Source organism: Cyprinus carpio, chromosome A3 (genome assembly GCF_018340385.1).
Source record: "Cyprinus carpio isolate SPL01 chromosome A3, ASM1834038v1, whole genome shotgun sequence".
Taxonomy (NCBI): Eukaryota; Metazoa; Chordata; class Actinopteri; order Cypriniformes; family Cyprinidae; genus Cyprinus; species Cyprinus carpio.
The window spans coordinates 25,955,535-26,099,713 of NC_056574.1; the positions used below are offsets into that span (position 1 = coordinate 25,955,535).

Consider the following 144,179-nt stretch of genomic DNA (forward strand, 5'->3'; position numbering starts at 1 on the left):
TGTTTCCTGAACATTCTAAATCAAATAGGAACATTTAAAATAACGTCCAACAAATTTATAACAAGTGTTTCCGAATAAAATAATTAAAAAATAACGTTTTTGTTCTAACGATTTGAGAACGTTCTAAAAACGTAAAAAACTTTGGTGGGCTTGGTGCAACCAAAAAAAATCAAATACTTGGTAAAAAACTTTGGTGGGCTTGGTGCTAGCAAAATAATTTAATTACTAGAAGGCGAACATTTTTATTTTTATTAGTAGTATTTTTGTTTTTTTTGCCAATTTGTGACTAATAACAATGGACATACTATCACTACCAAAATGTTCTAAATTAAAATGTTTAATGAATGTAAAGGTTAAAACGACATACCAGTTTGTAAAGCCTGTCAGTCTCCTTTTATATTCTTCCCGTTCTCGTCGTAAACACACGGTGGCGCACACTTGTTGAAAGAAAAAGAGTTCTTGTGTGTATCATCGTGGATACCAGTGGATAGACTTTTGGCTGGTTGTGCTGAGTTTACTGGGAAGTTTCGACACGTTTGTAATTATAAAGCAAGACGCCACGACAAGCTGTCATCCTCTGGTCAGTAACCACGAGTCACATAAGCCCCCAAAAGAACAGCCAGAACACTGGGGTGGAAGTCTGATCGATTTATTTCTCTCTCTCTCTCTGCTTTATTTCGTTTTCACGCTTTCATACATACCCTGTACAGAGAAACAGCACATTTGTCAGAAAACCAAGACGCAAAATCCTATGAAAATACGTTTTCCTTTGTCTCAGCAGACAGTTCAGATCAATCACAGACAGAAATGTATTGAGCACAGAGAACAAATAACATATACGTCTGTCGTTATTTAAATTACTTAATACTGGCCATGTCCCTTTGAAGCGTTATTGAAATCTGTATCTTCCAGAAACACTGGACACAATTCATATATTTTTCAGTTTACACGCACACGTACACATGAGGCTTCATAATTTTTTTGTGCTTTCTGATTTTCACTCTCCTAGGTTGTATGTGCAGTCTATCGGATTATTGAAGAAAAAAATTTGGCATTTAGGAATTTATGAGTATATATTTTGGCACAAGGCAGTCAAACTGGAGCAGGACGTATGAATCGAATAGTCAAATTAGCTCAAACCCAACATGGAAGAAATCAGAAATGCCATCCACTGTCTGGTCACTGCTGGCAATGGACATTATCATGACTGTCCTGTGACAAACAGATTTCATCGCTGTGTAAAATAAAGGGAGAGAAATGCAAGCTTTCCAATGTCCTCCAGATTGGCATAGGAACACTGTGCACACTATTAAGAGCACTCACAACATTAAGAGAACGAGGAAAGAAACATGTACACAAACAGTAGAGAGAGAGAAAGAAACAGAGTAATCTTCAGTTTTCTTAAAAAGGTTCCAGTTTCCGTCATTATTGCTTAAAGATTGAATTTCACTGAACTGAGAAAGCAACATAAAACCCCAACAAACAACCTTAAAGATATTCTGGAACGGTTACTTTTGGACACCATGTGTAATCAGCCACCTACCAGAGACCGTCAGTCATATGTATCATAATCAGCCATATCAGCTGTATGGACCTCATGAGGACGACACAAATAGGAATGGTGCGGTTACATCTTCTTGTGCCTCAAGAAAGCATGAAGGTATCCCACTGATGGACCAGTGTTATTTCTCATTCACTGGTTGTCCTTTCTTGGAACTTATGGAGAACAGTTTGACGTTTGGGAGTTATCAAAACACACACACACTCACACACACACAACTAAGATATTTGATTCATGTCCAAGCAAAGTCCTTGTTCTAAAGTGTCCTCAGAAAAAAAATGCAGAATTTGTCCATGTTGTGCCTCTTGAAGTGTCAATATGGCTGTTGATAGTTAGCTCTGTTCAAGGCCCCAGGCTTCATTCCCTCAAGGGCAAACCGTTCTCTGAAAATCAGGAGCCCTGAGTGGGCTTGAGACTCACCCATGACTCCAGGCTCTGGAGTCTCAGCCCGTTTTTAGCAATATTTCTTATATTCCATCACCTTCGTTCTCTCACAAGCACTTTGATTTACAATTTGACGTAAAAACTACATAATCTTATCTACTTCGCATTAGATTATCTCCTTATTTCAGTATGCATGTATCTGTGGAAATGGTGACAAAAAGTAATAACTTCAAGTAGAGCTCGTTCTTATTATCACATTAATTACAATAATCAGATAAAGAATCTACATTAAACATCTCATAAAATTCTACATATTTACTCTAACTGTATATATTATAAATGTTAATGATTCACTTTTAAAAGCTGTATTCATAAAATATTTACAAAAAGCTCTGTATGCTAGGGCAGGTTTAAAAAAAAAAATCAGATGAAAAATGGTTCCAATCAAACTACATAGACTCAACAGTAATGTCTAATTCTACATGTCTGAAGACAGAAGATCAGTCTTAGTCCATCCAAAACCATCTGGGGCAAAGCGATGTGACATTGTTCAGACTGACAGGAATACTTGTATATACTTGTAGCAGGAGAGTTGAATATATCTGAAATTTAACACGTTGCTATTCACGTGTAATCTTGAATTCCACCTGCATCCTCATTTTAACAGTACTGATGTATTTTCAGTCACCGCCATTATGATTATTATGTTTTGGCAATGGCTCCTCTGTGCAAATAAATCAATGATGCTTCCAGAATCGAAAATGTTATTCTGAATAAGATCAAGAGTAATGAACTCATGACAGGTTTTGGATCAAACACACACACACACACACACACACACACACAAGCAAATAACATGGTGAGGTTTAAGATCTTAATCAAGATGGGATGCGGACAGATTTTTGACAGGCACACTGACCTTTGTCAGGCCGTAATGAGGAAATACTGAGAGTGAAATATGCAGACATAAAAGGCCACGTCAAACTGTGACTGAACCGTAATCATCTCATCTGAGGTTGTGTGTGTGTGTGTGTGTGTGCATCTGCAATCTCAAATCATCTAATCTATGCATCAACACTGAGAAAATTACGACACTGATTGGGAGCGAGTGTGTGTGTGTGTGTGTGTGTGTGTTGCCTTGCTACCAAACTGTCAAGTTCGTATATTAGACTGGTACTCTGTGTTATTCTGTGATTACCCATGACAGAAAGCCTTGGCATCTGTAAACTGACAGACCAATGAGCTTTGTGTTTAAAACAAAAGCCGGTCAGATGAGGTTACTCAAAATGTGTGCGAATACACAGACCAACGGCAATATATCCATGTGGAACGACAAGAAAACAGACTAATAACAATTTAAAATACTTAAAAATAAAAGCATCAAGTAAAGGGATGTTTGCATTTCCTCACTAAACAAACAGCTAACGCAGTTATAGGTCTCTAAAATTATCTTTCCTCTAATAAATTATAGAATAAAAACCTGATTAATATCTGTATAATGATAAATATCTCATAAAGCAAAACTAAATATGCTTCTTATAGCTCTTTCACTCCTTTCTCAGTCTTGTCCTGTCATTTAAGCGTTCATCTGCATAGTGGGCTGGTGTTATCAATGAGGCCCCGCCCATATTCCCATATATGGTCTTGGTCTCTATCTCTCTCTCTCTCTCTCTCTCTCTCTCTCTCACACACTCTCTCTCCCTTTTCTGCATAGTTCAAGAGTGACTCTCTCAGAGTCACAGTTTTTGAGGAGGACAGGGAACACTACGGGAGTGTGTGTTTGTGTTTATATATTAAGTGTATACAGCTTGGAGAGAGCGGGAGCACGGACGAAGTTTGCACAGAGACTGTCTGTACTGAGAACGGATCGTAAGACTAAATCACGTGAATGTGGGCCCTTGTTGTGAGAGCGTGCTTGCTTTGTTTCGAGGTGATCAATAAGGGGAAAATATGATGGGAGTGTGTGTTGCTCTCAGAGGTCCGGGCGCTGGCCTAAAGAGGGCAGGGCCGAGGATCGGCGTCTGAATGAAAGTAGTGCCCGGTGGGTGTCGCAGTGCGAGAGGATTGGCTGTGACTGTGCAGAGGGTGGGTGGAGTTATGTGGGTGGGAAGGAAGCTGGCGGTCAAATTTTTAGTCAGTTGCTTCTGTAGAGCCAGTTTAGTCTGAGAGAGAGAGAGAGAGAGAAAAAGAGAGACAGAATTAATCATTATGCAAAAAATTAAGATATCACAAAGATATTTTTAATGGCACAGTGCAAAATTTCTTTCCAAATTTTCTTTACTTCACTACTGTACACTGAAAATTTGGTGGTGAAACAATTTTATTGGACTATTAGGCCACTAGGTGGACTATTAGGCCACCTGTTATACAACACATTATTCAAAGATCCCTCCATATAGGCTAAAATATTTTCTGTATTTCTAATATTTCTTCTGTAACTATGACAAAACTATTTCTATTAACAGAAACTGTATATATAATCTTATTAAACATGATTCATTTTGTGAATCTAGGTTTTTAAATTACCCTTTTCTGTAATATTGAAATATATATTCATGCCGTTGGTAAATCTAATGCTGTGATATGGTGCATAGGTTATACACTACATCTGTAAGAGACTGTTAATGGGGTTTGAGTTCTGCACTCACCTGTGAGGACAGAGAGGAGAGATTGCATTGGTTGATAACTTTCTTCAGAGCAGACACTGCGCCTCCCGCATAACTGTTCCATCTGACACCCTGCTGGAACAGATCAGAAGATAATCGTGTGTGTAGCAGACATAAAAATTGTTTTAATTATGCAAAATTACTCCTTGTATCTTGATGAGCCTGTTTGTTAGCATCCTCCCCTGAGTAACTTCCTCTCCCTTTTTCCTTTCCTCTCTGTCATGCTGAGAAGAGGTTTGCTTTATTATATTGTCCTGTCAATCATCATCAGTCCTATTGTTTAAAATGAACTTTGGGTTTTAATATGCATTTGTACTACATCAGCATGATACAATCTATATTTGAAACTCAGTACTTTGTACTGATCAGCTGAATATGACTATTACATTTACACACATATATTTGGCAGGTGCTTCTATCCAAAGAGACTTGCGTTGCATTCAATGTGTACATTTCAGCAAATCTCTGGGAATTGAACTCGTGATTTTTTGACGTTTCTAGCACCATGCTATCCTACTGTTTGAGCTACAGGAACACATGACTATTAGCATGTAAATCCCAGTGAGTGTAACCGTGCTCACCGAGGCTGCTGAGGTAGGCTGACTCTTGGCATGAGGGTTGAACTTGGGCTTCGGGGGCTTCCCAGCCAGTCTATCCTTATGCCTTCGACTGTTCATATGCTAAACAAATACAGAAATAAAGGTGTATTTTTAATGGTGCATTTTCAAGCCTGACATATCACACCCATGGGGTTTTTATAATGAGATACTTGGTCAAGATAAAATAAGAGCAGTTTTTCCTTTTTTCTAAAAACCTTTTCCTAAAAAACTTTTTAATACCTTTCACCTCTTTCCCTCCCCTCTTTCTTTTTCAACAGGCTTCATCTTGTTTACTTTACACTTCAGAAACAGCTTAAGGGAAGCATGAAATACCATTAAATGTCATGTTCCTCAGGCCTGAGCAGACACCAAGCCAACACACACACACACGCATGCACGCATGCACACATACACGCCTCATTTATGAAACACAAAGAGAAAAAAAGTGCTGCATTCAATTAACTTCAATTAAATGCAACAATTTACATAAGAATGGTTATGAATGATGAGAAATTCACTGTGGTCATGATCCATGAATAAAGTGGATGTGTGAATAAATTGAATGCCAGAAAATTTTCAGCGTAGCTCCAATGTCAGCATGACAAATTTGCTGAGTCACATTAACAAGTAACCAGCACAGACGGGTTATCAACAATTTACCTTCACCTAGTCAATATGCACTGGAAACACACATTAGATATAGTAAAATGACTGATTAGCATGTTCCCTGTACACTGAAAACTGAAATCCTAATCTAAAATGGCATATCATGTTACTTAAAACTTTTATTGATACTCCAGTGTGTCACATACATGTGTGCAAATTTGTTTTATGTTACCTGGCTGAGTTGAGTCTCAGAGTTAACATGGATCTCGCAAACTTCACAGTAGAAGCTCTTGCTGGCCACGCCCACACTCCCCTTACTGGCCAATCTCTTGCTTTTACATGAGGGGCGGGATGACAGTGTCTTCCCTCGTCGTCGTGGCAACACACTCTGTCCTTCCATCGTTAGTTTATGTTTGGTGCCTGTGATGTTCGAAAAGGTACGGAATTCACATGATGAAGGTAACTTATTTATGCACAAATAAACTTAATATATGGGGTGAATTTATGGAATTATCTTGAAAACAAAAATGTGTAAAACAACTACTACATTTATGTAAAGTTAAAAACAAAGGTTTTAAATAGGTATGCAATAATGTTCTATAATGGTGTCTATTGTTACAATATTTTTTATTAAAACTTTTTTTATGAAAAGAAAATTTTCTTTTCATTGCAATTATTATATTGCAATTATTGTTTATTATGGAGTTGATGAAATATTAATGCTGTATGGTGAAAAGATCTGATAGATTATTCTCCGATTATTCATATTTGTTTATTCATTTATGGGGTTGATTCATGAGTTTACAAACCAAAATAAGTAAGAATTTCATGTTTTTGAAAGAAGCCTCTTCTGCATTTATTTGATCAAAAATAATATTAAAACTATAATATTCTGAAATATTATTACAACTTCAAACAGCTGTTTTCTATTTTATTATATTTTAAAATGCAACTTTTTTTCTGTGATGTAAAGCTGAATTTCTTACAGAAATCATTCTAATATGTTGATTTGCTGCTCAACATTTCCTATTATCAGTATTGAAAACAGTTGTGCTACTTAATATTTTTGGAAACAAAAAAATATTAAAATAATGTATTTTTTTTCAGGATTCTTTGATGAAAAGAAAGTGTAAAAGGACAGCAATAACTTGAAATAGAAATATTTTGTAACATTATTGTGTCTTTACTGACACTTGTGATTAATTTATTTTAAAAAATTCTTACTGAACTCAAACCTTTGAATGGTAGAGTAAATGATTAAATGAATAGAGTAACAGAGAAATCAAGAGAAAGAAAGAAATATGCACCACTATTGTGAGCATCCATCTGAATGGTGGAGTTGACTGTGACTTTGCAGATGGGGCAATGCAGATGTTGTTTGGCCTTTTTGGGGTCCTTCTCTGCCGGTGTGTCCCCCGTAGGGTTGTCCTGCTGAGCTGCTGTCTCGCTGGTTAGGGAGGCACCGGTGGGTTCCAGCAGACCCTCCGGGTTCTGGAAGTGAGGGGAGGAGACAGACAGGTCTGCAGACGAGACCTCTGATATAGGTGTCAGGACCACCGAACTAGAGTGAGCATCATCCACCCTCAGCACAGGATCTGAGTCACAGACAGCAGCTAAAGAGAGAGAGAATCAATTATACAAAACTACGTGTTTCTGGATATTTGAGTTTAAGTGTTTGAGTTTTTATTCAAAGGATAGTTACTCTCACTCATGTAATTTCAAACCTTTGTTAATTCAATAGATCAAAACTTTATCATGACCTCTAATGGGCCAAGATATGAATATTGGTCAAATGGTTTTAGGTGACATGGAAAATAGTGTACATTCTGGGAGAACTATTCCTTTAATCCATTTACAAAAGCATGTGAATCTGTCAGTTTCAGAATAGCAGATTTCAAATTAGTTACTTCCTGAGCAACCAAGTTACTATCCTTGAGACGAATGGGAATTTTAACCAGTAGCTCTTTCCAGGTATTTTAAACCACCATGATTTGAAATATGCCACAAAAAAAGGCAGACACAAACAAAGAATAACAATAGACCATCTGGGAGACTACTTGTGTGTGTGTTATTTTACTAACAATCAGTAAGTGAAGGCAGAAAGCCAGCAGTAGAGCACCGGTATTTCAGCATAAAAATATTTTGCTCAAACATCTGAATGTCTGGTCGCTGTAATTTAGCTGTGGGCTAGTGTCCAAATTGGCAGAAATGTGCAGCGCACAGGAACACAAACACAAATACAGACACTTTCAGACTGACTGTTTTCGGTCATGCAACATTATTAAGGCTGTGCTTTTACAGACTAGTGCTCATGTGTTGAACTTCAGACCTTTTATTTAAGTCTGCCTTTGAAACTCAAGTGCTGTGTCTTTGTATTTGATCTATACTGTTAAAAAGGAAGCTAAGGGCCATAGCAGCCTGGGCAGTGAAAAATCAAATGAGGCGCTCTCAAAACCATTAATACCATGTTTTTGACCATCTAAACAAATGTAAAACTGTTTAATAGAAACCTTAAGATAGAATTGTGGCTCAATTTCGACCCACATTTGAAGAACCATGATGGCTGTTCACCTTTGGCCTCACAGGATGTTATTCAGCTTTAAATATTGTTCTGTTAAATCTATGAATCACACTCACATTTGTAAACATTTTTGCTAAAATGTTTGCCACACAAATTTGTCTTAAAAACAGAAAATGGTGAAAATGCATCATATGTATCTGGCAGGGAATGTCCAAGAATGCATTAACTGAAAAAAAAAAAAATATGTAGAGTCTGAATACAATGTGAAGTGCTTTGGATAAAACCATCTACCAAATGTAAAAAATGTAAATAGCCATTTAGTCAAAGGACAGCATGGACAGGCTGACATGCTTTCACTCTTCAAAAACATGAACGAGGCAAAAGAAAATACAACACATTAAACACAGGCTGAATTGAGGATAAACATGGTTTGTGATGTCTGTCTTCAGCATATGCACTATTCCAGATGCTAATTAAGTGTAAAAGCCTTGTCATAAAATCAACACCTCTCCTAGCAGGACTCCCTCCTACATGGCACGTAATATGTGTTTTTACTTTTTAAATGACTTTTACAGTCACTGTAGGAGTTCTTTTGCTGAGTTTTGCTGAGTAACAAAGAATTTTAGTGAACATGTTTTTGGGGAGTGTTTTTGCTATGTGCACAGATCTGCTGAATTCCCCCCCTCTGGGGAATCAGATAGACTGATCCTTCTGTGCCTCTCTGATATTTAGATTATACCAGTTCCCCTAAAAGGGGGTCCCTGAGGGGGTATAGGGGAAGAGTGTGAGGAAAATAGAACAGGAAATGGAAAAGGAAGGTTGTGTGTGTGTGTGTGTGGGAGGTTTGTCTTCACACCTGAAAAATGTGTGAAAGTTAATGAAATGGAGAGAATTGCCTTGGGTAACACTCGGTGCCCATCTCCCTGTGGAGTGAGTGTGTGTCTTGCAGCAAGCTTGTACAACTGATCTTCAAAGACTAAAACTCTTTTTAAATCTTTCCGTTTTGGACAGCTCACTCTTTGCAAAGACATGCAATGTGAAACATACGGGGACGGATGTGGAAGAATGGAGTGATGGAAAGTGAAGAGAACAGGATAGAGCACAATGGCTATATTTAACTCTCTCTTTGTAAAAAATAAAAAAAAAATCAGCAAATGTTAAATACTGCACTTATTCATACTACATCAGCAAGCTCATGATGAAAACAATCTGTGACATCTGACAGCAAGAGCATTCAAAGTGTTTCAATAGCTGTTATAAAATGGACCCCTTCCTCTAGAAATTTCTAGAACCCCCCTCCCATCCTCCCTTTCCATTTCCAGCATCGTATGGCTGTTAATAACAGCTGACATGCTTGTAGAGTTGTGATTGGCCCCTGCAGCTGCGAGCTTAATGACAGAACAGGGCTAATTTCATCAGGCAATCAGCTCAATTTGTGTGTCTGTGTGCACATTAGCATAAGAGCATTTCAAAATTCACTGAGTCATTAGCTCTCGTGTGTGTGAACATGTGTGAGACGACACTGGGTTTAAGAGTGTGTTATCTGTTAAATGAGAGTGTTAACTCATCAGTTGACCAAAATACCACATTGTAACTGATTGATGCACTGAATGCACATATGCTGAAGCAGGGATGGGTCACTAGTCAAGTGATGTTGAATAGTGTATCGGCATTGTTTCTTTAAAAAAAAATACCACACACACACACACACACTCACAAAGTATATAATACAGTATGTACTGTAATATATTTTTTATAAATGCATAAATATATTAAATGTTAAATATATACAGTAAATATGTACAATATATATAACAAATGTATAAATAAATAAATGTAAACATTTTTGTTGAAATGTGTGTTACAAAATATTAAATAAAATAAAAATCACATAAAATTTTCGGTCTAAATACATCTTAGTAAAATATTATCATTTCTCTTTTTTTATATACATTACAAATGTATAAATGTTGTAAAATATATATAGATATATACATACACATTTACATAAAATATAAAATCATTTGATGGGGCACATAATCCTGAAATGCACTACAATAATGACTGAAATATATATAGGCCTACCTTAAGTGGTATCATTGGATTGACACCTTTTTTATAATGTATGAAATATTGTTGCTTAAATCCAGTAAATATTCATTATGAATCATTATTGCCAATATTTAAGTTATTCTTACTGTTACTTTATCAAAATAAGCAAAGATTTCACATTTGAAAGTTCTTCTAATTCATAAAGAGCATAGCTAATCCACCAGAGGGCAGAAGAGATATAGTAAATTATATACAAAAAGTTCAAAGTACCGTTAATAATGTAGAAATGCAATACATATGAAATCAAAGGGTTAACTAGCATGCTAACACTGTCCCTCCAGATGAATTTTACGCAGTCCTTACTTTAAAAAAAAGAAAAGTTCAAGCAATGCTACTAGGAGTTTTTCAAAACAACAATGTGACTTACATAAATACACCCTAAAAACTGCTCAGACTTTGGTCAGGTGAACTCAAATATCTTCCTTATAAGACCGATTAGATGTTCCGGCAAGCCCATTTTGCCCATTTTGAAAATATGTCTTTTTGCAAGTATGAAGAATGCATTGGCATGTGCATGAGAGCTAATCCAAACACAAAGGCTTTGAGACAAAATTGCAATAGCTAATCTTCTCATTCTCCATCTCTGTAGCTCTTTTAAACTCTCTCCAGCTCTCTCTTATCTAGTCTCTCGTTTTCTTCCCTTCTGATTGTACGCTCCCTCTCACCGTTGTGTCACCATGAATGGGGCCGAATATTAAAACGTGATTTGATGAGCTTGCTGTTCTTGCTTTCTATCTTTTTGCCCAATCCATCCATTTTCATCTGCTCTCTCTCTCTTTCGCTTGTTATTTTCTTTCATACTCAAGGTCTTATAGCAGAAGGATGTGAAGTTTCTGACTCCCTCCCTCTCCATTTTTTTCCTTTATCGTATCCCTTTGGCCCATATTCGGGTTGCCTTTCAAATCATATTCTATAGAGGTTGGGCAGAGTAGAAAAAAGAAAGAGTTTAAAAGGGATAAAAAGGTAGAGATTATTGGAGAGGGATGGCTCAAAGCTCTCTGTCGGCTTGTTGTTCTGCTTTCTGTGTCACAGTACTTCCCCGTAACAAGAGGAACGTCAAGTCCTTCATTCAGAAATGAAATCCCTTTAATATAAAGGACTGATCATGAAGAGCAGGACTGGAGGATATTCACAGCAGTGAACCAACTACAGACGAGCTAAATGCATGATTCATCCAAAATGCATATTAAAATAAATAGTTGCCTTTGTTTTCTCCAGACATTCTTGAGGTAGTCACAAACTAACACTTGTATATCTGGCCCAGATTTTCTCTCTTTGCATTTAATGTTATCAAGTTGCTATTTTAAAGATTGTTAAACAGTAGAGTAATTTACAGTAAGAAGTAAAAACAGTAAAAAATATTGTGAAATATTATTACAATTTCAAATAACTGTGTTTTGTTTTAATATATTTGAAATGTAATTTATTCCTGTGATGCAAAGTTGAATTTTCAGCATCATTACTCCAGTCTTCAGTGTCACATGATCTTTCAGAGATCATTCTAATATACTGATTTGCTGCTCAAGAAACATTTCTCATTATGATCAATGTGGAAAACAGTTTTTGCTGCTTATAATGTTTGGGAAAAGCATAATACACAACCATTCAAATGTTTGGGGTAAGTATGATAAAAATTGATTTTGGTCACTCTTTAGTTTGGGGACCAATTATCACTATTAACTATTACCAAATTACTTTTGCCCCAATAAACTTATTAACAGTAAGTAAGGTAGTTGATAAGTTTAGGTATTGGGTGAGACCTAAAATATGGCCATGCAGAATAAGTGCTTTAGGAGTACTAATAAACAGCCAATATGCATATAAATGTTCATGTTAACCCTTTACGCCCTGAAAGCATTTTTGCCTCACTAAAGTTGATGTTTTTTTCTGAGTGACATACACAAAAATAATGCCTCATAACTCCAAGATCATAGCAAGGAGAGTCAAAAGGTAGGTATCGTTTGATAGAAATCTTTCTATATTTTTTTTCTGGGTCTTTGCATTTGAATATTCTCATGTTGAGAAATAGGTGATAAAATGTAAGAAAAATTTGTGTGATCAAGGGAAATTTTTCATATCATTCTTATTTGACGTTCAAAATCTCATGAAAAAAATTAGGTAGGAGAAAAATTATTTTTTGGTGATGTTCCCCAACATGTGTATCATGAAGTAATCAAAAGTTACAGCATTTGAAACCAAGGTAGCCTTTCTCTTAGCCCTTGACACTTTTGAAATTGTTGTTTTGAATTTGAAGTAATGCCTCAAACAAGTATATAAAAAGACCCAAACAAACACACATCTTTCAATCTACTCTATGAGACCTTTCAAATCTGAGCTGTATGTTGTTTCTGACATATTAGAGTACATGGCACAAAAAACATTTTTCATAAATTATGAAAACATATTTTTTTATTTATCCGCAAATAACTCAGCACTACTTAGGAGTTCATCAAAGTGGCTACATGAATTGTAAAGGTCAGACTCCAAGCTTTAAAATGACACCTATTTTGTTTTTGATTACAATATAATAATTATTTTTTTCTTCACTAGGGGTCGCCTGCCGGCAGTACACAGAGGAATTAGGCAGGACTGGTTAAGAGTTGATCAAAATGGTTGGATGCATTCGAAAGCTGAATGTCTAAGCTTTAAAATAGTACCTACTTATTAAAAAAAAAAAGTTATATAAAAGATAAAATACACAGAAATATTCTAGGTTTTTACATTCATCTATGCATGTTTCATGAAGTTATAAATGAAAACGTAAACTATATTTTAAAATAATGATGTGCAGTTTTCCATGATCTACGCATGTTTCTTGAAGTTACAAATAAAAACACAACGTGAAGCATAGAGCTGTTTTTCTTTGTAGCGTCTGAAGTGCGCCTGTCTGACTTAATGTGTTACAGCTCTATGAACTAAATGTTTCGATCTGATCGATGGATTATGGTAAATTTGATCTCTTTTTAATTGAATTCTGTGTGGTTTTTCAAGATGTTTTGTGAAGTTAAGAGCTAAAATGCCACAGGACTGCAACCTCCTTTTGGCTAAGCTTCATGTCCTAATTCTGTTTTATGTGTTATAGCTCTATGAGTGATATCTTTAGATCTGACACTGTCCTTGAGCTTAAAGGCTTAATAAGCAACTTGGTCCCAAAACTAAAGTGTTACCCAGATTTCAAATAAATGCTGTTCTTTTGAACTTCCATTCATCAAGGAATCCTGAAAAAATGTATCATGATTTCCACAAAATAAATAAAAAAATAAAATAAAAAAATAAAAAAATACAAATAAGAAGAATAACCATTATTAAGATTTGAGCACCAAATCAGAATATTAGAATGATTTCTGAAGGATCATGTGACACTGAAGACTGGAGTAATGGCTGCATCTTTACCATCACAGGAACAAATTACATTTGTAATTATATTAAAAAAGAATTTTTAAATATAATTAAATTTGTTTTTAATTGTGATAATATTTCACAAAACTACAATTTTTACTGTATTTTTAATCAAATAAATGCAGCCTTGGTATATATATATATATATATATATATATATATATATATATATATATATATATATATATATATATATAATTATGTCTGCATGCTCATAGCCATTATAAAATTTTGGTAACACGCAGAGCTGAATATTCTTGACACACTCTGAGAGATGTCAGATTAAGCAAGTTAAATATGTTGCAAATGTGCTTTATGTTGTCTGTAACAAATTTTAATTGCATCACGGCATGTTTCATGCCGTAACAAAAACGCCCACTCACACAGTGAATGGTCTGTGAGTTCACTTACTTTCCTCCATGGTGGTGTCATCCAGCAGGGCAGGAAGTGGATCCGGAGCGCTCGTTTTCACTCTGCTGCTGTCTCTCTCCCTGTCCCTCTCTCGGTCCTTCTCTCTGTCTCGGTTGTGATGCGCATTTTCGAGTTGTCGTCTCTGCTGTTTGTTCTTCTGAGCCTCTAATGCCTTCAGCTTACGAGCATGTTTGTGGCCTTTATAATGAGCCTCAGCCTGATTCTAGAGAAATACAGATAGAAAGACACAGTTTAAGGAATGCAAAACCTTAACGAAGCTTCTCACATTTACAGAAACATGCAGACATTCAAACTACCAGTCATGAGATTCACTGAATTGATGTTTAGCATGATCCTGTTTTTTCCCATACATTTCAATGTCCTAAAAACTCTACAATTTATTTATATATTTAATTAAGTACCCAGCATACATGAAATCTTAAAAACCTCCCAGGATGCACTTCACAAAGTTGAAGAGAAGTCCAGGGTGTGCAGAATTATTATTGAGGCTAAAAGAAATAGGACATTTTTGATTTTGTTAAAGCGTTAGTTCACCCAAAAATGAAAATTCTGTCATTAATTACTCACCCTCAGGTCATGACCTTCGTTCATCTTCTGAACACAAATTAAGATATTTTTGATTAAATCCAAGAGCTTTCTCACCCTGCATAGACAGCAATGCAACTGAAACGTTCAAGGCCCAGAAAGATAGTAAGAATTATTGTTACAATAGTCCATGTACCATCAGTGGTTCAACCGTAATTTTATGAAGCTACGAGAATACTTTTGGCGCGCAAAGAAAACAAAAATAACAATTTCATTCAACAATTTCTTCATCAAAGTCTGACACAGAAGAGAATAAATCTACCTGGTCTCATGGCATAAACGTACCTGGGTGCACATTTTTGCGAGACGCGAAATATGTACCAATAAGTACGTATCACTGCAGTTTCCAAAAGAAATGAACAAAATAATCAATAAAAATCCTACAAAAATTATTCCAAAAAAAACAAATTTACAGAGTTTCAATTAAAAAAATTTAAATTTAAAATAATAACTTAAATAAAAACATGTTGTGACTTCAAAACAATATTAATATGCTGGGAGATTTGAAAACTGATGCTTTTGAACATTAACATCGCACATATCCAGCTTCATATCTATGGGTTTTCAGTGGTGGTAGGTTTGTTTGGTAGCTCACAGAGTTGGGAGATGGACTTCAGAGGCGAGGAGCTCTGGTTTGAATCCCATGTAACCACAGTTTGACAAAGCAGTTCAAATCTTTATGTAAATTAGTTGAAATGATGTCAACAAATGTGTTTTTATATCAGTTTTGCATATGTTAACACTATCGGGTAGGTTTAGGGTTGGGTTTGGTGTAGGGCATAACTTTTAGCGACGGTCCCCGGATATCTGAATTCTGAACTGCCGCAATAAGTACCAGAAGCAACATAATAAAAACAGAGCAATACGTAACTAGATTAACGTAATCAAAACGTGCCAGGGCTCACGTATTAAACCTGTGTTTTAGCACCACTCAGTGGACATTTCTCTTTGAAACTGTTGCGAAACGTGCAGTGAGGTATGTAAAAACGGTCGTGCAGAAACATACACTGAGGTACGTATTTTTATGAGACTGGGTTCGAATAAATTGTTGTATGAAGTTGTTATTTTTGTTTTCTTTGCACACAAAAAGTAGTCTTGTAGCTTCATAAAATTATGATTGAACCTCTGATGTCACATGGAGTATTTTAAGGATGTCCTTACTACCTTTCCAAAGATGAACTGAGGTCTTACGGGTTTGGAATGACATGAGGGTAAGTAATTAATGACAGAATTTTCATTTTTGGGTGAGATAACCCTTTAACTATTTTTTGGTCATTACATTATTCCCATACTGCAATTTGTGTTATTTCATAGTTTTTGGTCTCTTAACTGTTATTCTTAAACCTGAAAAGTATATACTAATTAGAATGTGGGTCAAAATGCTTGACATATAGTTTGCATGATAATAGATATGCATATGGACAAAAACAAAAACATGCATATATGTTTGTGTCTATGCACAAACACACACACACACACACAAACACACACACACACACACACACACACACACACACACACACACACACACACACACACACACACACACACACACACACACACACACACACACAGTGAGTATAGACAGTCTGCATTGGGGTGATAAGAGTAAATGCCCAGTGGAGAGCCCATATTACAATTGCAGGTGTCAACTGAAACACACTTTATAATTACACTGTTGATGAATGTAGTGTGTGAGTGTGAGAGATAGTGATTGGCATTGTGATGTATTCAAAGACACACACATGTTGACTAACAGTACAACACCTCTTCAATTCAAAAACATAAATGTTTCCAGACTCTAGCAATCATCTAAAGCCATAATCCAGATTTCTGCAGAAATGTACATTAATAATTCAATATGTAATTAAAGTGAACATGAGCTGTTGACATGCTGAGCTGTGAATCCTTTATTGCATACCGAAGTAATTTCAGAAACTGAATTTGATTTGAAAATGACACTAAATTAAAAAGCATATTACTAACATTTTAAATTGCAAATGGAACGGCAGTTGGTTAAAGTTTTTCGACTTGCAAATCAAAGCTAACACGCAGTTCATCAAGCAAATCTTGGGCTAATATCAGAACAGAAAAGAGTCTGTGGGCCCAGAGGGAGTAATCAACCCGCTCAAATCCTCTTAAGTACTTAACAGATGACCCTCATCTGGGGACGGAGGGGACAACACTGTCTGCTCTCCGAAACAGATGAGGAGGAAGAATGTTTATACACACTCCTGCTCACACACACTCACACATAACTAAGTGTTAAAAAAAAATATTCAAAATACAAATAAATGCTGATGTTTTGAAACACACACACACACACACACACTACTGTTCAAAAATTAAGTGTTACAAAAAAAGATGCATATTTCAAATAAATGCTGATGTTTTGAACTTTTTACTGGTCAAATAATGTTGAAAACAATCATCAGTTTCAACAAAAAAAATGTTAAGCAGCATTTTCAACTGATAAAAAATGTATCTTGAGCAGCAAATCAGCACATTAGAAAGATTTCTGAAGGATCATGTGACACTAAAGACTGGAGTAATGATGCTGAAAATTCAGCTCTGACATCACATAAATAAATTACATTTTATATAACAATAGAGAACAGGTTTGTGGAATTGAATTTTTTTAATTGTTAAATTATAATAATCTTTCACTACACACACACACACACACACACAAATCTACAGACAAAGTTAGAATAGAGAAAGTAAAATGAGACAAAAAGGAAACAAGACAGACAGGCTAACAGAGAAACCAAAAGACAGAGAAACAGACAGAGAACTAGCGTGTTGTATGGTGAACCAAAAGCAGTGGGAAACTAATGAGCAATTGATAGACTTTCAGACGTCTAACTGAGCAAACGCTGTTGGGTTTCTCTCTCAGAATATATCTGGGCTAAAAATGCCTTTAACAGCAGTGAAAACTGAACAACAGAACTACAAATGACGTCCCATTTCAATATTTTTCAACAGCTTGTCAGAAACACAAAAATATACAATGATTAGGTGTACAGGTTCATTTTCATGGCTAAAATATTGATGTGAGCCAAATGCTACACTTAAAAGAGTGTCAGAACAGTACCATAAAAAATGAAAATAGTCATCGGAATTCTTGCAAACCACCCTGAAACTGATCAAGTGCCGCCCAGAGGCTGACAGACACTGTAAGTGAGAGGGACATAATTCTTTATGACAACACAAGCAGCATGAATCTGGCAATGGAGATAAGCATGCTTTCATTTTTCATGCACATCATCTTAGTTGTGAGGATCTTCTCTCCACTCAAACCCGCTGTCCAACACAGCCCTGGACTTGCCAGAAACAACAAAGACCGTTAAAGCTGCACGGATCAAGTTATTTACATACATACATAAACATAAAAAAAAAATCCGTACTCTAAACCCATATTAATTTTTTGTTTGTTGTGGGAGGTGGGCAGGTGATTTTGACACTTTTTTTCTCACCAAACAATAACCAAGAAAGTAGTTCTTTTTACACATTATATTTCAAGCCTTCCTTACTAATACAATATCTTTGATTGAGGAACAGGCTGAAATTTTGGTCATGAACTATTAACCTGAACCTCTGAAAGTTCATGGAGATAAATCTTGAGATCTAGAACTAAATGTGAATGAGCTGCAGCAGAGGGGAAGATTTTCAGTGACCTATATCTTGGTCAGTTTTTAACAAAAAGCTATCATATGACTCAAAATGTAGTTCACGAGTCATAGTAACCACTTTTATAGTGCTATTTGGTGCTGAACAGCCGTGGTTACTATGAAATGTTGTTATATGCAAAATAACTGCATGAAGATTCCTCAAAAATATTTTGTGCTCAATGGTAAAATAACAGCATATGGGTTGGGAACAACACAGAATACAAATAATGACCGAATTTTCATTTTGGGGTGAACATATTATTTCAATAAAATATTTGAATGAAAATGTATTTTATGCAGCACCAATTTTATTTAAGCAATAAGAGACTTAAGGCTGTGCTATACTGTATTCAATATAGTGCCTTATTATTGCTTAATAGGGATTGGGTTACAGTACATCTGCAGTAATTATAAGTCAATGAAAAGTACAGTTTAACGAGTTAAATGTGTGTACGTGTGTGTGTGTGTGTGTGTGTGTGTGTGTGTTTGTGTGTGTGTGAGAGAGAGAGAGAGAGAGAGAGAGAGAGAGAGAGAGGGATGTTAGAGGGACTGATTATTTCACATTTTCAAAGACAAAATGAGAAAACCAAAGAAAGAAAAGAAAGAAACCAGACAAATGCTGTAAGGGATGAAACAGCTTTTAGCCATCCAGTGTGATGTTCACTGTCTGTCATCACAACTGCACAGGGTAAAACACACACACACACACACACACACACACACTACACACTAACCGTGGAGTTGAAGCGCAGGTGGCAGATATTGCATGAGATGACCTGTTTTTTCTTCAGGGACTGAGGAACACCAAACGTATGGTTTATCACAGCCTTCTGCACCGGGTCCATCTGAGGGAGGGGTGAGAAAATGAAGTTAAAATGGACTGAAAAAAAAAACATTTATACAAATCACTTACTTTGAATCAGCAGACTCACTCTCTGCTGATTCAAACACATTCCTTCCATCCCAGCAGCAACCCTGAACCTGACGCCTGGGGCCAAGGGACTTTCCCTTGACACCCTTCACCATGAGAATACACACCACATCACAATGACTCTGCAGCTGGTCGCACGTCTATTTGTTTTAGAGCCTCAAGAATGTTCTTGTTGTTCATCCGCAGTCATCCCTGACCGGCTGGGACACTGCCAGGTCAATGTGTGTGTGTCAGTGAGTGTATGTGTCTGATGAAGCCGCATTGTTGACTCTGAGCACTAGAGAGAGTCAGGAGATGGTGGAGCATGATATTAATGCAGGAATGAAGGAGATGATGAGATGAGATGAGACAAGAGATGACACCATAGTGAAGAGAGGAGAGAAGAGAGGAGAGGAGAAAAGATTAGATAAAATGAGCAGAAAACAAAAGCAACAGTAAAAGGATGAGATGAGAACAGATGACACAAGACAAGAAGAATACATGAGATGAGATGAGCAGAGAAATAGCAAAAGATGCAATAAAGAGATGAGAAATAAGATGAGAAGAGAAGGAGCAGTGAAAACAAAAGAAGAGGATCAGGAAGAAATGTAAAGAAATAAGAACAGACGGATGAGATGAAAAGCATAAAAAAGGGATAAGATGAAGAGTAGAACAGAAAAAAATGAGTTCTAGCAGTAAAATCAAAAGAGGAGACGAAAAGAGACAAGAAGAGAAATGATGAGACAAAAAGAAAAGTAGTAAACTCAAGAGAAGAAGTGACAAGAGAAGAGAAGAGAAGAGAAGAGAAGAGAAGAGAAGAGAAGAGAAGAGAAGAGAAGAGAAGAGAAGAGAAGAGACCAGATGAAATGAAGCAACATAAGATAAAAAGAGACGAGATGTGTAGAGAAGACAAAACCATAACAAGATGAGACAAGAGACAAAACATCGTGAGATGAAAAGTAAAGAGCCAATAAGAAGACAATACAAGTTGAAAAGAGGAGCAGTAAAAACAGAGAGAAGAAAATAAAAGACGAGACAAGACAACACAAGATGCAAAGAGAAGAGAGGAGACAGAGAGAGGACCAAACCATCAGAAGATGAAACATCATGAGATGAAAAGTAAAGAATTAACAGGGAGACAATACAAGATGAGATGAGGTGAGAAAAAGCAGCTGTAAAGAGATGACATGACACAAGAACAGAAAATAGAAAACATAAGACAAAAGCAGAGAAAAAACAGAGCAGAGGAGACTACAAGAGCAGAGACAAGAAGAACAGAGAAGAGATGAGAATACTAAAACAGCAGTAAAGAGAAGAGGAGAGGAGAGGAGCAGTAAGGAAAGCAGTGGAGGATAAGAGAGGAGAGAGGTCACTGACAGCTACTTTGCTATTGAGACAGGTGCATTTATCACTGTAGTACACACACACACACACACACACACACACACACACACACACACACACACAGAGACTTATCTGATCAAAAAGAGAACCTGTACCTGACTATATATTAACAGCCCATATATGCGATAAACACGTGCCATTGGTGTCTAAGATATATTATTTTTAGTTGACCAACACTGTACTCATGAATATAACACATAGAGTGTGTGTGTCCAGAATGCAGATAACAGAAGAAAGAGAACCCTGTTACACACAAGCTGCCTTCAAAACTGTGCTCAGGGAGTCTGAAACTAAATCTAGATCCTAATCTGAGCCGCTGCTCGAGTCTTAAATCTAAAATTACTATCTAACACAATACACCTCTGTTTAGCGGCCCTTTTTGCAAACATTCTGCACTTTTAAAAATACCCTGCAGTCTGCTGAATCATTCCTGACATTTAGAGATGACATTTAGGACCCAACGCGATGCCTTTAAAATGTTAAAGTTAACTTTAAATGATGACACATTTGGGAAGGTGAGGTTTAGAAAATAAAACCAAGAGAGTTGATGAGCTCACAGTGTTGAAGTTGGGGAACAGGTTGAGGGGGGAGGAGCCACTGAGCCGGAAGGGCAGGAAGTGTTTCAGGTCCAGAGGGGTCTGCAGCGGGCGACCCTGCACCGGTAATGAGGCCAGCAGGGGGCTCCCCTGAGCAGCCATACCTGAGAAGAGCAACAACAATGACCAACACATATAAGAGAAAATCACCACTGTTCAGACCAAGGGTAGGAAAGTATTTAAATCAAGCAATTAGTGCACAAACAGCATGATCAATGAAGAGAAAGGGGATATTTAATAACAGTCAAACAGTTAAGATAACCAGGATCGAATGAGTTTTAAACCATTATTATTCTGACACAAAAACACATTGAATGATCTGCACTTTTACAGCGAATATCATCCCAACACTTCAAATGGAAACACTTTAATACACTTAAACACAGTATAAAAACAGCTAAAACATGGACATATTAACAAACAATACAGAAACAGCTTCTGACAAAGCAAGATTGCTACATTATATTTTAAGAATACTATTATTATTAGCTTTGCTTGTCGTATAGCTCTTCAGATTGTTCTACAACCACACCAGTTTATCAGGATAAATAATGATAAATACATTGAGAAAAAGGCATCGATCACATTTATAATACACATAAACACACACATACTCTTAATCTGACTAACCGGGCATGGACTGGACCACATTGGCAGTGTCTCACTCAAAGAAATGGACACCATGTGATATGGGATTTTTAATGGTGTGTGTGTGTGTGTGTCTACAGGGATATCATGTTTCTAATGGAGCAGGGATGTAGAGGTTTCTCATTTTCCAGTTGGCTGAATCTGAAATTTAGAAGCGTATAGATACTTACCCTACCACAAAGATCAATCAGTATCAGTACACACACACACACACACACACACACACACACACTCCATGGAGGCCTGATATCAGTCATTTAATTAAGTCAGTAATGTTATTTGAACTCCATCAGTAATTTTATTTGAACTAAAGAGAGAGAGTACTGAAGCTTTCAACCACAGAAGTGCAACATTAATCATAGCCCTGACAACATACAAAAACAAACAAACACACACACACACACACACTCATACACACACACACACACACACACACACACACACACACACACACACACACACACACACACACACACACACACACACACACACACACACACAGATATGCTCAAACTGTCAGGATTAAGCCTCTCTTAGTGTACAAAATTCATATAATGCCACATGAAGTAAAGAGATAAAAATAATAATTCTCTGGTTAAAAATATAATCTGCTCAGCCTCATGTCTTTCCAAACCTGTGAAATTTTTCCAACATAAAAACAAAAGTTTAGCAGAATGTTCATGCTGGTGTTTTTCATACAATGAAAGTGAATAGTGACCAAGCGACTCTATAGTCTCCCGAAGCCATACTAAAAATTTGTGTAAAAAATGTAAAAATGTAAACATTACACACTGATCTCGTCTGCATGTTAGAGCAGGATTGATGCATTGTTATTATTATATAAAAACTATTAAAAATGGTTTTTGATTATTGAAATTAAGCTGAAATAAATGAAATATAAATATTATATATAATACATATAAAAAAGCAAACTTAAAATAAATGTTCAAGTACTAAAATTGCTAAAACTCAAATAAAAATAAATCTGCATGGAAATGTTTAAATAAATTATACAAATTACAAAAGCATGTAACAAAATTACTAAAACTTAAACTAATAATTAAAATGATTTAAATTATAAAAAATAAATGCTGATTCAAAATATGAATGAAGATAGTATATACTATTATGCAATACTATAATAGTATATATATATATATATATATATATATATACAAATAATACTGAAATATATATATATACAAATATATATATATACAAATAATACTGAAATAACACTGGTCTGATGTCACTGAAGCCAAATGTCATTGTTTCTTGCGTATCTCATTACTGATCACAAAAAAAATCTAGACACATGCATAGGAATGACCAGAGAAAGGAGATTATCAGTGAAAAACTGCTTTAACTTGTATTCAAATATCGATGATACCAAGTTCTACAGACTACAAGCCATTTTTGCACTTTCACTGCACAGAAAAAAGCCTGCCTATCATCCCGTTCTGTTTCACAGATGATAACAAAGTCCAATGGGTTTGCAACGATATGAGGGCAAATAAAGTTAATTTCCTACTTCTTTAAAACATGCACACAAAGCAGGACGCTTCAGTCCTAAAGCCTCATGCAACCTCATTCCATCACATTTTGATGTTCCGAAGACATGTCTGCGTGACAGTGTGTAATCTGTCAAACTCAGTGGAGCTCAAAATAAATGGCCAGCATGCCCTGAAAAGGCAGACTTATTAAGTGGTTATACGCATGCAATATTCAACCAGATACACACACGTCCACACAATGAACGTCTCACATTTGCTCTTGGCCTCAAACAGATAAAGCTTTGAATTCAGATGGTGCCACCAGTGTATGCTGGTGTTTGAATGTAGTGGACCACAAAACACTGAGCAAAAAGAAAGAAAATATATTTTTTTCCCCTCTCTCTTTCCTGACAACATTTGAAAGGCATAATTATGATTTCCAGAGCGCTGTAATTAGCAGAATCCCCTGCTCTTGCTTCTTTGTCTATCTCACTCCCTCCATCTCTCTCTCTTCCTCTCAAACATAGCTACAAAATCAGTGCAGCGTCCAGCTGGCATATCTCACTGTGTTTCTATGTCACATCACATATTCCTTCCTCATTGCTCTTTTGTTTCAACACTCACACCCTCACATATCCATTATATATATTTCAATATAAATGCTTGTGCATAGACTACTGTTCAAAAGTTTGGGGCCAGTAAGTTTTTTTTAAATAATTCTTTCATGCTCCCCAAGCCTGTATTTATTTAATCAGAAATACAGTAAATGTATTTTAAGATAATGATAAAATGTAATTTATTCCTGTGATGACAAAGCTGAATTTCAGCAGCCATTTCAAATTATTATCAATGGGGATTTACAATGTGCTGCCTTATATTTTTGTGGAAACTATGAATTAATATTACATACATACTAAATGAATACAAAGTATTAAATTCTTCTTTAAAAAGTCTTACTGACTCCAAATCTAGATTTTGTACAGAGTGGGATCCTGCACTTGAACTGCATGAACTCCACATATTTGTGTAAAATCTGATGATCATGTTCTCCAACACAAGTTGAGATGATCCAAGGAGCATCTTGAGCTTCAATAAAAGCGATAACATCTGTCTGTAAAGCATCACTTGATCAATGTTAAAAATATACTTTAATTACTGACACAGAAATAGTTCAAATCTGAAATATGCTTGCTTCATTTTACACCAAAACACTTTTTTTATTCCTCGAAATCTTAAAAATTTAGTTTATTTCCAGGTTTAAATGTTGAATCCCAGAATTTCAAATGTGGCTTTTGGACCCCACTGCACATGTTTTTTAATATGTTTACATGTTAAAGTGTGTACGAGTGTGTGTACACTTGTTTTTTGGAGTTTGGATAAAGGCATTGCCAACATCCTTCTTTCCATTTACATAACCCACAAGCCTACAGCATGTTCCACACACACACAACCTAAGCTCAGTGTCACACACACTCACAAACAAACCCTGCAGCATCAAACCCTGCCTGAGTCCATCTAGAGATGAAACCGAAGGTGACAGGCATGTGGGTGTGTGCTTGCGTGTATGCACATGTATATCTCATTTTATTTGTGCTTGCCTATTTGTATGTGTCTGTGATGCGAGAGAATCTGACAAAGAGAGAGCTGCATTCTGTGCTGTTGAGACGAGCACATAGTATTTAACTGCAGTGTGTGTGTGTGTGTGTCTCAGATTGCACTGGAGCCCTTTAATAAGCACACAAAAATTCAGCTTGGGTTTGGTCAGTCCAGCAGAACCAGCTCAGGAACTGTTCAGATGTTTGCAAGATAGTATTGATATGGCAATTGCTATTTGATAAAGAACCACATTTGCATAATATCTTGGTGGCTGTCTAAATCACTGATGACAAAGTATATAGACCAATATAGCATTTAAGATATTTATGTGCCAATTAGATATAATTTCCATTGAGATATTGTAATTGTTGGCTGCTAGGCAAATATATATTTAGTATTTAAATTTTTTTTTTTTTTTTTTTTTGGTGAGTGAATTTTGAGTAAATAATATTATTAACTCATAAAATACAATAAAAATTATAAAATAATATCATACGTAATATTAATTATTATACATATATTATGATATATGCAATATTAAGAAGTAAATAAATATATTTTTATAAAAAAAAATTGGAAAGAAATGAATACTTTTATACAGCAAGGATTCATTAAACGAATCAAAAGTGACAATAAAGACATTTATAATGTCACAAAAGATTTCTATTTCAAATAAAATCTGTTCTTTTGAACTTTTGATTCATCAAAGAATTCATGAAAGTTAATGTATCAGCAGCACAACTGTTTTCAAAATTGATAACAATAAGAAATGTTTCTGAAGCATCAAATCCATTCTTTCTGAAGGATCATGTGACACTGAAGACTGATGATGAAAATTCAGCTTTGCATCACAGCAATATATTACATATTCAAATAGAAACAGTTATTTCAAATCGCAATGTTTTATAACACTGTTTTTACTGTATTTTTTTTAATCAAATATATGCAAAAAATCTTACAGACTCCAAACTTTTGAATAGTAGAAAATCCTAAATTTATTTTAGCAGTTTGTGTTTTGACACTTATTTGCTCATCTTATTATTTTGTTTGCTTGTTTTTTTTATATTGAACAGTACTTCAAGTCAACTTCTGCTGCATTAAAAAGTGTTACATAAATAAGCATTGACTTAATATATCATGTATATATCTGCATTATATCAGCCATTAACCTTCCTAAAACACTCATTTTAGTCAACCACTAAAGCATAGATGTAAGTGGGATGCATAATTAAAGAGGGATGAATGCTTAAAGGGATACTCCATCCCAAAATAAAATTTTTGTCACTTAATCACTTACCCCCATGTCTTCTGAACACAATTTAAGATATTTTGGATGAAAACCTGGAGGCCTGTGACTGTCCCATAGACTGCCAAATAAACAACAGGTTTTCATTCAAAATATCTTAAATTGTGTTCCCGAAGATGAACAGAGCTTTTTCGGGTTTGGAACGACATAGGGGTAAGTGATTTATGACAAAATTTTCATTTTGGAGTGGAGTATCCCTTTAACATACTGTAGCTGAAGAAATACAAATAGAGAAATAAAGTGGGCTTAATAGTTAATTAAGTGTGAGGGGTTGTAAACCTTGTTTGCTGGTATCAGGGGATCGACTATTGGCTGCACTGAGAAACAGTGAAGGAACATGAGCCCTAACGCTACCAGACAGGAGGCATCCCTGTGTGCATCTTTCCATTCCTCAGGCCTGTCTGATGCCTCCTTAAAAAAAAAAAAGAATTCTAAATAAATAAATAAACAATCTGCAGTCAGGTGTTCTCTCATTCTGTACGGCTGCGCAAACCCCCCCCCCCCCCCCAAAAAAAAACAAAAAAAAATTCAATCAAATCCTTACTCTCTCTTTCTTCTCTGCATCAGCCTGTGAAAACCCTTCAGCTACCATAATCAGGACTCACTCCCAAATCTCTTTAATTCACTCGCCTTCTTTTTCTTTCCACATCTCTCTGACCTGCACATATGTCTTTCTCTCTCTCTTTCTGTCCTTCCCTACATCACTACTTCTCTCCGTTCCCTTCAAGAGAACAGTCCTAAAGGACGAGTATGCCGGTTTTGATTAGATGTAACAATGCATGAAGAACATAATGAGAGAGGAAATGATGGAATGATTGTAGGCTCCGCTGAAGCCGCGTGTCAGAGGGACAGAAACAAGCAGAATTAATTAGTTGCAGCAGGAAGACCCTTCCAGAACACAGAGGTCACCCGACACTGACCTTTAAAACCAGGAGATCCGATTGGCTGATGATGCACATGTAATACGATGAGCATAATGAGCAAGGATTTTATCAATTAAGCATCAGAGAGTGAAAAGAGAGAGCTATTCTGTCTATCTTTTTTCTGCCTTCCTCTTCTCCTTTGTTGTTATTTTTTGTGTGCCTGTTCATTTTGCAGTTCACCTGCCAGCTTACATGGAATCAAGTACGTAATTAGGGGTGTCTGGCTGTGTGTGTGTTTGTGTGTGTGTGTTGGTGTGTGTGTGCATGTCCAAACTCACATGTGAGTGAATAATAATGCCTAATGAAACATCATGATGTGTTCACTCATGCCGAATTGAATCTACCCAGAAATCTCAATTTAATGAAGTGCTTTTGTGTGTGTGTCTGAATGTACAAATGTGCCAGTCTCAAAATAATATTTTGTATGTGTGTGCTCCAAATAACCTCTCACAAATCATTTACATTGTGCCAGGATCAAAATTCAGACGTTTGGGGTCAGTAAGATTTTATTTTGTTTTTGAAAGAAGTCTCTTATGTCAACAAGGTTGCATTTATTTAATAAAGAATACAGTAAAACCATAACAGAAAACCGAAACATTGTGAATCCTTCAGAAATCATTCTAATATGCTGATTTGGTGCTCAAGAAACATTTCTTTTTATTACCAATGTTCACAGTTAAATGAATGGTTATTGTAACAGTGTGAAAGTCTTTACTTTCACTTTTGATCAATTTAATGCACCCTTGCTAAATAAAATTAATTTCTTTAAAAAAAAAATCATTCTGACCCCAATCAGTTTTTAAACCACATTTCATTTAATGCTGTTTTAAGCCCTAAATTTAAAGTTAACATGAAATGGCATCATATATTTGGCATCATTTACAAAAGAACATCATTTGAAATAGAACTCTTTTGAAACATTCCAAATGTTTTTCTGTAAATTTTGATCAATTTAATGCATTTTTTCTGAATAAACAAATACATTTCTTGAAAAATTGATTCTCACTCACCCCAAATTTTTAAACAGTATTAAACATACTAAATACAAGGAGAATATTACTGAAAACACTTGCACAAAAAAAGATACAAGGATCAAACTTCTACGAAAATATTTGACCTTGACTGATCTACATTTATGTTCAAAGGGACTTTGAATGCACATCTCTACTCTATATCTCAAATCTGCATATATAATATTATTCACGAGAGATTCTGTCAGTTACATATTTTCTATCTCGCTAATACATTTCCAAAAGAATGGAGAGAAAGTGAGGTGCAAAGCATGAGAAAAAGAATGCTGTATGAGCGTCTTTCCTGTTCATTAAGATGGCCTATTCGCCATTCAGAATAAGAGCCTCTTTTAATAACGTCTTATCTTCTCTGCTTGGATCCAGAAGGGGCCGACACAGTGCTTCTGCCTCAGCCACATTAAAAAGCAGTTTACTGGACATACTTGGAATGAATTTATGTGCCTTTTGGGTATATTCAGCAAACCAGATCTCAATAATATTTTTTTATATGTATACAATATATATACATATATATATATATATACATATATACATATATATACATATATACATATATATATATATATATACACACACACACACACACACACACATATATATATATATATATACATATAGCATAATAGAAATCAAATGTATAATGTATTTATATTCTAATCTGATTCAATATTTAAAGATCTCTCATTCTGCTCCATTTCATTACAAAAAGCATCAAAATGCTTATAAAGTGCTTCCTTCAGTCTCTATGTTGTGTCATGACAGCAACTTAAACTTTAAAACAGAAATTAATAGCATAATTTTTCTTCCTTACAATAAACAAGCTTTATCTTGAACGTAGTCAAAATTCTGCAGAAAGCTTTTTTTGCAAATCAAACAAGGCAGTTCAATATTATTCATTTGTGTGCCTGCAGTGTCATGGGCAATTCCAGGATTTTCATTTTAGGGGGGCTCAGCCCCTATTGAGAATATATATATATATATATATATATATATATATATATATATATATATATATATATATATATTATATATTATTATTATTATTATTTTTTCCAAATGAAAATGCCAACATCGTTTTATAAAGTACATGCATTCATATATTCTTAATTTTCACTGGAGGAAACCTGTGGTGTGATTAGGGGTGAACGCAGCAAGAAAACTTAGGTTACAGTATGGTGAACCAATTGCTCCCCCATGATATTTTGTAAACTGTATTTATGACAAAGAACTGCACAGATGCAGATATTATAGAAATCTATTGATAAACACACACCTTGTCCTCTGTTTCTCGCTCTGCGCAGCCGCAGTCTGTGTGCGGATTGAAAAAGAACACTCTGAAAGATGGGGAGCAGCCGATCGAAGTCTGCCACTTTTTTCATATGAAATTTAAAGGGGACTGAGGTGATCAAGAATTCATGTACAGTTTATGGAACTAATCGCAAAATTTTAGGGGGGCTGAGTAGTCATTTTTTAAGCTATAGCCCCCCTAAAAATGACCTAGCGATGCCCATGTGCAATGTGAATGTAGGCTAATGTAACCTGTACAGACTGCTACTGCATCAGAATCGAAAATAGTGTTAGCGAGCCCCAAGGAGACAATAAACGACGTGATTAAATGATAAGATCAGAAGGCAGAGCGCTTGAGCGTGACTAGGAGCCTCAAGTGTAGAGTGCTGTGCATTGAAATAACATTTAATGTTTTTTTTAATCATTAACATTACAAATTCTATTCATAATCGAAATTAAAATCAACACAAAATCAACAACAATAGAAATCATTCTAAAACACCCATAACTCACACACACACATGCATAAAAAAGGAACTGTCAAAGGAAATAACTCTCTATATGGAGAGTTTACTAACTTATATAAATACATTTTATGTGCCATATTGTCAAATAAAGGCTCTTCAGTAGGTGTGCAAGTGTGTAAGTGTGTGTATTCCAGAGAGAGAGACTGAGAGGGAGAGCATCATCAAAACCAATGGTGCAAAGCGGGCAACCCATCTGCCACAAAGGAACAATAACGCCTTCAGTGTGTGTGTATGTGTGTGTTAAACACCCTGAGGCTGCACTGTGATAAATTACTCCTTTTTCTTTTCCCCCCAGAGAGTCCGGCTGAAGGAAGGGAGGGTGAGAGGTTTGGTACATGACTGCAAATATCAAATTAATATAGAGCAGGAATTGCAGGACATCAGGACATAAATATGAAATCAAAGTATCACACTCATTCATCTGTTACGCTTCTGTAAACCACAGCAGCACATGGAACAAACCACCATGCAGATGAGGAATTAAAAACACAAGGAAAGCAATGAAAAACAGAAAGGAAGTATGTTCTTATTTGTGAACATCATGACTGCAGGGTGAATATATGCAGAGGGAGAGCGCATGCTGTTTTCTTATCTCAATCACACTGTGTGTGTGTGTGTGTGTGTGTGCGCTGAGAGAGCCGACTGATAGTGACAGCAAAATCTTGCCAAAGGCTGTGCAGTTGTTACACTGATAAGACAATGTTCTTTAAAAAAGGGTTTTGCTCTTTTTGTCCTATATAACTTAAAAAAAAGCACTATTAAAAATGAGACGTCATTTATTACAACCAATAGAATCATTATCAGTCAGCACTACTGATTGTGTAAAATATTCTTCTTCTACTATTTATTTTAATTATTAATTTTAATAATATAATTGCATTTATATTAATAATGGTTATTTTTTTAAATGCTGTTTAATTTCATACATTAAGTATGACTTAAGTGTCCCAATGTCGTTAAGTACCCTGGCGATCATAGTATATAATATTACATATTCTTAATAATAGTTAACGACATAGTATATAATAATATTATTCTTAATAATTTTTTTTTCAATTAAATAATAATAATAATAATTTAATTCTAGCAACCAAAATAATATTTCTAAATTTCTGAATTATGTATTTATTTGTTTGTTTGATTTTATTTTTCTTTAAATATACAGATTATACGCTATACACAGTGACCCCAAAATATGTGGACACTTAAATCACACCTAAACCTGTATGAATTTCATTGCAATAAATAAAAAAGTAAGTGCCATGTTAAAATGAATGCCACTAGGTATTGTATTTTGTAATATAATGAATTTCATACACATACATGAAATGAACTTCCCTCCATCCCCTTCATTCTTTGTCTGTCTTTCTCTTTTAATACACAGACACCTCAAGACATAGAAAATGAGTGCTCAATCACAGCCACTTATGAAGTGATGTGGAGTGACAGAAGCTTAGTGGAGTTCATTTCCTGTTTAAATGAAGTCATTTCCTGTGTCAGTAGCCTCTTAAGAGCTATGACCTCAAAATAAACATCACTTATTACATGATTAAACACCTTACTGAAAAAAAGCACAATTTATACACACACCCCCAGACTAAGCGAGAGATTAGACGTGCCTGACATTAATGCAGTGTGAGACTGCAGCAGCATGATAAGGAAAAGTGCTTTTAAAATCTCATTATTCAACCTGTATAGTGCTCCGCTAAGAATGTATCTACTGAGAGCGTGAAGGTAAATGCAAATGTACGGCAAAAATGGCGGAAAACGTGTCACACAGACGGAGGGCTAAACATAAAGTGATATCTATGTATCTGTATCCGTCATTCTGTGTCACTCTTCATCTATCTCTCGAACAGCATTATGGTTCATTAGCAAGCAGGTGTTCAGTTTTATCCTTTTGCATATCTATTTACAGGCTGAATAGATGCAGCACCTCTTGAAGGACATAATGTCATTGAAATGTCCCTTCCCACTCGCCCTATTTCCTGCCTGTGAATGTGTTTCTTTTTAGGCTGCTTTCGCATTTTATCAGAGAGCATAGCAAATGAGTTGGGAGCTGAATTTGGCAGCAGTGGTCTGTAATTGTTTTAAATAAGCCTCATGCGTCATGCCAAATAATGGCAGCTCAATGAAGACATTAATCTACACAAGTACATCTGTGCAACTTCATTTACCATCCTCCCCCTCGTGACTTCAACCGTGCGCCGCTATAAACGGTCCCTGTGGTCCCTCTGCTAACCGAAGACATGTCTACTTATTAAACAGCCTTTTGGTGATTTAACTGAAGAACCGCACAAAGCGTAACATCTCTGACATTCATTTCACAATTATCTGTCCATCTCTCTGTTCTTTCTCCTCTGTTCTCTCTTCCTCTATTTGAGTCTCTCTCTCTTTTAAAACAGGAGGAATTTTCAGCTGTTAGCTACATAAATTATATGGTGATTGGGGCTGGGTGATATCACTAAAATAATTGCTTTTCAATATTTTTCAGTCTTAAGATGAAAATATCCCAATATGTATTTCAACTAAAATGGCATAAAGGGCCATTCTTCCCTGCTTTGAAAATCTGAGACCACCAGTGAAAGTGCATCGATTTTGCATTTTAATACAATTCATTTTATTACAAATAATTTTATTAGCATAACAATTTGACTAAGAAGCTGTGCTTCAGTGGAAGCAAGAAGGTCCAGTCTTTTGCACAAAGAAGTTCACACGATCAGAGTCACAAATTTAGTAATTAAAGACCTAGAACATTTATTATTTTACAGATTTAAAGTTTTTAAATGTGAACAAAAATTTAGTTTTTAATTTTAAGATTTTCAATATGGACTCCATTACACATTATCACAAACATTTGAACAGATTTCTAAGAGAGATAACACAAACAAATCTCTGAAGAGTTTTGAAACAATTCACTGAAATGATCATTTAGAACAAATTTACTGAAATGTTTAAAATCAGCGAAGCACGTTAAATCATCCTGATGTTCTTAAAAATATCAGCACTAGAAAAATCAGTGTGGATATTTGTTATATCACCTTGCCCTAGTGATGAAATCCACTGTCTGGCCTGTCAGTGCTATGGTGTTAGATAGTGTGTAGCTTTTGCATTATGCATGATTTATCCAGACAAACAGGTAAAAGCCCTCAGCAGGACAACACAGCAGAGAGGAATAGAGAGAGAGGCAAATACACACTCACATATATGTCTGCCATCGTCTACTGTATTGGTAATTAATTCATCTGCCAATCATAGTGCTGATTAATCATCAGTTACTCAAGTTTAACCTTAATTTTGGGGTTAAAATATCTTAAACAAAAACCATGTTAAAAGAATTACAACCAGACACATTTCTGAAAAGTGTATATCAACTCTGGTTTAAAAGAGAGGTACAGATTTTTATACTATCTGGTTATTAAGTTTTGATTAGGTCAGAGGAACATACACGAATCTGAAGTGAAAATAAGTTAATACTATTGTTTTTCATTTTTAATGTGTACATCACATCTGGGACCTGTGGAAGCCAGTTTCTGCCACTGAATAAATAAATAAATAAATAAATAAAGGATCTGCAACTTTTTCTCTCATAATTCCTACTTTGTTTCTTGGATTTTCTTTTTTTTTGATTGAATGATTCGTTTCATACCATGGTAGAAACGGGCTTCCACAGGGAACTCATAACAGCAAAAGTCAAATTCATGAACATGGAGGTTAACGTAGACGTACAGAAATACACATGCATATGTGTTACACACACACTGTCAAGGTGATGCATTGACTTCACCTTCAGGCAATAGATTTGGGCAGACAGAGAGCATCAGAGCCAATACAATGCTCACTAGTGATAGAAGAGGCTGTCTCTCTCTCTCTTTCACACACAAACACACACAACATCAGAGTTTTCTTTTCATCCTCTCTATTCTTTTGTAGCCTTGGTGTATCTCACAGGAAATATATTCCCCAGCACGTTAAGTGAAATGACCTTCCATGTAACAGACTCGGATATATCTGTGGCTGTATTTATTTATCTTCTTCTCTTGCTCTCTTTCACTCATAAGCATGCATTTAAACATCAAACACTGATAATATCATATTTGATTGCGTATAGCACAGACTGATTTTTATCTGTTGTAAAAGATCCAAAACTAAGCCAATCAAGCCATCTCCAGACTAAGAGGCTTACAGGCTTAGCTGACTTAAACCAGACATTAAACTAGACTACATCCTAAGTGACTAACTGGCTAATTACTTTTCTGTCTTGAAGCTTTAGTCATGCTTCAAATGAGCACAGACTTTGTGAAGAAAGGCTAACAAATTAACCCTTTAAGGGTTAGTTAAACCAGAAATCAAACATTTGCAGTAGGACTTTTTTCTATGGAAAATAAAAGGGTACATTTTAAAGAATGTTCACACTGCCTTTTTTATTCAAAGACAAATGAAAAGGCTGATTTTTTTTTTTTTTGAAGTAAGTTTAGATTTTGTTAGGTTTCACTATAATTGTTTTAGTTTTCAAGGTTCAGTTTACAAGTTCAAAAATTTGGCCTCAGTAACTGTTCTTTATTTACTTGAGTATTTTATGCTTAACAATACTGTGACAAATAATAATGCACCTAAATGTATTTAATCCAAAATACAGTAAAACACTAATAATGTTAAATATTATTACAATTTAAAGTAACTGCCTAAATTATAAACAACTGTTATATTTTAAAAAGTAATGTATTCCTGTGATGCAGAGCTGTATTTTCATCACCCATTACTTCAGCCTCCAGTGTCACATGATCCTTCAGAAATCATTCTAATATACTGATTTGCTGCTTAAAAAAATCACTATTAATTCTTAAAACAACTGTCCTGTTTAATATTTTTATGGAAACCATGATACATTTCTTTCAGGATTCTTTCATGAACAAAGAGTTCAAAAGAACAGCATTTATTTGAAATAGAAATATTTTGTAACATTATAAAAAACACTTTTGACCAATTTAATGCATGCTTGCTGAATATCTACCCCACTACCTAACCCCATATTTTTGAATGGTAGTGTGTGTACTAACAGCTTTCAAATTTTCAGTCTCAGTTTAATGCTCCTCAGTCTAGTGTTGTTAAAGTATATAGTGGCACAAGTTTTATAATATACAGTATTTCTAAAATTAACATTTAGTTAATTTTAGAATCATGAAAATGTATTTAAATTTACTTAAAATTTTCCAAGTTATGACGGATTTATATGGAAGAAGAGCAGTGTGAACATTCTTTCAAACATCTAATTTTATGTTCCACAGGAGATAGAAACCCATATGGGTTTGGAACAACATGGGGGTGAGCAAATGATGAGGAGAGGATGGGCCCATGGGCAGTACTGACCTTCTTTGTAGGAGCCTAAAGACAGGATTACCTCTCAAGACCCCCCCTCCCTCCTGTTCGGAGCCAAGGGTGTGATGATGTTTCTAGGCCACCACACACACCTCCAGCATCCTACGGCGCAACCGTGTATCAATGTGGCCAACACAACAAAACAATGCTATGTGTGTGTGCGCACATAACAGAGTGTGAGTGTGTGCGTGTTATCCCTGTTGTTCCCTCCCCTCCTCCCCTCTTTCTCTCCAGGGACATTTGTAGTCTAAATGGCTGCCCTTCCAAAATCCCCAAATTACCCCCAATCAACCCTGCCCTTCCACTTTCTGATCCTTCTGTGTGTGTGGCTGTGTGCGCAATGTGCATACGTGGGCTATTAGCATTCAAGGAGAACTGGTTGGACTTGACACCCCTTTAAAGGGGTGTCCAGTAGGGGGGCAGTTATGCTGCATTCACGCCATGTCGTAATTACTGTAATTTCAAGATGACAACATGTGACGTTCTACTCTACACCCCTGGACTATCGCACTATCAATGCCTAAACATAGCGCCTTATAAATCTGAGGTGGTCAGGTGGTACAAGATGTAGCTCTTAGTAAATTCCCAGTTCACAAGTTGCTATTACAAGATCTAAGAGGACATGAACGCTTTTTACAAGTTGGAATTTCGTAATCACAGTAATTAGATATGGCGTGAAAGCACCTTTAGACCTCGTCCTGATCTTAATGACCTCAATGATCATGATGAGTCAAGACAGAGCAAAGATAACAGTAGCTGCACTCCAAAGTCACCTTCCCGTAAGCGACGAGAGGAGCCAAAAAGGCCAGTTGGCCTGGAAGATTGGGACGGGGGGTACTATTTTTGTTACGCTGGCTCGAGCTGGTCCTGCGGTTTCTCTGTTGCCCCCTCTGGGCTCAGTTACTACAGTGAAACTGTGGCACCAAAATGGCTCCCAGTGCAGAGACTATGCGAAAGGATAAATGATTTGGCGCTACTGTGAGGGCTTGCTCACTTGTGTGAGGGAAAAAGAACTGACAAGGTGACAAAAAACTGCTGACAGGAACCACTCTTAAATGTGTCAATATAATTGTGAACAGCTTGACGTGACCTCTGACAAAAACTGACATTACAACACAATCCATTTGCTTTCATCAAACCAACCCTACCAAAAAAAAACAGATAAAGTCAGCATAAAACATACATTTTCATAATGTACATTTCTATGCTAAATTCTATATTTTATCAGTGTACATTTTTCAAAAGGGATATGCCTTTTCAAAAAAAATATGTTAATCGATAAGTAATTATCTATTTAAGCAAGCTATTGTAGCACTGCAGCCTTTCCAAAAGCCTGTCAATAGTCAACGCAGTAATTTAATGCAGATTAACATTAACGCAATAAAGGCGACACCAATAATAGCAAATTATAGATGCTCTCAAGGGAGAACTTGACCTTCACCCTCCACGTCTCATCCACCATCTCAGGTCCCAGCAGGGAGAGGCTCAAATAAATATGTCCTGATTCCTGGGACATTTTTCCTCTCCACAACTGACTGCAACTTTACTTTCAGGTTTCAGGTCTTGCTTTATTCTGGTATAAAACATCAACTTTTTGGAATCAAATTAATTCCTGACAGATAAAATCAGGTTTCACTGGAAGTAAAATGGGTTGCAAAAGCAATCTGATGCTGAATTTAAATTCAGATATTAAAACAACATTGAATGAAATGTGATTTAAATATTAAACATTAAAATGTGCAACCATTCAGACTTTGGGGTCAGAAAATTGTATTTAACAAGGATGCATTAAATTGATCAAAAGTGAAAGTTTCACATTGTTACAAAAAATTAAGGTTTTTAAATAAATGCTGTTCTTTTGAACCTTCTATTCTTTAAATAATCCTGAAAAAATTTATCACGCTTTCCACAATAATATAAAGAAGCTCAACTGTATTTAAAATTTCTAATAATAAGAAATGTTTCTTGAGCGCCAAATCAGATATTCAAATGATCTCTGAAGGATCATGTGACCCTGAAGACTGGAGTAATGATGCAGCTTTGAAATCACATGAATAAATACAATTTTAAATATATTAAAATGGAAATTTTTAAATAGTATATTATTTAAACAACATTAATGTTTTACTGTCTTTGATCAAATAAATGCAGCCTTAGTGAGCATTTTTTCAAAACCATTGAAAAAAATCTTACCAACCCCCAAATTTTGAACGCCAAATTAAAAGATTATAAAGGCCATGCGGACAATGAACCAATAATATCATTACCATTCAACAGCAATCCAATTAAATGAAAAAATAAATAAATAAATAATCAAGTTGTGCTCTACATTATTTTTTTGCCAAATATTCTGTTGGACTAGGAAGCATTACAGAATTTAAATGAATTACTGATGCTGTTTCATGCTGTCTTATATTGTTAATTAAACATCTGGTTTAATTCAGCCACTCTACCTTAAAAAGTGATGGCTATTCTAGCAAGTACAAGCTAAATCTCACTCTATTATTTCAGCTCCATATATAAAGTGTAGATGTAAACACCGGACAAACACACAAAAAGTACACAGACAGACACAGTTGTGGTTGGGGTAAAGGAAAAACTTAATCCAAAAATCACTCTGCACACATGGGCGTACACACACACACACACACACACACACACACACACACACACACACACACACACACACACACACACACACACATTCTCTTAAGCTAGGATGGAAGAAGCCGATCTGTGGATGAAAGACATTCCTTATCAGCTTCCTCATAAAGGAACGGGAACAGAAGGTATTTACTCAGCGAGACAGACAGCGAGAGAGAGACTGAAGCTACAGAAAAGCAAGTTGTGTGGGTAGAAAGATTATGGTTGGGTTGCAGCAGCCACTGAGCCACTTCAAAGACTGTCACACTCTAATCAGAGAGAGAGAGAGAGAGAGAGAGAGAGAGAGAGCACATTTCTGTCCATTTCAGGTGAATTCAGACCCAACAATCCCTGTTTCATCCTACATCTCTCTCTTTCTCTCTCTCTCTCTCTCTCTCTCTCTTTCTGGGTCATGAAGTCAAGTGTGAAACAACAGCTCAGCGCATTAAAAAAGACCATCTCCTTTGTAGACATGCACCCATTCTAAGCCTGTTTTGATAAACATTCATAAACACACATTCATAGATGGTCATTTTTTGTCTTGTAACCCCTGCTGAGAGCATATGCCTTACTCTCTTGTCATTGTCACACACTCGCTCACAAGCACATCAGACGTACTGACAGCCCAATCAAGCCCATGCTGTCATTTCATTTTAATGACTCGCCCTGTCACTCATTCGCTGTTCTACAGGAAGCTGACGAACACTCACTGCGTCACTAAATAGATGAGTTGAATATAACCACCATTACCGAAGGAAAGGCTCCGGCGAACTGAAACACAGACTCTTACAAAGGAGCAAGGCTTTCAGTCCATTCACTTTGGATGTCGATATTATATGATGCATCAGTGCACTGCATCGTGGGCTGATAAATACAGAGTGGTAAATATTTAGAGGCCATACTGAAGGCCAGATTGTAAAAAGATGGTAAAATGAAAAGGGGATGCAGTGTCTGAATTTCCAAGGTGCAGTTTGAGGGATGAAATGGCAAAACATCTGCAGTGAACATCTGTGATAGAAGCACATCAGGTTTTTTTGAACCAAATTTTTATTCTAAAACAGACTATTTTGAACCAACTAATTTGGACCAAATCTTTATTATAAAACAGACTATTCAAATTCTAAGCCCCTGTAAAATGACTATAAAAACATGTGACGTCACATTAGACAATAATTTACATTTTCTGCTTTGGTCACTGTAAACAGTCTAATATTAGCATAATGAACTACATTAGGTGGAAAAATGATTACAATAATTATTCTTAATAAATGTACCTGCTTAACATACACCAGACAGACAATACATTTTTAATAATATATTTAACTATTTATTTTTCTTTGAAAGTCTTCAGTATTTTCCAGGAACATTAATGACAAATGGAATTCCTAAAACTGTAATATATGCAGATATGTTTCTAGTAAAAAACATGATTTGCGAATAAAATGATTGAGTCTTACATTGAGTTTGCAGTGTTTCGGTGTGGCCTTCCTAGAGGGTGCTGTAGTAATGCGGCTGGCAAAAGAGGATGGTATTACCGCATTCCGCACACTTACAAACACATGGGCTGGGGCGCTGCCACGACAACTGAAACCATGACAGTGAGAGGGGGTTGAGAAAACAGAGCCAAAAAAATCCAATGATCATGGTATGACTTCGGCCCAGAGGGCATCACACACACTCACATTCAAATACATCTGCAAATACAGAGAAGAATGTTCGAGACAGAAACTGAGCTTTTAATAAGCAGCTGATTTATGCAAAGCACTCAGACTTGTAAATAAAATGTAAAAATCATATGCCAAAAACACAGAAATAAAATACTGACTAGTCACGGTAACACTAAAAAATGAAGGTCAAGGTAAAGTCAGTGCATGTAACTTAAATAAAATGTACATTGTTCAAGACTGTTAAAGAATGTCAAGGGCATGACCTTTGTCCTCATAACCTGAGCTATTCATGTCTTCACATTAGCAGGTAATTCACGCCTGAGTCTAGGGTGATAGATAATTAAAACACACACATGTACACTTGATGGTGATTGTCTATGTGCTGATTTCAGACTAACTGTGAGTGAACGCTGGAGCCATTTCATACTACAGCTTTCTATCCTTTTTTTCCTCCTCTCTTTGTCTTTTCCTCCATTTTCTTGTTTTAATCGGAGTGTCTTTATTTAAACAGCATTGTGGTTTTGGTAACTTTGTATAGCTGTGTAGCATCTGTGTGTCCTTTTGTCTGTGTTGCTAAGCGGACAGAGCATTGGTATCTAGCTAATAATGGGAGAAATAGAGAGCAAGGAGGCGAGAAGGGCATTTAAATCTCTCCTGCTTCCTTTTATTACTTACAAAATATTTACAAAAGCCTCACAAAAATCTAAATGATGGATTCTAAAATTAAAAATGACATTTAGAACTAATACATTAAAACAGCAATACTAATTATATAAAAACCTGAAATAAAAAACCTCCAATAGAATTAGAACACATTTTTAAAAAACAAAAATGGCATATGCAAATGATAAAATAAAAAATACACTATATTTTTATATATTAAATATACGTCTATATTAAGTACACAGTTTATAAAAAATAAAAATAAAAAAAAACCTTAAGATAAGAAACGACTCAAAAATGGAGCGAAATGCAAACCCACAAAAGAAAAAGCACCGTGATGAAATGCATAAGCAAATGGCTTCGATCCCAACGAAATTCATGAGCTAAGAAAAATAGAAAACTCAAACGATTTCCTTAAATGAGCTGCGTTATTGATAAAGCATTTTCAGCGCGTGCAGGATCAATCCTTTATCATTTTTAATTTTCCGCTCCGCTGCTTTGAGCTCTTGTGAAGAACACCAGGTGCTTTGAGGAGATAAGATGCCTTTAAAAGGGATTTTATAGAATAAATTATTTAATAGAACAAAATGTTTTTTTTTCGCATGAATTAAAAAGAAACCTCTTAAAATAAATAATGTGTACTCAGTATACAATTTAAAACAGTGGCGGGGTATGAATGACATCTTATAAGGCGGCTTTATTTTTTTTTATTTTTTATAAACGCATGTTTGTTCATAAAATGTGCAGAATAAAATCGCACATATTTTTACGATGCGTAAACGAATAAAGCTAATTTCTGCATTGCTGTAGCCTACGCCACTGTCTTGCTATGAGGACCAGTGAGTGAGAGAGAGAGAGCAGAGAGAGAGAGAAAGCGAGACAGCACGAAAGTTTTTTTAATGTCATTCCAATGCGCTCGGCCGTGTCAGAAGAGATCAGCAAAAATACACACCATTACTTTTATCGTCTCTCGTTCTCTAATTTTTTTTTTTTTCCAACTCTCGCACTACAGAGGTCAACGTAAAAAAACGGGTTAAGGACCATGGGCACCTGCTACCGATTAAACCGAAAAAAAAAAATTCTCAGGCTAGACTTGTAAACTTAAGTCCAGGCTCTTGCAGGTGTTGACTGGACCAAACGTCATCCTAGTTTGATGGCACGCGTATGACAGTTTCACGCGCATCTGCCAGCGTTGCGAGCAACCAAATCTGCCACACACACACACACACACACACACACACACACATAGCTTCTTGAGCATCTCTGCTTCTGGAACACTCTACAACATCTGCCTTATATTTTCTTGAAAGTTTTCGTTTCAGGCTCATTTTGGATCGATTAAGCATTACAAGTGCGCTTAGACTAAAAAGCTTTACGCGTGCCGGTGGTCAGGACGCTGAGCGCGAGGAGTTTGGGCACGAGAGAAATCTTTAGCGCAAATCCAGCCTGACAATATTAGGCTACCACATTTAAGACTTTTATACAGCATAGGCTATGCCACAAACACACACGCACATACACACACACACACACACAAAACACATCTATCAGAACTGACTTACCGATCAGCATGTTCTGAAAGGTATCCTGGTTTCCAAAAAGAAACCAACCAAAAGAAGAAATAAATAAATAAATAAATCAGCACAGGAAAATGCAGAACGGTTGATAAATACTCTCCGACAGTTTGAAATGTGTCTTTTCCCCTCAGATTTCTCACTCGTCGATGAGTCTCACTCTTGTTTCTGGTCCTGGAGTTGATATGTCAGGAGAAACGTTAGACACGCTCGCCACTCACGCGCGCAGTACTCCGCTGATCTGCGCGCCCTCGACGGGGAACGGGAGGAGGAGGAGGAGGGAGAGAGAGCATGATCGACAGTCCTTTCCCCCCATCTACTCCCCCCACCCCCCTCTCACCACAACCACCTCCTCTCTCGCTCTTTTTGCTGCCTGCCGCTTAACCTGAACGAACGGCACAGATGGGAAAATTAGCTGGTGCTATTTTCTCCTTTCATGGTGCTTGATTTCGACTAAATAATTCTGTGAGCGTCGGTAAATGGTGGTGGGGGGCGGGGGTATTTTTTCCACCTCCAAAATTTCTATATAATTTAGCACACATACTCTTAATAAGACATTTAATGTTCTAGAATGAAACAATATGATGAAGCAAAAATGCTTGGTTTGTTTCAGAAAAAACCGGACAGTTAGCACCAAGAACGATCCAACTCTCGATAACGTTATGTCGCCTGCCGCTTTGCTCGAGCTCTTTAAATCGGGTGGGTTCTGACTGGCTGCCAATGTTTGTATCGTTCATCAGCTGGAAAAAAAAATCGCTCTGGAAAGCGTTTCCTAAAAGCAACTAAGTTAGCTAACGACGCTTTTGGGAAATGCCTTTCTGAAAGTTATTACAATAATGTTCCTGTGGGCCTGTGTGACATTACCTTTATAGCAGTGGTGTGGACTTCCCTATTCTTATAGAATTATGATTATTAAAACGTCATAGCTATAGTTACCGTTATAGTTATCGTCCTTGATTTGAAGGGCCTTTTTTCTCCATCAACAAATATAGCTCCAAAAGAAGCCAAAGCATTAAGCTGAAACCCAGCTAGAACAGCATATAGTAAAGCAGTAGTAAATATTGTATAGTAAATCATTGCATCCATAAAATCGTCAACTATCAGAGCAAGTATTAGCTTACATTTAATGAATAACTTACTTTGCAACCATTAAAACAATCTACATAAAGTATGCATGTGTGTAGTATGAATACAATCAGGAGATACTACATTCACCACGTTGCCACTGTCTTGTGACTTACAAGGATAGTCATTTACGAATCCACCCTGACTCAAAAAATAATTTGTTGGATTTTTACTGTGGAGTACTTTTCGCTAGCATTTTATAAACACTGTAAATTCAGACATATTACTCATGTCACATCTTTTTGCATGCTATACAGTAGGGAAGGCATATTCTCCCATCTCAAATCATTCTATAAACACTTGGCTCCATGCAGCTCCACTCCAGGTTTTACATTTACCAGAGAGAAACATCACACAAAACTCACATTTCCACTTTCAGGAAAACTCAACTTCCTGTTCTGCACGACGTACATACTTTGGTCTGGAACAGTGAACCCAGACAGGCAGAGTAAGAAGAACAGTGAAACAATACACACCTGCCTGATCAAAAAAGAATAATAATAATAATAATAATAATAATAATAATAATAATAATAATAATAATAATAATAAAAAGAAATGCCAGTGCAGTCTGTGGATGATTGGGAGAGATTAGAAAATGAACAGGACATTTTGGTGGAAATATTTCAGGCCATAAATCTTATTATTAAAGCATGGTACTGTATCTCCATCGGTGCTCTATGGTATTTGGATCCCAGCTTGAGGACCCCCTGCTGGTGCAATAAACACCTCTCCCTCACCCAGCTAAAGTTTCCCTGGAGGTCTCTATGCATCAGTGGGGGTTTGCAGTGGTCACTTGTTGTTTCTGCGCTACAGAGTGGGCTGTATGTGACAGATGACTAGAAAGAAAAGGAGTATCCTAAATCTTTGTACAGATTATTAAATTCTTTAACACATACACTTTAAAATACTTGAAAATCTTTGCTTATTTTTACCACAACATTATCAATCAAAAAGGAATTATATTAATTCCAGGTACTGTATGTTCTGTGTCAGTGATCATGAGTTCTCTCCCTTAGCATATGTTGTATAATGTCATAGACATAACACAAACAGTGATCATATGTATGCCAGTTTTCTGTGCATATGTGTGTATGTTAGAGTTTGCTCAGCCTGAAGCTCTGAACACTGAGACATTAGCGGTGACAACAGAGACAGCTGTGCCCTCTTCCTGCCAAAATACTTCTGCTATCCATCCACCCACACACACACACACACACACACACACACACACACACACACACACACACACACACACACAGATCAGTGTTTGTCTTGTCTACAGTAAATGATTCAGTCTCTTTAAGAGCATCAAAATAGAATTTTCATCTCTCAGTTTAGATAAACAAATAGTTTGCCCAAAATAAAATCTGTCATTATTTACTCACTCTCATGTTGTTTCAAACCTGTACGGTATTATTTTTTTCCATGGAACACACACAAATAATAATAATAATAATAATAATAATATAACTAATAAAATATTATTTAATTTATTACTATTATTTAATATTAATATTATTTTAATATTATTTTAAAGAACTATAAAATAAAATAAATTATAATCATACTAATATTACTGTCAAGATTGGACTGTCTTTGTTGTGTTGCTCTCTCATGTGCCCTTTTTTGTCTGTTCCTGTTCCTGTCCTCTATGTCTCTTAATTAGTCATTCTGTTCACCTGTGCTCCTCCCAATTGCCTCGTTAAGTCATGTATTTAGTTCCAGTCTATGCATTCCTCCTTTGTCTGGTCTACCAGTTGTGTACGTGTGTCTTCCTTCCCTTCCAAGTGTGGATTTACCCTGTGTGTTGGATTTAAAAAAAATGACAGTTTCATTTATCTACGGCTCCTTCGTCCCTTCTGGCAGCGTATTGTGACAGAAGACCCGACCCAAACAGTTAATTCTTCGTGTCTTTCCCTACGTTTGTATTCTGTTTTCCATTCAGTGTTTTTTGTTTACCGTGTTTCCTTCCCCATGGATTCCCTCACCGCAAAATTTACCTTTCTCGCACGCAAAGACCTTTCCCTGTTGGAGTATGAAGTTGAGTTCAGCTAGCTCGCCATTTTAATGGCGTTCAACATCACTATGCTGAACTCACTGTTCTGGATCAGGACAAATTATCATCACCCCGTTGACCTCCCAGACACCACTGGACTAAGCTGGAGGGAAGCAATCATCATTAGCAAATGTCTGGAGAGTGTCTACCCTCAATCCGGAACGTGGCCAGACCCAGAGCCCAGCCCACCATCTCCCCACTGCATGGAGCTCAACCCCGAGCCCATCGCTGACGGAGAGCCAGAGCCCATTGAGGATTGCCATGGAGCCAGAGTCTCATGGATCGTCAGACCAGGTGCAAGAGCCGGCTACAATGCCCACCATGAGGGAGAAAGCTGTGGACAGAAAGCGCAGAGAGGAGCTCCGCCCCCTGCACCGTGACTGAGGGTGAGCTGAAAAGGGATTTGGGAGAATGCAAAGTGGAGGAAAGCTTAATTGACTTGTTTACTGACCTGCCCCCTTTCCTTCCTCCTCTGTAGGTGAACTACAGTATGTTCCTGCCATTCCTGAGTTTAGCCCAGAGAAAGTTCCTGTTCCCATGTCTAGCCCAGAGAAGGCTCCTGTTCCCACATCCAGCCCTGAGAGGGCTCCTGGTTCCAAGTTAAGCCCGGAGGCTCACAAATGACCACTCACCCACCCTCTCCTGCTTTCTCCACCGCTGTCGTCTGGCAGCCCCTCTGCTCGCCCTCAGCCACCATCAATACGGTGCGAGCTCCTCAGGTCTACCATCCTCTATTGTCACAGTGGCTGCAGAATCCCTGGTCTCCACCTCCAGCCTCTAAAACCCAGACTCCGCCTCAGACTGTCGACCCAGCAGCTCTACCATGGCTCCATCCGGCTCCACCTTGGTCTATCGCTGACCATCTATTGCCTCGGGACTCCACTCCTCCGGCTGCGCCTCGTCCCTCTGGCTCTGTCAGGCTCCTCCTCAATCCTCTATCGCTTCAGCTCCACTGCGGCCTTCTGGATCCCTGCGTCCTCCTCGGTCGCCGGAGCCATCGGCCCTCCGGATCCTAACTATCACCCAGGTTCCTCGACTCTCCATCTCGGGCTCCTCTGCCGTCACTGGTCGGCCCCCTGGAGTCATCAGCCCTTCCTCCTCCATGGCTCCTCCCTCTGTCAGCTCCACCGTGGGTCGCTATTATGGCTGTGGTCTGGGTCCCACCTGGCTCTGCATGCTTCAAGTCCCTCCTGTCATCTCCCTGGTTCCTTCTTCTGTCTGATCTGCCCTGGCTCCTCCTGTGTCCTGCCTGGCCCCTGCCACCGTTTTCCCTGACATCCATATTTAATTTGTAAGCTGTACCAGAAGTGCATGACTTCAGAAGCATCAGAACATACTGCAACAGTTCTTTTTATGATGTTGTAATAGTGTTTTTAGTTCCTTTTGAAGCTTGTTGTCACTATGAACTGTCACTGTATAGAAATACTCTTTAAAATGTCTTTTTGTGTATGTTCCAAAGAAAAAAAAAAAAGATAGCATTAGGATTTAGAATGACATGTGGGTACGCAAATAATTACAAAATTAAAATTTTGGGGTGAACTAAAAACTAAACTAACTAAAAAATGTTTTGCCTTTAAACTAAAACCAGTCAAAAAGAAACTATATACACTGTACATATCTCAAGACCTGTAGCTGCACAATTGCACAAGCAAAATGTAGAGAATACTGAATACTTTTCAGAAGTCCTCAAAAGTCAAAACTGTTCCTGAATCATTTGAATAATTCAGCAATTAGTCTTAAAGCCTTCAGTATCCCAGAGTGCAGTAGGGCGTATTACAAGAGGGTGATGGGCAGGTGAAGGAGGAAGTGATTTACTCCTCCAGTAGCGTTAAGAGTCTATTACAGCTGCAGACAGACATTTAGAGCAGTATCATGACCTTAGCACAACGCTCAGTGGAAATCCTTTCAGCTGAAAACATTGCTGATGTAAATAAAGCAGCCTGCCAATCAATCCCATCATTCAGAACAATCGAAACACACCTGTCATATACGGCCATTTTTTAACTATATTTAAATAGTACAGTGAGCATTTGATTTCTAAGGATCCCATTGGTGTGAGGCAGTCTTTGTTATATTGTTTCCTTTTATAATTTACTAGTAACACTTTACAATAAGGTTCCACTTCTTAATGTTAGTTGATATATTAACTATTGTGAACAAACAATGAACAAGACATTTATTACAGTATTTATTAATCTTTGTTATTGTTAATGAAAATACAGTCATTAATTCATGTTAATTCACAGTGCATTACCTAATGTTAACAAGCACTACTTTTGATTTTAATAATGCATTAGTAAATGTTGAAACTGACATCAACTAAGATTAATAAATGCTGTAGAAGTATTGTTCATTCTTAGTTCTTGTTAACTAAAGTAATTAACTTATAATGAACCTTATTGTAAAGTGTTACCAATTTACTTGCACCTTTTAATCCAAATGGCTGTTATGAGCACATGGTAGCGTCTCATTTCCTGGTCATGCTAGTCTGCTAGTCCATCTGCCTCCTCCACACCTGCACAGGTCCGAAGTGAGTCTGAATGCTGATGAAGTCAAGAAGGAGAAACTGGCAGCTTGAGATTTTCAGGGTTGACAATATCTCACTTTACTTGGGGAATGATAAAGCTAGTCCCATTTTTTTTACTGCTATTCATCAGAAGCGGTGACTATTGCTACTGTGTTTAACAGATAAATATCAAATTAATCCACAAGATTTTTATTACTCTTTATGCCATCTTGTGTTACGCTATTTATATTTATTTTATATTTATCTTGTGAAACGTGGGCATTTGTGTAGATTTGAAATACCAGCCAATGAATGCAAAACATTTGCATTGAACATTTTGAACAAAAGAAATTGACGGATTTAAGAAATGTGCAAACAACAGCTACTAGAAAAAGGAATATGCGGGAGAGAAAGAGTTTTCACACACTTAACCTGGAAAATCGAAGAACAAAAAGGCTTACAACCTAAAGCAAACAACATCCCACACTGTTGGCGCTCCTGCTCCATGACACTATGGAATAATGACAGGGGTTGGGGGGATTACAAAAAGAGTGAATACATATGTGTATTAAGAGAGAGAATATGGAAAAGAGAATGGAAAGAATGGAGTTTGAGTCTTAAGCACCTGGGAAAGAGAAACTGAGAGAGAAAGAGTGACTGGAAAACCAGTAAAAAGAAGTCCATAAAGCAAAAACTGAGTGTAAAGGTTGAGCAAAGGCTCTTGCAAGGGTGATAGAAGCCATTCATTTGAAAGATTTTCTCCTTTTGTGTTCTAGAAAGAAAGAGGTCAAACAGGTTTGGCATTACATGAAAGTAAACAACAGAAATTTCTTTTTCATTGAACTACTTTAACTTCTGAAAGAGACTGTGTGTGTGTGTGTGAGAGAGGGTGAGAAAGAGATTTGTCACAGTCATGTGCAACATTACCCCACTTTGATTAGATGCTAAGATATATGCAACACACACAAGCACACACAGGCTGGTCTGCTAGTGTCATATGGAGCTTGAGGTTGCTTCCTGCACATCATTTCCTGTGCGTGGCTGTCACTACCCATCAGAGCACTGAAGAGATCTGACACTGACAAGAGCTGACAGAGGAAAAACACACACAACACAAACACTCCCTGACACAAAACACACACACACACACATCAGAAACACACTGGCAATTCAACACAAACACTCCTTGACACCAACACACACATAAACAACAACACACTGAGCACAACTAACACACTGTAACAACATTTTCAAAAGTTACAACAAACAGTATACACAAAATATTAAACACACACAACTGTTCTAACACTTCAAATAATAAGTCATACTGTATATTACTTACATAATATGTAATAAGTGTTTCTTGAGCACCAAATCAGTATATTAGAATGATTTCTGAAGGATCATCTGACACTGAAGACTGGAGTAAGGATGCTGAAAATTTTGCTTTGCATAACAGGAATAAATTAAATATTAGATTAGATTAGATTAGATTCAACTTTATTGTCACTGCACATGTAAGGTACAAGGCAACGAAATGCAGTTGAATATATAAAGATATTCAAAAAGAAAACCGTTATATTTCACATTTCTGTATTTTTTGATCAAATAGATACTTTCAGAAACAAACAAACAAACAAACAAACAAACCTATATATATATATATATATATATATATATATATATATATATATATAAACAAACACACACAATAAAATATAGAATAGAATAGAAATATGCTAGTCTTTTTGTAATATAAATATTTTTATGGTGGTGTAAAATGATTACATAACATAAAATAATAAAATAATGCTTCAAAAATGTTGACAATATTAAAAGAAAAAACATGACGAATTATGTGTTCAGAGTGTGCATAGGTATTCAAATCCTTTCTGCAACATTCAAATGAACATCCCATTATATGGGTGTCACAATGAATCTGAAGTGATTTGCTGAGAATGTAAAACCTGCATATTTCGCAGCAGCATATTAGCCAGAGTCAAACACATATACTCCGGTGACCTGCGCTCAATGTCACACACGCGCACACACACTTACACTGGACCCCTCTTTGTTCTGGGGCAGCATCTGTTTGGTCTGATAAAGGGATTAGGACATCCATTCCCCTGACCAGCCAATGGAGTTTAACCACACTGAGAATAACAGTATGAGTTTGTGTGTGTATGTGCGAGGCAGACGCCATCAGAAAGCGAGAGGAAAACTAGAAGTGTGCTATACACAAGACTGTTGTTTCTTCTCATGGTGTGTGTGTGTGTGTGTGTGTGCGCAAAACCAGATTGTGCCATTTTTCGCCTGAATGAGAGAAATGATGAAATCCTAATTACACGCTACAGACATCACCCCAAGCAAAGACTCGCTCAATCAAGCGCTGCCCAATAAAGCACATGCTTGCAACCTTTAGCCTTCACAACACAACTTCAGTACATTCCTCTCTCTGTCTTTCCTCTTCATCGGCATGAAGAGAGTTGTTGCGCAGCTACAACATAAGAACACCCATGTATAATTGGGAAAATAATTCAATGTCAACAAAAACGCACACACACAAACTCCACCGCATGCACGCTGATGAACACTGATGTGTAATAGAGTGGAGTGAGAAGGGCGTTCATGATTTGTCCGCTGTCGGTTTCGGGAATCATAGGAAGAGTTGCTGACACAACATATTATGTCCTTTTGATTTAATACACAGACGACGATGATGACGGTGATGATGTTGCTCAAGACAACAGCCAAGATGCTAATGTTGATGATGTAAATGCCTCTGTGATGATCCAGCGCTGTGGCCAGTATGTTTCTGGATCAGATTTTTTTAGTAATAAATACTCTTTCGCTCTCCCTTTTTGTCTATTTCACCCTCTGTTCCTGTCAATCTGCCATACTTTATCATTAACTGCAGCCACCCGGAGCAGCCAACCGGAAAATTTCCATCATGAAACACTAACTCATCTGCATATTACAGCCCCATTCGCTCACTCCCCCTGCATAAATTAATACATGAATAACAATGAAAGACCCAGTGTCACTCTCTGAACTGAATATGACGTTTCTTTGGTAAAGTGTTACGCTGTGAAATATCCTCACGCTTAAATGTGCTTCAAGGTTGAATCCATACACTTAGTGTGTGTGTGTGCTGTGATTCATCTGTCTGACCTCTTTGCCTTTTTTATATCTTTTAATAAACTGCAAGAGTATATGTGACAAAATTAAACTGGATATGCGTCATTTTTGTGACGTTAAAGTACTGAGAAGTGTAAGCGTTGCTGTTTGTTGGTAATGACCCAACTTAGCAACATTGATGTAACCAATGTGTGAATTTGGGGGCGGGGCTACTTGTTTGACTGACCAATTGCAGATAGGGGGCAGTAGGAGTGTTTGACAACTTCATTAATTTAGAATTTCTGTTTGGTGGTATAAATGAATAAATAAAGTCACAAACAGCAGTTTTACCAACAATTCAAATTTTCTAAAACAAAAAAAAATAAGTAATTATTATTTAATTTCATAAATCATTATTTTTGGGGTATTATTATAGTGGCCACAAATAACATCACCTTACAAAAAAACAAAAAAAACAAGGAAAAATCTGTTGGACATCGAAAAACAGACTTCCTCTCAAAGAAGTGACAAGAGACCATGTGAAGAGTAATAGGGCGAAACGATGAAAAGAGAGAAGCTGTGAATAAACTAATGAAAAATGGTGATAAAAGAGGGAAAAAAGAGAGTCAAAGGAAGAAAGAGAGAGAGAGAGAGAGATAGAGAGAGAGAGAGAGAGAGAGAGAGAGAGAGAGAGAGAGAGAGAGAGAGAGAATACATTGGAATGGCAGAAAAACGCAGCTGTGCAGACACACTCATGCAGAAAATTTTAGCCTTTAATAAATCTCTCTCTCCCTCCTTCTCCTCTCTCTCTCTCTCTCTCTCTCACACACACACACACACACACACACACACACACACACACACACACACACACACACACACACAGTTAATCCAATACCTCATGCTGCATTAGAGGAGACCAGAGACAGACAGCATGAAACACAGAGAAAGACAAACACAGGAGCCGTATAAACATGCATAACACAATAACACAACACACAGAGATGAAGCACTGTACCAAAAAATACCAGCATGTGTTCACTAAAGCAAACACTGGTATAAATGACAATACACACACTTGCACAAATTTGCTATTTAGCAGATACCTTCATCTAAAGAGCTTTACAAAACAACACAATACTATACCCTTGAAGATGCTTCAGGATAATTGGCTGGCTAAAGGTCACAAATATTAGTAACATGGTTTTGGCTTTTCAATAACCAATGCAGATACCAATATCAAGAGAGCAAAATAATGGCATTGTATGTGAAATTAAAAATAAATATTTTAAATCCATTTCCAATTACGTAACTTAATATTTTTCAAGATTCCAATTTATTAATTTTACACAATGTTTGTGTCTATACAGTATATATAATTGCTATCTGCTATTTTCTTATTTCATATTCAATTTAATTGGTAATTAATTGAAATACATGAGATGTACAAACTGATAAAATGAGTTATATTGCCACATTTCTGGCAAAATATTGGTTGCATTATACATATTTACTCACAAATACACAGCAGATCTACTATTTAGTGTATGTGTGTGTGTGTGTCCAGGCAGCCTGAGAGAAGACTGATAATCTCAGCAGTCACACTATGTAGCATACCCATGATGCACCTATCTGGGGATTGGGATGGTGGGGGTGTTGAGATAAGGAGAAGGACATATAAGAATAAGGTAAAGTGAAGAACGAGAGAGAAGAGTTGGAAAATAAAGAGAAAAGGGTAGAAGGTGAAATATGTTTTTAGAGAGAAAAAGATACAGTAAAAAAAAACTATAATCAAACTAGTGTCACGCTGGTAAATGAAAGATCCAAATGCAGAGATGACAGGAATAACAGTCTTTAATGAAATTATATATAACAAAGGCAGTCCGTCTTTACAGCACACAGAACTGGTAAATAGTAACTTGAACAAACAGAAAGACTCCTGTCTCGATGAGTAACAGAACAGGACTCCCTTGTAGCAGACTTGAAGCTCAGGAGTAGATAACTCAGGCAGGGTGAGAGAACCACATTGGTCTACAATCAGCAGCAACAGCAGCAGAATACAGCAAAAACTTTGGGGCTAGACTGTTCCAGGCAGACAAGACAAGAATAGGTGAGTACCTCTCAATACAGACAGGATGTAACTGCTGACAAAACGCATGACATGTAACAATAATCCAACAAAGAATCTACCAGAGGCAAACACCAGATAAAGGGTGAACACTTAGGGCAAAGTAGAAAACAGGTGTCATAGCAAATCAGCGCGAGCGCTGATTGCAATGACAAACAGGTGCATGAAGAGAGAGAGGTCAGCGGGACAGAGAAAGAGTAATATAATAAGCTAATAAGGTGTGTGTGTGTGTGTGTGTGTGTGTGTGTGTAAATGAGTGAGAGCGTGCGAGAGCGAAAACGGAAGAAAAAACCTGACTCATGACAGTACCCCTCCCTCAACGAGCACCACTAGGCGCTCGAGGAAGGAGCCTGACAGGACCGGTAGAAGTCGTCAATCAGCGAGCGGTCCAGGACATCCCGGGCTGGAATCCACCGCCTCTCCTCAGGACCATACCCCTCCCAGTCCACCAAAAACTGGTGACCATGCCCCCGGGGACGAACGTCGAGTAGCCTTCGAACTCTGTAAATGGAGGCCCCCTCGTCAATAGGAGGAGGGGGAACGGAGGGACGTGCGGGCGCGCGAATAACGGGTTTAATGCAAGACACGTGAAAAAACCGGATTAACACGGCGCATCTGACCAGACAGTCTTAGCTTTACAGCGACTGGACTGATGACCTTAACAATAGAAAAGGGTCCAATAAAACGAGGCATGAGCTTGCAAGACGTCTCCTGAATAGGCAAATTGCGGGTGGATAACCACACCCTCTGACCGCAAAAAATATCTGGGAGATCTCACCCTGCGGCGATTAGCGGCACGACGAGTACGTTCCCTAGTCTGACATAAGGCAGATCTCACCCTCCTCCAGGTACGCTTACATCTCTGAATAAAAGCCTCGACGGACGGAACCGAGGCCTGAGACTCCTGGGCGGAGAAAAACAGGCGGTTGGAAGCCAAGGCAACCCTCAAACGGAGATAACCCAGTGGCGGACGATGGGAGAGAATTATGAGCATATTCGGCCCATGGTAACTGCTCGCACCAAGACGCGGGATTCTGAGAGGTAAGACTACGCAGCATGCGACCAAGAATCTGATTGGTCCTCTCGGCTTGCCCATTGGTCTGTGGATGGAATCCTGACGACAGACTGGGGGAAGCCCCTATCTGGCGACAGAACTCCCTCCAGAACAGAGAAGTAAATTGCGGACCTCTGTCAGACACAATGTCCGAAGGAAGACCATGGATCTTGAAAACGTGATCCACCATAATCTGTGCGGTCTCCTGAGCCGACGGTAATTTAGGGAGCGGAATAAAATGCGCAGCCTTAGAAAAAACGGTCCACGACGGTGAGAATGACCGTATTGCCAGACGAAGGGGGAAGCCCGGTAACAAAATCCAACGCAATATGCGACCAGGGACGCGAAGGAACGGGAAGAGGTCTGAGAAGACCCGCCGGAGGATTATTACTAGACTTAGTCTGAGCGCAGATAGAACAAGCAGCAACAAAACGACGAATATCGCGCTCACGAGTGGGCCACCAAAATCTCTGACGGATGGCCGCTAAAGTACCTCTAACTCCGGGATGCGCGACTAATTTAGAAGAATGACCCCAGCGAAGAACCGTCGAACGAGCAGCCTCGGGTACAAACAAAGTTCCCTCAGGAGCGCGGGGCGGTCTTGCAGTGTGAGAAAGAGCACGCCTGACCGCTTGTTCCACTCCCCAGACGGCTGCCCCGACCACACAGTGCTGAGGTAAAATCCTCTCATCGGTCGAGACACCCTCTGATGAGTCAAACTGCCGAGAAAGGGCGTCAGGCTTGAGGTTCTTGGAACCGGGTCTAAATGAAATGGAAAAAATCAAAGCGATCAAAAAAATAATGCCCAGCGGGCCTGACGAGCGTTAAGACGTTTAGCAGAGCGAATGTACTCCAGGTTGCGGTAATCCGTCCAAACAATGAATGGTACACTGGCTCCCTCAAGCCAGTGTCGCCACTCACCTAGCGCCAGACGGATAGCCAAGAGTTCTCGATTACCCACGTCATAGTTGCGCTCCGCGGGCGAAAGACGGTGGGAGTAAAATGCGCAAGGATGAACCTTGTCATCCTGGGAGGAGCGTTGCGACAAGACAGCTCCTATCCCAATTTCGGAGGCATCGACCTCAACAATAAACTGACGTTCTGGATCAGGAGTGATCAGGATGGGCGCAGACGTAAAAAAGCATCTTAAGACGGTCAAAACGCATCCTGAGCAGTCTCAGACCAAGCAAATTTGGACTTGGACGAAGTGAGAGCGGTAAGAGGGGCGGCAACCTGGCTAAAGTTACGAATAAAGCGCCGGTAAAAATTCGCAAACCCCAGAAATCGCTGGAGCGCGACTCGAGAATCGGGAACAGCCCAATCAAGAACTGCTCGAACCTTGTCAGGGTCCATACTAATCCCCTCCGCTGAAACGACCCGAACCGAGAAAAGTAACCGATTGGGCATGAAAAAAATGCATTTCTCAGCCTTGACGATTAGGCAATTCTCTAATAAGCGCTGCAGGACACATCGAACGTGTTGAACGTGTACCTGGAGAGAGGGTGAGAAAATTAAGATGTCATCCAAGTAAACGAAAACACGAAAACGTTTAGCATGTCTCTTAAGACATCGTTTACTAACGCTTGAAATACAGCGGGAGTGTTGACCAAACCAAAAGGTAGAACCCTCTACTCAAACCTAAATACACAAGTGTTGAACGCGGTCTTCCACTCGTCTCCCTCCTTAATACGCACTAAATGGTAGGCGTTGCGCAAGTCTAACTTCGTAAAAACCCTTGCGCCCTGTAGGATCTCAAAAGCCGACGACATAAGAGGCAAAGGATAACGGTTCTTGACTGTTATGTCGTTCAGCCCTCGATAATCGATACAAGGACGCAAAGAACCATCCTTCTTCTTTACAAAGAAAAACCCAGCGCCGGCGGGAGACGAAGAAGGAGTAATGATCCCCGCATCGAGAGATTCTGTAAGATATCTTTCCAGAGCCTCTCGTTCGGGCGCCGAAAGAGAGTACAGTCTACCGCGAGGAGGCGTGGTGCCAGGAAGGAGCTCGATAGAGCAGTCATACGGACGGTGAGGCGGTAAGGATACCGCCCGGGAACGACTGAAAAAACCGCCCGCAGATCATGGTACTCCTCCGGGACACCAGACAAATCATCAGGCTCCTCCTGGAAAAGAGGAACAGAAGACACGGGAGAAACAGCGGAAACCAGACAATTTACATGACAAGCTAAACTCCATGAATGAATAGACCCCTTAACCCAATCAATGTGAGGATTATGTTGGATAAGCCAGGGATGTCCTAAAACAATGGGGGTAAAGGGAGACTGAAAAACATAAAATGAGACTGTCTCATGATGATTGCCGGAAACAGTGAGACTAACCGGACTGGTGACACGACGAACAGAAGAAAGCTCTCTGCCATCCAGGGCAAAGACAGTGGCGACATCAGTCAAATCAACTAAGGGAATCTTGTTCTCACGAGCCCACATCTCATCGATAAAATTGCCCTCCGCACCCGAGTCGACGATGGCAAAACCAGTAACAGAAAAACCAGCCCAACGGAGAACAGCGGATATAGTGGTTCAAGACCTTGGTGATGAGGAGATGACAGAAGCGCTCACCAGTACTCCTCCGTCTACTGGCGAGCTTTGGCTTTTAAAACTGCAGGATGAAGCGAAATGGCCCGCCGTACCACAGTAAAGGCAGAGACGGTTAATAATTCGCCGCTGTCTTTCCTCCGGGGAGATGCGTACGCCCCCCAGCTGCATGGGTACAGCATCAGGTTGGTTCTGAACAGAAGCAGTAGCAGAAGGAAAGTTATCACAGGATGTGAAAAGTGGAGAACGAACTCGACGCCTCTGCTCGAAACACTTGTCAAGGCGGATGGCCAGGTCGATAAGTTGATCGAGCTGAGTCGGCGACCCTCGCGTGTAGATCTCCTCCTTAAGGTCTACATTCAACCCTTCAAGAAAGCGAGCAGTTAGTGCAGGATCATTCCACTCACTTGTAGTAGCCAGAGTCCGGAACTCTATCGCGAAGTCAGCTACAGATCTTCTGCCTTGACGTAGCACAGCAAGTAGACGTGATGCCTCGCTGCCGAAGACGGATCTATCAAAGACCTTGATCATCTCATCCTTGAAAAGAGTGTACTTGCTGCAGCATGCAGATTGCGCTTCCCAAACTGACGTACCCCACTCGCGTGCTCGTCCCGTGAGGAGAGAGAGAACATAAGCAATGCGGGCCCGATCCTCTGCATACGTCTGGGGCTGAAGGGAACAAGACAACTTCACATTGGATGAGAAAAGCTCTGCACTCCGTAGGCTCACCCGCATAACAGGAGGGATTGTTGACTCGTGGCTCAGAGGGCAGCTGACGATTGTGAGACATGGCAGATTCCTGATGCAGGTGAAGTAAACGGGCAGATAGATCAGCAACCTGAGCTGAAAGACTCTTAACAGCCTGATGAGCGGCGGCCCAACTCCTGCTCATGTTTGCCAAGCATAGCTCCCTGGATCTCGATCGCCGACCGGACAGGCCTCTCATCTGCTGGATCCATGATGGTTGGATTATTCTGTCACGCTGGTAAATGAAAGATCCAAATGCAGAGATAACAGGAATAACAGTCTTTAATGAAATTATATATAACAAAGGCAGTCCGTCTTTACAGCACACAGAACTGGTAAATAGTAACTTGAACAAACAGAAAGACTCCTGTCTCGATGAGTAACAGGACTCCCTTGTAGCAGACTTGAAGCTCAGGAGTAGATAACTCAGGCAGGGTGAGAGAACCACATTGGATTACAATCAGCAGCAACAGCAGCAGAATACAGCAAAAACTTTGGGGCTAGACTGTTCCAGGCAGACAAGACAAGAATAGGTGAGTACCTCTCAATACAGACAGGATGTAACTGCTGACAAAACGCATGACATGTAACAATAATCCAACAAAGAATCTACCAGAGCAAACACCAGATAAAGGGTGAACACTTAGGGCAAAGTAGAAACAGGTGTCATAGCAAATCAGCGCGAGCGCTGATTGCAATGACAAACAGGTGCATGAAGAGAGAGAGGTCAGCGGGACAGAGAAAGAGTAATATAATAAGCTAATAAGGTGTGTGTGTGTGTGTGTGTGTGTGTGTAAATGAGTGAGAGCGTGCGAGAGCGAAAACGGAAGAAAAACCTGACTCATGACATCTAGAGTGGACCATTAACAAATGTCGACAAAAGCAGATGCTCTGAGGGATTTAAACATACCGAGTCTTATAACAAAGGTTCATGTATGCACACAGTTCTAAAACAGGCTGATTATAATTAGGGATGCACAATAAATATCGGCACGATATTAATGCGCATCTTTTCAGTAAAGGCGGTTCTATAATCAGCTGTAAATCTCTAAACGTGCGTGCTTTCACATGGAGCAGCATTTACTACACATAGCCGTTGTTCAATGACAAGCTGTGCAAAACCACAATCATATTTTGCGCATGTTTTGCGCAGCTTGTCAGTGAACAACGGCTCTGTGTAGTAAATGCTGCTCCATGTGAAAGCATGTTGCTAATTATTCAAATGTAACAAAATAAAGGTAGATATGATATCCCTGCAAGCACATATTCATATTACCCTCCTCGTGGCGTGTGTGTATGTATGTGTGGGTTTGCACACAGGGGCCTGGAGGAGTCAACAGAAGGTGAGCAGTGATAAGACTGTTACTTAGCGCATGTGTGTGTATGGTGTCACTGTAAATCAAGTTTCCAGGCTTTTGCCTTTCCCTACTGACATGAAAGTGAAATACACTTGTCAACAAGATTGGTCCCCCCTCTGTCCCCCCTAAATTTGGAATTGTATCAAACCAAACAATTTTGAGTTTAATACGCAGTGTGTCCTGTGGGTGGCAGTAATGAAAAAATTTAAAACATCACCAGCTGCTATATTCAAATCTGCGTTCGCTGAGTGGCGCAGAGCCAGATACAGATGCGTTTTTACAGCGCTGCGCATTAAAACCAATCACACACGATTCTGATGAGTTTATCAATGCAGTGGTCAATCAGAGGCATTCAGATGAGTCATCGCTGAAACGTCAGTGTTTTGCTAAGTGTGCGTGTGCTGACAGAATTCTGCTCTCTGGCAAATTTTCTCATCAGAAACAACTAAGTGCTAATGTGTGTACGAATGTAATATCTTACATTAGTTGTTAGTTGTTCTTTTGACAGTGTAAACAGCTTCAGTGTTTATAATGGCAGTTTTTGAGATTGTTTGAACTCTGGCCAGACTGAAGTCGATGATAATGTTTTTTGATAATGTAAATGTTCTTTACTCTCTTTCTGTATAATGAAAGTGTTATAATAAGTAACTTACAATGTTTTTATTAAGTTCACATTAAATACAAAGTCAGTCGTATTAAAAATATTTTATGGCATGACAGCCATATCTGCTATTTAAAGGGATACTACACCCCAAAATGAAAGATTTGTCATTAATCACTTACCCTCATGTCATTCCAAAACCCGTAAAAGCTTCGTTCATCTTCGGAACACAATTTAAGATATTTTGGATGAAAACCGGGAGGCCTGTGACTGTCCCATCGACTGCCAAATAAATAACAGTGTCAAGGTCCACAAAAGGTATGAAAGTCATCGTCAGAATACTTCATCTGCCATCAGACGTGTAATCTGAGTTACATGAAGCGACGGGAACACTTTTTCATATAACCCAGATTGCACGTCTGATGGCAGATGGAGTATTCTGACGACCACTTTCATACCTGTTATGGACCTTGACACTGTTATTTATTTGGCAGTCTATGGGACAGTCACAGGCCTCCTGGTTTTCATCCAAAATATCTTAAATAGTGTTCCGAAGACAAACAAAACTTTTACAGGTTTGGAACGACATGGGGGTAAGTAATTAATGACAAAATTTTCATTTTGAGGTGGAGTATCCCTTTAAGTAAAAAGAGGGTTTTTATGCATAGTTAATAGATTAAACTATTAGGCTACTTCACCCATCGCCCATTAGCCTATAGATCAACTAACATAATCCATAAAGGTGCAAAATGCATTTACTTACACATAATTGAGAATCGAGATATTAGTTAACACGTTAGGGAATATTTAGAACAAAAAGGAAAATATAAATAAAACATAAGCCTATATCAGTAATAAAGTGCTATCGTGGTTGCTGTGTCACATAAAAATCATGACGAGCCCCCCCCCACTCGTGCCCCCACAAAAATAATGAGTGCATGACTCCCCTGACACTACAATACATAATTATTTTTCAGATAAATGAAACATGATGAAATATTAATTTTAGTTTAAATTGTTATAGCTTACTTCTAGAGATTGCAGTGATACATGACATTGTGAAAAATGACTGAATAAATAATACTGAAAGTAGGTTAAAATTCTAGAACTAGAACGGTCTAGAACTGCCACTGGTTTTGAGTTAATTTCCTTAGTATATTATACAACAGTTCCCCTGCAGTGTCTCAGACAAGATGCAAGTCACATTCGTTTTTTTTTCAATTGACTCTTTCTGCAGTTTACATCACACATCACCAGTAGGTGGCGTAACAATGAATGTTCTATAAGAGTGAATCATTGAATCATTTACTCAAACGTTTCGTTCAAACACTCTTCATTCAGCAACAAAATAAGGCTGCTCCACAAATTGCTTATTTCTTCTGAAATCGCATACTGTTCTTTATGGGGAAGTCGTGGCCTAACGGTCAGAGTGCGAGTCTCGGGCCGGCAGGAATTGTAGGTGGTGTGAGTGAATGTACAGCACTCTCTCCACCTTCAATACCACGACTGAGGTGCCCTTGAGCAAGGCACTGAACCCCCAACTGCTCCCCGGGCGCGCCGCAGCATAAATGGCTGCCCACTACTCCGGGTGTGTGTTCACAGTGTGTGTGTGTGTGTTCACTGCTGTGTGTGTGCACTTTGGATGGGTTAAACGCAGAGCACGAATTCTGAGTATGGGTCACCATACTTGGCTGTATGTCACGTCACTTTCACTTTCACTTTTTAGAATAAGTAATTGCTTAGTGACTGTTAAAAAAAATGTTTTATAGTATGTATGTGTGTGTGTTGTATGAATAAAATAAAATGGTTGTAAAGCAACACAACTAATGCTGAAAATCACCTGAAATATTAGGTAATCTGGGTACTTTCATCTACTATTTTATGAATAATATAAATTAGGACATACTCTTTTTTGCCTACTATTTAGTAGGCAAGTATGCATGTTCGGATACAGCCCAAGTGACTGTCTTTGATGAGTGAATCATTGAATCATTTACTCAAATGATTTGTGTAAACACACCAATTCATGCAGGAATGAAACACCACTACTATGTATTGCCACACAGCATTAAATAATGCTTTGCCTTCCTTAGAAACTATGATTACAAATATTACAGTAGTGTTCCTCTTGCTCTGCTTGCAAACAGTAAAGCACTTCCAGTATGGGTTGGATCGTGAGAATTGTGTTCTCGTGTCAACACAAAATGCATGTGCCGAGGATGGGAGAAGAAGAAGAAGCTCTCGTAAACTTGCATTGGAGATTAAGGCGGAAGTGAAGAAAATTGTGAAAATAGTCGTTATTTTGGTGTACAAAAAGCATTTACATTGCTTCAGAAAATTCCAGTTGAACCAGTACCTTTCTGGGCTTTCTAAGTCTCAGTTGTATAGGCTGTCAATGGAGGAACACAAACCTCTTTGATTTCATTTAAAATGTCTTCAACTGTGTTCCGAGGATTAGTCTTAGGGGATTGGAACAACATAAGGGTGAGTAATTAATGACATGAATAAGTTTTAATTTTTGGAATGTGAAATATCCCTTTAATTAATCCTAAATAATTCAGATATTCCTCTGATAAATTTTAGATGTGTGAAAACCGCTATGCATTAGGAATTTTTAACGCTTTTAAAAATATAAAAAAATAAATTTGTGTTTATTGCATTTGTTTATTTGTATTCATTAACATCACTCTCGGATATAAATCCACTCAGTGTAGCTAAAATTGGTAATGTGATGAGAATTCACATCTTACTTCTTCTAGCTTTCAAATGTTTAGATTCTCGCACAAAAATGAAGGAACTGTAGCTAATGATGCAGCATCACTGGCTACTGAACCGTACTGTACAGTGCCGGCCACTTAAAATGAGAAAGACGCATACTGTACTGAAGGAGTCACAGTGTTGTGTATGTGAGGATGTGTATGCAAAGCAGATGTGTTATGTGTGTGTAGCTTCAGGTAGGCTTCAGGCATTGCTGTTGTATGCTCATGGGAAAGGCTGTTCAGTCTAATTTGACTTCTATTATGCTGTTGAACACTAGCAGAATGGCTAATCAATGAACCTTTATATCTTTGTGCTTAAACCGTAAACACACACATTCACACATAGGCATGCATTTAAGAACTTCTCCATAAACAACATAAAGCTTCACCATTTAGAACCATGCTAAGACCCTAAAACACGCACAAACAAAAACTGCATAAAATCTAGCTGGCTCCGAGACTGTGAGTGCCTGTACCCCGTTGCTGAAGGGGGTGTCGCCAACGTTGAGCATTTCCATGGTGAACATGTTCGGTTGCTATGTAATTATGGTCTATTTGTATGAGAGCCTGCACCTGAAGTGGGTCTGACTGCTGCTCATATGATTGGCCGTGCATGCGTGTGTCCTTATGTGTAAGAATCAACAGCATGGAAGTTAGCTTTAATTTCACATTTGCATTACAAGAAAAGGAAAATTATGTTTGTAGGCCTGGGTTTCGAGTGTGTGGCATTTGCATGCACTTGCTGTCTGTGCAGGTTTATGCAGAGCTCTGTTGTTGTCTTCAAGGACAAACAAATTGTGTTACTGGATTATTCTGCTGTTGTTCACATAAATGGACAAATTCCACATTTAATCACATGATTCTGTCTGACTCCGCCCATTTTTGTGGAAATTACGCTGCACGACACTAAGCTGCCACCAGCTGCCTCACTTTCTCTCCAGCAATTATCTCCAGACCGACATCTAGACTTACAACCCAGTCTTTACCACCGTAACTACAACAATCAGCATCTCACGGGCCTCTCGCATGCTCCGTCCTGACCTATCAGCTTTAAAGGCTTTAAAGCTGCATCACCATGGAAACATAAAAGCAAGTCGAGTCAAAATCACATATTAACTGCAGATGGACACAATGAGGTCTAAGGGTATGAATTACATGAAGATGCCTGTCAGACCCCAGCTGACAACATGAAGGTGGTTGATAATGTTTTTAAAGCTGTTTGCATGTCATATAGATATGGTTTTGTCAATAACAAAACGTTCTGTGGCACTGGTGAAGATACAGATTTGTGTAGAAATTGTTTCTACACATTTAATATTAAAATAAGAAAAAATATTAGGTGAACAAAAAAAAAAAAAATCAACACACAGCATTCATAAAATATTGTGTGTTAAGTGTTTTGACATAAATAGCATGACATGATTCAGCCAGGCTGGACATGTTCCTGGAACAATTTCCTTTGTCACAAAACCCTATTCGTGTACCCCTAACCTAAGGGGTTTTACAAAAATGAAATAAAATAATATTTTACAGCCATAGCCATTTTCTAACAGTATCCTAATAGTACACTAAGAGTAGGTAGAAAATCAGTATCAGCTTAATAGAAACTGAACCTTTTACAGATAACATGTTCCACTGTATAAATGTGGTATTTATACATTAAAATATGGCTGTCAGTTGTATTCATTATCATATTTGGGGTCTGTGGGATCAGCAAGTTAGGAATACCCTGCTCAAACCAACCCTTGAAATCAGAGGGAAATAAATGGCTGATAAAAATGCTGTTGACCCAACCCCAGCTCTACATCTAAACCTACACCTAAAATCTGATCGGTTGATAAGAATGTTGTCCAGCTTGAGTAAATCACGTTAAGCGACATGCACAAGAATGTACAGTACACAGTGTGATTCACCCTAGTAAAACATGTTCCCAGATATACACATAATTTATTGTTCCTGGAACCACCTTCTAGAAACAAATCAGTAGCCTAAAACACCCCAAAATCAGAAGGCACGGATTTGTTGCTAGATGAGCACTTCCAGGGCTGATAAAGGATGTTGATCCAGGAACATGCCCTATTTGGGTGGATCATGTAAAAGCTCCAATTGTGACAGGAACACCAGAGAAAGACACACATATCATACCTGTGGTGCTTTTGTTTATGTGTTTGAGTCTTTTCTGGTGTGTTTTGCCATTGTAGTGTATCTGTGCTTGTGCTGCGGAGTTCAGCTGAATGTTGCACACTTCACAGAGTGTGTACGACCTGTGTTTGCGCTCCCGCTTCGGACGAGAGTTTATAGGTGGGGCGTCCTGTCTTGTAAACTCCACCCCATCAGAGGACATGCCCTCATGCCCAGTCTGTTCAGTCAGCAACCCATCTTCAACAGGACTCAGCGGACGCTTCATTCCTAAAAGGAGAAGAAAAGTTTAAGGTTCTGGAAGATGGAAGTAGATGGAAGTTATGATTTCCATCTAAAAACTTGTAAACCCCATTTTCTCAATTTTTTATTAATACTAAAAGTTTTCTCTGACTTCATATTAATTGCATTTTGAACAATTGATTTGTCACATTGAAGCAGTATTAGAAATCGTGAAAAAAGAAATATGTCCATGTACACACACACACACACACACACACTCAAAAGTTTGGGGTTGGCAAGCTCTTTTAATATTTTTAAGTCTCATATGTTCACCAATGTCGCATTTAATTAAAAATACAGTAAAACAGTAATATTATGACAGTAATACTATTATTAAAAGAACAATTTTCTATTTTAATATATTTTAAAATGAAATTTATTCCTGTAATGGCAATGTTGAATTTTCCACAGTCATTACAATAGTCTTCAGTGTGACAGAAATTATTCAGAAATTATTCTAATGCGCTCATTTGTTGCTCAAAAACATTTCTTATTAACATCAATGCTGAAAACATAATGTTTATTTTATAATTATAACATAATATATATTTTATAAATATAGAATACTGGTTTTAATGTTTTTTTTTTTTGTGGAAACTGATACATTTATTTGCTAAACACAGTTCAAAAGAACAGCATTTATGTCAATTTAATGCATCCTTGCTGTATAAAAGTATTCATTTATTTCAAGGAAAAATGTACTGACCCCAAACTTTCGAACTGTAATGTATACATATCATTTACAACAACATTTTCTGTTCATCATTTTCTGACAATCTCTGGGGATTACAGCATTGTTACTAACCTCCACTAGGGGGAGATATTAATCAACAATGCCCAGAATTCACAGAAATCCTTTTTTTTTTTACAGTTAAATTCAGTATTGTGTGATATATGAAACATTATAATTTGATATAATAATAATAATAAATTAATAAAATCTTTCCCTGTAGCTCATAAATATCATTGAGTGCACCATTAGCCTAATAAACTCCATAATCTCTGAACTTGTCTATCAAACACACCTCACATGGACAAAGATATACTAGAGCATTTTATACATGCACACAGGCCCCATTGATCATGTGCCTCTCCCTCTCTAAACACCACTCCCTGACCACAGACGGAGCACAAACACACATCTGTCTCTGCTGCCCAAACATACTGTAAACCCACTCCACCCAACTCACAACATGGTTAAACATTACAAGTAAAATAAAATGTGAAAATAAGACAATCAGTTAAAACACTCTTTCATTAACACATATGTTTGGATTAAGAAGCAATGATTCTGTAAGGATTTTGTGCATTTGAGCTGATAAACCTGAGGGAAATGGACAGAAATCAGTCTGTTTTATAACAATATTCCCCAGAAACTGTTGTACCATTAATGACTCTATTATTTATATTGTCAGCCCTTTGAGCTCTTTATTGCAGGGCTCAATAATATGGTATTATTGATATAAAAAGAGTATTATTTTAGTATTATTTTAAATACATGCTCAACACTTGGAAATACATGCAATTTAACCTGTCCTCAGCATGAGGTCACAATGTAAACCTGCTAAACAAAGTGTTAAAAATGCAACAAATTCAAAAATATACTGTTTTATGTTGAAAGGCAGAGATCTGTAATATCAAAGTTTTATATTTTATACAAACAATATTGAGGTCTCATCAGTCACAGCTTTGTCAGCTCCATCTGCAGTGTAATAGTTTCTTTAAATAGTTGTGGGATAAATCTTGGCATTTTTGTTATGTTTATTAATGCAGCTACAACTAAAGAAAAATAAATTGCTCCACTGTATAATACATGATTATTGTGCAAACATATTCTATTTTGTCAGCTCCGTCAGCTTTTATGTCTGACTGTGCTGACTTGTGTGATGGAAATATTTTGTATAATGGCCTCAGAAGGAGTCCAAGGTATTTACAATGCCACAAAAACAGAATGTGCAGACTAAGAATGCCAAGAATATTTATTCTTTTGAATGCATCATGTGATTCAAGAATTTTAGAGTTACCAAAATGTGCTTAACAGTTGAACCTAGTCATATGACTAATTTAGATCATTACAAGCCAATCACCAGAACAAATCACAGTGAAGTACACTTGAGTGGTATTGATTTTTACTCAGCTGTAAGGTTTAAATGTACATGTATCTTTCTGTTCAAGAGTCTCTCTTGGTTGTTGTGACCAGTGGGCTCCCAGTCATGAATAAACTTTTATTCCTGCAAAGAGCAACTTGGGAGTGGTGTCTGGTGTATGCTGCGTATAGCTGAGGAATAGAAGTATGAAAGATTCTATGCTCAAAAGACCATCGCAAAGACAGTGATAGTGTTGGAAGACTATAGAGCTGTCCTCAGGCTGAGGCTGTAACACTCAGAGTTAGTATTAAAGATCCTGTGTCGGACTAGCATACAGCTGAGCAGGACGGTGAGAGTATATAGATGCTAAAGACCTGTGTGCTCATGTGTGATTGAGGTAGTGATAGTAGCTTCTTGACGGGACGCCATCACCATACTTCAGTGAAGTATTGTATTGTATTGTGAGTATTCGGGGAATTCAGGGAATTAGCTCGAGATACTGTAGTTATTAACAAATGGTAGTTGATAAAATTGTCGGCGGTGAAGTCAAATTAGTATTGTGAATTTCCATTTATTTACATACATATTTGGCCAGATTTACATGCCTTATTTATTTATTTATTTTTCAACCTGTCACTCACATGAGATCACAGCAATAGTAAATCCTGATGTAATGGACTTCATAGAGAGCGCACATGCCAGTTGACCACTGTTTTAGTCATGCAGGTCTACAGACTACAGATCTTTTGGATTCATATTAGGAACATTTCTGTTACTACTACAGGGCAGCAGCCGCAGCACATAATAATGCTGGCCATTACAGTGAACCAAACATAAGCTTCTTGTATTTTGTGAGCTACTGGAGACTCAGATTGAGACAGACATCCACTAGAAGGATTACTTTAAATATTAGCTAGTTGACTTGTCAGTCAGTTGTTGTAACCTCAGTTGGATCTTTGTCCACAAAACTCAGTCAGTTTTTAACACTGTCAGATGAAGGTTTCTGTTAATTTTGAAATAATGATTTTATTCTTTTTCTCAATTAATTATTTTAAAATAGGAAAACGTGAACAGAACTACATGATAATATGTCTATGTTCTCAAATAAACATAGGTTATATATGTTTAATATTAAAATGGTGGATGATGGAAAAAAAAAAAAAAAAATTAGAATTGGATTGTTTATAATAGAATGAAAACTGGAAAACAAAATGTAGAGAATGTATTTAATCACTTTAGCTCCTTTACTGAACACCATTATTACATAATTGAAGAGTTCACACTGTTATTGGGTGGATCCAACTAAAATCTCATGCTTTTTAATGTGCCTGACAGAGTTGACACAAATTAAGTTATGAAGTGAATAAATTTACATTTTTAGAAGAAAAAAAAAAATCAGAAAAACCTGTTCCCTTACATGGCTCAGTATTATAAATAATGTATCATTACATAATAAAAACTCACATTTTAAAACACGTTTTATCCCTTATCTCAGGAATCTGTGAGATATATATATATAGTACAAGTATATACATTTTATGTGTGTAAATTGTACATAGACTGTACGCACACACATGTATATACACACTATGTGTGTGTGTGTGTGTGTGTGTGTGTGTGTGTGTGTGTGTATATATATATATATATATATATATATATATATATATATATATATATATATATATATATATATATATTACATTATGTTGCTAATGATGTGCATATAAATACATAATTTTCAGGGGGCACAAAAGAAAATGTTAGTAAGGAAAAAGTACAAAAATCTACAGGGCCATCCAGACCAGCGGGACAAAATCCTTACTGTCGAGCTGCTGTCACTGCTGGTCATGTTGACATCATGGAACAGTTGAAATTCATTGAGCTCCTATTTCTCTTAGTTAAACATCTGAAAAGAGCCTTGAGGTCATCCTGTCATCTGGACACACAGCTGAAGGAGTGGCAGTGGATCAAGGAGAGGGCTGTTAGTGATGTTAGCGATCTTCTGTGCTGTACTGTGCATCTTGTTTCACGTCTTCTATCCACGTCTCCTCATGAGAGCGCATCAATCAGTGCACGGATATCCTGCTTAAAGTCACTCATGTAGGGACATGTGTGTATTTCTGTCACTAACACACACAAACAAACAAATGCACAAACAGCAGGGTAGATTGTAAAGCGCTCCAAAAATACTCTTCTGAAACAAAACATGACGTGGCCAACTTCTGAACAGAGCACCCTACAGAGGTCAAGAGAATATAGCAGTCTTTCAGTTACTGACAGGATCAGTCTGAGTAAATAGAGTAAAAATAGTAACAAATAAATAAATACATAAATAGTTATAATTATTATAAGATTGTGCTATTATTATTATCTAATTTATTTGTATTAAATGTATAATTTAATTGTAATAATTCCCTTTGTACAGAACACATTTTCATCGGCCTTACCACTGAAATGATATTCTATTATTATTTTAATTTATGTGTACTAACTAAATGTGAAAATGGAAAATAATAGACCTGGTAATAGTTTATGCATATCATGAACATTAATTTAACTAATTAAATTTAAAATATTTAAAATATATAATATAATATAATATAATATAATATAATATAATATAATATAATATAATATAATATAATATAATATAATATAATATAATATAATTTTTTATAATAAATTCCTCTTTTCCCCCTCAATTCTCAAAAAAAAAATCTAAATAAAGACAAACTCGCACAAATACAATTACCAAAGACACTACAGATTATACAGAACAACACAACCAGTTGCCTAGCTGCTCAGTCTCTTTCTCTTTTTCTGTCTTTTTATTTTCAGTTATTTTTTTGATCTCACTTGTCATTCCCAACTCTGAAAGGTTTGTCTGACTTCAGCACTTACATTCTAAGTGGTCTTTAGTGGTGAAAGTGAAGATAAAATCAGCTTCAGAGTGCCACAGTAATATTTACCATCAGACACAATAGAGACATGTCAGTGAAGTCTGCCAACAGTTTTAAACAAATGGAAGCTACAGCAGTTGTGTGTGTGACATTATTAGCCACTGGCGTTGTACGTACAGATGAATCTATAATTGGCTGACTGAGCTCTGGAGTGATGAGTCTTCTGTTGTTTTTTCACTGAAGTGATGCTCTTTCTGGTTTGGAGACACAGCCCTGTGGAACTTGATGAGTTGTGTGAACGGCTGACTGGATGCTCTCTCCCTAATAAGTTTGCTAAGGGCCACTGGCATCACCAGTGGAGATGGGTGTGTTTGCTCAGGCCATGCTCTGTGTGTGTGTGTGTGTGTGTGTGCATGTGCGTGTGTTTGTGAGGGGATGTGTGTGTGTTCAACTCAGTTGGGACGAGAATAAATTTGCTTTGTTTTTATAGCTTTACAACATCTGCTGTGTTCCATAACTTCAGTTTAATCCATGTTAAATGACTTTCTGTATGACACAGCTTGATAAAAAAGTGCAATTCAAAATGGGGTTTGGGGTTAGTAAGATTTTTCTTGTTGTAATTTTTAACTCAAAAGTTCTGTCATGAAACTGTAGATGGACGCAGACCAACAGGTTCTATCTCAATCTGATATTATCACATCATTTTTCACATGGTGAAAGGGGTTAGGGGTTATTTTATATATGCAGCAGCATTTCTTACATGCTCACAGCAGCATGTCTGTAGATGTATTGGCATTAGCAAGTCTTGGTACTTGCTCTGCCACAACAGCATCATAGCAAATCTATTCCTCCAAGATCAAACACATTAACATTGCCATGTATACTAGCAATAAGACAGGAGAGGCGGCGGGATCGGCAAAGGTCCACAAGCCAGTATTCGATTTCAGGCCGTCCATAACACAACGGCTCTGTGCCCGTGCACTGCCCACAAGGCTATTGGCATGGACTAACCTCAAACTTTTGAAGAGTAGTATATATTTTTCAGGGTAATAAAGTATTTTGGGGGGAAGTTTGGAAGGATGTTTTTAACAGAAGTGAGTGTATGTATGTACTACTGTATATTTTAAATAAATAAAAAGCAGATGTCATGTCATTGACCTATATCCAAACATTTCAAATTAATTTCAATTTGTACTAAAAAACAGCCCAAGTTATTAAATTTCAAAGAGCAAGCATGATCCAGTGAGACAGTCAGTTCTGATTATGCTAACAGATGCTGTATAGATTATGGAGGTTTGTGAAGAGCACGATCTGTCCAGGTCTCCTGTCTCTGGGCTTTACAACACCAAAGAACATCATTATAAATTCAGAATTATGCAGGTGAAGTCAAATCACAGCGGATAGCAAACTCACACTGAAGGAGACGGCCGGCTGATGGTATGCATTAGCATAACTAAACATCAACCTGCACAGCCACTCTTTTCTCTCTCTTTTGCTCTCTCATTGACATTGCTTTCAAAAACAGTGCCATATTTTCCATATGGGAAGAGACTGGGCTGTGCATCATGCATCTCAGTGATAAGGGAGCGTCCGTGAGATCAAGAAGAGGATGCCTGGGGACTGCTGAATCAAATGTGAGCATTATGAACTACAGATCACTGGGGAAAATGGTCCCGAAAACCAACAAAGAGGTCAATTAACCTGCAAGAAATTACATTCCGAAGTAAACTAGGGTAGGAAAATGATTATCCATCTCAAGAGAATGTGGCAGAAGGCACAATACTAGTGAACTGGCATCAGTGGAGCCTCTTTTTACTCTGAAATAACCACTTAAGCCACTTTGCACCATCTACCAAGGGTAAAACTGTCAATACTTACTGGTGCACACACAAAAATACACATTCACAATGAGTGCAGGAATCAAGACTTTATGCTATATTTTATGCTCTAATGAAGTTTCTGTTATGAGTGCAGTTTGTTTTGTTGTTCTAAAGGCTGCTAACAGGCACAATGCTTTATGTGATTCTGGCACTCTTTCAAACACCCACACACAATTATCTAATGCTTCACACACACAAACACATACACACACTTAGCAGGTCAATCAGCTCTCTGACACCCGAGGTTGATGCACTGCATCATCAAATAAGTGTGCATGTGTTCAGTCAGAATATATATGAGGCACAAACACTCACACATTCAGCAGGCAGTTTTACCAAATGCATGCACTGATACTCAGATGGAGAAGAAGAATGAGATTTGACAAAATTCTCTTATTCATGCACACAATCACACAATGTTGCACACACTTTGAAAGGAGATCATTAACAGAAAAAAAGCATGAAAACCATAATTATAGAGCCATTAACAAATTATTCTAGCCTTATTCTAGCCAGAAAAGCAGCACAGTCGCGATGGACAATGAATACAGAGCATCACACATACACACAGAACTGATTATTACTGAATCCTGATGCAACAAGATAGGAAAAAGAAGATGAATTGTAATTACACATAATTTGTGTGTGTGTGTCTTGAAATGAAAAGAAATAGGACAGTAGAATTACAAATGGCACATTACTAATATACTGTACAGTACATTTACTGACAAAGGCTAATTATCATAATATATATATATTTTTATGTAGCCTTATTTAAATAAAATAGTTACACAAAATTTTGACTAGCAATTTCTCACAATTTCTTCTGTGGAACATAATTTTTTTTTCCATACACAAATGATTTGGTTAATAACATTCTTCAAAATATATTTTTATGGTTGACAGACCAAAAAATGAACAAAAAAAAAACTTTGAAATGACACAGGGTGAGCAAAATTGTTTCAAATTCAAAGCCATCTCTATACTTCAATGCCCCACAAGAGCAGAATAGAGCCCCAAAAGAGCTTGACTTTTCAGGCAAAGGGTGGCAATGTTTTGGAAAAATGCATCTTGATTCAATCTTGCTTCAAAGGTCACAGAAATAAGAGTGATGCCGTCGCACATTCAATATAACATGACATTTGCATTAAAAACATTGCCTCTCTGAAGATTAAGCCTTGCTCCAATCTTGGTGGTGCCCAAATCCCAGCTGGCATTACAGTATAGAAGAAAAGAAATCTGGAGAGGGTTAAAAGAGGGACTCTTAATGTGCTTTGGTCTATGGCAAAAGTACAGTGTTATATAAAGGGTCCCACCTTAAAGACTTTTCTACAGGGAGAAAGAGCTCTGCAACATCCCATGCATCTCTTCTTTGCAGAGTTCACACAATTTACCAGAATACCAAGAGTCTACAATACCAAATTATCTATTAGATATGCTATCTTTTGATATTCATAAACTTACACCACAAAAGCAAACTTTAAGAAAATATTTCTCTGAGTAGATCTGACAACTAATCTTATTGCGATATATCATGTAACTAATAACATAACATCAAAGATGTCTTTGCATGTGAAATGCAAATAGACAGACTAAATCAATCTAAATGAAAACGTAAAGTTTTTGTGCTTTTGATTAAAAATAAAAAAATAAAAATATCAAAAAAAAAATAAAATACAAAACAAAAAACCCACAACAACAAAAAAAAAAAAAAAAAAAAAAAAATTTTTTATTATTATTTAAAAAAAGAGAAAAGGAGAAACAGAGATGAGGAGAAAGGGAGGGGGAGACAAAATGATGCTCCATCTCCATTAAGTGCAGGGATTTGAATGGATTTGGTAGCTGGCCACCTCCATTCCAGCACAACTAGACTAGTTTCATAATACAATCATCAAGCACTGTACTATACCTATTCAGCAGCATCATTCTGTGCAGACTTATACCATCAGTTGAATCTTTGAGCTCAAGGAATGCTTTTAAAAAATGTTTCCACACATGTTGGCACAGTGTGTGTTGCTTGGATAGTGAGGTGGGCTATTTGCAGCTGCACACACATTTAAACACAGCAAAGCCTTTCCAAAGCAAACAAGTAAGTTGATTCGATGTCACTAACACTAAGGACAAACTGAAGCGGCCTTTTGAATAACCCCTCTCACTCCTTCCATCTGTACATGTGTGTACATGTGTGTGTGTGTGTGAGTGGAGGGCAGGAGGGTTAGATTAAACAACAGAGGGCTTAGCGTGTAACTAAAAACGTTTTCCATCACATTTGTACTCCCTTTAGCCCTAATCCATCCTGATTACTCTGTCAATCATGACGAAAATACACCTGCCACGTTACGACAAACACAAACACACACTGAGACTGATCAAATGATAGATGCAAACTGCTATGCACTTAATAAATCAACCTGGACTATATCATTTCATTGGCTTAAAGGAAGCAATAAAGACAGACGGTTGTTGATCTGCCTGTTCGCTGTTATCACGGTGGCACATTTTGAATAAACTTTTTTTAAAGCCTTTATGGATGCAGTGTGGCTTAAATTTCAGAGACCAAACACACATTCCAGGAATGACCAGCCACATTTCCAGGCACTGGTTAACCGCAGCGCCATTTGATCATCGCACCCCAGCATGAACCCGTCATCTCTTAAATAGCTGTTCTTTATTTTATGTGCATTAAGACTTATTAAGCAAACACTGCATAACAACATACAGATCTTTCATGACTTTCTGTGTCACAGAGTTCACTCTCATTAGAATATGTCAGCTTAGAAACACTGAACGGTGCTGATTTGAATTTGATGGGTTATTCAAAGGGGGTTCTGACATGTAGGCCACAGCCTGTGCAGTGCAGAAATAAATATCCAAACAAAAGAAACAAACAAAGCTGAATGCATTTAAACCAAAAGCACTAATGTGTGGCTGTGTGAGAGAGAACAAACAGCACAACTGCACACATGTACTCAGAACCAGCTCCAATACAGAGGTGTGTTTGTGAGCAGTACACCATGAGTTCATTCTGAAAAAATGACTTGACTGCACAGACATGCATCACTACACACCCGTGTGTGTATGTGGGTGTGTGTGTGTGTGTGTGTGTGTGTGTGTGTGTGTGTGTCTGAAGGGGTTATTGTGTATAAACCCAGGTTGTACTATGCTAAGATCACCAGCTGACAGGTTGAATAGGGGCTACTCTCTTTACTTCAGTATAACTTCATCTCCCCATCCATCTATCTGTCTATCCATCTTCCTGCACATCCATCCCTCCATCCATCTGGCTGTTTAACCATCATGTAATCCATCTATCCATCTGTCTATCAGTCCATATATCCATCCATCCACCTGTTTAGCCATCTATCAATACATCTATTCATCCATCCATCCATCCATCCATCCATCCATCCATTTAGTCATCTGTCAATATATCTGTTCATCCATTTATCCATCCATCCATCCATTTAGTCATCTGTCAATATATCTGTTCATCCATTTATCCATCCATCCATCCACCCATCCATCCGGCTGTGTACCATTTTATAATCCATCTACCCACTGATATATCAATTCATATATCCATCCATCCATCCACCTATCTATCTATCTAGACATCCATCCACCTATTTAATCATCAATAAATACATCTATCCATCTATATATCAGGGTCAAGTTGTCTGTGAAAATCTCATCTTTTTAGCTTGTTTATTCTGCAAAATAATTTAGTACACCTCACCTTGGAGCTGTGTGTGCGTGTGTTTGGCTTTGATACATACAGGATAAAGTCTGGGTCAAACTGTGGGGTGTTAATTGGACCCAAAGGGCAAAAGTAATTGTTGTTACACTCTAACCATCCGCTATGCACACACATATTATGCTGTACTCTTTCAACATTAAAAGAAAGAGAAAAAAGTGAATTAGAGAAAACAGGAAAAAAGAGGGGTAAAGAATTGTAAAGAGGGAGTTCTCTACATTCCTGTGGCGGTTAACCACTGTGGTAGCAAGCAGACTCCCAAGAGGAGCCATGGCTGCCCAAAACAGTTTAGGAGCAAACAGGTGTCAGGATGAGACATGTGCTCGACGAGGAGACACAAGTCACCCTGACACACACACACACAAAACACATATACTTGTCACGTCTGCCCACCTGCTTGCATTTTCCGCAACACTGAGCATCTCAAAATATTTTAATGAACCTATATTTGTGATACACTTGCACACACAAATGCACGGAGGGTAAATCCTTATAACCCTGAATAATTTTTGTCCATTTCACATGCAGGCACCCTCTCAGCATGTGTTTACATGCTCTTTCACACATTACATATTCATCAGGGTGTCTGTGTAAATTGCACAGACGCACACAACACACACAAAGACATAACACAGGCACATAGAGGCGAGGGTGACAATGTGGTACCGCAGAGGAAAAAAAATTGCACTCTAAGTGACAAAGGTGCTACCGATAAAACACTAAATGAGGAGAGACATGAAATGCAGATAGATCAACAAAACTGTGAGAATGGATTGATAGATTTTCAGACAGACAGACAAAGATAAAGACAAGAACGATAAGAAAAGCTAAAGAAATGTACAGTTTAGCAGACTGTGTGTGTTGGTTGATGGTTAAAGGCAAACACGCACACAGTGATGACCGCCCATAATCACACACACTTCCTCCTGCCCAGCACGAAACTTAGCAGGTTCTTTCATTATGTATGTGTGTACAGGTCACAACAACTATGCCTGGCACAGTTTTGAACCTGCAGCAACAATGTCAGCAATGAGAAATGGTACATGAGCCATGTGTGTGTGTGTGTATATATGCACCCCTCTGTGAGACATTCCTCTTCAGGGAAACCAGTGGGGGGTAAACAGCGAAAGTGGCTCACTTGGCCAGGTTAAAGAGAACATTTAAAGACAGAGGACAAAGGAGACAAGCACACAGATAGACAGAGAGCCTAAGCATAGGATGGAGGGCTGGATGAGTCTCTGGAGGTTACAACTATTCTACACTGTCCTCGATGTCAACAACAACGGACAACAGTGGCAATCTGGGAATCACTGTTTCTGTGTGTGTGTTCAAACAACACCCACTCGTGCAGATTCTATCAACATGTTGTGCTGCGTCATCTGCATCTCACAGGATGATGGAGGACTGAGCTGAGACTGTGCGCCATCTTTCCATCAGCTGTGTTTGGAGTGAATCACACGTCACAATTTACTGAAGGAGATAATGTGTGCCAAGGTCAAAGACAGGCAGAAAGAATAATTAAAAGAGCATTTAATGGGCCATTCTGATGCTATTTAAGTACACTGATGGATAGGATGAGAGAGGAAAAGAGGGATGGAGAGAGAGAGAGAGGTAGAACAGTTGAAATTTTAGTGTATTGCAAAAAAGCAGTTAATTTTGTATTACAGTGCAACACTAGAGGAATACAGCCAAGAAAGCCAAGAGATGAGTGTGGGTTTACGTAGCTAGAGTCAAAAACTTACATACAGCACCTTTAACTTCAAAGGGGACCTATTATGCCACTTTTTACAAGATGTAATTTCTCAGGTGTCCCCAGAAAGTGTCTGTGAAGTTTCAGCTCAAAATACCCCACAGATAATTTATTATAACATGCCCCAAATCACCTTTTTTGGGTGGGAGCAAAAACCTGATGTTTTCGTATGTCTCTTTAAATGAAATGAGCTGCTGCTACCCGTCCCCTTCCAGAAGAGAATGTGAGTCACCTTTCTGACTGTGCTCGTTAGCACACTGTACAGCATTAGATGACACAGTACATGTAAAAATATTTAAATATTTTAAATATATTTTTAAAAAAAAATTTTTTTGTATTTGCCCCTTTTTTTGTGCAATTTTTGCCTTTATTAGGATAGGACAGACAAAAAGCAAGGTGGGAGAGAGAGAGAGAGGACGTTATCAGGAAAGGCACAATGGAAGCACAATGGTGCTATATGTCAGCGCGCTGCCCATGAGGCTGTTGATGCCGACAATTTATCCCTTCTTTTAATTAAATTTAGCTTTTTATAAAAACACATAAGTATAGGTTGTCCTAATTTTGCTAAGTATAGATGTACTCTCTGTGTGTGTGTGTGTGTGTGTGTTTGGGTAGGTAGGTACAGAGCTCCACTGTATTCCACCCTCTCATCCCCTGCACCCATACCTCCTCTGCACCAAACGCAGATTGCCATCTAAAACACAAACACACACATGAGCAGACACACACACACACACACACACACACACACACACACACACAGTGTGGTCTTGTTCTAAGTGTTGGCTCTATGGGTGTGCTACATGAGCAAAGGGAATATTTAATCATCAGGTGAAGGGAAAGTTCACTCACTGACCAAACACACGCAACAGTAACATCCTACAAAAGCAGAAACACACACACACACACACAAGTACCTATTCATCCACACCTCTCATAAGCTGATGTGAACAGCTCTCCTGCTCAAAGTATGAATCACTCAGTGTTGCAGCTCAGTCTTTAATCACCCACTGTGGATTCCTCATTGCTATGTATCAACATCACTAAACCCCTGCACAAAAAAAACCTGATAGAAAACCCAATTTCACCTTTCCATGAAACCCATATCCACGGATCGGTGTGCTCCCCTGCTAGGAACTCTGACTCAAGCCACTAGGAAAAATAGATCAGGTGATACAGAGACAGACAAAAGTAAAAATAGATGGAGAGAGGAAGAGAAACAGAGAGATAAGGGGATATAAAGTCAAGAGTCTGCCTCCTCTGCGTGAGTCAGCCTGGTCCAGACGTCACCATCTCCTCCAGAGCCATTCAGAGCTTCTGGACACCAGAGGGACTCTCGCTCTCACAGGCATGAGGTGCCTGAGGTGGAGATGGGAGTGGGCTGGGGTCACATGGGGAGACCTGGAGGAGCAGGGGTGTGTTTTGTCCTTGAGAACCTCATTAATGCTTCCCACTGCAGCACCTCAAATACACACACAAACACTTCAAAGTTTTGAGGTTTCCTTTGCCTCTTTGTTGTTTCCTGTGACGCAGGACTTTGATTTTGTCAACAATAAAAAGGCTCGATGAAAAAAGTATAACAATAATTCCAATAATAACAACAGATAATTACAATGTATTTTAAATAAAGTATTGTATTAATACAATTTTGTATATGACAAAAAAATACAAATAAAAATTGGAAGTTTACACTAAGGGCAAACAGTCAAGCTTGCTGGCATATTCAGATAATCAACTAACAGTTGCACAGGTCAGAATATGTAACTAATGTTACGTGAATATAACAGCCTGTTTATCTATCCATCTTCCTAAAATATCCATCCATCTGTACATACACATATTGTTCTATTGACATATCTGGTAGCTAGTTTATAGCAATATTTTTAAATCTATGTGCAGGTAAAACAGATGTATAAAGCGTGATTACACATGCATGATGGTATCAGTGAGAGTAACACTCATAGAAAGCATGGAGAGGGATTAGTGTGAGTGCAGGACACTCACCCCCGTAATCTCAGCTTTAATCAGAGCAGCGCTCGCTGTAAGCCATTAGAGAGGAAGAGAGGTTAGTCTGGAGGTTCATTCAGGAGGACCTGAAGATGGAAGTAAGCAACAAAACTACAGCAAATTGGAAGGTTCGAGATGCTCTTTGATCATGACACAGCTACAGTACATCACCTCTACTGCAATCAGCCTCTGCTTTTCTGTCTGTCTCTCCAGGACACACACATTCATCAGAACATCAGAAGAGCATTGTTGCCATCAGAGAGTGCTTCGACATGCTAATACAGCTGATTTTGAAGTTTACAGTAAATGAAAGCCTCTTGACCATGGCAGAAGAATCTTGGATTGATACTTCCAAATGACTGTGTGTGTGTTTGAGATAAAAATAATCCTAGCTGATGCAGTTGACTAACTCCTATCATTTCTCTCAATCCACAGTGATGCTGGGCATTTGTGGCAGTTTCATTTACCATGACGCATTCTCTCCATCTATCTCTCTCACACACATACATATCACATACACACAAGCATTTTGGCTGTTGTCTCCAAAGCTCATTCTACTAAAAGACAGTTCAAATGAAGGTTTGCCTTCCAGCTCAACATCTGCTTGTTGTTTCTTAAGATAACAATGCAGCTCATTAAACATAATCTAATGATTACATTTCTGCACAGCAGTGGTAATAGAGTTACACACAACAAAATCCTCATCAGTCACAAAAACACTTGAAATTTCTACAGACTCAAACTGACAAATAAATGTGTCACGATACTTTAGTGGCACATGTGAAGCAACACATAACACAGCTTCTCTGCCACCTAAAGGCGATTATAGGTGGTAAAATAGATGCAATGTATAAAAGACCAATAACAATTCAATAGACAAGAAAATTCAAGAAAGAAGACCAATTGCAACACAGTATGCAAATATTACAATGATGTCATTTCTGTTTGTTACAGTTTAAAAGGTGAACATTCTAAGAATGCGAGTTAATTGGAGATTTTACCATAAATTCACTTTTAAATAATTTAAAAACAATAAAGTTTACAAAGACCAAATAAGACATGACCTACAGTACTAAACAAAGTTTAATGTTAAGCCATTCAAGCTGAATAAATAGAAAAAAAAAAAAAAAAACACAACACCTTTAACATTGTTAAAAGTATCTTATTTTTTTCATTCTGACACTTAACACAGCTTTAGATGTGAAACCTCTCAAGGGTGAACCCCTTTTCTTCAGATATCTACTTGCGTGGCGTCTGCTTGGTATTTACAGGCTCACCTTGAAACACTTATATGAGAAGGAGTGGCTGCTTAACACTCCACTCGTTCTGAAAGAAAAAAGCTGCTGGTACACACACACACACACACACACACACACACACACACACACACACACACACACACACACACACTTAACACAAATAAAATAAAAACACTCTGCACTTTGCTAAAAGGCAAACAGTGCCCTCATTTATGTTAGACAGGCTTGAAGGTGCCTGGGAAGAAAAATGTGAACCTGTTTCTACACACTCCACCTCTGTTCACAGAGTGTTTGTTGGCTCCCTGTTGACCAGCACAAAACCTCTCTATGGCACTGAGCAGGCAAGCAATTCTTAAATGGTTTTATTGCTGGACCCAGATTTTACATTGGTTATCAAACTGCAACATAACATAGCACTAAAAAGTAACAGAAATAAAGGTACTTAAAATTGCATTTCCATGACTGGCAAGTACCACATGCATGTACATGTATTCACATGTCTGAATAAAAAACGAAAATCACAAATCTGTACATGCAGGGGAAGAAAATAGTAGATTTGCATGTGTCTTTACATGTGTCTTTTCAACGGAAGTATTCTAAATGTGTTGTAAATGTCAACTCGATGTTCGAACTCGGCAGCCAATAATTCAGCAATAAAATCACCATATCAAGTAAACCTGATTAAAAGATTAGCCTATTTATTTTGACATTCTAATTATGTTTTATGTTTGTTTATATATATATATATATAAATATATATATATATATATATATATATATATATATATATATATATATATATATATATATATATATATATATATATATATATATATAATTTTATAAAATAATTCTAACATACATATGTGGCGGATTATTTTTCTACCCACTTTTTTTTACTTTTTAGGCTAATTTTTGGGTCACAACCAACCACTGAGAATCAGAATCTTTAACCTTTAGAGCACTAAAAACAAGAGCAATAACTAGAATCACACTGTATATGTTTGTGAGTGTGTGTAGATGTTGGACCCAAATATTTCTCACAGTTCCTGACACTCACCATCCATCTCTAATCTGTATGTGTAGACATCAAACACTAAGATGTATACAGGCTATTTGATTTATGCCTCCATAAGTATATGTTCTGTAATGTAGGGAAGAGAAAAGCAGCGGTAGCCACCGGCTGTCAGGTGATGAGAAATGAGAGAGGTCACAATGCTGAAACATTAACCCTGCAGACCTCTGGGCCCCCACTGAGAAAAGGCCAGTTCCCGCTGACCACAGCTTAGAGCTGAGCACTCACCGACAGGGAGCACAGACAGCGTGATGAGGGGGGCGCTAAAGGCGTGCTTCAGAAAAGGGCAGGTTGCATGCCCTTGGGGCCTAGACAGCTGTCAGACACCATAGCATACACGGTACAGAAACAAATGTACAAGGACACACGCTTATACACAAGGGAAAAGCATAGCAGAGGGTGAGAAGAACAGAGCTGGGGCTACGGAGAGAAAGACAGAGAAAAAAGGGGAAAGAGAGTTGACAGGGGTTGTCTCACTTGACCGCTCTGTCTGCTGAAGTGATGAAAGCCACCAGGACAGAGTAGGGTGTAGGGATACATGTGTGCTCATACTACACCGTGTACAAACCAGATTTCAGCGACAAGCATTTCATCTGTTCACACTGAAAGAGAATATGCTGTGTGACGAAGCACAACGGCAGCCAATCAGAACCTATTTTTAACATTCAGTTATCTGGAGGGGGATTTTTAATGATATTTCACTGCAAGCAGAGGTATTGAACATGCAAAACCAAAAGAAAACAACTGCTTGTTATGGCTGGTTAGGACAAAAAAAAAAAAAAAAAAAAAAAAAAGCACATGGATTTATCATGTTGCACCTAGTTAAGTCATATTGCCACATGTTTGTCAGCTCATTTAAACAGGAGAGCCCAGGCTGTCCAATAAACTTCCTGCCTAAAATTCTAAGTTTAGCTGGGCAAACAGCTGAGTACATTTATTGATGCTATTTGAAAATATATTAAAAAAAAAAATTTAATGATGCAATGGCACATTATTAAAAGGTTTTAAAGGGACCATTTCCTATAATTTTGGAATGTTAATTTTCTCCTAGAAGTCCATCTGTAAAGTTTGTCCAGTTTCTTTAGACCTCTTTTGTCCAGTTTGTCTAGCCCATTTTCAACCATTTTCCTGAACTTTAGAATTAAATTGCCCATTTTGACTACTGTACGTACTGTACAACTCTTTAATAGGTAATTTAGCTTGTTAAAGTATGTATACATTGGGTATTGAAACACTAACTTAAAAAAAGAATAAATAAATATATTTCTGCTCCAGCTTGTGTACTCTTATGCGTAAAACTTGTGTACTACAAATATTGTTGGCTCTTATGATGAATTGCTTGCTTTGGACAAAAGAGTCTGTAAAATGACTAAACATAATATGTAAAAAATTCAATTGTGTTGCTTCTCTTTGCTGTAAACCTAAATTTATATTGCATATATTTCATTCTCTCACTTTGTTTCTCACCTCATGTCTCCCTCTGTCACTGGCTCTAACACTGCCATGAAAATAGAATGATTGAAGAGGTAATGAATGATTAAGAGAGAGTGATGAGCTGAGAAGAGTGAATGACACAGAGAGAAAATCCTATATTTAAAAGCGAAGCATTCAGCCCAACAGTTTACATTCCAGTGCAGCTATTATCCAACAGGTGTCATCACCCTCATGCCCTTCAAAGCTTAGAAACAGATCCACACAACTAAACACACACTATTGGTCTATAGTCAAAGTTCTTAGTCCCTCATGTGTGCAGGTAGAAATGGAAGCTTATGTGTTAATTCTACCAGGAAGACCCTAACACTAGTTACATCATTCATTCATTCTCAGTCAGTCATGATGTAGTTTCCATTTTAAAGATCCTCAAACAAACTGTCATTTTGCTGCTGCCAATGGACAATTTGCATTCACTCACCACCAACATGAGTCCTGCTGCTAGAATATAACAATCCAAACCTACCCTTATAATATTCATGATTCTTCCGAAAGGATAAAAATAAATAAAATGCGAAAAATATACATTATTACAAGTTCTTGAAACTTTTTAGCTTTTTGGGTGATTTACTAAAAGTTCCTTATCTCATCAACATAAATGGGAAATAATTAGGTTTAAAAATAGATGGATAAATGGTAAACAGTACTTCTTTTGTTTATTTACACCTTAAAAAAACTTTTTGTTTCATGGTCTCTCCCACTTCGACCAAAAACAACATCAGCCACAGGAACTGCACTGTAATTAGACATTGAATGGGTTCAGAAAGAGCAGTTCATTCGTAGATATCACATTCAACACCGTTTTCATACCTACTGAGAAGGTAAATACTCATGCAGTGATACTGGCAACTTTCCCAGAGTAGATGTTAGACTAAAAAAAACTGGTGCAAACCGGTTTATTAATCTTTGCTCAATCAAATAAGCTTCAAAAATATATATAAAAAAATATTTTTCACACATAAGCATGAATATAAATGTATATATTACTGAAACTTTTCAATTGATTGATAACAGTCATTACTGGACTGACAAACATTGAATACAGTATTTAAATCAGCATGCTCTTTTCCCTTATTTTTACATTTTCTTTGCTGTCATCTATCACTCAGTAAAAATAAATCTTTAAAAACACAAATAATTTAATAACACTGTTAAATGTAATCTTTATCAAATATGTAAATTAATATTTTCATACAGTACACAATATAATGTTCAATTACGCTATTATGCCTAATTCAGCAGCACACTGTAAAAAAAAATATTTTGCAGTTTAGTTGTTTCATAGATTTTTTTTTTTTTTAAGTAGACAACTTACAGTTTCTCAATTTGTTCATTCAACTTAACATTTTAAGTTTTCACATGTCTCAACTAGTTTGTAAGTTGAGTGAACTAGAGCAATGGTAACCAACCCTGGTCCATGGAGGCATCCCAACACTGCACATTTTGCATGTCTCCTTTCTCTAACACACATTTTTACGGCTTTAAAGTCTCTACTAATGAGATGATGACCTGAATCAGGTGTGTTTGATTAAGGAGACATGCAAAACAGGCAGTGTTGGGGTGCCACCAGGACCAGGGTTGGGAACCACTGAACTAGAGTATTTGCTCCATCAACTTAAAAAATGTGTTGAATCAATTCAATAACAATATATCACGTTCTCAACATCACTTATTGCGAGAACTCATCAAGACCACTGAAGACAGAAGACATTCGTCAGCCAACTTGGTGAGCTTCTCCACAAAGTTTGGAAATTTTCTCAATCTACAGATTTTGTACAGTAAGTAAATATTTGTATTTATTGGTTTAATATATGTTTTATATTACGTATGTCTAAGAAGAGTACAAGTATGGTTAAAAGCGTCTTATTTTCTAGTTATATGTATGCCAGTGTTAGTTTCGCAGCACTCTGAAGCCTCAAAATACATACAACTGGATTTAGAATGGAATGAATAATAAAAAAAAAGAACTTATTTAAACTTGACAGCATCTTATAATCCCTAAAAGATGCCCGTCATACACTACACACAGATGAAAAATTATGGTGAAAAAACATAATAACTACTGAAACTGTCCCTTTTATGGATGTTATAAGCAAAATGAATAAGCACCTCCCTCAGAGTTCGTTTGGAGTGCGTGCATTTGATATTGCTGATACAAGGTATCTCTTTCAGTTTTCTGAGGCTCACCAAAACCCATTGTAATGCTGCGTGAATATACTATCATAAGTATATTGTATTTGACATTCGTTCAAAACTATAGGTTTTAACAGTAATAATAGCTTATACCTTGTTTTCTAATTTCATGTGTTATGTAATTTAAAAGCCTCATCTGGACTGTAAAATAGGGCTTTGGTAATTGAAATGTAAACTTGTCATGACATTTGACTTTCTCTGTATAGATTTATTTATATATTTATTTTTATTATTTTATAGTGCTGTTTTAATGTGCTTTTGTATTTTTCATGTTTATGATATTCTGGAATGACTGAAGATCAGAACGTCTGACCAGGTGCGTGAGCCGGCAACAAGCCTGCCACAGAGAATTGTACAAGGGAGAGTGAGGGTTGGGAGGAAAGCCCCGCCCCACTGTTCCATCGCTGAGGGTGAGCTGCAGCTGGACTCAGAGGATCTTATAGACTTTTATTCCGACATACATCCTCTCCTGTCTTCTGAACTTTCTGCCTGTCCCGATACAGCCAAGGAGGCCATTTATGAACTGTTTATCTGCCCTGAACTGTATGTCTGTCCTGCCATGACCATGGAGGTTGTTCCCCTGTCCGTGGTGCTCCCTGTGATGGGTGTCGCAATTTTGTGTGTGTGGGCAGCACACACCATCCCAAAACTCACTGCCAGTCACAAATTCCCACCCAGCCTCGCTCTCCCACCTCCTCTCAACAGTTGGCTGTAATCTTCTGCTCCTCTGCCGCTGTATCCTGCCAGCCTATCAGCTTATCCTCAGCCCACCATCTGTGATGTTGGTTTGTCGCGGGTCTGACAGTTTCCATCGGTGTCATGGCTGGAGGATCCCTTGTCTCCACCTCCAGCCTCTGAGTTCCGAACTCCGCCTTGGCACGTCAACCCAGTGGCTCTGCCATGGCTCCTAGCTCCCTTCTCTCTGCCGTGGCCCATCAGTCCACCATCCCTCAAGCTCCACCTTGGTCCTCTGTTGCCTGAGCCTTCTGCTCCACCTTGGCCCTCCGGATCCTCCCCATCACCCAGTTCTCCATCTCTGCCTCGGGCTCCTCTCCCACCTGCTCCGCTGCTGTCGGCCCCCTGGAGTGGTCAGCCCTTCCTACAACTTGGTTCCTCCCTCCATCAGCTCCACCGTGGGCCGTTATGTTGCTTGCAGTCTGGGTCCCGCCTGGCTCCTCCTGCTCCAAGTCCTTCCTGTCTCCATCCTGGCTCCTCCCTCTATCTGGTCTGCCATGGTTCCTCCTGATCCCTCCGTTGGTGCATGCCTTCCTGCATGCCCTTCACCATCCCCTGTCACCATTCCTGCTCCACTCCTTTTTCCTTCACCTAAGTACCCCTCCGTTCCTCCTTCTGTTGATTTGTTACTGCGCGAGGTCATGTCTGGTTGGAGGGGGGAGTAGTGTCACAGTTGGACCTTGTTTTCTGCGCTTTTCTGTTCTCCTGCCTTGTTTCAGTCCCTTGACCTAGTTTTCCTTAGTTCCCTTGATTAGTTCATTCTGTTCACTTGTGTTCGATAATTATTCTCATTTGATCAGTGTATTTTAAGTTGCTCCCTTTCAGTCCTTCCTTGACGGTTATTGTTTATTGTTATGTGTGCTGCTCGTGTTTCCCTGTGTGTTCTTGGATCTCCCTCTTCTCCTTGGATTATTATTAAAGGGATACTCCACCCCAAAATGAAAATTTTGTCATTACTCACTTACCCCTATGTCGTTCCAAACCGTAAAAGCTCTGTTCGTCTTCGGAACACAATTTAAGATATTTTGGATGAAAACCGGGAAGCTTGAGACTGTCCCATAGATTGCAAAATAAATAACAGTGTCAAAGTCCACAAAAGGGATGAAAGTCATCGTCAGAATACTCTACCTGCCATCAGATGTGCAATCTGGGTTATATGAAGCTACGGGAACTCTTTTTGTAAGCGAAGAAAACAAAAATAATGACTTTATTCAATTATTCCTTTGTCAACGGTCTCCTCTGTGTCTCTCCATGTGCTGCGTATGCTCTTCTGTATCATCCGCGCCACAAGGATGTTCTGTTTCTACGTGTATTTAGCTTTGATTTGAAATAAAACAGTGCATCCTTGTGGCGCGGATGACACAGAAGAGCATACACAGCATACACATTGGATTGACATGGGGCTAAGTGATTAATGACAAAACTTTCATTTTGGGGAAGAGTATCCCTTTAAATGCCATTTGAATCATCTGTCTCCATGCACCTATCTCCCATGAGAGCCCTGACAAATGTGAATGTTTTAATAAACATGAATGTTTAAATTATGGTTTATTTGTGCTCCCTCTTATGCCAGGATAATTAGTTAACAAAAAGTTTGTCATGTTAACTTGCTTGTGCATAATTTTAAGGCAACCATGTACATTTTTTAGGTTATTGTTATAAAAAACTATATGTAGTTGAGTGAACTTAAATTTGAAAGTTGACTTAATCCTCTTGATTGCTTGAATTAGTTGATAGAATATTTAATATTTTATTGAACCAAATTTACAGTATGTTAAAGCAATTCTCTGTAGACCAAAATATCTAAAAATAAAAGCAAAACAAGTATATGGCACTGGTTACATGACTTTTTCTGTTTAAATGGGCAGAAACTGAATGTTTTCCTTAACCAATCAACCAAACAGCTGTTGTGGAGGAGAAGCCATGAAACTGTGCAATGATTTACTGTCCCGGCAAGTAAGAGAACGATCAGTTCAGACTATAATATTTTTTGATACATAGCCCCTTTCAATATCACCTGAATGAAGAAAATGACAGACGTACTGCCTCTAAATCCTTTAAAAGAGATGCAGGCAGAATGTCATAAACATAAATAAGCATACCAATGATATATTGCCAAAATATATCTAGTCTAATATCAAATCTCCAGTGTTATACACTGACTGGAAGAGAATATGAGAAAATCCAGCCTTTCCACAAGCAAGTACTGCCAAGAGAATCAACAGCTTCACACTAAATCCTAATAGCTGGCATTCTCTACACGGCATCACTTGTGTGGTCTGCATACCTATTGGAAATTGGACAATTATAACCCCCTGCCAACGAATCAGTGCCTCTAAAAGCGTATTTGTATTTGTAAATCAGTCCTATTTCATGAATCTGCAGAAGAGGTAAAAGCAAAGTGCACACAGGGATGATCACCGCAAAAGAGGCAGTGCGTCAACATCATCCTCCCCCAGCTGAGAGCATTTCTTCCCGGTGAAGACAAGAAGAGCATCGACATCCAGTACGGAAAGACCAATGTCGCTTGCTTTGGATTGGGAAAGTGGTTGGTTTAAATAAAACTTTGAGAATCGATATAATAACACCTCAAGAGTAAATTACACATTGATTATTTGAGTTGATATGTTCCACTTCAGTGCAGAGCAAAGATCTTTAATCATCCTCTTTTCAAGATTTTTATTTGTCACATACACAATTATATAGAGCATATATAACCAGCAGTGAAATGTGAGTGTTCACATTGAAGCAATGGCCTTGGTCCTATAGTATAAAGCACTTCCTCTCTTAGATCATAATGTGGCATTCACTAGAAGTCATGCAGCTCGAGAAGAAGAGGTGTTTTATGTTATTGTGTTCTTCAAAAAGTCTGTGCTTGAAATAGGTCAAGCATTGCTTTAAATTGTAAGCAGTTTCCTTCCTGATACTTTATGTAACAATGCTTTTCAAAAAGCCTTTATTTTTAACTTACACGTGACAGACATCCAAAAACACATCAACCTTTGCACGTTTCGCACATAATGAAAGAGGGGGAAAAAAGCAATGTTAAAAAAGTAAGGCATAGAACACATTTTAAAATGGTCTTCATTTGTCAATATCAGACCCGTCAGAGTGGACAAATAGACTGGCTCAGTCTATGCATCATCTCTCATATTGCCTCCAGAGACAGATGAGCATCTCTGATCCGCACACCTGCTATGCGATGCAGAACGAGCTTTCACTCTTCCACTGTGAAATGTGGAAAATAGGTGTTCAGCGATTTCAAATTATGATTAAGGATCATGAGAGAAGGAAAGATTTGAAATGTAAAGGAGATATATTAAGGCATGGACATCTCTCTAAAAGTGAATATTTCTAAGCCCAACTTATTAATCTATATAAGATCAAATACCAAAACTGAGAGCGAATTCAGCATTCAAAAATACACATATAAAGTGAGTAAGCTAACCAGAAAATGATCATATTTAAATCCCTCTTCAAAAGAATGACTGTTTTTGCTCTTAGAAAGTAGACGATCCTGTGCATCTCCCAGATGCCAAATCAACTCAAATTAAGAAAACATGCAAACAGTTCAGACCAATCGAATAAAATGGACTTATCTCTAGAATGACCAACCCACATAGCCAACCAATGCATGTTTTAGGGGTTGAGGTAGGGTTGTGGGCTGTTTCTATCTCATTACCATGGTCATAGCACATTCTGATGGATATTTCAAACAGGACAAGAAGTGCAACTCCCGTTTTCTGCACATTACCTAGTGCCTGATGAAATAATCATGTTGTCACTTTTAAGATAAGCATTTAAACGGCTGGTGGGTCATCGTTTGCAGCATGTCATGTATGCACAGCGAACAAACCAATATGCCAAACATGATTGGAATTGAATGGAATGTGTTTGCTGGTTTTTATATTTTTTTTATTTTTTAACTTTACTCTAAATGTTTTCATTAAAACACACAAGGCAGCTAATATAGTTAAAATATGATAAACTACAGTATGGTCAGATAATTTTACACAGTAAAAATCCTATATAAAAAACTAGAGGTTATACTTTTCCAAGTTATGATGGGGAAACCAAGACCCTCCTTCTATTTCCCCTTAATGTGCTTGTAATAAAAATCAATGAACTGAAAAATATGATAGATTGTCAAGGCACATTCATCATGACGTGGTGCTTGTCTGAAGCAATGAGCTCTCACACAGCATTTCACTGAAGTTTCATCCATTTTCAGGATGCCATGAGGAATTTTGCCTGTTTTGACAGCAAAGTAAACAAGTAGCAATGCTTTATCACAGAGCTCGGAGGAAGAAAGACAGAAGATTGCTTTAAAATTCAAATAACTTCCCTCTACAATATCTCCGTTATACTTTTTATGCACTGTTTCAACATTCTTGCAAGATAAGTTCATTTCAGTCGGTATTTGATGAGACGGATATAAATCATTTGTTCGTCTGCCAGCATGTAACTCGCGCATCCAAACTTATCCTCAAATTGGTCAAACACCTGCCGTTTCGATCTAAACCGACAGTCATACTGAAAGTATCGTGAATGAAAGGAGCGCTTACCGGTACCGTTTCGTTTGAAAGTCTCTCCGTGGTCCTCTGAGCCCAGCATTACTAGCGTACGTGTTTCCGATCTGAACTGAACTGATACTGAGCGCTTCGCGCAGCTCAGTGGTCACCCGTGCGTCACAAACCAAACTGCTCTCCAGCAAAGCGTGTCATTCACACTAACGGAGCCGAAGAAATTAAGCTCTCTTCAGGGGAACTTTCCAGACCTCCCTTCTTTCTTAAAAACTATCACACAAGATTTGTAGCTAGTGCAAGAGGCAAAAGTCTCCCTCTTCCGTTTTTTATCCAATATAAATTCATGTTCCAATTCCACTTGATGTTTATGAATTAAAAGGCTTAATTAATTTAGACTACTAGTAGCAACCAATACAATATATATATTGTTATGCAATAATATAGGCCTACTATGTAAAACAGGTTACAGAGAAGTCTCAAGTTTAAGCGTTTTTAACAAGTGTTTGGCTATTTATGGTCACCTAACCCTAATGCTTTTTGGGTCATTAGTCAATAATGCAGCCTTTACGCGATTAATTGTGTCAAGTTCAAGTAGGCTACTTTATTTTTGGTCGGGAAGAACAGCTTAAAATTATAATATGCGTATAGTGTATTGTTAAAGGGATACTCCACCCCAAAATGAAAATTTTGTCATTAATTACTTACCCCCATGTCGTTCCAAACCCATAAAAGCTTTGTTCGTCTTTGGAACACAATTTAAGATATTTTGGATGAAAACCGGGAGGCCTGTGACTGTCCCATTGACTGCCAAGTAAATAACAGTGTCGGTGTCAAGGTCCATAAAAGTTGTGAAAGTCGTCGTCAGAATACTCCAGCTGCCATCAGACGTGCAATCTGGGTTATATGAAGTGACGGAAACACTTTTTGTAAGCGAAGAAAACAAAAATAACGACTTTATTCAACAATTCCTTTGTTAACAGTGACAGTCCTGTGTCTCTCCATATTACCGTATACTGTGTATGCACTTCTGTGTCATCCACGCCACAAGGATGTGCTGTTTTCTTTCAAATCAAAGCTAAATACACGTAGAAACAGCACATCCTTGTGGCGCGGATGATACAGAAATGCATACGCAGCATAGGGTGATATGGAGAGACATAACCCAGATTGCACGTCTGATGGCAGATGGAGTATTCTGATGACAACTTTCATACCTTTTATGGACCTTGACACTGTTCTTTACAGGCCTCCCGGTTTTCATCCAAAATATCGTAAAGGGGTGCTATTATGCTTTTTCACTTTTTCAACTTTAGTTAGTCTGTAATGTTGCTGTTTGAGCATAAAAAAGATCTGCAAAGTTACAAAGCTCAAAGTCCAATTTAAAAGGAGATATTTTATTTAACATAAACTTTTCAAAACATTATTATTATTATTATTTAACAGGAACTTTTCAAAAAAACCAACGAATGCCTTGTTTAGACTACAATGCATATTTTCCGGGATTTGTGACATCACAAAGATCGACGAATGGGACAAGACCTGGTTGAGCTGCACTAGAGAAGACAACGAGTGTTATCATCACTATGTCGGAGATGCGCTAGTGTTCTCAAAACAGACGAGCTAAGAGTGTTTACAATCATCCGAGTTTAAATCGTGCTCAAATTTATTTGATTTTGACGCAATATTTAAACTGATGCCTGCAGCAGGCAGCTATGGTGAAAAGCAGGACATTTCCTGACTAGGCGCCAAGTGCTGCCAATCACAGCACACACTGGCCCAGCTAACCAATCACAGCAGACGCTCGCCCAGCTAACCAATCACAGCCCATCATGTATTCCAGAAGGCGGGCCTTCATTTGATACAAGAACTATTCGAGCCGTTCATGCCAGACTGGGGAGAGAGGTGCTGTAATAATGTAAAATATTTGAAAAATTATGTGTTTTTCGGACAACCTATGAGAGCCTGTTCTAGTACACCCCCAAAACAAAATCAAGATTTTGTAAAAGAGCATAATAGGACCTCTTTAAATTGTGTTCCGAAGACAAACAAAGCTTTTACGGGTTTGGAATGACATGGGGGTAAGTGAATAATGACAAAATTTTCATTTTGGGGTGGAATATTCCTTTAATGATTTGAGGGGGAGTTGATATGCAACTTCCAATGCGGTAACTGGTATTTACGACCAGTAATTTATGCCATGTTCCAGGCAAACCATAACCCGTGTTTTTCCAATCTTCTACCTGTGAAAGTGCACTGGAACGGCAGTCAAACCCGTGACTTCTCACCCGTTAACTCTTACTAGATCAATGTACTCCCAGTTCTGCGCTCTGACGTCACATAGCCCATGAAACAACAATGGTAGCCCCTAGGGATGCGATGTTTATGCAAGTGGTACACGGTGAGAAATAGACTTTAGGACAGTATAAGAGCTTCTCTTGCCTTATATGGCATTTTCCTCCTCCGTTTCCCTCAAATAAGTAAGGAGTAAGCACCTTTGGTGATAGAAATTAATTGTAAATGAGCATAAGCCCCGTACGATCTGCCATGCAGGTTTGTTTACATTTAACTTAGCTACCACAATTTTGTCTACAGAAAGTGTTTTAGAAAGATGTCTTCTCAGCTAGACATTTCACATGTTGTTAACACAATCCATTGAACACACTGGATTGGACACACTGGACAAACTTTTATCTCTCACGTCCTCATTTTCACTCTGGTCAAAAATGAAACAGTGCTGCTAAGCTCTGATAAGCTTTCCCAAAGTTTTGATTATTTTCCTATCCAAAATGAGGAGGCACTACCTCCCTGGCCTCTAAGAAAATGTCAATGCTACAGCAACCTGTTCTTCATTTAAATTATCAATATTATACAAACCAATATTATAAAACCTCCTCCTGAGCTGAGTGGTCTGTGCCAAACTTCCCACATGCTGACCGGTTGGCAGTCGTAAATTATGCTTTGCATTCAATGTAAGCCCTATCAGCACACCCTAATGCGCCTGGCGTCGCTACGGCAGGGTTTCCTCAAAGCTCCCACCTCAAAGACAGCAAGATAAACCGAAGAGTGTGTCGATTACATGAACTATCCCCACACATCTATAAAAGGCTTCCCCTGCACCAACTGCTGCAATGAACTGCATATGTGCCACTGCTTTGTCTGTGTTTAATGACCACAGTGACAACAGTTTCAAACTGAGCTGCTGAAAATGATAGTTGTCATGACTGCTATAATCACCAACATCTCATTGTTGTCATTAACAAGAATCTGGCCATTTTTTTCTAACCATGATTAATTTCTAATCTTAATATTGTGGGTGGGCGTAGTCTTTAACAATGCATTCTGAAATTGTTATTGATTTTCTAATTAACTGATCTTATCAGCGCTCATCTGGCTTTCAAGAACTTTCTGAGATGCCTGCGAAGTAAAGATTTATCTTTGCATTTGCAGAAATAGCTGAATAAATTCAGAGCACTAAAAGAGTCTATGCTAAATTGTAGGTCTTGGATGAATTTATGTTTTCTTACTGAATCCTATACAACATGAAATTTAAATTACAACATGCACATGGCATATTTACAATATATATTGTACATTTTGCTGATTAGGAACATTTCTGTTTCTAAAACTGGATAAATCATAACTGGGCAAATCTTTCGCCCCGTTTATAAACAAATGAGAAAACACACACACAAATGTACTATACTATAAGAAATAAATCAGTAAAATAACAGAAAAGGTACTGGCAGCTCATTACCAGGACATTATCCATTAATTTTACAGAAATTTTCATTAACCCTAAAACACAAAGCAATGAAGTGCAGGCTTCAAAATAATGAAACAGGTAAACACACCTGCAAAAAATCAATACAGAAAATTCCTTTAAATTAAAAGAGTACATTGTGCTCTATTTTTATTGATTTTTTTTAGAATGCACTTAAAAACACATTTAATATTGCTTTTGGTCTTGCCACAGGTACATCTTTTGTGGAAAGATATTTTAATGTGTTTGGATAGAGATAGAATATCATAGCTGGTATTTGTGTGCTCATTTATTGCTTTCAGCACATGGCTGATGGATGCTCTTGTAAACACACTTAGAGCTTCACTGATCCTTCTCTCTGCTCTGATCAACCAACAACAAGTGGCCAACCAAAATAAAGTCCCATCCTGTGGAGCAGGACGAAACAGAATACCACGCCACACCTAAACACACACACACACACACACACACACACACACACACACACACACACACACACACACACACACACACACACACACACAAGCACACACACACACAAGCACACACACACAAGCACACAACTTTATTGTATTTCCACCCAACTGCCACCTTACTGACACACATACACACAACATACAAACACAATGTCAGCAAAATCAAAACATATCCAATCAGTCTTGGCTTTCAAACCCAATCCACAGTTTCCATTTGAGTCACCTGGTTTCCATGGTAACTGGCAGTAAAGTGCACATCATGCTTTCAAACAGTAGGGACTTTCAAATTTAGAGTTGAATGGAGCCTTTTGAGGGACTGTGAAAAGATTAAATTTAATGGATTGAAGTTAAAGTGAAAGAACAAGACAAAGACAATAGAAGCGGAAGTCCAACACTCTCTAGGATGAACCAGGTGTTATACTGGTCTGAAATAAAAGCTCTCAGTTAAATGGTTGGAAGGAAAAGGAAAGTTCACTTCTTCACATCTGAAAGCTTTTTTTTTTTTTTTGTGCTTTCCGAAATTTGTTGGAAACTAAAGGATTGTTATATGTGAAACTAATGCTTGTTATGCAACCATAAACACTCATTCTTGGTTGTTGCTTTTATTATTTGTATTATTCTATTCCATCTTCACTCTTATTTTTAAATTCAACATTATATACTGTCATGCAATACATATATACTGTTGTTCCATGCTGTAATAAAATATAAGCTTATAGGAAAAGACTGCATTGACCAATATTAAAATTCTATATAAAATCAATATAAGCCAATAATTGTTAATACATTTTCAAAATGTTATGGCCTCCAAGCAGTGAATGGATAATATTATTTGTAAATGAAATAAATTTAAATAAAAACACTAAAAATGTAGGCATTGCAACATTATAATGTACATTAGGAGAAATGGATATTCATTTTGAGATTTGCTAAGATTACATTTAACAGTATAAGTAAATATCTGTGTTTATAAAGACTACAGTTTATGTGAGTATTTGATGAACACAACATTATTTAAGATAAAAAAAAAATAGGACATACAAATTATTATAGAACATAAGCACAATTAAATATCCAAAGTCAACTGAAAAAAAATATAAAGCAAAACTAGTCCATCCACTGTTGGCTTCAAATGCTTTAAAAGAAAATAAAATACAACATTTGTTGAGACCACAGAAAATATATGCATCCTGTTTGGCATTCCTTCATCTTTTCCTTCCAATTTTCCTCCAGTCTTCTTCACTCCGTTGTCATTTCTCAGCTTCCTTTTCAGAGAGGTGTAATCAACGAGAGAGCAAACTGATTAAATGTTTTTTCTTTTTCCTGCACACCCTCCGTTACATCTCTTAGAAAAATAGGATTGAGAGAGAGAGAGAGAGAGAGAGAGGGAGAGAGAGAGAGATGATTCATTTTCCTCACATGCTTAAAGTCACTGCCAAGGATCCCTATCCTCAGCACATGGACAGGCTCACACAGTGTTAGGGAGTTACATGTAACACAAATTAGTAATTTAATTACAAAATAAAAGTAACTGTAATCTGTACAGTTACTGAGAAAAAATGTGTAATTAAATTACAGTTACTTATGAAAATGTTAACGATTACAAAGGGGGTTACATCTTGTTTTGATTGTTTCTTTTCCAATTTGCATTTACTGCTCTAAAATATAAGACACCAGATCTGTGAAGTTGCAAAGACTAAAGTCTCTAAACCAAAGAGATATTCTTTATTAAAGTTAACACTCTTCCACGCCCCCCTGAAACGGCTCGTTCTAACACGCCCCCACATCTCTACGTCACTATGTGGGAAGATTTGCATAACGCGGCCCAGATGTTCACGCAAAGATAGGAGGCGTACCTTTTATTCTCGCTGTAGTATTGTTGTTGCCGCTGCCGCCATGTCGTATAGACACTGTGTGTTTCACTGTGAAAGAAAAACTACTTTGTTTGGCCTTCCACAAGAAGATGATATCCGCTTCGTCATGCCTGGGGCTGATCTGTGCTGGTCGCTGAGGAAATACATCAACGTTGCACTGTGGATCGCTGAATCAGCTTTCACCGTGGATGAAGCGGTGTCCAGCCCGGGGACGTCACATGTGGTCGCTGCAAGACCAAGGTACACGCCTTTGTAAAATCTGCCTGCGCACTGTTCTCAAGCCGCCCACCTGTGGTCACTCAAACCGGCCGCGGCTCACTCTAGACCGCGGTGTGTGACGCTGTTTCGTTGAGAAACCAAAACTACCCTGCCTGGCCTTCCAAAAGAAGACATGACTAGAAATCATGTTTATATCACGTTTATAATGGGTTTGGTGTTTTTGTCTCGTTGCTCCGGCCGGACAAGGCATCACAATATGTTAAGAGGCGTAACATTCTCCGTCACACGCTTGAGGCATTCGGCCAATCACAACACGCTGGATAGCTGGCCAATCACAGCACACTTCGCTTTTCAGAACGATGAGCTTTGTGAAAATCGAAGCGTTTCAGAAGGCGGGGCATAGAGGAGAAACAATAATGTACAGTATGTGGAAAATAATGTGTTTTTTAAACCTTAAACCACATAAACACATTTCATTACACCAAATAAACAAGATAATGTTTCATCATATGACCCCTTTAAGATTGACTGGTTTTGCAAGGCATTGTTAGATGCCAGTGTTTCCTGTCATAGCTATGCAAAGATTTGATTTTAAAAACAGAATCCTAGCTATTAAACTATATAATGTTATGATTTTAAATCTGTTTTAACCTCAGAAAGATCTCAAAGTAAAAAGAGGTGCTAAAGTCTGATTTTGTGATGGCTGTGCTTTAAAATTAAATTATTATCTTAATTCAAGTGATGAAGGATTTTAAAGTCTGACAGTAATCTGTGTTTGTACTGTACTGTAATGTTAAGCCTTCCTGGTTCAAGTATTTCAAAATGATTAACAGTTGAAAGCATTCATTAAAAATTTAGAAATTGAATCAAAAAGTAATCAAATGTAATCAGTTACATTACGTTAATAAAGTAATTGAAATAGTTAATCATTACATTTTAAATAGAGTAACTTGTAATCTGTAATATGTTGCATTTCCGAAGTAACCTTCCCAATACATGGGCACACAGACAACTAACTGTTTGATCCATCAGACCAGAATCTTTGTAAACCTTGTGCTCTCAAGGCACTGTATGAACTACTCAGGCCTCTCCCTCTGACTCTCCTCATGTTGATCTCCATCCACTCTGTACCATGATTATTCAGACAATTACTTAGAGCCTTTAGTTCAGCTCACTATGTACTACCTCATGAAATCATCATTGCTTCATAGACAGATCGGGGTATTCACAAGCTGAAATTGTAACTTATTTTTAATTAACTGGTTTAATAATCACAGTGCAGTAAAAGTGTCAAAGGGTAGCATATATTATGTTTCTCAAGGCTAGTTTATTAAGTTTGCAAAGTTTTTTTTTTTTTTGCACCGAAAACTGTCCAATATTTGTAAAAAAAAATATAATTTTGCGTTATCATTTTTATTCTCTGTGAAACATTCAATTTCAGGGAGAGTTACCCTCTTGCAGAAACAGATGTAAACGCCCTCTGTTGTGATTGGTTAACTTCATCACACTGTATCCATGTCCTACTTTATAGCATGTTGTGTGTTTTGATACTCAAGCTGGCAAGTGCTGTCATAGAGCTGTAATTTGATTCTTTTGATTCTTTCATGAACTGAAATGTTGTTTAAATGTGCCAATTATGTATTATCTAATTAAATATGCAATAATTTGTATAAACTTCCAGAACAGAAATCTGAACATTGGAACACAACAGAAATCTGAACATGTTATGAACCTCAGTTAAACCTCCAGAATACTGATTATAGGAATAAACTAGAAAGTTTGCTGTATGTAAACCTTTAAATATATGTATCGTTATTGTTATAGTTTAAAAACATGAACATTTAAATGTGTATTTTACATGTTTTCTTTCTACTAGTCTGAAAGAAGACATGGAGGCAAAATAGCCAGTGCATTAAAAAGCGTAGGTTTTGTCTGTAGTGTCTTGCCTTAAAAGAAAACAGTCTGTGCTCCTACTGCACTCAAAATGAGGTGGAACAGAACTACACTTATTGGCATCATGGCCTAATTACACACACATTAGAGAATCTTTCACTTTCCTTACAGTTACAAAGACTTTGTTTGGCAAACACACATGATAATAATCACCAAAGGCAGGAAGTGACTGTCTGACCAAAAAATCACAGTTTTTGTTTTTCCGGGTTGATCTAAAATAAAACATGTAATGGAAAATGTACATTCATTATCATTACTGTATATATATATATATATATATATATATATATATATATATATATATATATGTAAAATATGTTTATATTTAATTTTATACATAAATTATTTATAAAACGAATTATTGTTTAAAAGCTTCCACTAAAATCAATCAGAATCAAGTATATGTTGTATAGAAAGAGATGTTAAACTCAGAAAACAAATTAGAAGATGGATATCAAGTTGACTCATCAATCCTCACACAAAACTTTTGATTACACTAAAAATGTTGTATATGTACTTCCTACGTTTGAAGTAAATTTTATTAATGCTTGAATCAATGCTTTGGCATTGTAAATTCATGTTTATCATGTCAATAAAGCATCTGTAACCTGCTGGGATCCATTTGCCTGGTGTGAGAGACTGTAGGCAGTATACTTTAAACACATTTGACTCTGGTAATGAAGTAGATGAAGAGCTGTTCTGGGGAGCTGTCCTCAAGCCCAATAGACTCCAGTCCATTCATTTCACTGACTGTGTGGATCTTTAACTATTTTGTATTTAATCAATAAACCATTAAGGTATACAGAGTGTAATCAAGAGACCCTAGTCACCTTCACACCCAAATGAACGTCTCATGAATGAATAAACAGGTCCCGTTCAGCCGATTACAGCTGCAGTTATCACTTTCAAAAATCACATCATTTCTTTGATTGGCTAGATATAAGGTGCAACGCGTGTCAAAGCAGTATGAAAATCCATCAATATTGAGATAATGCCAGCAGCGTTTCTTAAAAACACGGTATAATTGCTATGGTCACTCTCTCATGCAATTTTTACTCCATGAAATGCAACATATTATTTCTCAATTGATTTATCAGTGAGGTCACTAATTGAACAAAGGCCACCTATCCTCAGTTCCAAGGACCCACTGTGATCACTTAGGTCCTTCAGCATTTTAAATAGGCTATACTGATTCATTAATTTAGCCACTAATTAGTTAGGGTGGATTATAATGCATGCTTTTTGTTCTCTAAAACAATGCTACCAAAATATGAGAACACACATTAACATATACTGAATATAGATATGAATATGATAAATTATAGAGCAAACCCTTTTAGTTTGCTGTACTCTGTGTTGTACCAACATGAATTGTGAGTGTGTGTGTGAAGGAGTGAGTCATTGGTGAGTGAGTACTGATATGAGTGTGGAAGTGAGTAGAATGAGAACAATTTAACTCACACACCAACCAAATTTTAGCATATATTCATCCAGGTGGTCTGCCTTGATATGAGACTTTACAAATATTTTGAAAAATAAAATTTTATTTATTTATATTATGTAAATATTAACTATATAGGTGTCGCTTGTGATTACATGAATTATGTGCTTGTTTAAAACAGAACAAACTTAACTGAATAGCTCTGAAATGGTTACAATATACATTTGTTTGTAATTGCTGATCTATTTACATACTAGTAAAAAAAAAAGTTATAGCCTGAATGCACTGTAAGTTGCTTTAGATAAAAGCGTCTGCTAAATGCATAAATGTAAATATTTGTCGGACAATCACTAATCTGATGGGCTTTACCAATTATATGATACTGGAAAATTATGTTTAAAATTATTATTACAATTCAGCTGGAATATATATATATATATATATATATATGTATGTATATATATACATATGGTATATATATACATATGTGTGTGTGTTTTATATATATTAGGGCTGTCAATGTTAACGCATGCAATCAATATATAAATATGTGTGTGTGTGTGTGTGTGTGTGTGTGTGTGTGTGTGTGTGTGTGTGTGTGTGTGTAAAAAAAGTTAGTAAATTATAGAAAAGTAAATTAGAGCAACTATGTTATAGTGCACTTAAACTAGTATAACAGAATGCAGCACAAAAATCCAACTCTAGGTTAAAGCACAAAAATATTGTAGCTATGGGTGTTGATACTGATGTCTCTTTAGGGTGAATATAAGTGAGGTTTCTGATGCGATGTGATGATGGAGAGGCTCTTAAAATGACCCAGACCAGGGGAGGGAGTCTGAATGTCACCCAGGGATGATGTGCCTTTATTGAGATACTCAAATGATAAGAGTCCTTGACTGGAGGTCTGGAGAGGCACAGCTGAGTGGCTTTACCTAATCCACCCACACAAAAACACATTTGAACTCTATAGCACATCAACACAAAATAAACTGACACTTACATGCACACAGACATTCACACTGTTCACATATAATGGACTTGCATGCAGAAACTTTCACTGAAAAGTCATGCATTCACACATACTGTAGTTGCATAATATATTTTTCTCATCGATTAATTACAAACCGTATAGGCAGCTGAAGTATCATACAGGTCCTTCTCAAAAAATTAGCATATTCGGATAAAAGTTCATTATTTTCCATAATGTAATGATAAAAATTAAACTTTCATATATTTTAGATTCATTGCACACCAACTGAAATATTTCAGGTCTTTTATTGTTTTAATACTGATGATTTTGGCATACATCTCATGAAAACCCAAAATTCCTATCTCAAAAAATTAGCATATTTCATCCGACCAATAAAAGAAAAGTGTTTTTAATACAAAAAAAGTCAACCTTCAAATAATTATGTTCAGTTATGCACTCAATACTTGGTCGGGAATCCTTTTGCAGAAATGACTGCTTCAATGCGGCGTGGCATGGAGGCAATCAGCCTGTGGCACTGCTGAGGTGTTATGGAGGCCCAGGATGCTTCGATAGCGGCCTTAAGCTCATCCAGAGTGTTGGGTCTTGCGTCTATCAACTTTCTCTTCACAATATCCCACAGATTCTCTATGGGGTTCAGGTCAGGAGAGTTGGCAGGCCAATTGAGCACAGTAATACCATGGTCAGTAAACCATTTACCAGTGGTTTTGGCACTGTGAGCAGGTGCCAGGTCGTGCTGAAAAACGAAATCTTCATCTCCATAAAGCTTTTCAGCAGATGGAAGCATGAAGTGCTCCAAAATCTCCTGATAGCTAGCTGCATTGACCCTGCCCTTGATAAAACACAGAGGACCAACACCAGCAGCTGACATGGCACCCCAGACCATCACTCACTGTGGGTACTTGACACTGGACTTCAGGCATTTTGGCATTTCCTTCTCCCCAGTCTTCCTCCAGACTCTGGCACCTTGATTTCCGAATGACATGCAAAATTTGCTTTCATCAGAAAAAAGTACTTTGGACCACTGAGCAACAGTCCAGTGCTGCTTCTCTGTAGCCCAGGTCAGGCGCTTCTGCCGCTGTTTCTGGTTCAAAAGCACACGCCTGTGCACGGTGGCTCTGGATGTTTCTACTCCAGACTCAGTCCACTGCTTCCGCAGGTCCCCCAAGGTCTGGAATTGGTCCTTCTCCACAATCTTCCTCAGGGTCCGGTCACCTCTTCTCGTTGTGCAGCGTTTTTTGCCACACTTTTTCCTTCACACAGACTTCCCACTGAGGTGCCTCGATACAGCACTCTGGGAACAGCCTATTCGTTCAGAAATTTCTTTCTGTGTCTTACCCTCTCGCTTGAGGGTGTCAATGATGGCCTTCTGGACAGCAGTCAGGTCGGCAGTCTTACCCATGATTGCGGTTTTGAGTAATGAACCAGGCTGGGAGTTTAAAAAGGTTTAAAAGCCTCAGGAATCTTTTGCAGGTGTTTAGAGTTAATTAGCTGATTCAGATGATTAGGTTAATAGCTCATTTAGAGAACCTTTTCATGATATGCTAATTTTTTGAGATAGGAATTTTGGGTTTTCATGAGCTGTATGCCAAAATCATCAGTATTAAAACAATAATAGACCTGAAATATTTCAGTTGGTGTGCAATGAATCTAAAATATATGAAAGTTTAATTTTATCATTACATTATGGAAAATAATGAACTTTTATCACAATATGCTAATTTTTTGAGAAGGACCTGTAGATGTATGATCCAAATGTGCAAACTGAATATATAGTTGGTTGTGAATACTGAATCACAAAGTTAGCTAAACGCCTATGATTTTTAAAACAAAAGTTTTTTCAAACATCTTTTGTGGGAAAATAGCTTATTATTTAATTGACAGCCTACTGGATAATCTTCAACATGTTTGCTGTTAATTATTCTTTTTGGATTTATCTATTTTTAGAGATTAAACAAATAAACAAAAGAAACAGTATTTCTCACAATACCGACAAAATATCTTATAGCCAACTCTTCTGTAGACTTTTGTAGATTTTCAAACACACTTCATAAACATACATCCCTGCTTTCTACCACCAAGAGGACTGCAAACCAATGCATTAAAACATCTGCTTTTAGAATTAAAATTTGAATGATTTAAAAAAAAAAATGTTTATATGCAATGCACGCACCAGTATGGCAAATGCAATCAGCACCCATTCAGGCATTTAAAACATGGATGCTAGTATAATCATCTAACATTTCACCTGAATCATCCTCTTCATAGACTTTCAAACTCTTAAAGACTCCTGCTATATAGTCAACAAAACACACAAAGCATTCATAAGAAATGAGCCGGGTCCAAACTCAGGGCTGATATGATCAGTGGTCCAGCGGAAAACCACTTCCTCTGACTGTGCTCCAATCACTGCAGCCACTCCTTATGGCTGGGAAATCACGGAATAATATCAGGGCTGGATCCTCCGAGCCACTTGATTGCCAGCCCATTAGGAAGTGTGCCAGTCTGAGGGTCTGTCATTACCTAAACTCACCATTAAACAATGAAACGTCCAGATCCACCTGCAACACATTTAACCCATTATGCATTAATGCTGATTTTGTTGCCAAAGATCTGATGTCAGTTTACGAACATCGTTTAGCATATAGCATGCAGTATAATTTCTAATTATTGCCCCACAGTAACATTGCAGCACTAGATGCACTACAGAATCTAGTCATCCAAACCTAATTTCATCCCTTAATCTTTTCTCTCCCTATCATTCTCTCGGGTTTTCATTTTCAATCTAAACGTCCCAGAAAAGCTGTAATCCTCCACCGCTCAGTTGATTGAAAAGCAGCGGAGGCACACTGACGTTAACGGTTTGTTGACACAAGCAGTTGCTCTGGGTCACATTTAAATCTCTGGTCATAAGAGGTGGAGCAAGTTCCTTCATGCAACAAAAATACGAATGTAAACAAGCAAATCTCAAGAAAGAGTGAAATTGGATTACATTGGGATCACATTGGGATAACTACTGAAGCACTGAAAAAGTATTAAGATGTTATGATAAAATACTTAAATTTCAGGGTCAGCAAGTTTTTTTTACTTTCTTTTTCTAGTTATTACTTCTATTTAACAAGCAAACATTCATCTGATCAAAAGTGATAGTAAAAGATTGTTACAAAAGATATCTATCCTGAAGAAAAAAGCCATCGGTTTCCACAAAAGAATTAAGAATCGCATGACACTAAAAACTAGCTTCTTAATTCAGCTTTGCTATCACAGGAATAAATAACTTTTTAAAATAATTTCAAAAGGAAAATAATCCTTTTAAATTATAAAGATATGCTGCAATATTACTTTCACAGGATTACAAAATCTTAATTTATGTCCATGTTTTCTAATAGTGTTAGGTTATAACAACAACACTCCTTGTACTTGATATTAATTTATACCGTTTAGAGTTACATAAGTTATATTTTTAAAAAATTACTACGTAAAAGGCAAATGAGAGAAAATTATATTAAAGTTTGAAATAAAATGCATAAAAAACAGAGTTACAGACTGCGATCATTCCCAGTCCCCCTTCATATCACTTTATTGTTTTTCCTGCCTGAGAGGACATATATTTGAATATGGACGCAGAACTTGGATTGCGTGGAGTTTTGTGGAGGTGTGGTGACCAGCGGGCAGTGTGAAGTAGAGCTGGGGTGGAAGTGGCCAGCTTTGAGCCAGAAGCCACTGAAAGAAACAGTGGGCTACTTGTTTAACGTAAGACTAGCCAGATGAAATGCTCTAGCCTTTCAAAGCAACTACTTCTTTCTGTTTTTCTCTTGACAGCGGCCGAAAAACTGATATTTTTCTCTATCCATTCATCTTGCCATCTATCTCTCCAAGGCTCTGCACAACCCCAGCACACCTTCATTCCCCCCGTGTCACTTGTTTCTCACTTCTTTCCTGTCCTTTCAGTGGCTTACATTGGCTAGTGAAGGTTACCTATGCCTGCAGGGCAGTGTGCGTAATGCGTCTGTGTGTGAGACAGAGAAAAGTCATGTGTGTGTGTGTGCGTCACTCCATTTGCAGCTACATAAATAGCCATTTCCCACCAGAGCAAACCCACTTTCCCAACACCCACCTTACACACGGATCCCAGCAGGCGCACACACACACACACACACACACAAAATTAGACCGACTGCAGCAGACAAAAAAGTTATTATAATACATTATCACAGATTCCCCCAGTCTCTCTAAGGTGATCACTGTGGTACAGGAACGACAGGCCTCTCAATCCATATATACACACTGTAATTTTTGCATATTGTAATGATGAAAAATGTCATGCAAGACCTAATCTAGCTGCAGAATACTCAGCCTGGCTAATTAGAAGTGAGACGTCTTTTACTGTGTATTTATTCTTAATTATTAAAATAGTTGACTATTTTATATATATATATACTGACTATATATAATTATACACCACAATATATGAATAATGATGCTAAGAACTGTCAAATTAAACATATTCCGTTGTTTGTACTTAGTTATTTATCAGTTATCAAGCTTAGCCTACTTTAGCATAGTTCTATTTTGATTACCTAGAACAAGAAATCACAGTAATGCCACATATTTTCATCAGAAATTGAGGAAGGGGAACAGGATTTTACACAACACTGACTCACCATCAATCACATGCAGAACAAAGACATGAATGACAGCATGAGGAAAGAGGGCAGTGATATCTCACACTAGGCAGACATTGTAAATCAGGTCGACAAAATCACTAATAATTGTGATATAGATTGCTTGTGCTTGATTATAAACATTTCAGTGTGATTGCAAATCACTTTTTGACTGTTTCTATATAGGTCATCACGAGGACTATAAAATGACCTTACACTCCAATTCTAAAGTTTGGGGTCAGTACATCTCTTAAGCTGAATTTTCAACAGTCAACAGATAAATTCATCGAAAAGGTTTAGAAAACTAATTATTGAAACAATCTAAACATTTTGACACAAACAGAATGTCACATAGCCTACTATATTTTAAATAATGATAAATTTCTTTACTGTGCCTTTACTGTGACTTTTTTTGAACAGTATATATTTTCTTAATGCACAATGTTGGTCTTGTTATGGACAATTTGTGAGTGCTTGTTAATCAAAAGCAAAATGTTTTTATTTTGCAATCATTAATCAAAATGCAATAACTTGCTCCACCACTGAAACAAATGTATTTTTTCATCACAAAATCTTACATGTCATGTTTTCACCCACTGGGTTCAGACAGGAACATAATGGCACCTTTTCACAATCCAGTCAACCCTGATGCATATAATCAAGTCATGTTCTATATATTTGAGTTGTGAAAGAAATTATGTTCAATGGGTATATCTTCAACCAAGATATCGAGTGAACGTGTTTGTGCAGTTTGGATTGCACGTGTTATCCAAACATAAATAAAAGCACTGAGTGCTTTGTTTTCCAATATTACACATTGTCTCGCAATATCTCTCTCTCACACACACAGTCAGAAACACACATGCTAACACACACCTGGCTGTTTGTGGAGAGCTGGCCTGCACAAAAGCCAGATAGAGGTTGATTGAACACAGCAGATGTGAAATTACCCATACCCCATTTGGGCCAATTTCCTTGTCTTTTACTGGCTGTTACTGGCTATCTGAAGAGAGTCAACACATCCATTCAGTCTCTACACAGACTGTTCTCTCCCTCTAGTCTCTCTTGTTCGACATTGTAAAAAAAGAAAAAGAAAAAAAAAACCCAGTCTACCTGATCATTAATGCACAGCTTCTTCGAAGAGAAAATAGGAGCCTATTAACTATAGAATAGGGAGAATAAAAGAAAACAAGATTGACAGGGTGTTTTTCATACAAGCCAGAGAGAGATGGACAAAAGGAGGAGGAGGGGAGGGAGAGACAAAGAGAGCAGGACAGACAGAAAGACTGAAAGAAAGATGGATAGACAGTGTGACTGTGCCGATAATGACAGACACACACCGCACATTGTAGACAAATAAACGACAGCTCGAATTTCTTCTTTCCCTTTGCCTTCTTAAAAGAATAGTCAGCTCAAAAATTGTTCCGTCATTATTGACTCACCCTCATGCTGTTATTTATTCTGTAGAGCACAAAATGAGGGATTTCACGCTTCATAGTTCATTGAATCTACAAAAAGGACAAAACACACACACAAAACAGTCCATAGTCACTACTGTATATTCCAAGTATTCTGAAGTCCTGTGATGACTTTCTTTGAGATACAGACTAACATTTAAATCATTACTCAGTAAAAATCTATCAATCTGTTAAAAGCCAGGGAGTGAAACTTTAGAAAAATATTATTTATTTAGACTCTGTAAAGCAATCTTGAGTTTTGAAAAGGTGCTATATAAATAAAACGTATCTATTTTTAATCCAAATAATGAATGAATAATTGGTCAGGTCTTTTCTAAAACAACAACAACAGTTGATCTGGTTCAAGGTATCAACTCATTTAAGTTAAATTCTCATCAAAATAAAGTGATGCCATGGAAGAACCATTTTGGGTTTCCCAAAGAACCATTCAGTTGTTGTTTTTTTCCTTTAGTGTGGAAAATTGTAATAATCTGATAAACCTTCTTCTACTATAAAGAATCTTTCACGCAATGGAAAGGTTCTGTGGATGTTAAATGTTCTTCAGGGAATCATAGATGCCAATTTAGAACCTTCATTTTTAAGAGTGATGATCCAGTTGCAACGGTTCTTGAATTATCACCTCATTAGAGGAGAAGAATATTAGTGAATACACACCTAAATTTCAGTTTGGCTTCAAAACACTTAGCACATGAGTCAAAAGTAGCACATGAGTCTTAAACCACTTTATCTTGTTCTTTTAGGATCTTCAAAGATTACTATGATCTGAAAAAGACGTTAACATTCTTCAAAATTCACTTTTTGAGCTCCATGAAATAAAAGCAGAATAGGGTTTGGAACAACATGAAAGTAAGTGACAATTTTCATTTTTGGGTGAGCTATTCCTTTAATAACTCGCTACAGTCCCTCGTTGTCTTTTATAGAGTAAACTATATACAGGATTAGCATGTTGTTAGTGTGGTCAGATGTTTATATATGGACTGAAAAAACTGGGTTTACAAGCTGGACACAAAAGAAAAGCATTTGTTTCTGAATTGGTCAGCTTTTGCATTTGAGCATGAGTAATTAAAGACCATGTTTAGCTACAACAGAATGAGGAAAGGAATTTTGGAATATAGATTTACTTTACGAGACAAGTCCGTATTTACATTCAAAGCTGTTTTATAATCCTTTTGAAGTGACCATAACTATCTGTTGGGTAAGTGCTTTCATAACATTTGGTTTCAATTACAGAGTCTTTGTTGGACTAAGAGGAATGTCTCTCAGTCTCTATATGTGTGCCGAGTCATTTTAAACTGACAGCGGGAGGAATATTTGGTTTTACCTTCTTGGCGGAGTCCATTCATCCATCATATCTTTTGCACCTGGGACTCTATGAACACACATGCACATGCACACGCACACGCGCACACACAGACAGAGGAAGCACTAGAGAGCGACTTACACAAACAGACTTAAACACACCTAGTATGAACCCTGCTGACATGATTAATCCTGTCTGATAAAGCCAGTCCAGATCTGAACACACACCAACAACATCTGTGCCATGTGCGCTTATGTACATGCTGTAGTGTTGTCTATATTTCTGACCAATAGCTTTTGCTAGACCCTATTTAGGGTCTTTCACTGTAACCTCCCATAAAATCTGCAGTTAAGCTATGTGATCTCTCCTCATGTTAGCTGAAAACAGTGTCTGCATTAAACTGTCTGACACGGCTCACTGAAATACTTAATTCTGGTCAGTGGCAGCAGTCAGTGATCAAATATTATTGTACACTACACTGTATATTGGACCGTTGCCCCATCAACAATCTGTAGGCCTACACAGAGCTTGCCATAACACATCTTTTTTTTCTCACATAATAATGTCCATTTCTTTGCTTAAGTGGGAACAGAGATATTACAGACAGTAATATTTGCTCTGACCAATAAAGTTAGAGTCATGCACAGTTGATGTACTCACAGAAAGCAAAAAATATAGGCATGATGAGAAAATCAATATGCTACATAAAGGAAGTCTGTGTTAGCAGAGAACTGAGTTAAAGGTATGTCTGTACATCTGTGATGCAGCTCTTCCTGTCTGTCTGACAGAATTTTAGCTTTGACTTTGAATGTCTTTGCTAAAGTCTGTGTAAATGAGCAGCATGTGTATGTGTGTGTGTGTGTGTGTGTGTGTGTGTGTGATTTGTTCTGCGGGCATTTTGTGTATGTGTTTAAATGTGTGCTGTGGGCGTTGCTGAGGCACTGATCCGTGCAAAGCCACACTGGCACAACACTACCCTTTATGTCAACCCCAGGCCTATGACTCTGGCTTTCTTTTGCTTTGATTACATTTAATATTACAATAACACATGTATATTTGTTCAAAGTTTGTCCTCCATCTAATTTGCAGATGGTTATTTACTAATTGCCCTGAGCCGGTTCCACTGATTCCGCCAATTGCACATTTGATTACATACAGTAGGCCTATATATATAATAAATATAAATAATATATATTTTTTCTTGCCTGAAGACCTTGACGTACACATGGAAAAACAAAGAAGTTTTTTTTTTTCATATAATATACATATAATATAATATACACATCAGCATAATGTATATATTATATATACATTATTATATATAATGCTATAATTGTTCATAACATTACTAACAGTTGTCACCCTGAGCTCTCAACAAGGCTCTATATATTTAAAAAAAAAAAAAAAAAAAAAAAAAAAAAATTATATATATATATATATATATATATATATATATATATATATATATATATAATATATATATTATATATATTATATATATATAAATAAAAACCTGAGCACCTGACCTCCTGGACATCCAGTTAGTTTTGGACCCATGTGCAGACTGAAAGAACACAATGGCTAAAGAAGATGACCTGTGCACATAATAGACTATTGACTTCTATAATGACAAGTGTCACTTACTTCCTTCTCAACTTACAGGTTTGACTTACAGCACAGGAACTAAAACAAACCAAAGAGTGTTTAAGCGAGGCAAATCGCATGTGCAGATGAGAACTAATTAACTAGGGAAAACTAACAACAATTAACACGAACGGAAAGCAAGACTGCTTGGCGCCATCTAGTGGTTGACGCTAAAGACGATCAAAAATCAATCAGAAACTCCAGATTTTTAAATCTATGACTGCAGTCTTTCCTTACATGTAGGCTCCTAACAGAAAGTATCCACTCGAGTAGCAACTATAAGGATGAAAATACATCAAATACAGTGCATAATTGTTTTATTATATATTTTTGAAAAATCATATATTCTAGATGTGATATACAGACTCATGTGGTAATGCAGAAATGTAAAAAGGTCAGACTTTTAAAAAGGCATGCATTATACGCATTATAATTTTATGTTTGGTGAGACACATACTTAAGTGCTATAAACAAACCTGTAAGCAGTCTTTAAATGAAGACTCACAGATTTTGAAACGTATTCATATTTCTCCTCATTTGTAAGTCACTTAGGATAAAAGCATCTGTTAAATGAATATATGTAAATGTTCATGCAATCTGAAAGCGACAGTCTGAGCAGACTAGAGCTCAACGAGGGCCATTAAGACCTTCAGAAACATTTAGAGACATATTGCAGAGTAATGTCTATAATAACTCATAATCTGGGCAGCACAGACCTGATCCCAGAGAGGGACACCAGAATAATTAACGAGATTGTTCAAAATAAAAATACCATCACAACACTTACACACACACACACACCTTTCTCAGACAAAAGCAAACAAAACTCTCACATGACAGAAACTACTAAGTAAACACTACAATTTAAAACTATATGTCAAGTACAGATATATTATGTGGAACAGAGATTCCCAAATGTCTTTTGACACTCACAACCAAGCACAATGAACCAAATCACAAGCACGATGGATAATCGGCATAATTAGAATGAACATGTCATATTCAAATGATGCTAAGTAGTTTGGAATTAACAGCAATTAATTGCCACTTGCAAAGTCTCCATGACCTACAAGTAGAAAACCAATGTTATACAAGTACTCACTGTAGACAGAGAAATTCTGACACAGTAACTGTGACAGTGTTTTGACTGAGTTTAAAAGGTGTGTCAGTCGTTTAAGTTTAGGTCAGGGAAACGACTGCTCATGTCCTCAAGAAAGACGAACTCTTTCACCTGGAACTCAACATCCTTCCACTGCTTGGGAGTGGATTTGCCTTCAGGAGTCTTCAAGGAAAAGCTTTTTATTTTTAAGCAGGGGAGTATTACCACATTCCTGTATCTAATCTCCATTCCCCAGTCCTGAGAAAGAGAGAGACGGAGGGATGAAGAAATGTAGGTCAGTATTCTTAAGGACTTCTTCCTGTGTTTAGTTGGATACATTCATAATACAACATGTGTTTTTTTGAAGTGTAAACTAACACAATCTATACCTTTCCACATTTGTTGCAGTTGATAACCCGTCCAGGCTCCCAATCTTCAAAGTTCCTCCCCACAAAGACCTGCCCACCTGTTCTGTAATGCCTCCTATAAAGTATAATTGTTTTTGATCATGGTAGGGATCATTGACTTCATTTATTTTCTGTCCTATAAACTATCAATCAAACCCTTTTTGCAAGCATATTTTGATTTTATACATTATTCATTTATTATATTTTGATTAAGACATTAAGTATGTTTATTACAAATGGTTTTACCATATATTTTACTGTAACTGCACTTGAGTAAGAAAATGTGCTTCTAAGAATATAACATAAATGCCAGTACCATTCAAAAGTTTGGGGACAGTAAGATTTTATTTATTTACTTAATTGTTGAAAAAAAATAAAATTATACTTTTAATACTTTTATTTAGCAAGGATGCATTAAATTGATCCAAGTGACAGTAAAGATTTTTATAATTTTTTAATTTTTGAAATGTTTCTATTTCAAATAAACGCTGTTCTTTTGAACTTTCAATACAGAGTGAATCCTGAAAATATTAAGCAGCACAGCTGTTTTCAACTGATAATAATCAGCATATTAGCATGATTTCTGAAGGATCATGTGACACTGAAAACTGTAATGATGCTGAAAATTCAACTTTGCCAACATGAGTTAAATTTGAGTTTCTATTTTTTAAATTTGAAAACAGAATCAAATAGAAGCTGTCATTTTAAATTATAATATTTCACAATATTATTGCTTTTATTGTGTATTTCATATAATAAATACAGCCTTGGTGAGCATAAGAGACTTTCAAAAACAACCCCAAAATTTTAAAAGGCAGTGTACTGTTTTTCATTAAACACTCTCCTCGGTTGCACATTTTTCAGAAGTATTTAATGTCTATTTGGTCTGTGATACTGACTGTGATGTACTCTTGAATAACTCACACAAACTCAGGGTTGATGTTGACATGGTGTGTATTTTCTATTTTCCTTAAATCTTCTCCACTGCAGACAGGCAAGAAGCATCCTCTGCACTGAAACTGAGCCTGAGCAGGACTATAGCGTTGCTTCCTCTCATCCTTTTTCCTCTCGCCCTGGATTCGAATCAGAACAGCGATTTGCTGGAGCTCGGATATCTGACAGGAATAAAGAAACAGAAATATGACCTTATGTTAAAATGTGAAGGCAATGCAATTTGAATACTTCAGGTTTTTCTATTATTTGACATGAATGCAAAAATGAGTTGCAAACCTTGTGTCTAAACTCTCTTGGACTCATTTGCTGCACTTGCTCAATAGCTTTTGCAGTCAGACTTTCTAGATACTCATTGGTAAGTTCCCTGCGTATTTCACGCCCACCTTCTTCTGCCACCACTGAGTAGACGCTGTTCAGAGCTCGAGCCCGCCCACTGGCCTGCTGCTGAGCGATCTCATTGGTCAACAGCCCATAACGTACAACTAAGTTGCATTCTGGAATATCAAGTCCTTCCTCAGCTACACTGGTGGAGATGAGGAGGTTGAGGATTCCAGTTCTAAACCGTTTTATGGTTTCCTTCTGTTCATTCTAAGAACAAACACAAAAAAAGCAGACAGAAATATATAACTTATAAGTTATAACTAAATTCAGAATTAGTCTGTTTTTAGTCCGTAAATACCGTATATTAGATGTTTTTCTTCAAGTAAACATGACTAACAAATGCTTTTTAGGGTCGTTTTCTTGTGTGAAAGTACCTGGGTCATGTGATTTGCACCTGTACCCCCTCCAGTGAGAATGCCAGCTCTGATGTTGACCTTCAGCAGCGCAGGGTTGGAGTTCACCCAGTCATGAAGACAATGGGTGCCCCTGCGGGTCTTTGAGAAGAGGATACCACGAGATTTTTTGTCACTAAACTCATCCAGCAATGTGCGTTGCAAACGGGCCAGTTTGGGGTTTTCATAGCAGGCATTCATTGCCAGCAGTTTAAGCTCCATGCGGTTCTCTGAGCAGAAACAGAAGAGCAGGATTATGTCATCATTTCAGTGATTGGTTGAGATTTTATCAGCTGACTGCTAATAACAAAGATCTTCAAATTTTGCTGTCAACATAGACCACCAATACAGGGATAGTAATCTGAATATGTACAAATATAACTGAGATTTATAAGCAGAAAGCAAGTTAATCAATGAATAATGAATTTAATTTCAGCCTGTTACCCTCAAAAAGTTTTTTTTGACTTCACAAGACTTGGAATACAGCGCACAAATCAAGTGGACTTCATTTATGGTGTTTTTTTTTTGCACCGATGATAAAATTCTGGTCAATAATTATTTTCATATTATGGTAGATAACCAATGAATTTTATAAACATTCTATACTATTTAGCCTAAATAAATTAAAAATGAAACACAAAACACTAAAATCGATGGTTTTAAATCTTACATGTGAATATAGACATCACAAAATTATAAAATTACAGCATAAAAAAATGTATTTATTTTGAAATTAAATAAAGATTGCATTTAACAGTGTTAATAAATTATTACTATTTCTTAAATAATAACTTTGAGTGTTAGATGACTCAAAGATAATCTATATGTAACAGTAGGGTACGTGAGCAGGCACAAGTACATATATTTATTAATGCTCACACTTTATTTTAATGTATAATTCTCGCTATTAACAAATCATTAACTATGACTTTTGCCTCAATAAACTCCTAATTTGCTGCTTATGAATAGTCAGTAAGGTATTTGTAAAGTTTAGGTATTGGGTAGGATTACGGATGTAGAATATGGTCATGCAGAATAACACATTAATCTTTGCTTTATAAGTACTAATAAACAGCCAATATGTTAATAATAGGCATGATAAGCAACCAGTTAATAGTGAGAATTGGTCCCTATACTAAAGTGTTACCTTATTAATATATTTAAATATATAATATCAGCAGATATATATTTAATACTAACTGATGAAATACAAAAAAAAAAAAAAAAGTAAAATTGGCCCATAACCACTGTGGTGCCAATATTTTTTAAACTTAACAGCCCCTCAAATAAAGGCTTCAATTGTATGGAAAAATAGCATGCAAAATTTCTCCCCGTTATTATCATTTGTGTGTGTGTGTGTGTGTGTGTGTGTGTGTGTGTGAAATGAAAGTCATACAGGTTTGTAACAACACTGAGGTCAGCAAATGATGATTTGTTTAGGGGATTAACTGTCCCTTTAAGAGAATCACGATAGTCAACAGCACAGTAAACAATCCATACCATCAAAAAGTCCCTGGAGAAAGATGTCTGTTCCATCCAGCAATTTGGTTTTCTTTGAACTGTAGAACTCGTCTAGACCACGGAAAGCGTCCACCATGCGAACGGTGTCATTAATGAGAAGAGCGTCGTTGTATTGCCGCAGGTGCAACGCACACTGAGCAATCAGTCTGTCCTCTTCCTTTACACCTGACAGACAAACACACCATCAAATCAAGTCATGTCTTTGCAGGGGATTTAGAACGTACAACTTAGAATTTTAGTGTCAATAACCTGCTTTTTCTAGTTCCACCACATCAGCTTCATATTCCTGGGTGCCCATCTCTCGCAGGCTGCGACTCACTGTTGACGGCATAAACTCATGAATCATCGACATCATTGACTTTAAGTGGTCTCCAAATGGATCCTGTTGCACACAAACAGACATGCACACACACTTATTGGTCTTGAATATTTAAGCAGTTGTATAGAATCACACAACCTGAAAGCACACAGAGGAAAGTACCAGAGCTCTTCTTTCAACAATGTCATATTGCTTTTTGGGTCTGGGGACGACTTTCTGCAGTACTGGTTTAAAATTCTTGGTGGACACAATTACTGAGTCCAGATTGGCACAGATCTGAGAATGAGAGAGACAAAAGAGATTCTTTCATTAGTTCACAGCACAAAATAAATTAGTTTTGTTCATTATGGTTCATACATCTGATATTAAATATTAAAACATGACTTGAATTGAATTTTAGTTTATGCACAAGTTTTTTTGTTAGCTTTTTTACCCAGTCCTAATTTGTACATTTAAACACACCTGCAGTACATGTTCCACAGCTTTATCCAGTTTCCTATTTCCTCCTGTACCAGGTGATGCGGTGAGGCCCAAAATCTGAGGCAGATTCCCTTCTTTTCTCAATTTCTTTTCAACATAGCGGCCCATAATCTTGTTATAGACGCTCTCCTTTTGTGTATGGTGACATTCGTCTATTACCAGCAGGGTAAAGTCTGAATAGACACGAATGAAGGGTATTGAAAAAATTGCATATTAGTACGTCATCATGTTTTCGACTCAAAACTTTTTAAAAAATCAATTAAATGAAGTAGTCAGTGAAAGGAAATGCTTAACCTTCAAACTATTGTCTACTTTAGAAGATCATAATAAATATTGAGCTGTTTTAATTTGAATCCTTTTCAACCTCAAAAATGTTTCAAATCATAGTTTGTGTGATTATGGGTAAAGGGGTTGCAGATTTAGCCTAAATTAAGCTGTCTCTTAGAAGGTGCTACTTGGTTTGAAGTTACTGATAAACTTTTGGGTTTTGGGTTAATAATTAATGAATAATAGTTGAAATAAGTTAATCAAAAGGTTTTTACACATTGGTTTGCATACCAGTTCAACAGATCATTATGGTTAGCTGTATGGTTTTAATTGTTAAATACAATCAAAAAAAGTCTCTTATAGTACTTACAACGATAAAGCATGGGAATTGTTCCTCTAATACTTGCAAAAAGCCAACCAAAGTGTACCATATTCATGGAAAAAATCAAGTTTACATTCATGTGCTGTGAGTCAAACTGTTGTAAGGCATTATATATCATGGTGTGTCATGCATAATCATCTGTTACCAGTCAGCTCCACGTGTTTTTCCTCCTCCGTGTTAATCAGGGCATTCTCCAAGATCTGAGCCGTGCAGATGACCAGGTCTGAGGCCTTGACTAGACGCCCAAAAAAGTCTTTCTCATTACTGTCCCCACTGATGGCTGTTATCTTGTATCTTCTCTCAAGATAAGGCTTGAATTCTTTTGCAAAGTGCTGGTCAACTAGATGCACCTGAGAACAATGGATATGAAAACTCTGTGTGTAACTCTATATACAATGAGAGTAATAAAGTAAAATCCAGAGTGATTAAGCACTAATCTGACTTTACCTTGTTGACGAGCACTATCACTTTGGCATTGGCTGTGGTCTCCAAGTGGTTCTGAGTCACATAAACCGCAGCACGGGTTTTTCCTCCACCGGTGGGCAGCCAGATGATGCTGTTCTCTCCTCTGAGTGCGGCCTGCACCACCTCCTCCTGGTACGGTCTAAGACCAAAGTCCATCTACAATCAAACAGTCAGAAGAAGAAGGTGCAATAATGACAGATATTAAATTTTGCATGGTCAAAAATGATCAGTATTCATGAAACACATCAGTTTGTCACCACACATACTAAAATGGTTTGACTGAAATGACTGACACATTTCCTGAAAATAATAATGCATCTGATTAGTCATATTCTGGTTTAAAAAAAAAAAAAAAAAAAAAATGAAAACAAACAGGTAATAATACATTCAGACCATTACAGATTTACCAGTGTAGTGTGATTACGAATAAACTGATCCACTGCCAGTCAGTAAGAAACAGGTTTAATAAGAATTGTGGAAACCAGAATGAATGTTTCAGATCTTTTCTCAACTTTTATAACTTTCTAATATGCATTTAAGTTAAATTACTGGCATTTTCTCCAATAATTTTTGTTAAAGGGAGAGTTCACCCAAAAATTATTTTTTTTGTAATTATTTGACATCAACGGCTGCCAGAAAATTTTTGGTTACCAACACTCTTCAAAATATCTTTTGTTCAACAGAACAAGGAAACACAGATTTGCAGCAACTTGACCGAGTAAATGGACGACAAAATTTTCATTTTTGGGTGAACTCTCCCTTTAACAACTGGTGGTATAATCATAATAATTAATCTTAAAGACCTATAAACTAAGATCAAATAACTATATCTGAACACATCAGTATTGTGTCAGTATGTTCACTCACCTGTGCTGCCATTACTGTAGTGGTGAGGGGTCTGTGTGCTACTATGAGCGGCTGAACCTCCTCTGGTCTTTAAAACTGTCCCTTTTTGAGCCTGCTAAGCAGAGAAACGACTAAAACAGAGAAAGGGCCCGGCAAGAGGAGAGAAATGACATACAACAAAATAGGGGCCAAATTCAACGACAGCAGGCATCTGTGGACTGTTAGTAAAAGAAATAAAAAACTTTTTAATGAGTTGTTTGTGTCAGTTGTTATCAGAGGCTTGTTTTTCTATGATTGCCCCTTGGCACAGCAGTGATGTGGACTGAAACAGAATTTGATTCATAAATGTAGAGAGCAGAAGCTGGTATATAAGGGCAGAAGAAACTAATAGAGAGAGACTTAAATGGGGCCCCATTTGGCAGTCAGTGATGTTAAGAAATCAAAACTGAAGGAACGGCCTTTGTCATCTTCCTGTTAGTCATGCTCCGATCAAAACAAACACATTATGGAACCAGACAATATTCATTTAAATAAATAAATTCATTGTAAAAAAATAAAATCTTACTTTTTTAAAAAAAAAAATAACTTCTCAAGAGATATATATATATATATATATATATATATATATATATATATACTATATATATATATATATATATATATATATTTTTTTTTTCAACTTGTCTATATATTACTGGCCTATATATTACACACATGTATATTATTAAATAACTTCTCTATAAACTCCACATACTCTATCTCATTGATAATTATCTGTGATTATTGTGAATGTGACAAAATCTCTGAAATTGCATCAATCAGAAATGTAAAATTCAAATCTAAATCACTTCTCAGCAGGGCAAATTTAAAAAATGTTTATTTTCAAAAAACAAACAAACAAAACAACAACTATAGTACACAGAACTGTAGCAATTTACATGCACCTTCCAAATGCAACCCTTGGCGAACAACTTTCTATCACACCCGTCTGTCCTCTTCATAAGAGGGTCCTCAGTGTCCCACAGTAAAACCAAAAATAAAGAACTCTGATAATACATCAACATTGCAGCAGTCATGATTCAAGTAAATGCCCATTACAAGAGACTGAAAAATAAACCAGCTGTCCTGCTGTCCTGTGCGTGAACGGTAAACTAGCAAAGAACATGCGGTATCAGAGAAAACATACATATTTGGAAATACAGGTTTGTGCAGCAGTTATGACTGAAATGGAAACAGTTGCTCCTGGTCCCAAATGGGTGTAAAAAAAAAAAGCAAGTTGCAAAAACTGTGAATGGTGACACCTTGGGTCATGACACCCTGAAAACTTTTGGAGAGGACAAATACTGGTTTGCAAACAGAGATAAACACTTTACAAAGCCAAGTGGATTTCCCAGGGGAACAAAAACACAGACTATTGTTACTTGAAGTGGTCTGTCAAGGAATGAGCCGTCTTTTCTTCAATAAAAACACTGAAGGAACTCAACTCAAAACAAAAACCGAAAAACTGAATAGGCACGTCCTGTATATGACTAACCGGCTGTATCAAACAGCTTTGGCAGAGAATGGTGGCACCGCAGCGATATCCTCACTAGAGCCAAACATTGTCCGTCTTTGGCTGCAGCATCTCAGGTCAGTCAATTTTGTAGGATAAGACTTCATGTTACACAACCAAATGTTGTACAGTATGTATTGCAACAGCTTGCGCTGTTTGTGAGTCATTCATTTAATGGCGCATGGGACACACAAACAGAGTCGCTAATAGCAATTTCTGTCTAAGTTAACGCCCACATCAAACACACTTTCAGTTTTCATTTTCCCTTAATGCACTGGCACAGCAGCCTCATACACACAAATATAACCGTGAGTTTCGTAACTATACTGTATAAGGAAGAAAAAAAGTTACAAAAAGCAGCAACTTTTGACAAGTTTGGATGTCATTCATCCAAATTAAACGTGTATGTGATCACACTCTCTATAGTATCTAACTGGTCCCTTGTCCTAGACTAGATGTCCGTTACTTGTCAATGAGCCCGGCCTCTTTCAGTTTGAAGTAGAAAAACTTCTCCAGTGTGTTGGCACACTTGCAGTACTCGCTGTCTGGAGGGTTGTACTCTCTGCAGTTTGTGATCACTCTCTGCAGGTCAGCGATAAACAGCTTTTTTGTCACATAATACCGGTTCTTCAGACGCTCTGTCATCGTTTTCAAGTCTGAGTAGGAGGAGAAGTTTATTTAATTTAATGCAAGTTGCTGTTGTTCAAACTGTATAGACCTTTACTGATTAATACTGGCAGTCTAGCTTGTTCGACTGATTCAGTAGCGGCTATTCAGAAAAGTTAAATGTCATTACTATATATGCAGATTATATTAATACCCACCAATGGGGAAGCGGATGACCTCATAATAGTCTGGAGCTTCAGATTTCTTGACTGGCTCCATGAAAGGCCAGGCGTCTGGATGTGTCTGTTCACACACAGATGAAATGGTGAGAAAATACCCCAATATTGTGTAGTTAATGTGCTGAAATGAATGTGAGAGTGACAACAGGCCTCTTACTTTAATCTGTGCAAGTAGATTCTTTAGCATGTTGTAGAGCAGATCTGGATCTTTCAGCTCTTTGCTGCAGAGATAAAATAAGAGAGAATGATGGATATGCATAGGGTACAAAAATAACACTCATTAAACACCAAAAGCAAGTAAAATAGCCACTTGCCAGGGCTGCTAATTTTATTAGGAGCTGCAACACAATTCTGCTGTTTTAAGACTGGCTCATCTTCCACACACTAAAAGTGACCAAGTGTGCCGTTAGTCTCAAATATACAAATATACTAAATATATTATGCAGAAAAACAGCTAAATAATTTGAATAAATCATTGTCACGCTAAAAAAAAAAAAATATATATATATATATATATATATATATATATATATATATATATATATATATATATATATATATATATATTTGTTTTTTTTTTAAACAACAACGGTAAATACAGTTTTAATTCCAATTAAAAATACTAATCTATATTAAATACAACTATCATTGGCACAAAAAAAAACAATACTCATATAGGTACATAACTGTTCTAAAGTTTGCAGTTGAAATGTTGAAAACAGTTGTGCTCCTTAATATTTTTGATAATACATGATAAATTTTTTCTGGATTATATGATGAATAAAAAGTTGACAGTTGACAAAAAAACACATTCTTGCTAAATAAAAATATTAATTTCTTTAAAAAAATCATACCGAGCCCAAAATTTTGAAAATCATGGGTAAGATGCAGTTCATCTATGATCTAATACAGACACACAGATGGTCTAAGATTTCAGAATAAATATGCATAAATTCTCCTGACCTTTTCTCCTTGGCACTAGGTTTCCAACCAGTCTCTCCTCAACAAAAAAGGAAGGGAGAGAGTGTGTGAGAATAGAAGAATTCTGTATGTATCATAGGCACTATTAAGACACGAGTGCACACTTACTGATGCCTGGTATACTCTCCACAGGAATCTGCCGCACACCCTCTTTAAAGCAGGTGAGACCAGGATACACTTTCCTGATCTGATTCTGTTTCCTCTCAATCAGTTTCTTGATGATCTACAGCGGACAACAACAAACCCATAGTCATATTACAAAAACTGGCTGCCTTTTTCTGAGACATGTTGACACATTAACAAAATGTTAATGTGTGCAGCCAATTTTGTATATGTATATATATATATATATATATATGTATATATATTATATATATATATATATATATATATATAAAAACACTATCATATACACAATACACAATGTAACACCGCTAGATAAACCGACTTCTCTTCAGGAGTAGGGTAAATCTGTGCACTCTCACCTCTTTCTGCCTCTTTATGATGTGTGAGAGTTCGGTGTAGGGTATTCTGGGATTGAGCTCGCACTCCATCAGCGTGGCTCCCTCATAGTCTTTGATGTAACCAAGGTATCGGCTCTTCGGTACTTTGATGTCTTTGGAGAAGCCCTACCGACAGAACGAGGGTTCAACAGGTGAAGCTGTGCAGTGGAAAAACAGAAAATGTAAACCGTCTGCACGTGAGGGGCTGGAACTGTACCTGTTTTTTGAAGTAGCCGATGGCGTATTCGTCAGCATAAGTGAGGAAGTACAGAATGCTGTGCTTGATGTGGTACTCCTTAAGATGATTCATCAGGTGTGTGCCATAGCCCTAAACATGCACGCACACACACAAAATTCATTAATCCATGCCACAAAACAAAAAAGCTATTTATCTACATATTAATATAACAATTTCTGTGATTAATGTGGACGGGATGTTTTAAATAAATTAATGCAGAATAATTCATATTTTTTTTTACTTTTTAAATAAAATGAGCAAACCTACAGCAGTGCATTCTGGGATTGGCTTAAGAGTGAAGCATACCTACCACGCTGCCTTTATTTTGATTTTTTTGGTAAATTTATATTGTGAGATACTTAGTTTATCAGGAAGCAGTTTTTAAATGTTCACTGCAGTTTAGAATAGTGGTTGTCAACCTTTTTGACCTGATCGCCCCCATGTTGCCCAAAACCTACCCTAAACAATATTTTAAGAGCATTGATATACGGAATAAAATTCCACATGATTCATTTTAAATCACAATTCACTATCCAATTAATTATGTTCTTCAATAAAAACAAGACTTCCCTCTTGTAAGTTTGCTAAGTCCCCCTGGTTGAGAACCACTGAGTGCATCTCCGTACCTTGACCTGCTCGTTTGAGGTGACCGCACAGAAGACGATCTCTGTGAATCCCTGAGTGGGGAACATCCTGAAGCAGATCCCTCCAATCACACGGCCATCTTTAATCAGAGCCAACGTCTTGTGCTTCCTGAGGTCACAGAGAGGATACAGGGTCAAGAGGCTGAGGGGAGGCTAGCAAGATATAAAACCTGACAGGTAAAGATTGAGGAAAGTAGCAGGCTCTCTGGAAAAAGGAAGGGGTCCCTGTAGACTTACGGGTCAAACACAAGACGTGTGATGTACTCTTTGGGCATGCGGGGAAGTTGATGGGAGAAAACATTTTGCAGGCCCACGAGCCACATTAGAATCTTCTTATTGGACTTCTGAGAGAGAGAGTTACCAATCACATGGAACTCAATGATGCCTCTCCTCTCCTCCAAACGAGCCGTCTCGTCACGAGCTGCGTTTGCAGACAACAGGCTAGTCTGGGACACCAGCAAACAAATGACAAATCATTCATTTCACTCTTCAAAAGTATAAATCTGCTGATACCGATTTTTGCCAATTCAGATTTTTTTTTTAATTAAACTATAATTGACAGCATATACAAACAAAAATCTACTTTTCTTCAACGCAAAGTTTTATTTTCATAAAAAAAAAAACAAGTAAAAAGTCAGTAATAAAATAAGAACAAATAAAAAAAAACTGCAAACAACAGCACAAATAAATGCAATAGAATAAAGAGAGTTATGAAACTAAGTTTTTCAGGTTAAGTAAATTTTTATTCAAGTAAGAAATACTACAGAAATTAAAGTAATCAAATGTAAATTTTTATCAAATTTAATTTCTGTAGTCTTCATTGTAAAAATTAAATAGAAATGAATGCTTACCATTAAAGTTATAAAACGTATTCAGTCAAGAGCAGAAAGTGATTTTCTTTGTCTTTTGTTCTTTGATTAACATGACATACAGCAGCAGGAATATTGGACAGCGGTCCCTTTAAGAGTTTATCCAATATTCTGTTACACAACGTACCTTCTCTTTCTCAACTATTTAACGTTCCAAAACTGACTGTGTTTTACTGCGTACTCACCAAGATGGACATTTTGACATAATTGTGTATTTATTTGAACGTTTTAGCGCAGTTAGCCACTAATTTTGGTAATATTTGGTAATGGTACAAGCACTATTTAACCGGTTCGAATGAGACGTGCGTGAGAGAGAAGGGGTTGTCAGAGAGAAGAGAGTGAAAATGCACGGCTGATGTTATTGCCTGTGCCGCTGGTAACAAAACGGATCGGCTTGAAATTGGAAAGAAGTGAGACTGATCGGCCGGTCACCGAAAATCAGCAGATTCCGATCCCTTGCCGATCGATCGGTGCATCTCTAGATGCAATTCTTAATTTCTCCAAATGTGTTAAAAATGAAGAAACAAACTCTTCTACATCTTTGATGGCCTGAGTACATTTTTATCACATTTTCATTTTGGGATGAACTATTCTTTTAAAGCCATCATAAGGGTGTGATGAACTCTGACCTCGGGCCCCAGCATGGCAGCAGGGTCTGTAATGGTCTTCATGACTTCATTGACCAGTTCCATGGGGATATCTCCCATAACACGGATCCGCTTGGCATCCTCCAGAGTCAGTGCCTCAGGATGCTTTCGCTTCTCTCCTGAGAGACAGTTCATCACACAATGATTTCCATGATCTTTGACATCATTCTTAAAGGGGTCAGCAAGTCCCCAAACTTTTAAATTGCTATGCTCATTTTTGAAATGGAAAAGTCCTAGCCTTATGAGCAGTTTATGCCAATCGACGGACTGTTATGTTATTAAGTGCCGTCATTTGATTATATTATTTTAAAATGTTTCAGCACGTTACAATCATTATATGGCTTGAGTTTAGATAGCCTATTCCCTAATGAATTAAACAGCTTGTAAACATACAGATTGAAAGTGTGAATGATCTCTTTCCCTTTTATGGGTGTGTAGCCTATGAGTGTGTGCATGCGGGGAAAGGGGTGCGATTTTCGAATAATAATCGAACAATACCCATCGATTTTCGAATAGTATTTTTGCTTGAAATACCCATCCCTACCTGTTACGTGTCAAGGATCAAGGGAACTTTGATTTCTCAGTTCATGACCCCTTTAAGTCTGATGCCTATATGATTGTGTACTTCAATTAAATGCCAAAGTACAGAGTTCACAGTACACAGTAAATAATTCTTCAACTGGATCTTCTTACCGGGTACTGGTTCAGAGGAAGCTACGTCCAAACCTGTAACACCCAGAGCAGAACCACTGCTGCCTTTACTAAGAGGAGAGCCAGACACCGAGACTGGACTCAGCACTAACACAGAAAGAATGAAAAGTAGCATCACATTTAGTTTTATAACAGACCATTCCAAAGACACTGAGGTGGGACACGAATCTTGTCAGGCTTACTGAATGTTTACAGTTTCAAATGTGCATATCCACTTGTCAGGGGATGGATGCCACACTTTAAAGATAAAATGTGACTTACTGTAGCCTTTATTGACATAGAATGCATTATGGTAGCAGTCTACTTTTGGTTTTCTGTGTTATTTGCAAATCTTGATTTTTTTAGTAATGAATATATATTTTTTATAAATATATATATATATATATAAATATTTTTTCCCCCAATAATTATTTTGAAACCATTATAAGGATAATGTAGTTTTAATTTTTACATAAATTGGAATTTGAGTAAGTTGTTGTTACATTACAAAATGAATCTAAATGTTCATCCCTAATAACCAGCTCAACACACACCTGTTTGATGCCCCAGCTGTGTCCCCTCTGAGGCTGGCATGGTGAAGTCTGCCTCCCAAATGGGGGAGTTCTCTCCATAGATTTCTTCTTCCAACATGGAAAGAAACCTAGTACACACACACACACACACACACACAAACAAACACACAAACAAACAAACATACTCAATTACACTATATTAGAGTGATGGTGCTGAAGTGTGTATTATAAGACGGCATTGTGTCTTACTTGGGGAAGTGTGTGAGGATCAGAGTGCGTTTCTCTGGTGGGAGTTTGTCTTTCTCCACTCTGAACTTCTCCAGTAACTGTCTGCGGGTGACAGTGAAGATAGATTTCAGCAGACTGCGGCCGAACACCTGACAGGTCTCATACCGGGGCAGGCTGTCATTACTCTGAGGAACATGACAGTAACACAGCCACCTGAAACACACACACACAAATTAATTCACAAAACCTTTAATGTATTTATTCATACACATCAAAATTACACTAATGAATCTATATACATTATAAGAAGACCCAGATGAAACAGTAGTGGAGAAAAATGATTGCAAGTAAAAAAAAAAAGTGGCTTATGATGTTATTTTTTATAAAAGAAAAACAAGGAAAAATCTTAAATTCACAATAAATGTCATTTTGACATTTGATGTAGCATGCCTCACATTTCAAAAGATTGAAATCGATCATCTTTTTTTTCATGTATTTTTTCTGACGACTAGTTATAGTGCAACTTATAGCACTAGTTACAGCATCTATATGTATATAACCCACAAACATGTACTTCTTCACAATATACAGTGGTGGCCAAAATGATTAGAACGCTAGTATTTTCAGCAACTCAAAAATCAGTTATTTCTATCTTTTGCTGTAGCGTGTCAGTAGTTAATATCAGTTTAATTTTCTAAACATTCATTTTGCAATTAATTGTAATAATCCAGTGAGATTTTTGTTTGCACAAGGAGTCTGATAACAGCCAGCGCTCCACACAGAGATCTGATCTCACCATCATCCAGTCCGTCGCACATGAAGAAACTAAATCCAGAAGAACTGTGGCAATGTCTCCAAGATGCCACTGTAACACACAAACCTAGTATAATCGACTTTGTAGGCGGCACCCCATCCCCTATCCCACCCACCTAACTGAAATGTGATGTCGTCTCCAGCTTCCAGTAGTTCAGACAGAGCAGAAACATCTTACTGAGCTCATACATGGTCTGCCTCTCCTTAGAAGCCAAATGACTGAACTTATACTGGACAAAGTTCAGCACCCCCTGAGAGAGAGAGAGAGAGAGAGAGAGAGAGAGAGAGAGAGAGAGAGAGAGAGAGAGAGAGAGAGAGAGCCAGAGAGAGCGAGAGAAAGAGAGAGAGAGAGAGAGAGACAGAGAGAGAGAGAGAGAAGACAGAGAGAGAGAGAGAGAGAGAGAGAGAGAGAGAGAATCTTGAGTGCAGAACAACTCACACAACAATAATGACCTACATTAGAAGACAAATGTCCCACCTTTCTTCTCACCCATAAAAGCATTTTACTTGGATTGTGACTGGCAGAAAACTTTTTGCCTCATTTCTTACACACAACACGCACACACACACACACGTACTTGTTCTATGTTGGGTTTTTCAAAGGGAGGGCTCCCGAGAGAGCCTTCCACCACTGGCTTCCCCATCTGCAGAATACACTTCCTCAGCAACTAAGAAAAGAAACAAAGTCACCCAAACAACACAAAGGCAAAAATGTGAAATATTCAGCTGACAGACAAACAAAAACATCTTAGAGGCTTTTTTTTTTGTTTTTAACATATTAGTAATTAATCTTGGGTGTGTTTGTACTTAAGCAGATCTCATCTGCCTGTTTACCTTGAACAGATAAAAGTAGACTTGCTTGGTGTCCGTGTCTTCTTCTTTGTGGACAGACATGAAGAGATTCTCCACGTCCACCACCATCCCCAACAAGCGGTTAATCTCCTCCTCAGACACGTTCTCCAGGTGAGACACATGTTCCGCTACAGAAAAACACACGAGATAATGTACACAACAATAACGATGATGCGTTATACGATGTAAACTACACATTTAGCATATAGTAGCCTGCATATCCACAAAGGTTGTATTTACGCTGCTTATCTGTCTTATGCAATGCTTTGAGGGATTGTAGTTCTTTGCCTCATTACAGCCATTAACTACACAGTTTTGTCTTTTCATCTGATTTTCAAATACTTTGCTTAAATCACAGTTTGTAATGTTTAAGTCCACCTCGTAGCTGCTTGGCTTGGTTCATGGTTTATAGCTCTGAAACAAAAACTTTTCAAAGCCCTCTGGGAAATATTCATCCAGAAGCAAGGCAACTGGAAAAAGTGGCTGGCCGCTGTTGCGCATAGCTCTGATATAGTGTGATGTAATAAAACCATTCATCTTACCCAAAGAGTGTCCACAGCTCCGGCAGGCCTCCGTCAGACTGGCTGCCTGCTGCTGGAGCTCCATACGAGCGGCTGACGGCGGATTGGGGTTTTTCCATCCATTACATTTGCAAGCATCAGTCGCCTGTAATAAGAGAACACAACTGTGATATAAAGAACTGTCAATGAGGACAGTAAACATCAGGTAAATACTGACAAAAAATTGTGATATAATGGAGTGGTGATGGAATGAAAATGTTGAATGTATGGTGCATGTTTTAAAAACATACATAACAAATGCATTTAATAAACCACCATATGCTATAAAAGCTGTTAAAATGCTACCCATTTTAAAAGCATTTTAAGAAATGCGATTCATTTTTCATTCTTTAGTCCATATAGAGGTTTTCATAGCCTTGTGTTTTGATTTGCTAATCTTAAATCATCTTTAGGCTTTTAATACTTCATGAAGATAAGTTTGAGTTGTATTTGTAGCAGGAGACCTGCGTGACAGGCTGTTCCTGAAGCAGTGACACATGACAGGCCAGGGACCTCGCTCTATTGTTATGAGCCGAGCTCGCGGTTACCTTGCAGGAGGAGAACACTCCGAGTTTCTCCAGCTTTTTAGCCCGCGGAAACGAGCGGACTTGCGCTTTCTTCTGGCTGGACCACTGCTGCTGACTCAGGCCTGGTCGGGCCGGGTCGCTGCTCGCGGCTCCGGGCTGCGGGTTGGATCCTGCCGGGCCGCTGGACTGAGCTTGCTGAAGCCGGGGCTGCGCGGAGGTCTGTGCCGCCGGGTCCTCCATATCAGCAGCTTTCCTACGCTAGGATCGCCGCGCTCACTTCCACCCTGTGCCGCTTCAATAAAGTTTTGTGATGGTTTTCGATTCACGTTCTGATCACTGCACTGCGCCTGCGCACTACAGGAGGTTGCTGGGAAATGGAGTATTACAGGCAGTACTACAGAATTAAACTTTACATTACTTTCCACTGGGGGGCATGAAACACTTGAGCTACTTATTGCAATATATCACTTTAAAAGAGCAAATTAAGCATATTTATTAAACTTTTATCTAAGCTTATTTATATTTAGTTGAAAAATGCATTTTGGTATTTTGCTAAAATGTCAGTTGGCTAATGCATTAGCTGGACTGATTTAATATATATATATATAGAAATCTTAAGAAACAATTCTTTTTCAGTTATTCTGCATTTACTAGCCTTGGCAGTCTGTTTCTAAATTAAAAGATAATTTCAGTTTTCAACAGATAACCCCTTTTTATGTTCACTCTCATTTTAATATATATAATATAATATAATTGGCCTTACATAGTGTATATATATTTTAAATATAAACAAAATGTATTTAGATAAAATATCACTAGCAACAAAACTAATTCGCATTAAGAACTACCAGTCAGAACCTACATGGTCTCATGAGCCTTAAAGGTGCACTCAGCAATTTTTCTCCTTGTTAAAATTTTTACTCCTAAATAAATGCATAGCAGCATAAAATCAGGAACATATGATAATAATAGTCCAATCAATCTGTTACCTTATAAAAGCTGTTTTACTGTATATAAAGAGGGTCCCCTCAGGGAGGCTGCCATGTTAAGATCACATGACCAGCCAAACACTATTCGCCTAATCGGAGTAACCACCCTGTTATTGGACATTTTCACTCATGGATGAACTTGATCATGATTGATGTGAACAGTGATTTTATACAATAGCATCAGTAACTCAAAACGACTGCATAATAGTACTGAATACACCATTACTATGCTCCATGCACAGCAGCAAAAGATGCACATTCGAGAATCACTGACGAAAAACAAGCGCCTTTTAAATCCATTTAGTAACTGTGAATAATTAAAAGCCAGTTCTCCATTCCCAACCATATTTAGGGCAAATGACCACCTACATTTAGAAATAACAACACAACAAACACAATGTATACCTTCCCCTCCTTTATTGGTAAAATTACAAGTTCTATTAGGTTTGTGTTTTTCCATTTATTGGTTTTTGTCCATTGCCTCCCTCGTTCCTCAGACCCTGCTTGAGACGTCTGGGTCACGGTTCACATTTGTTGTGCTAGGTTACATCTGATGCTGAAAATGTGGGTCAAATGAGACGTCCTGCGACATTAAACCGAAGGGAACAATATTGACAGAGGACAAAGAAATACCCAGTGCACTCTAAGAGACCATAAGTAAAAAAACAAGTAAATTCTTACAAATGTGCTGAATTGAAATAGTTAATGATTGGGGTCATATTCACAGGAAAATAAAGAAAAGGAAAAAAAAAAGTATGAGAACAGCAACATTATCTTCTTTTTTCCCCTCGTAAATATTTGTGATTTTGGTCAGAGGAGGCTGATTTTGCCTTGTGTCATTTATATGCATTTTCTCCAAATCTGATTTCAAAAACATTTCATTAATGCAAATGGGAAAAAAAACAACACCAAATTGGAGTTATACCACCTGTTAATGCATTTAGATATACAAGTAAATATATGCAAATGATTAGAAAAGAAGTCTAGCCTATCAAATCATATACTGGTTTCATTTGTGCTGGAGTAGCGGACGTCTGAGAGACTAATACAATAGAAATAATACAGGATCTACAGAACAGCCTGACATAGATGGAAAATAGCCTTTTTTCTCATTCTCCCACCTTTCCTCTCTCCGACAAAGGAGGGACGTGATCAAGGAGAGCAGGAGAAAGATGAGGTGTAACTCAATACTGGCAGTATGCATCCACCAAAAGGGAGAGCGAGTTTGAATAGTGGCGTTGCCACTAAATTTTTCATTCAAACGAGCAAATGAGAGGATAAGGAAATACAAAGGAGAGACAACTCGTTTTTCCACCAGCAGCAGTCTGGAATTTCTTTTGTCTTAAGTGTGATTGGTTAGATCTGATCACATGTTTGTCTCCTTTTGCTTTGTCAAAGCTCTACGTAAGCGAACCGAATACCTTTGAAAACCATAGATGGCAGAGACGCATGTCGTAGCTTGTGTTTGTATCTGAATGTGCATGTACTGTTTTTGGGAGGAATAACTGGTCGAAACATTAACGTGTTGATTTACAAGGGTATCGATGGCCAGTTTCCAGTTCTGAAGCTGTATGGTACAGTCTAACTGGCCATAGTTTAGAGCTGGGTCATAAGTGAATGGATCTCACACTATGGATTCATACTGTGTTTGTGTGTCTGTATCAGTCCTTGGGTGCATCTGCCAGCTGATTGGTCCGATGGTTAGTTGCCGCCTCCACAGCACTGGCCGCTTCTGCCCTGAGGTGCTGTCTCCTGTAGGTCGACCCCTCCTCTGGCCCGTCCACCACTCCCTGCTCCACCCTGCGGTTCGCTCTTGGGAAGCTTCTTGGCTAAAGGGAGAGATTGAGAAGGAAAATTTCTTCATAAACGTACTAGGTTGATTTGATCTGAATAAAGTCAGTAGGAGTTTTTGAATGACTAGGTGTGGTGTCTGGTTGAGCGTTTTTGCGGCAGGTGAAACTGGTGTCATGTTGCTGTGTTTTGCCCCAGGCTTGAAGAGAGTCAGTAAGAGAAATGAGATCCAGGGTTCCCACACCTTGGTTAACTTCAAATTCAAGGACCTTTCAAGGACTTTCCAGGTCCAATACCCTCAAATTCAAGGACTTAATGTGGGGACACATTTCAAGTGAGAACAAGGTTACATCATGTTACCTTGTAAGATATATTGTTACAGTTTTCATGTGTCAAACACAACTATGTAAAAAAGCATTATTTAAATTTTTTTGCATTTACTTTTGGCTATATGACAGAGATCTGATATTCTATTTGTCATATTAATGTTTTGCATAAAACTGAAGAATATTCGGTACATCCTATACGGTATTCTAAAATGATCTGATATTAACTTTTGCATGTATTTTATTAAAAAGAGCTTAGGCTCGTGTAACCAGAAGTTTTAAGATATATGAATATGCTTTTAAGTTTTTCTTGCCTCATGGGATTACATTATCTTAACAAGCAAAGCAAGTCAACATTAATTTTACAGTGTGTCTGTGAAACTTTGAGGTACCATTATAATAGTTTCGTGTGTGAACGTCAACATACAACACAAAGTACCTCATGCAGGAAACACATAAAGTAATGCGTAAATGTGCGTAACTAACGTAAATCAAGCAAGCATAGGCTACGAAGTGTTGGTGAAATAACAGATTAGAACCCTGGAGATCGTACCGATAGCCATGAAGATCTCGTTCACGTTCATGGCGGTCTTTGCAGACGTCTCCATGAAAAGTAGGCTGTTGTCGTCTGCGTATGCCTGCGCCTCCTAAAGAAAGCACGTGGATGTGTCAAAAGCATATCAGAAGTAGATCTCACAGGTTGTTTTGCATTCATATAAACATACCTGAAAGTCAACAGCTCTCTTGTTGGCCAGGTCTGCCTTGTTGCCGGCCAGAGCAATAACAATATTTGGGCTCGCCTGACGCTGCAGCTCTTTCACCCAGTTCTTTGCTCTAGTGAACGTGTCCTAGGAACGCAAAGAAAAAAAGCAGAGAAGTAATTGTTAAACAAAGGGAAAGAAACTTTAAAAAAAAAAAATAAAAAAAATATTATATATATATATAATATATATATATATAATATATATATAATATATATATATATATATATTTCCCTTTATTATTAAGAGAAATTCATGCTTTTATTCAGTATGGATGCATACAGTTGTTTAAAGGTGATAAAGACATTTATAACATTACAAAAGATAAAATAAATGCTGTTCTTTTTAAACCTGAAAAAAAAAATACATTTTTAATTAACTGATATTGCTATTTATTTACTAAAAACGCATACATACGCATGGTTTTTAAAAAAGACTTTAAAAAGTTTTACATATTACAAATAAAATAAAATACTGTATTTTAATATGATCACATACACAAAATTATCTTAAAGGGCACCTATTATGCTTCTTTTTACAAGATGTAATACAAGTCTCAGGTGTCCCCAGAATGTGTCTGTGAAGTTTCAGCTCAAAATACACCACAGATAATGCCTATTTTGAGAGGAAGCAGAAACACGCTGTTTTCATGCCTGTATCTTTAAATGCAAATGAGCTGCTGCTCCCCGCCCCCTTTTTCAAGAATAGGGCTGTGCCTTTACAGCTTGTACCTCAAATACTCTATGTCTATCACGCTGAAATCATGCATTTTAAAGCCATTTCAGTTTAAACTTTTGATAGTGTTTTCTAAACGTACACATCTGAAGCTCGCACACTGTAAGTGGCTGTCACACCACACAACATGTGAGTAACGTAAAAAAAAACAAAAAAAAAACCTTGAGTACCGTTACTAAAGTAAGTTCTCTTTCTTGTATTATTGTGCTTAAACTGTCAAATGCACACAAGGTTATGTTAAAAACAGTCGGTTATGGTTATGTCAGTGAAGGTAAACTGGAAAAGATGTTTATATTTATATTAGATCTTGGTATTAAGTGACAGCAGCGTAAAATATAGTACCTGTACTGCTGTCTATGCTGTTAATATGACCCAAACAATAAATAAAAACAGAAAATCACTCACTGCTCTTGACTGAATAACTTCTAAGTGTTAAAGGGGTCATCGGATGCTACATGCACTTTTACAAGTTGTTTGAACTGAAATGTGTGTTGGCAGTGTGTGTACACAACCACCCTATAATGATAAATCCACCCAGTGTTTTTTTTTTATCTACTAAAAATTTTACCCCTTTCTCAAATCGAGCCGATCTTAGATCCCTGTCTTTGTGATGTCACACAGATAGGCCCCTCCCAGGATTGTTTGATTGACAGTAGCGTTTCAGCACAGACTGGACTGGCGTCTTCCCTTAGACCCGCCCTGAGTGAGCTGTCATCAGTCCACCATTGTTTCACCGCCGGAGCAGATGTAGACAAGAATGACTCCTAAGCGTTCAAAGAGTTTTGTTGTTGGATGTAATAATGAACATAACAGTCATCATTTACTCCCGACATCTGAGCCACTGAAGACACAGTGGATTACGTATTTTTTTGAAGGGAATGCACCCCTGATCTACATAAATGTGTCTATGTTCACGCGAATCATTCGTGATGCAGCTTCACCAACAGAAAAAGTGAGTATAAGGTTTCTTAATGAATCTTTGCAAATCACCTTTCCTAATAATGTGATAATTAGCAAGTTTCACAATGAATGCAGCTAAAGCTCAGAAGAGAGGGGCGGGGTCAGCAGAGCTCATTAACATTTAAAGGAAAATGCTACAAAACAGCTTGCTCTGAAAAGAGCTGTTTTTGACAGGGTAAAAAAGGTGTTTTTTACACTACCATTGAGAAAATTTTAACCAAACTTTGTTACAGACTTTTCATTAAGACCCTAAAGAATTATATCAACTTGTGGAAAATGGGCATCCAATGACCCCTTTAATAAGAATGTATTTCTAACTTGAATGCTGCTTTTACTCCTCTAGCATGAAGATAAACATGGCAGATTGTGTGCGTCTCACTTAGGGCAGGGTCTCTACAAATACGGCAGTGTTATTAAAAAATAAGGAGTGGGTGGATTTTTATCATTGTAGGGTGGTTGTGTTCACACACTGCCAACATACATTTATGTCTAAACACCATGTAAAAGTGGATTTTGCATAATAGGTGCCCTTTAAGGTTGCCAACAAGAACTGCATTGCCACTGTGACTTGCCTGACTTTGAGCAAAGGTCTGACTGTATCCTACAGAATAATAATTAACCCCAGCAGTCAGTCAGGTGAAACCTTATTATTCAGACCTTACCCTTCAGCTGAGCACAACAGCGTGATATCTATCAGCCTTTATTAGAGCCAATGCATGACTGGCAAAGTCACATTGCAGCTGAAGAGCCACGTAACCCTTAGCTGGTGAATGATTGTCTGTACAAGACACCTGTCTGATCCAACTCAGACTTCAAGGTTTTGATTTCATAATTACGGGCACTTACTGTGTTAGTAATGTCATAGACGACAATGGCTGCCTGGGCTCCTCTGTAGTACATAGGGGCCAGGCTATGATATCGCTCCTGTCCGGCTGTGTCCCAAATCTCAAACTTTACTGTTGTATCATCCAGGCAGACTGTCTGTGTGAGGAACGCAGCTAGAAAGGAAAGAGAAACAGAAATATTTATGACATGATGTGAATGTGTATCAGTTTATATGATCAAAATCATAATTTTAGCACATCCTTACTGCTGAGCTATTTAAGGCCGGACATGTTCTGAGCAGAGGAAGAATAAGAAACATTATGATCATGATCAGGCCATTCAGGGGTTATTTGATGTTTAATGTACAGTTATGTGGGGGAGGGATGGCAAAATGTTCTACTGCTCATCACAGTTGATTAGGCCAAAAACATTGGTGTTGAAAAGCTCAAAACATTTGAAAGTTGCTTTTTACATAAAGATTTCCTGAACAGAAGGGTTAGAAATTAGATCAGTCAAAGGGAACAGAAAGTTCCCTTTTATAAAATGCATCTCATTAAGTTTACAACAAGTTAACTTCGTTTATTTAGTAATAGTGCTAATGTAAGCACTACCATTATCACTGCTCATAGACTACTGTTCAAAAGTTTGGGGTCATTTTTTTAAAGGAATGATTGATTTTCATTCAGCAACAAGAGTGCATTAAATTAATCAAAAGTCAAGTGACAGTAAATACATTTGTAATGTTACAAAAGATTTGTTTCATATAAATTCTGTTCATATCATAGTTTCCATAAAACAAATTACACATTGATAATAATCAGAAATGTTTCTTGAGCACCAATTCATCATATTAGAATGATTTTTGAAGGATCACTGTGACACTGAAGACTGGAGCAATGATGCTAAAAATACAGCTTTGAAATCACCGGAATAAATGAATTAAAATGTATTTAAAGAGTAATAAGTTATTTTAAATTGCAATATTTCACAATGACTGTTTTACTGCATTTTCAATCAAATAAATACAGCCTTGGTGAGCATATGAAACTTCCAAAAACATTAAAAAAATAAAAAATACCCCAAATTTTTGAATAGTAATGCATACATATACAAAAATATAAGATGTAAGATGACACCCGACCAAACAACTAGCAATATGCTAACAACCACGAACACCTTGGCAACAACAAAGAAACACTTTGTCAACCACCCTGAACACTTGACCATCACAACTGTGACATTTGCACAGACAAGCAATTGTTCAGAAAATGTAAATTTTAGAACACATTAAAATGAAGCAGACACAAGTGCGCAGAAGCAGAGAATAAGAAAGACCGTGCAAGTTTTTAATCCCTTCAACTTTTAAACATTGTGCTGAGTGAGGTGCCATGGTCACATGTTTTTAGCTCAAAATTAATTTCTCCACAGCAACGAGCATTGCGATCTTTGACCTGCTCACTGACGACAGGATGATGGCATTAAAAGGAAAATATGTAGAAGGATGAAAAAAGTGCTGAGGATTTCCTTATTGTCAGCCTTGAGTAAGCATGTGGTATCCTGCCTGTACCAAATGTCACTCCCAGCACTTTTCTTTCCTCGTGCCTGACTTTATTCTAGAATGGATCTCTTCCTAGTGAAAATCTAACACACTTAAAGATTCTCTGAAACAATGATGACTTAAAAATGTAGAGACACACTAGCACACACACTCAGGAAATCCCATTGTTGACTGTTTCCCTTTCCTTCTGGTCGCCGAACTCCTTCCTCTTTGTTCTCTTTGTCCATGTAATTATTTAAAACAGTGTATAACATAAATGTGGTAAAATGTAAAAATGAATAGCATTTCAAGCTGTATACAGCATACACACGTGTTTGGTTATGAGATCTGATGTGTGCACATGCATAACTGCGTGTCTGTTTTACACTGCAGTATAACTCATGTGGTAGTCATGTGATCAGCCAGTAAGAACCAGCTCGTCTGCTTCTGTCCGAGCCCAGCCCTCTCACCACATATCAACACAACCTCATATATGCAGACGGTACACTCTATATTGAGTGTGCTCTCACTACCACTGACGTGTTACATTATAAGATATGATCCTGTAGCCAATCTTTTAAAGAAGATAATCTACAGTTTTTTTAATAACATATTTTTATGTTATAAATGTAATGTCACCTAAATGTAAAAATAGGCAGAAATGAGCATCAGAATTAAATTGCTGATATCGATCAATACAGATAACTTTAAAAAAAACCTCTAACAACGGCCCACAACCAATTAGGTACCTATATATTGTGCATCCCTAACATTTAATGTCTGCTATCTTTCATGTCACAGCTCAAGATGGAGTTTAGGGCCTGTGTGCATTATTGTGGTGCAGATTCATATTCACAAGTGTGAGGAAATTCATCCATCTATAGAAAGAATAAGCTTGGACATAAACACACTCTGGCTAACCTCCAATAGTGCTCTCCTGATACTCGTGGAACTGGCCTTTGACGAAACGCAGCACCAGGCTGGACTTGCCCACGGCAGACTCTCCCAGCAAGACCAGTTTGAACTGGCATATTTTGTTCCCGACGGGGGCGGCACCATTGGTCCGCGCTGGTCCACCTCGCCCCGCCATGCCAACAGGCCGGACAACAGGAGAGGAGAGGGCTGACTGGATCTGAGAGGGGTGCTCGCTGGATATGACAGGGGTCCTGAACCAGGAACGATGAAGCTCAGGGGAGGATGGGTTCGAGAGAGAGAGAGAATCAGGGTGAGAAAGGGAGAAAAAGATGGAGAGATGGCCCCTACTGGATGAACAAACCTAGAGAAAAAAGGAGAAAGGAAGTTGATCAACAAAGCACATAAATAACAAGATATAAATGGCCATATAATAAAACACTGGACTGTGACACTCTTGAGTTGAGTGAACGGAAAGGATGGACTCATTACAAGTCGTTAACAGCTATCACACCATTCCAGCGCACTAACCATTAACCAGCTAGCTCATAATGCTCCAATAAACCTCACCGTAACAAAACAGCCCCCCCGCCCTTTACAGATTCCACCCACACTGTGCTGCAATTACAGTTAAAAGCATCACTACAAGAACACACAAAATAAATATCAGAGTGTCATATCACACATTCACTAACCTAGTTCCCCAAATAACATACACTTATCTACAACCTACACCATATCAAATGATAAGTTGCAGAAAACAGGTCAGTGCCTGTTTTTTTTTTTTTTTTTTTTATGTGTATATTTGTTATTCGGAGCATACCACAGACCCACATTCAGCTCAGCTTGGGGCAAAACAAATGATGACAACAGACTGTGGCAGATTCTTTCAGATTGATAAATACAATAGCAGCAGGGGAAGACACATATTTACAACTCCTGATACATTTCTTTTTTTGCAAACTGGGTTTCAGTGTTACTTTTGTTTATTAGAAAAGTTCCATGGATCTTCTGAAGCCAAATACAGACAGCAGAGCTAAAGTAGATCACTAAAGCAACCGAGAGAATAAAGATGAGTGAAAATGAGTGGGACTGTTATAAAAGAGAGAGATACAGAAAGAAGAAATAACTGTAACTCTGAGATCAGCATTTGAGCTTGTTAAAAACAGAGCCAGATTTTCTTTCTGCTGTAGGTACGATAATGGGCAGCGGGAGTCAAGAGAAGATAGAAGTCAATAACCAGATGGACAGAGCTTCATCAACTGTAGGAGAATATTCAGGTAGGCCATCAGAGGTGGTAACAACATTTTCATTTTAACCTTTATATATCCTGGTAATGACTGTAGGAAAAGGCCAATTGAAGTAGTAAGTAGTGGGCAATGATTATAGAGAGTGAGATGTCGCTGCCAGCATCAGGTCTTGAGGTTCAGCCTAATCCAAAGCATGTGCTGGAGGTTTAGAATCCCTCTCACACACACACACACTTCTGCAAAGTACACATTCTCATGCCATTAAACATGATGGAGAAAGTGGTACAACCCAAATAGAAACAAACAAAAAAGCTCACCAAAACCACACCAAAGCTTTTACACAGCAAAACACTGATTAAATAGACAGTCTGAATTTTTTTTTTAATCACTTTCTATATTGAAACAAGGTTTTTTTGTTTTAATTAGAGGAACCCCCAACAGAAATTACATATAAACGCTATTTTTATTTTATTTTTTTTTTACTTGTGAGTGGCAGGTGTAGAAGGGGCAATCACACAGAATGTGGTTTTGCTCTAAAAACAGAAGATGTGTAATAGTTAATATAGTACGTAATAGTAAGTGCAGAGCCGTAGCAATGATGAATGGTCTCAAGTATGAGATGCACTATGAATGGTCAGATGTCCATCTAGTGCATGTTTATGTAAACAAACAAAAGCAGCACAGCATAAACAGCTCTGACAGAGCTTTATGATCGGCCAAAACGTCTTTTGTCAGTGCGTTCAGACCTTGTACATGCTCATACTGGCAATCGCACATAGCATCACACTGGTAATTTACAGTTAATGTTACAACTTCTCATAGCTGAAAATAGCCAGAGCTGATTTACTGACCTTTCGAAAATGTACCTTTTGAAAAGGTCCTGTTCACAACTTCACATATGATCTCTAAATGATTAAAAAATGATTTGCTGAAGAGTTAGCACTTTTTTAAAAACATTTTTTAATGTTAAATCAAACATATTATCAAAACATCTCTTTTAATGCTTGTTTAATTCTAGTTTAATGACTTTAAGAAACCTCATGGCCAATGAAATGCCTTAAAACAAATAAATGAAATGACTATCACCAGCAAAGGCACCTGGAATATATCACTCATGCAGCTGCCTAAAGCAGACTACAATAATTCTCACATTCCGAAATACTGATGTGATCTTCATATGTTCTGCTTTACTGCTTTTTAACAGGAGTTTTAACAAAGAACCGAAGCATCTTATAATTAGATGGACATACGTCAAAATGAACCTTGCAGCAATACTTAAGTAATAAGTTCATAATGTCACTAATGACATAAGACACTCACTATGGAAAGATGGTTTCACCATCATAACTCTCTTTACTGTAAGGCCCTCTTGTTCAAAGCTGAAGTGACCATTTACCAGATAAAGACAGATGAAATTCCAGAGCGCTGTAATTTCCTGGCATCGTATTTTAATGTGGTACTATCAGAACTAGAACTACCTGATTCACTTCCTGGGATCTTTTCAGTAAGGCCACCTAACCGAAAGATATACACAAGTTGTGGCACCTGTGCGTACATGTGTCGACCTGAAAAGCTGTCACCAGCATTCCAATGATTTTGGTTTATTTCCTTTTCATGTGAAATTGCATCATACATGCTGAATATACAGTGCTGTGGTAAACCCAACAAGGACTGCAATAATACCGTCCCTCCCCCATCAAACAGTTCACTGACCCTCTCAGATCGCAACAGTGTGGAAATAGGAAATGCTTCCCAGGAAACCGCATGCATCACCAACAAAGGATCGCAAGCAGCCTGATCATTAAACACATGTCTGTTAAGGTGTGTTAGAGAGGACTGTCTATATCTACTGTAAGAAGTCATTTCAGTTCTGCAGAGCAAACACACAGATAACAACACACCCACACCCTGCCTAACGACTTCTGGAAGGCCAAACTGCTGCTGCAAACTACTGCTTTATAAAGTTTAATATACTTTTTTTTCCATCTAATATTTATCATTTTATTTCTGTTTTATTTTTTTCACTTAAGATTCTTTTAATAGTTTTCTTCTTAGTTTTAACTAACAATAACACCAACGCCGAGGCTGACAGAAAACAAAAGTTCTCACATCTTTTGACTAATTAATTAATATTTTTCCAGTCATCACGAATACTGGAATACAGAGTTTTCTTTTTTAATTAATTCTTTAAAGATTGTCTTTAAGCATGATTTCCACTTGGCAAAATAATTTAGCTAAAGATAACAAACACAAAAATTATAATTACAAAAACTATTCCTGTAAATCATAATTGCAATATTCACTTTGTGACCCTTGTATTTGCCTGTTAGTGTTTTAAAGGGGTTCTATTATGCTTTTTCACTTTTTCAACTTTATTTAGTCTGTAATGTTGCTGTTTGAGCATAAAGAAGATCTGCAAAGTTACAAAGCTCAAAGTCCACTTCAAAAGGAGATTTTTTATTTAACAGAAATCACTTTTCAAAAACTACAATGAACGACTCGTTTGGACTAAATCACATATTTTCAGGGATCTGTGATATCACAAATATCGACGAATGGGACGAGACCTGGTTGAGCTGCACTAGAGAAGGCAGCGAGTGTTATCACTATGTTGGAGACACACTAGCTTTCCCAAGACAGAAGAGCTTAGAGTGGTTACAATCATCCGGGTTTAAATCACGCTCAAATAGATTTGAATATTTACACTGAAGCTCACAGCAGGTGGCTATGGTAAGGGAATGACATTTCCTGACCAGACGCCGAGTGCTGCCAATCACAACACACACTGGCCCAGCTAACCAATCACAGCACATTTCGTATTTCAGAAGGCGGGCCTTCATTTGATACAGGAACTATTCGAGAAGTTCATCCCAGACTGGGGAGAGAGGTGTTGTAATAATGTAAAATATGTGAAAAATAATGTGTTTTTTGAACAACCTATGAGAGCCTGTTCTAGTACACCCCCAAAACAAAATCAAGACCTTGTAAAAGAGCATAATAGGACCTCTTTAATACCATGACAGTTTCCGGCAAACCCTGTGTAAAACAGTATAATTGGAACAGTCATAATCATAAATGGAGAGAAAGAGAAAGCACTCAGTAGCAAAAAATAACCTTGATCACACCCTGGTTTCTCATAAAACCCTCAATATCAATGTACATGAGTCATCTGTAACAGCCACAATATTTGGCAATAGCTATTTCAATCCAATGAGCAAAGAAATTTTAATTTGATTGCTCTAATGGGAGAAATACAAAAACAGCCTTCCTGATGACCTAAAATGCCTCAAGCAGTCACAAAGCATGCTGGGAAAAGCCACTTTGCTCTCCGGAGCAGAACTAGGAGATGAAAGTAATATTCTGTTCCTGTTTGCTCACCTGCAGTGTCAGGCAAAACAAGAAAGTGTCACACATTAACATCGGAATGAAGTCTCCTTCTATATTCATTCACATCACATTCTACTTATATTAAGCAATAGGTATACCCTCACACATGAAAACTAACCAAACCACAAATAAGACCCAACCCAATATTACATCTCATAAAGACAGTGGAATTATGAGACTGTAAAACAGTGCTGAAGCAAGCTTTCTGCAGTCATGTGTGCATCAAGTGCCTCTGCTGAACAAAAGTTCACTCTGCGCAACAGGACAGCGAACAAGCATTATATAAGATTTCAAATCCTCACCATACCAAAGGTGAACATTCACTACTGACAATAAAAGTATGACAAAAATATAAGTATTAACAAAAATATGTACTTATATCGTAAATATATATTAAAGACATGTATATACTAATTATAAGGCATATGTTAAACAGTTAAAAAAAGCACTGTTCATGAACAAGAACAGAAAAAATTATTCTGCTTAGCTCAAAATACAGAACTGTTATTAAAACACAGTTAATAGTTATAATTACATATACAGAATTGACACACATGCTGTTTTAAATATGACGTTTTATTAAATAATGCATTGATTATTAATAATAATTAATAAACATGGATGCACAAATATGTGAACTTCCAGATTTAACATATTTGATGTGCTTTTTATATGTGCAATGGTCACTGTTTACATGTGAATAAAAGCATAAGTTAAATCTGCCTAAACCTTAATTTTTGGGTCTCGAGAAGCATAAAAGCACATTGTCTTACAGCTTTAGGCTCATTTCAGTGTATGTGCGGTCTTAAGTGATGACTCATCTAGCTGACCTGTCAATCAAGCCTCCTCAGGCCACATTATTGACTTCCTCATGAAGTCCTCCGTCTTTCACTTCTGATCTGCGCCCTCCACGAGCTCTGACCGCAAGCTCTCAACTGAACGCTGGTGAACCTGCTTCACTGATAAAAACGGCCTTCGGGAAAGTTTCTGAAGGAGATAAAAAGACATGTAGATGTACGTTTGGAGAAGTATCGCCTTGCGAATCGCACCAAAGTCGTAGCTCTGCGACAGCACGCGCTGCTGCATCATAACGGTCAGATGATGAGCCGTGAAAACAAGGAAGCCCTGCTGTAGATGGTCAAACTTCAGAGTTGCTTCTGATCAGACAAACGTATGTCTGTGCACAAACCCATACAAGTCTTCTGCATTAGACGGAACCTGTGCCATGAGATTCGTATTCAGAATACGACAGATAGACAGAGAGGCCCGAGCTGTTCGTTTATTATGTCGCTGAGGGAAAGATCCAGAGGAGCGGCTCAGGAGCGTCATGGGCATCGGCTAACAGTCTGGACAGTTCCTCTGTTTCAGTAAACCACGAGCAGCTAGCAATAGCCTATCAGTAAACATATCAGTACCAAAACCACACAGCGGTTACCTTGAGATATGAGTGCGGCGCTCTTCTCTTTCTGTCAAATCCCTGGCTGTCAGGCTGACAGAAAATTCCCCTCCTGCCGCCTGAAGTATCTCCAGTCGACGGGCCTTGGCCTTCACTTCCGCTTTGAGGGACGTACTTCCGTAATCCGCCTTCTTCCGAGAAGGAGGGGCTTGTTTTTGATATGCGTGATGATGGCCTTTAGAATCGCGGTTATATTTCTCACCCACGACAAGATTATAATACATGTAAACTTTTTCTTTAGCCTTTAATTACTTTTTCATAATTTTAAGTATTGAAAGATTAAATTTCAAATTAGAGCTACAATTAATTATTTTTCCATGTTTTGAGTACAGGTTTTTTATGTGTCATTACCAAAATGTTTTTTTTTTTTTTTTTTTTACTTCTAACTTGTTGTTTTAGGCAGTGATGTTATTAACTAAACCTAAAGCTATTTAAAAATCGTTTATGTTAATTGAAATAAATCTGAAATAAAATATAAATATTAGATGATAAAAAAAGGAAAATTAGAAACGTTGCCTGGGAACTAACTAAACATAACTTTATGTTGATGTACTAAAATAAATTAAATGAAAGCAAAGTAATGCCAAAGAGAAATATATTTAAAAATATATAAAAATTAATATTTAAAATTACTGAAACTTAAAAATTGGAATAAAATCTATAAAAATAAAAAATAACAGCTAAATAATAATAATAATAATAATAATAATAATAATAGATATATTATAAAGTCCAAGGCATATCTGACAATTACCATTGCATGACAGTGTTGATTAAGATTTATTTTATGTTATTCTTTCTTTCTTTCTTTCTTTCTTTCTTTCTTTCTTTCTTTCTTTCTTTCTTTCTTTCCCTTTTAGTATCTGAAAACAGATTAGTTTTAATTCTGTTTTACTTTGATAATATAAATAAACAAAACAGACTTTCTTTATTTACAGGGCATACAGTCATTTATCATATTTAATAATAATAAGGTAATAAGATGCCACATCAAGATCACATATTTACATCTGCTCTGTAGACTTGTGCTGGAAAACGGACCCATGCTTTTTGTAATAACGAGCTTTACTTGAGCACAAGCTCAGCTGTGCAAGTGGTTCGAGGTCATGTACTAACCAATAATCACCCAGCTGGGGCGCTACAGGCTAATTAAACTTTTAACGGGTTATCATTGGGCTATTATTTT

The 144,179-nt window shown here is 37.5% G+C and overlaps 4 protein-coding genes across 10 annotated transcripts; all 4 read right to left on the bottom strand.

Annotated features, from left to right (window-relative positions):
* Nucleotides 1–633: 633 nt before the first annotated feature.
* On the bottom strand, nt 634–90,483 carry znf385c (zinc finger protein 385C). 6 transcript variants are annotated; one of them, XM_042726460.1, is made up of 10 exons: nt 90,318–90,483; nt 64,340–64,603; nt 21,408–21,550; nt 19,271–19,381; nt 14,260–14,482; nt 7,124–7,429; nt 6,049–6,236; nt 5,193–5,291; nt 4,594–4,686; nt 634–4,107 (listed from the first exon to the last, which is right to left on the bottom strand). In XM_042726460.1, the coding sequence occupies exons 1-10, from the start codon at nt 90,358–90,360 to the stop codon at nt 3,880–3,882; spliced, it is 1,698 nt and encodes a 565-aa protein (XP_042582394.1). In that variant the 5' UTR covers nt 90,361–90,483; the 3' UTR covers nt 634–3,879. The 6 variants fall into 6 exon arrangements, with proteins under 6 accessions (XP_042582394.1, XP_042582374.1, XP_042582383.1 ...); XM_042726440.1 differs by having other exon boundaries at nt 90,312–90,483; XM_042726449.1 differs by having other exon boundaries at nt 4,594–4,683; nt 90,312–90,482.
* A 19,886-nt stretch (nt 90,484–110,369) lies between these two features.
* LOC109067147 (probable ATP-dependent RNA helicase DHX58) lies at nt 110,370–117,728 on the bottom strand. The gene is made up of 12 exons (XM_042726496.1): nt 117,604–117,728; nt 116,719–116,892; nt 116,417–116,621; nt 115,605–115,795; nt 115,305–115,418; nt 115,073–115,205; nt 114,803–114,988; nt 113,285–113,532; nt 112,806–113,117; nt 112,500–112,690; nt 111,558–111,651; nt 110,370–111,426 (listed from the first exon to the last, which is right to left on the bottom strand). Exons 1-12 carry the CDS (start codon nt 117,613–117,615, stop codon nt 111,235–111,237), a joined length of 2,052 nt encoding a protein of 683 aa, XP_042582430.1. The 5' UTR covers nt 117,616–117,728; the 3' UTR covers nt 110,370–111,234.
* Nucleotides 117,729–118,441: 713 nt separating this feature from the next.
* Nucleotides 118,442–128,394, bottom strand: LOC109067150 (histone acetyltransferase KAT2A-like). Its single transcript, XM_042726486.1, is given in 19 exon segments — nt 118,442–119,790; nt 119,959–120,043; nt 120,137–120,200; nt 120,943–120,979; nt 121,069–121,183; nt 121,446–121,589; nt 121,681–121,791; nt 122,328–122,454; nt 122,583–122,791; nt 123,844–123,980; nt 124,555–124,659; nt 125,106–125,212; nt 125,334–125,525; nt 126,193–126,221; nt 126,224–126,376; nt 126,704–126,793; nt 126,960–127,105; nt 127,520–127,643; nt 128,086–128,394. Coding segments are annotated over 19 exon segments (2,388 nt in total). The 5' UTR covers nt 128,305–128,394; the 3' UTR covers nt 118,442–119,596.
* A 1,059-nt stretch (nt 128,395–129,453) lies between these two features.
* Nucleotides 129,454–143,128, bottom strand: LOC109067151 (ras-related protein Rab-5C-like). 2 transcript variants are annotated; one of them, XM_019084152.2, is made up of 7 exons: nt 142,973–143,110; nt 142,368–142,524; nt 136,910–137,264; nt 134,473–134,624; nt 131,896–132,018; nt 131,724–131,817; nt 129,454–130,882 (listed from the first exon to the last, which is right to left on the bottom strand). In XM_019084152.2, the coding sequence occupies exons 3-7, from the start codon at nt 137,076–137,078 to the stop codon at nt 130,755–130,757; spliced, it is 666 nt and encodes a 221-aa protein (XP_018939697.1). In that variant the 5' UTR covers nt 137,079–137,264; nt 142,368–142,524; nt 142,973–143,110; the 3' UTR covers nt 129,454–130,754. The 2 variants fall into 2 exon arrangements, with proteins under 2 accessions (XP_018939697.1, XP_018939696.1); XM_019084151.2 differs by lacking the exon at nt 142,368–142,524 and having other exon boundaries at nt 142,973–143,128.
* Nucleotides 143,129–144,179: the final 1,051 nt, after the last annotated feature.

What these genes read in the sequence shown, in the direction of transcription:
- LOC109067151 (XM_019084151.2), bottom strand. Translation starts at nt 137,078, where the DNA reads ATGGCGGGGCGAGGTGGACCAGCGCGGACCAATGGTGCCGCCCCCGTC. An exon ending in TCTATGACATTACTAACACA is followed by an intron (nt 132,019 to 134,472) that starts GTAAGTGCCCGT and finishes TTGCGTTCCTAG; the next exon opens with GACACGTTCACTAGAGCAAA. An exon ending in AGAGAGCTGTTGACTTTCAG is followed by an intron (nt 131,818 to 131,895) that starts GTATGTTTATAT and finishes TGCTTTCTTTAG; the next exon opens with GAGGCGCAGGCATACGCAGA.
- LOC109067147 (XM_042726496.1), bottom strand. An exon ending in GGTGGAACTAGAAAAAGCAG is followed by an intron (nt 114,989 to 115,072) that starts GTTATTGACACT and finishes TTTGTCTGTCAG; the next exon opens with GTGTAAAGGAAGAGGACAGA. An exon ending in GTGCAAATCACATGACCCAG is followed by an intron (nt 113,118 to 113,284) that starts GTACTTTCACAC and finishes GTTTGTTCTTAG; the next exon opens with AATGAACAGAAGGAAACCAT.
- znf385c (XM_042726440.1), bottom strand. Translation starts at nt 90,360, where the DNA reads ATGCTGGGCTCAGAGGACCACGGAGAGACTTTCAAACGAAACGGTACC. An exon ending in CTGAGACTCAACTCAGCCAG is followed by an intron (nt 5,292 to 6,048) that starts GTAACATAAAAC and finishes GTATTTGTTTAG; the next exon opens with CATATGAACAGTCGAAGGCA. An exon ending in TCTCCTCTCTGTCCTCACAG is followed by an intron (nt 4,108 to 4,593) that starts GTGAGTGCAGAA and finishes TCTCTCTCTCAG; the next exon opens with ACTAAACTGGCTCTACAGAA.